The sequence below is a fragment of the Phlebotomus papatasi genome, chromosome 2 (genome assembly GCF_024763615.1).
Source record: "Phlebotomus papatasi isolate M1 chromosome 2, Ppap_2.1, whole genome shotgun sequence".
In the NCBI taxonomy this organism is placed as follows: Eukaryota; Metazoa; Arthropoda; class Insecta; order Diptera; family Psychodidae; genus Phlebotomus; species Phlebotomus papatasi.
In genome coordinates this window covers 72,093,728-72,226,762 of record NC_077223.1, presented here as the reverse complement: position 1 = coordinate 72,226,762, position 133,035 = coordinate 72,093,728, and the positions used below count along the sequence as shown (strand labels likewise).

The 133,035-nt window shown below is 36.6% G+C and overlaps 7 protein-coding genes across 7 annotated transcripts; 4 read left to right on the top strand and 3 right to left on the bottom strand.

The window, feature by feature from the left end:
* Positions 1-50,290: 50,290 nt before the first annotated feature.
* On the bottom strand, positions 50,291-50,987 carry LOC129804289 (transcription initiation factor TFIID subunit 10-like). The gene is made up of 3 exons (XM_055851444.1): positions 50,771-50,987; positions 50,641-50,705; positions 50,291-50,572 (listed from the first exon to the last, which is right to left on the bottom strand). Exons 1-3 carry the CDS (start codon positions 50,891-50,893, stop codon positions 50,347-50,349), a joined length of 414 nt encoding a protein of 137 aa, XP_055707419.1. The 5' UTR covers positions 50,894-50,987; the 3' UTR covers positions 50,291-50,346.
* Positions 50,988-56,712: 5,725 nt separating this feature from the next.
* LOC129804287 (RNA-binding protein 39) lies at positions 56,713-72,667 on the bottom strand. Its single transcript, XM_055851442.1, has 6 exons — positions 72,551-72,667; positions 72,392-72,456; positions 66,034-66,101; positions 61,509-61,817; positions 61,169-61,445; positions 56,713-58,077 (listed from the first exon to the last, which is right to left on the bottom strand). The coding sequence occupies exons 2-6, from the start codon at positions 72,446-72,448 to the stop codon at positions 57,178-57,180; spliced, it is 1,611 nt and encodes a 536-aa protein (XP_055707417.1). The 5' UTR covers positions 72,449-72,456; positions 72,551-72,667; the 3' UTR covers positions 56,713-57,177.
* A 44-nt stretch (positions 72,668-72,711) lies between these two features.
* On the top strand, positions 72,712-76,622 carry LOC129804288 (L-2-hydroxyglutarate dehydrogenase, mitochondrial). The gene is made up of 2 exons (XM_055851443.1): positions 72,712-72,889; positions 75,161-76,622. The coding sequence occupies exons 1-2, from the start codon at positions 72,819-72,821 to the stop codon at positions 76,395-76,397; spliced, it is 1,308 nt and encodes a 435-aa protein (XP_055707418.1). The 5' UTR covers positions 72,712-72,818; the 3' UTR covers positions 76,398-76,622.
* Positions 76,623-78,468: 1,846 nt separating this feature from the next.
* LOC129804286 (transmembrane protein 242) lies at positions 78,469-79,227 on the top strand. The gene is made up of 3 exons (XM_055851440.1): positions 78,469-78,635; positions 78,689-78,927; positions 79,009-79,227. Exons 1-3 carry the CDS (start codon positions 78,575-78,577, stop codon positions 79,138-79,140), a joined length of 432 nt encoding a protein of 143 aa, XP_055707415.1. The 5' UTR covers positions 78,469-78,574; the 3' UTR covers positions 79,141-79,227.
* Positions 79,153-90,958, bottom strand: LOC129804285 (inhibitor of nuclear factor kappa-B kinase subunit beta). The gene is made up of 4 exons (XM_055851439.1): positions 90,651-90,958; positions 88,791-90,489; positions 79,365-79,892; positions 79,153-79,300 (listed from the first exon to the last, which is right to left on the bottom strand). The coding sequence occupies exons 1-4, from the start codon at positions 90,781-90,783 to the stop codon at positions 79,237-79,239; spliced, it is 2,424 nt and encodes an 807-aa protein (XP_055707414.1). The 5' UTR covers positions 90,784-90,958; the 3' UTR covers positions 79,153-79,236.
* A 3,446-nt stretch (positions 90,959-94,404) lies between these two features.
* Positions 94,405-108,016, top strand: LOC129804284 (uncharacterized). The gene is made up of 4 exons (XM_055851438.1): positions 94,405-94,615; positions 95,097-95,260; positions 100,864-102,099; positions 105,132-108,016. The coding sequence occupies exons 1-4, from the start codon at positions 94,552-94,554 to the stop codon at positions 107,901-107,903; spliced, it is 4,236 nt and encodes a 1,411-aa protein (XP_055707413.1). The 5' UTR covers positions 94,405-94,551; the 3' UTR covers positions 107,904-108,016.
* A 3,074-nt stretch (positions 108,017-111,090) lies between these two features.
* LOC129804282 (proteasome subunit alpha type-5) lies at positions 111,091-112,215 on the top strand. Its single transcript, XM_055851437.1, has 3 exons — positions 111,091-111,192; positions 111,371-111,916; positions 111,975-112,215. Exons 2-3 carry the CDS (start codon positions 111,371-111,373, stop codon positions 112,155-112,157), a joined length of 729 nt encoding a protein of 242 aa, XP_055707412.1. The 5' UTR covers positions 111,091-111,192; the 3' UTR covers positions 112,158-112,215.
* The last annotated feature ends 20,820 nt before the right edge of the window (positions 112,216-133,035 follow it).

Below are 133,035 nucleotides of genomic sequence, written 5' to 3'. Positions count from 1 at the left end.
AAGAAATCTTACAATTATTTTTTTAATTTTGAAAACTATGAACTTGCAATACAACATATTCTTATATTTTTAAGGTTACATTAAGCAAATCTAAACTATTCACTTGCTAAAATAATAACCTCTACTCTGCACATTGTAAGAAATCTATCACAATATGTACGAGTCAGAATAAGAAAAGGCCCTATAGGCTAAAATAAAAGTATGTAAAAGTTAGTAGTAACATATTGTTGGATATATTCATAAAAAAATAATAGAGCTTATTGCTCAATTAAAGTATCTAATTCTCTTACTTACTTTAAAAGATTTAAATGAAACTTTTAATTCGGTTGGGCTTATCTTGAAATATTTTAAATGTGTACACGATTCTAATATCAAAAATACCTAAAAACATTCCACTTTATTTAAAGTTTTTTAGCAGAAATAAGTTATTTTCGTTTCCTTTAATAATGATTTAAGGTTTTCTTTGCAAATTAAACCTCTGTGACATCAGAAAATTTAATATGAGGTTGGATTATTTGAATTCCTAAGTTTGACAAAAAAAATTCAATTCTTTCATAATCACAGAATCTCTATTTTCCGAAATTCTCCTCAATCTTTAATGTTATTACAAAATCTTTTTAAGTTTTCAACCAATTAGGCAAAATGCGTCCAATTATTAAGAAATTTGCAATGTTTCTCCTTTTCAAAATTTAACAAATGCTTCAAATTAAAAATTACTTATAAAAAATATAAAATTTTACCACACAGAAAATATGAGAATTTATTTAATTGGCAAAAATAGAACAAGTTTCTTTATGTGGGAAATGGCTTCTGAAATCTTAAGAATCCAAATTAAATAGAATTAATTATAAAATACACATGTTCTAAAAATATTCTTCTTTGGATTATTTCACTGCAAAAGTTACTCTTCGGGATAAAATAAAATAAATGTAACCATATAAACAACTAAACGGGTGATCAAACATTTTCTAAATATTTTAACATAATAATATAATGTTCTAAATATAATAAACAAGGTGCATAACCTCGGAATTTAATTTATTTACATTTTAATTGAAATTTATCCTGGGTTACTAGAACTAATCATTATTTTAAAGGTTTTATTGTAAAATCAAAACGTTCTCATTAAGATTTAGACAAATCAAAATGTAGGCTTCGAAAATTTTCCAAAGTTTTTTCTGCTAAATGTTTTGTCAGTTTCCCAATTTTTGTCATGCCATGGTCATTCATACAATCATTCAGAAAGAGTTTAATTAGTTGCTTAATTTTCCAGTCCAAGATTACTTTCGTAACGATTACCTTTTCATTGCACATCTTTTATAATAGTGAATTTTGATAATTCCGGTTAATTTAAAAATTATATCACCCTTCTTTAAAAAAGACATTTCGTTTAAACACAACCAACGGATTTTCATCTATAAATACGGATATACTTCTGTGTCGAAAAGAATCTCTGAAATAAAATTGACCCTACAAATTACCACGTCTTTAAGCCAAATTTTCTTATGAAACATAAATAAGATCTCAAGTTACGTAGGAGCTCCTATTCCAAAGATAGCCTCTGTAATTAATGCAAGTTGGATGAAATTGTGTCTGGTGCGTCTCTCGAGGTGGCTTTGAGAGAGTTTGGGGATTCTCTGGGCATCAGAGGCTGGTGATTCCCGATGGGAGATCGCAATGGATTGATGCTATCGCAATGGATAATTTATTGGGAATCGATAGAATGTGGACACGAGGGACTCCATAGCGTGATTGGAAATGATGGTGAACGGTGGACTTGGGAGTTCCAATCCCGTGGTCCTGTCAATGACATCGCATTCCCTGGCACAGACTCCTTGCAGTGCCCGCGTCTTCATATGGCCCAAAACCTTTAGACCAAGAGTGGATCACGATGCGACGTAGGGAAATATTTAAGCGCCATCCCACCGAAAACTATGGTCAATAAATCGATCACGTCAATGATTTATGAGTTGAGAGTGAAAGAGTCGAGGGGAAATATTAATTTGAGGTGTTCTGTGAAAAATGAGCCAGATCTCGAATCCATCGGCGATTCCAGAAAACTCAGATTGCTGCCCATCGATAAGCACAAGCCACAAACATCATGTCTTGCTCAGTGATCTATTAATATTTCTGTTCCATCGTGTCATCCACACTGTTTTACTCTTGTCTTTTGGCCTCTCTAGTCTGCCCAGGTCGCCCAAGTTGATCAAAACGACTCATCCGAAAAATAGAAAAGAACATAAGATACAAATTTATAAAACAATTAAAATATTTTAGCCAAAAGGGATTGTTTGATATTATAATTTCAACCATAATATCAATCTTAACCTTCAGTTTAGGCATTTTTTAAAATCAGTTATCACTTTGGGGATTGTAGAGGTAATCACTATGTATAGAGCTGAAAGCCGAAGTTAGAAAACATCATTGTAAGTAATCTTATAATGGTTTAATGAAATATCTAATGACGATAAAAAAATAATTTTAAAAAGAGTTTCTATAGGGGAAAGCACGCTACCTTCGGACTCGGACAACTCAAGGTTCGGACAACTTATGTTTTTCTATGTTCCTTATGGATTTCACCAGCTCTTTTCTAGAAATTTGAGACATTGAACTAGCTTTAAACATGATTAATATAATGGGCTAAATTCATAACACATTAAAAAAGTGAATTATTTTAAGCTTTAGTCGTCCGAAAGTAACGCGCTTTCCTCTAAGGCCCCTAAGGCATTTTGATCAGTAAATTGAACGATATTTCCATTGATTTCTTTAAATAGAATAAATATTAACCCAACGTTGTATTGGAAAAGACATTTAATTTTCTTAAGCTCTGAACAGGCACATTTAAGGTCTCGGAGGCCCAGTAAGATCTGCTTTTATTAAAAAAAAATAAATAAAAGACTTTCGGTCCGTTGCGTTGAAGTATAACAGGATTCTCTACGACGTTTCGAGAATGAATGTCCTCTTTATCAGGTATCGAATGTGATAGAGAAAATCACGTACAGTACAGACAAGAATTATTCCACTGCACTTGGACTTAGATCACAACTTCTGCTGTAATGTTCATCATTCGGCTGATAAAGAGGACACTCATCCTGGAAGTGTCATAGAGAATAAGATTGTTTAAATCAAAAGAAGTTCAGTCTTTCTGCGTTCATTTCCTACTTCAAAAAAATTGTTCTACGTCTACCCGTAGTCATTACTCAATGGACTTTTAATTCTTTCACGTAAATCAAGATTACAATCATTCTGAATTCAAAAATGAAGACATCGAATCTACCAAAATACTTGAAAACTTGATATCTTTCACAGACACTAACACATTAAGTTTAAAGATTTTAAAAAGCTAAGTTTTTTTTTAATTTTTCTAAGGACGTATTGGAAGTGCTTAGATTTACGTTTCAAATTATTTAAAAGGTTTATTTCGAAATTGTCTATTCGTGAAAAGAGATCTTTCATTACTATTAATATTGTTTATTTAATTCCATTAATTTATATTTCCAAGCACCATTTTATTTTAATTTTTTATTAATTGCTTTTTAGGACTAATTAATAACTGGAAACTACTAAAACAAAGTCCTAAATTAAGTATTCAAATTTAAAAATAGCATGTATGTATTGTTTTAAAACGGAAATTAACCAAAATAAATAAGACTTTTAACATCTCTCAAGAACTGCAAATTTCTGAGTGAAATCTATTATAGGTCCTTAAAAGCCCTTATTGTCCTTTTGCGTTAAACTTTTTTATCGTCTTTTCAAAGCTTCAAGAAATAGTACATTTAGATTTGGAAAAACAAAACGGAATAGACAAAATTATCGAATGAGCTGACATAGAATTTAAATTACAGATGTTCTATGGCAATGTGTTTCCGTATTTGATAAGTGAAATATAAAAATATAAATTTACTTATAATAATACATTTTAATTTCAATAAATCTTATAAATTAAACAAATATAGAAAGCAGTTCATCCTTTTAAAATCCAACAAACATAAATATCATATATAGGGGGTCCGTGGTGCAATTGGTAAGAGCGTTCGGCTTTTGGGCGGTGTGACCCCCGGCTCGACTGTCACAGTTGTGAGTTCGAGTCTCGCCCGGTGCAAATGATTGAAGCGTCTGAATGGACATTTTTCACGAAACATTGTAAACTGAATAATAAACTTGTAAACTGAACAATGTACAAAATGGTAATAAAAGCCCGGTACATCGAAATAAATAAAATAATAATAAATATTATATAATTTTTTTAAAAAACAGCCTTTCATTTTCAAACCACCACCAACATATCTAACACAGGTCACAGAGCAAAAGGAGCAAAAGAACAAAACTGAAAAAATGAAATGATACACGACATGATCAATAGTCTCCCGAAATTTTTCCTCTATTTGCTCTTCGGCAGAGAATCTATGGAGCATATCAGGAGTGTTCCAGTGAATGAAATGTTTGAGATATTGCGAGCAAAATTGCTCAAGTACCTGGAAAGTTTATTAATCACTGTGCAATTTGTGACATTTGGGATCTGTCTGTGTCCAGATTCGCTGAAGTTTTTTTTTTTCATCTGTTCGTGCCAACGATGGGTGGGAAAAAAATTCCAGTAGAAATTTCAAAAATATTTTCGTAATTAAACACGAGTTTTTAGCATATTTCGGCGGATTTTATGTGCGCGCCCGCAGCCATCAGCATTGTAACGACATTGTCGTCTATGAAGTCAATTAGCAACATTCATTTACGCATTTTTTACGCCGCATTTTCACAATAAAATTTTGGTGAAAATTTTTACAATTGTAGAATTTAATTTATTTTAATATATTTTCGGTTACACCAAATTACCCATCAACCTGTTTATATGCCATAGAAGAAATTCCCACAAGATCATTTTTCTCCATCTGGTTCGGACTTGAAAATTGAAATGAATCACTGAAAAAAATGATGAATGGACATTTCCCGCCCTTTTTTCGCTCTCCAAAACATGAACAAAAACTAACGCCCTGCAGACAATTTCGTCTCATATTTTTTCACCCCAATAATTGCCAACAAAAACGGCAGACACTTTTTTTTCATTCAACCACCACAACACTCTACAGATAATAAAATAACACTTCAAATGGTTAGGACTATAAATCAATTTTGCTGCAGGAACTTTTGCTGCAGCGTCGTATGGAATTTTCTGTCGCGAATTTGCACATGCAAAATGCACTTGAGCGGAAATTTCAGGACGATGGTGGCACTTTTTCTGTACCTTCCGGCGAAGAAAATCGCACAATGCAATCGATTTTCTGCAGAAATTCCTCAAAATCTTGATATTAAATTTCTTTCACCTTGTATAGTCAATTGATCAAAAGCATAAGAAAAATTATGACACTTTCTACTTTCTTTGTTATAGTCTTGTTTAAATTGGGTGTAAAAGAAAATAAAGGTTGTAAAAGCAAACTGTAAGTTCAACGTACTATTTTATATTTACAAGTGGAAGAAATGTAAAATTTTAGTATAATTCAGATAAATATTTTCTTACAAAATTTCTTTTTTTTTAATACATTTTCAAACATTTCAAATTAATGGACAATAATATCATGTATAAAAGCACATTTCTGCCAATTGCCTCTAACATAAAAGAAGATAAGATATCCCTTCCTTAAATATGATGTATGTATCAAAAACTAGTGATAAGCCTATATCAGCTTATGTTAAGCAGTTGGGAGATGCTATTCAGTAATCTTGAGTCAAATTCATGAAATCAATTTCGTATTTTTAATCCAAAATATCAAGGATTCGGTTGGACTGACAGAAAAGTGGTACAGTAGAGTCTCTCAAATCTGAATCTCTCAAATTCGAACGCCGGCCGTTTGGATTCAAAATGTCAATTGTGAGGTTATGTTAGAAAGTTCGTATTCTTGGTGAATGAAAATCATATTTATGTGCTTCTTCCTAAATGTTTACATACATTATGGTCGTGTATAATGCAAAGGAAGTATGTTACCACTAAGACTTGCGAGAAAGTACGGGAATTTGATTCAAAGTACAATTTAATCTCACACAAATTTCGTTAGTTTTGAAAAAATCGTTCGAGTTTGAGAGGTGAGAAATGTCAAAAATACCCCCCGAGCGTACGAATTTAGGAGACTCTACTGTATATTGGTGAAATGTAAACCAGAATGTCCTCTATAATTTTGCCAAAGAATTTGATCTTATCGATTACTCAGAAGCCAAAATAATCGAGATTGTTTGTTTTTGGACTCGATTTTTCGACCGGAGTACCCCAAGTGTTGATCGAGGGTGGTCTATGCTGCTATTCAGTTCGAATCGTCATTGTCACCACGAATTTTTCTAGAGTTAATGAGGTTCAAATTGAAAAAGGAACTGACAGTCCTAAGAAAAATTATTTAAAAAAAATAAGAAACACTTTGTTGTATTAAATAAAATTCTTAATACCATTACGTTATGTGTTAAATATAATATTTTGCTAAAAGTAAAATAAATTTTAAAAATTCTTCGGCGAAAGATGAGGTTAGAATACTTTTAATGGCCAGAGACACCTATTTTTTTTACTTTAAAGACACTTAAATGGAATCCAATTAAATTCACAGGGCATAGGGCTTAAATTCCCATTTTTGAGCTAGGGAAAAAATTATATCTAGAAATATCTTTGCTAGAAGGCTTATAGTTCTTCTATGGAATGCTATTCACGCCATTCATTACGTGGAGTGGATTGCGCAGAACTAAAAAACTGTATATTTTCTTTGGAATCGGGAATCTTTGTTTTTACCATTTTGTTCTTTACACTTTTGTTTTTCCCAGTTTGTCTTTGGAATCTTTGTCTTCGGTAATTTTTGTTTTTTGGAAACTTTGTCTTTGGAAATCTTGTTTTCATACATTTTGTACAAGTATTGGAAATTTTGTCTGTCATACAGAAAATTTCCCTTTGCCCCAAAGGACGAAAACAAAAACTTCCCGAAACACAGAAAATTTCCCTTTGACCCAAAGGACGAAAACAAAGACTTCCCAAAACACAGAAAATTTCCCTTTGCGCCAAATGACGAAACTCAAAAACTTCCTAAAAGAGAATTTCCCTTTTCCCCAAAGGATGAACCTAAAAACTTCCCAAAACACAGAAAATTTCCCTTTGCTCCAAAGGACGAAAACAAAAACTTCCCAAAACACAGAAAATTTCCTTTGCCCTAAAGAACGACACTTAAAACTTCCCAAAACACAGAAAATTTCCCTTTGCGCCAAATGACGAAAGTCAAAAACTTCCTAAAAGAGAATTTCCCTTTTCCCCAAAGGATGAACCTAAAAACTTCCCAAAACACAGAAAATTTTCCTTTACTCCAAAGGACGAAAACAAAAACTTCCCAAAACACAGAAAATTTCCTTTGCCCTTAAGAACGACACTTAAAACTTTCCAAAACACAGAAAATTTCCCTTTGCGCCAAATGACGAAAGTCAAAAACTTCCTAAAAGAGAATTTCCCTTTACCCCAAAGGATGAACCTAAAAACTTTCCATAACACAGAAAATTTCCTTTGCCCTAAAGAACGAAACTTAAAACTTCACAAAACACTGTTGTAATTTCATTATTTAGCAAAATATACTTGTTTAAAATATATGAAAAACAAGATTTCCAAAGACAAAGTTTCTAAAAAAACAAAAATTACTGAAGACGAAGATTCCAAAGACAAACTGGAAAAAACAAAAGTGTAAAAAACAAAATAGGAAAAACAAAGATTCCGCAAACCATATCCTTTATGTCTTAAAAAACAATTTAATTCGAGTCTTTAATTTAATCATATAAAGGTACAACATTTTAAACTATATTTTCTGAAATTATCATTTTAAAATCTTAAAAATTGAGCTATCGGGACGGTCCCGACGGCACCTTGGAGACGGTTTTGAAAAGAACATAGTTTTTTTGAAAATTATTCTTCGCTTTAAATTAATATTTTTTTGCAAATTGTGCCCTATTAGTCTAATTACTTCTACATACTATAAGCATATTTTTGTCAAAAATTGTCCTTTTAAAAAAAAATTACGTTTCTAGAATGATAAGAGGAAATTATTTTTTAAAAAAGTATTTTTTTCAATAATTTCTCCAAGTGTGTAGAGTGTAGACGTCTTATAGCAAATATTTAAACAATTAGTAAAATATAACGAACAGACTTCAAAATTCATTTCATTTCATTGTCGATATATGCTTCAGTTATATCTTATGTAGGGTAAGATTGGGTAATTTGGAATCATGTCCAATTTGAGACTGTGAGATTTCTAACAATTCTAGATGGCAAAAGGAAAAACAAAGAAGAAGTACTATCGAATGTAAAATTTTGTTCTTCTTCGTAGTTTTCTTTTTCTTTTCAACCATCTGAAATAGTAAGAAAATTCCAATTCTAAAATTCCAAAATAGACATGATTCCAAATTATCCCATCTTACCCTATTTAGATCTTGTTCCACGTCGCTAAAGTTTTGTTGTTTTAACAATTCATCAAAAATAAATCTGTTTTGTAAAATAAATCCTATGTTAGTTTCCACTATTTAAAAACGATTAGGGGGAAGTGGGACACCTTTGAAAGTGGGGTACCTTTGAAATTGGCATTTTTCACTTATTTTTAAATAAAATTGAGTCTTATCGTGATATAATTTAGTTGCATAAACAGATTGAGAAGAAAAATTATATCACGATAAGACTTAACTATATTTAAAAATAGGTGAGAAATCCCAATTTCAAAGGTGCCCAACTTTCAAAGGTACCCCACTTCCCCCTAGTGAGAAAATGACCAAAAGTGGACAATGAATGATTTTAAATGTGAAAAGGATGCTGCAAGGGTTTAAATATTTCGCATTTTTTGCCCTAGTTTTGTCTACAATGGGATTCAATGAGATCAATCAGAAGACTAAAGAGTGTCAGTGAGTTATGTCGGTGAGCAGCCCGGGAGAGTGCATACAACATGGACTTCCTCCTACCTGCATATAGGCATCATTACATGAGTGGAGAAATCCATTAAGCAGCGGGCAGTCTGTGCTGAGTAAGCGCTATCAATCTTCAGATGTGTCACCACCTGTTTCCCATGAAGTCCCCATATCGACCCCCTTGGCATGCCCAGGGAGGTTGTCCGGGTGTGTGGGAATTGAAGGGAGAAGAAATCGAAAATCGAAGCTCAATATTTTGGGTATGCCTAATCTCTTACTTGTATCTTGTGGGATTTTCTTAATTATCGCCCAAAGAGAAAAATCTCACAAAAGTCTTTTGGAGTGTTTGGAAGAGGTCCACTAAATAAATTTGTTGGTGTCTCTTGTCTCATACGGTGGAATTGAATAAAAATGTGGTGAATTAATAAAACCACACTCACCATAAATTCCTCGGAGTCCCATTAGCTGATGAATTATGGCGCGAGGTGCTCTCCTCAATAAATTTGTTCACGGCGCCTCCCAGAGATTTTCCCCAAACATTTGGAAAAGTCGCACCCAAGGGCAGGGATTTTTGCAGAAATAGATTTCTAATGTCTGAAAAAAAAATGTTCGCGATGAAAAGTGAGTAATTTGATGCGGTGAATCGCAATTCTTGGCGCGACAGCGTCAAAACCGCAAGCAGGAAGATAAACTCCGGAAATTGGCACACATTTCAGTGTTGTCAAATTCCTTAAATTCAAACATGAAATTCCAGAGATTCGTTGTCATGAAATTTATGACTCGAAGCGGCCTTCTTTCTCGATATTGGGATTCAAAGTAGCAGTCAAAATGCGCCAGAGAAACGCGAAGAATTGCATGCGATGTGCAATTCAGGAGATACATCAATATTGATCCCCTTTTCGACACCAAAATGCTTTTTTTGTAACATGCAGAAAAGGAAATCCGGCAGTTTTGAGTTACAAAAGTAAATGTATTAGGACTAGGTCCTTTTAAAATCATGTAGCACTATTCTTAATGTAAAGTTAAGTACATATTTTTTAATTTTTTTAGCTATGTACTGATGGCTAAATCACCGAGAATTACCGTTGAATAAAAATCAAAAATAATATTCGAAAGTCAGGTTATTTTCCTTTTTCCAATATTTGTATGAAAATTTTACTAGTTTTAAAGGCTTAAACTAAGTAAGTACTGATCAAATTTAAGTCAATTCTGACTAAACTCATTTTTTACTGCTTATTTGTAGAGTGACCCTATGCAGTAGCTTTGAGTTTGTACGGTTTATGCGACAGATAGGGTAAGGGCTCATAATTTGGTCCTATTATTATTATTATCCTATATTTTTATAATTATCCTATTATTAGCATCGATGTTTCAAGTTTGAAGTGCGATATTTTCAATACTAATTGACTTTTTTTGTTACTCTCTTTTCAGAAGAGTTTTTTAGAAACATGGCAAAGGGTTTATTGTCTTTGTTTTTACTAAAATTAGTCTTAATACGTTTAAAAATGAATTGATATGTAGAGATGAATTTGACTCGAATTTTGGACAACTTGGTTATTAATTTGGACAACTTGGCTGTAAATTTGGACAGCTAATCCGCCTAAACAGGATGCCCATTGTTCTTCATTTCATGAACAAATCTTACCAAGTCATCTTCCTGTTCATGTAAGGGAAAGGTAGAATGTTACAAGAAGCCCGGAAACTTTCCATATCATTCATTAAAGTGAGTTGACTTCGGTACTCCAAGTACGTGCGGTTTCGCTCATTCCCTGACCTTTCCGGGAGCCTTTCAAGGCATTTCTCGCTACATCTCTTTCATAGAAATGATGCTCCTTTGTTTCTCCAGACATTTGTCCAACCTAGTCATTACAAAGGCTAAAACTTCACGAAATTTCCAGAGAAAAACACCTGTCCAAAATAAGGCTTATCACCTCACTGGTGAATGTCTTAAAAAATTTCCCATTTTTCACACGAAAAATCTAATTCACAAGGCAAATCTCACTTCAGGTCAAATCAACAAGTCACTATAAATGTGAATCAACACAATATTCAATGAATATTCAATAATATCACTCAAAAAAAGCGAAGAAACATTGTTAGTCCTTCATCACAGCTAAATAAGACTGAAGTAAACACGAAGTTCTGTCATATTTCTCGTAAGCAATTGCTCACACTGAATTTTTAACAAAGCAATTTCAACTCAAATCATATTCAAAATTTAACGTATTTAGTGTTAAAATCTTCCAAAAAGAACAAATATTTAGATGGAATTCATTATTCATCAAATATTGCAATAAAAATCCATTATTTCAATCAATTTATTTTTAGTGTCCAATTTTATCCTCAAAGTGTTCAAAATAAGAAACTGGTCAAAATTATGAGGTTTTCCCCTATGCCTCGTTTATCCTATCTTATCCCCTATTTTCGATAGAGTGAGCCAAATTCATAGAAAACCTTCCTTTCATGAGAAGAAGGAACCTTTCTGATTATTGATCATCTGAAATGATAATAGCAAAAGAAGAAGGCAAATTTCTCATGTTTTGGTGCTTTCCGCACGATTCGAAGAATAGAAGAATGCCCAAAACTGAGATGGAAAGATTAAATGATAAAAAAAAGATAGGCTTCAGTGACATTTGAATGCTAATAGCGTGACTTATAAATTGATTTTTAATCAAATTAGTGTGTCATAAATTCAATATCAACTAAATAAAATATCGAGAGTTAATGAACGTGGTGCTCGACAGAGAATTATAAGCTATTCTATGCAAAATATTATTGAAATAAAATAAATTCATAGTCTCACCTTTTCTGAAAGATATTTTTTAAAAACAACTGAAAAAAATTATAGCGATCGAAACAATTTTAGTAGAATGAAGATAATTAGACACTATCGCAGAAAGTTCTTTGAATGCAAAAAGTTCGACCTTTCAGGGTGTCTTCAGCATGGGAAGAAATTCAACCCTGAAAGCTCATGCTGAGTCGATTTGAAAATAGCCAGAGCACTGAATTCTTTGGCAAGACACCTCCTGATAGCGCACGCTGTTAATCAATGCCCGGAGACGACATTTGCGCAATCTATTTCTGAAATCTATGTCGCGTCTCAATTCACGATCGATTGCTCAATGTCTGTTGCGAACGTCAAAGAAGTTCCTCCGTGGTGTGCAAATTGTATTAGTGCACAATTGGAATAGAACAGCAATTCAGAATGACTTAAATTATTTGCCCTTTCAAATATTTGCACTAAAATACATAGCGAGTATTCCAGTTATTTTTTAACATGGGACTAATAACGTCACGTATCCCAAAAATATGCTAAACAGTATCAAATTTCAAATTGTATTATACATTTTCTGCATTCTTCTTAATGGCTTTATTATTGATTACTGGTAAATTAAGAACAGAACCATAAAGGCGTCTGCACATTCTGAGAGCAGTTTTCGTCAAAAATTGCTTTTGTTTTTGAAGGAAATTGTTTGCACAGAGGTGTAAACGTCAAAATTATGTCAAAAATAAAAGTTTTGACGAAAATGTTTTAAAATGTTCGAAAATTAGATAAAAACAGGTTGCTGTCTTGGGTAAAATATAAAGAATATCTGTTCCCTTTGTTAAAGAAAAACTAGTAAGGGGAAATGGGGCATCTTTGAAAGTGGGGTACCTTTGAAATTGGGATTTTTCACCTATTTTTAAATAAAATTGAGCCTTATCGTGATATAATTTAGCTGCACAAACTGATTGATAAACTAAACTACATTATGATATGGCTCAGTTCCACTTAAAAATAGGAGAAAAATCCCAATTTAAAAGCTGCCCCACTTTCAAAGGTGCCCCACTTCCCCCTATCCCAAAATGCTAGGAAGTTATAATTGGATGGTGTCTTGGATAAACTAACAAACAAGGTGCTCAAAAATTCCATAAAGAAAATAACTGAAAAAAATCACTTGTGGTTAAGGTGGAGCACTTACAGCGCTATACAGTGCTTTAATATTAAGAAAAAGGATTAATGCCTCAGAAAAACTTGAAATGTTTGTACTCGAATAATGTTATCGAAAAGTTTTGAGCATCTGATGAAAAAGACTATCAAGCATTCATTTCCTCAGGTTTCTCATGTTTTTCTCAGGTTTCCTAGATTTCTCAGATTGAGTGAGTTACCCCTTCTTCGTCAAAATAGATTAGCTACGACGGATGATTGCAGACCTAGACAATCTACTGTAGTGCGACAATATGGGTTAGTGTCTGGGCTAGAGTATCCTTCCTAAGTATAGCTTTTTATTCATTTTTAAAAATTTTACATAAAACCCAAAAAAAGATCATGAAATGTAATCAACCATGTGCACCGAGAAAAATTTGGATGGTATTTTCTACAAATCGTGTCTTTAAATTCTACTGCCTCAAAAGATAGTAGAAAATACCATCCTCCATAGATACTTTCCTTTAGAATCTACCATCTTGACATTTTAAAATTTACTATCCTATGGATAGTAAATTCTAACAGCCGGATGGTAAAATTTACTATCCTCCTTTAGATTTTACATTGACCTCTCTTAGATTCTAATATCCGCGAAGTAAATTTTACTGGCCGCATATTTGATGTTAAAATTTAACTGGAAGACAGTAAATTTTAACGGAGGATAGTAATTTGGATTGAAATTACTATCCAAGCCAATAAAATTTGCCATCCTGCTGTTAGAATGTCATTTTGGAATATCGTGGGTGCTGATGCAACGGTTCCCGATATGCTTTGAATACATTATAGGAGTTCGTGGCGCAGCTGGAAGATGCTGGACTGTCATCACAAAGGTCGCGTGTTCAAATCTCGGCTGAGTCGTCAATGTTGGAAAAAGATTTTCACGCATCAAAATGGCTTAAAATACAGAGAATGTCATCCAGGAAGGGCCCCAAGCCCTCAAACAATGGCCAAAAATCAATGAAAATAAGGAAAAATAAATTTTTCCGACATTTTTCATTCTAATATCCGGCTAGTAAAATTTACTATCCTGCCAGTAAAATTTACCATCCGGATAGTAAAATCTAATATCCGGGGATATTAGAATTTACCATCCGGCTATTAGAATTTACTATCCATGCAATAGATTCTACAATTTTTGACAGTCCAATTTAATATCGCGTTTGCTGGGTGACTTTTTTACTATCCGGCCATTAGAATTTTGTATGGAGGATGGTAAATTTTACCATCCACATTTTTCTCGGTGTGGCTAATCTATAAGTTTATCTTGCAATATGCCGCCGTGAGAGAGATCGCGGAAAAATGTTGGGCGAGAAAACGTGGCACTATGCAGAGTATTTGGCCGTTGCAAGAAATGGGGTCCGGTGTTGGGAGAAATTATTGGCGCGAAAAGAAAAAGAGTCTATTGATGAGTATTTAGGAGAGTGCAATGCTTGCAATTTTGATTGGTGCACTTTGGCGACACATTGTGCACATTTTGCTCATAGAGAGCTGCATTCGCGGTGCAATTGAGCTGTCAGACCATCGAGGAAGACTTCCAGGAAAAGCGCTGGCGCACGCGTAACGGTTGCCGTCGGTGGCTCGTAAATTCTTCCATTGGTCGGGGACATATCATAAATTGCGGGGTCATCAGATGTCCATCTCACTGTCAGTTGACATTCGATTAAATATTCATCAAGTCCGCCAATTTGCTGCTGCACTTTTATACATTTCGCGCCCTTTGTGAGCCAAGCACGAGGCACATGTGGTTAGTTCTAGACCCATCCATGCGGGGATCTCTCAGGCGAGATCCTCTTGAGACAGGGATCCCATAGCATACGCGAGGAATCGGCGTGGGGGGAAGAAATTAATTCTTCTGTCCGCGAAAAGAGAGGAAATGAATTAATTCAGAAGACACTGTGAAACACAATAAAATTCTTCCCCAATTGAATCCCCCTGGCACCACACTTCCCCAATCCTTAGCACTTTCACCACAAGACATAGTGCCATGTTTACATTGGAAGAGAGAAATTTCAACTAATTTTAAAATTGGACAAAACCTCATGAAGATACATTTTTAGTCACAATATTTCTTGGGCCGTCTTAATGTGTGCACCACTGGGAAAATTTACACGATCCCAAACATAATAAACAGCCACAAGAAACAATTTGGAAAACCGAAATATCTCCATTGAGTATAGAAGAAGAATTGTGAGCACCAAGAACACAGATGTCTCAATATACAGGACAGATAGTTCACAATGATCTAGGTTTTCAATGAAATAGTACTAAACAGATTACTAGAATAGTCCTAACACAACTAAATTCAATAAATCTAAAAAAAAATTTAAAAAATCGGTAAAAAGCTAATGAGCTGTTAAAAATTAAAATGGATCAGTAGTTGGTTATTAATTAGTAATAACCGAAATTTTCACAGAAAGGGTCTAATTATTTCAAATACTGGACACGGTTGCTAAAGAAAAAAGAAACGAACTTTTTTGTGGCACTTGTTTTACTAATTAAAACCGTAACATAGTTCATTACATTAAAATTAGGTTACAGAAACGGAATAGCTAGGTTAAAAAATAGGTTTCAAAATCCCCAATAAAAAAAATCATGATTTAAATATAAAATGATTGTTAATTTTAAAAAATTCATGAACCGATTGCATTCGAATTTAAAATTTAAGTAAAAATCTCAAGGGGAGATCGAGGCAGAATTAGTCAGTGTTAAAAAAAACACTGGAGTGCTATAATTTTCCTTAGAAAGAACATTAAGCAAACTAGACAACATATTACTGTTTATTCAGAGTAATTAATTACCCTACTACTCATTGAAATATTTTATTTATCAATGTGATTAAAACAAGTTTTTCACAAATTATAGGTAAAGAAAAAAATCATTTGCTGGATAATTCTGTCCTGGACTTCCCTACGGAGCATTTTAAGTGATAAATATTTAAATTTTTAAAACATTTTTCTTACTAAAATAACTTTTCGGACGAAAAAATTATTTTAAGTAATTCGAAATGGCCGGTAAAATATTCTAATTTGACCAGTAAAATATTCGTTTTTAGCCAGTTGATTAAAAATTGCTTTTAAACTTATCTTAAATTGCTTTTAAACCCATATGAGACAACAGGATGGTTTATATTGACCTCTTTTTGCTATTGAAAAATATTTCATTATTGTTAGAGGGAAGTGGGGCACCTTTAAAATCGGGCTTATTAGGTGGGATTCTTAACAATCTCACCTACTATAATTCCTACCAAAATTTCATGTCGTCCGATCGAGCTCAAACTTGGCCAAAATCTGTTTTATCACTTCCTGATCACCAATATATTGGTTGGCTAAGTTACGTGTCCGTCCGTTTTTATATCCCAAGCGGCATTTATCGCTATAAATGAGTAGAGATGTCTGATATCTGTTCGAAAATAATGGCGAAGATTTTACAAATTTCTTCTATATAACCGCATAAAAGAGGTCCATATTCGGGTGAATGGGGTATTTTTACATACGAAATATAACAATTTTTCATATTTGACGTAAGCACGTCATCTTGTACGGTAAAATGTATCGATTATGACTAAATAAAATATAATCACTATACAATATCAATTTTATAACTACTGATCGCAGAATTGTCATTTCTTTTGCATTTTAATTTAAAACTTGCTCAAATATTTTCCTTAAATGAATAATTATTTATCCCTAACGATTCAGTCAGATATTCTGTGCCTCGTGTACTTTTATCGCGTATGAAACTTTAATGCAATGACTGTTTTCCGTTGGAGGATACAATATTAGTGAATAGTATTTAATTCTCGACCTGAAATTCTCAAGGTAAAGCTGGGAAATTAAAGAAAATAAAATTGAATAAGTTTATTGTCCTTTCCATCATATCATTGAAAAACTTAAGGATATCAGATTTTTACTGCTTGTATTGGTGGAATAGATCATTTTAAGCACCATTCTGGACAAATATCGAGGTTCATCAATGTTTTGTGCATAATTTTATATTAAATTGGGTTTAGCGCCACCAATTTTCTGTAATTTTCCACGCCATAATCTTCTTTTTGTTCTGATAAAATAAAATTAAGATGCTATAACCTGAATAAATAAAAAATATAGAAGAAAACACATCTTGACATATTTTTGTGATTATATTTACATTATGTCAAACATTATATTCACATTACAGATTCCTTATAACAATAATGTTACTGCACAGTAAACACTTCAATTTTATGCTTTTTAAAAAATTTTCTGCACTGTTTCTGCAATTTAGTTTCACGTTAGAAGATCAGGAAGCTGTCCTAATGTTTACAATTTGGCTACACTGCAATTAAAAAAGAAAATGTTAACTCTCACGAACCAAGTATTAATTCATAATTTTTCCATCAATTACACTCACTTTTTCAAATTTGATCCCTTTTTTCTATGTGCTCGACTCCAATGAAAACGTTGGTGCACTTCAAGGCTTTAATTTATGTTTAACATCACCTTTTTCACAAATTTTCATTGGAATATGAATCTCTGCTTAGTAAACAAAGAGGAATTTGACAATCTGGTAGCGCCAAACAAAAAGAACACAAGTTGTATATAACTTGTCTCTTTTACGGAACAAATGTAACTATAAAATATCAAAACGTGATGTTCATACAGTTTCACGACATTATGTCAACATAACAGCAAGAATGTGTAAGATAAATATATTTTCGATGTTTTTGGCACAGATTAATATATTTTCACTCAAAAACAGATTATATTATAACTTGTTCATGGATCCAAAAACATTTAGTCACAATTTTAAGGGAAAATACCAATATATTAACCGAAATTTATCAAATAAAATGTATTATTCATATTAATAGAAAATAACTGATATTTTCTATACAATTTTTAGATAAGTTATTTTTCTGGTATGTAACTCATATAATTTTCAATCAATATACTTCCATCATGTTCATACAATATATTTTTTAGAAATATCTCGATTACATTGAAAATACGTCGGTTACATTTGAGACATACATTATTTGGATATCAAATGCCGCTAGGGATGGAACTAAGCCTTATCATGATGTAATTTAACTTGGAAATTTGGTTTTTGTAAAGGTAAATTATATCAATGCAACATTGCAAGGTCCAGTTCCTTTTAAAAATAGTAAAACTCTATTTTAAAGGTTCCCCTTAAAGGTGTCCCACTCTTAAGCGCTGAAATTTACAAGATTGATCTTTTTTAAATACATAAATTTATAATATTTTCACTGACTAAATTTAATTTCTGATAATTGAATTGTTGTAGTGAACTTTGAAACTGATACCCAAACATCTATAAGCAGGAGCCAAAAAAAATCATCAGTTGAATTTAAAAAAATCTGTCCTGTATTTTAACTGAGTGAGAAGTTCAGTCACTCTACGTGAGTCAGAATTGAAGACAATTTTCTTGCTGTTTTTTCAACGTGATTTTCCCAGAGATTGCCCAAAGTGGCATTTTTGGGTGAAAAGGTCGAGAACAGCTGCGTGAGAGCGTGGAAATTCCCCGAAATCCCACTCATAACTCCTCCAAAACAAATCCATCCCGCAGCTACTATTTATTGGTAATTTGTCTGAGTGTCAGAGGCAGAAGCAAAAGTGGCGGGATGACTCGATGACTCTGTCACAGAAGAGGTGTTAAGGTGTAATTGGAGACACATTGTGGAGGGATTAGAAAAACATGAGCTGTGCAAGATCAATGGGTTAGGGCGGGTTAACGCCAGTCTTTGAGGATCCATTAAAATCCATTCTGAGGTGTTCCCAAGATGCATTAAGAGAAATTTATGGTACTTTAACGATTTTCGAGGTTGCATTTTCGTGGGACTGTTTTGGGGGTGCTTTCACTGTAATTCTGTGGTATTTGTGTGTTGCACTTTTTGGGACGATGATAGTGGAGAAAGCCATCCCCATATGTGGGAGAGAGTCTACAACTCCTTAAGCATTCCTTGGGCAAATCGTGAAAACATTTCTTTGAGATTTTCTCTAAGAAATGCATCGTAAAGATTTCCCCAAAATGAGCTCATAAAATTTCACTGAAGAAAAGACATTGAAGGGAAAAAGACGGGAGGGTTGAAGCCCAAATGAGAGATCACAATAAATCAGTGCATTGCCGGATTTTACATGAATGTGCTGCAGGAACTCATTATAAATTTCTGCTCAACATTCCACGAATGATTCCACAATTCCACCCATAAATCCTCTAGTGCAATATAATGTGCTCTTCTTTCGTCCCTCAAGCCGCCAAAGGCTCATTGGGTGCCACTCTTGTGATTGGAAAACCTAGGGCAATGGATAGAGAGAAAAATTCAAAGTGAAAGGCTTTATCAAATCTTACCAATTGACTCTATGTAGATTAGTTGGATGCAATTCAAACTAAGAAAATTCAACATTAGTAAAATGGCACAACAATGACCAATTTATCGTGAACTGCAATTAAAATTTGAGTGCGGAATTGAAATAATCTAAAAGCTATTTAATCATGATTGTAGAATGTCTATAAATATGGTAATATTCTATGCGAAAGAAGTCTCTATACCGGAGTGCTGTTTCTCGATAAATAATACGAATAGATAATCAGTTAATTAAGCTGGATTTTCATTATTATTAAAGCGATTCACTTTCCATTCAAGATCTTTACACACTCTGCAACAAACTCAAAGAGTATAGTAGCCGCTATTTACTTGAATCCTTGTTTCTCCCAATCATTTCTATCTATTGAAAAGGTCTTAGAATCCCTGACCAAGTTTGAATGAAATCTGATGAACTGATAATATAATTCTTTTTTTTTCAAAATGCAATTGTATTACTTATAATCATGTGAATATCTTGAGGGGATTTATGAATCCTTTTAAATTTATTGTACGCCACAGAGCAGTAAAAAACTTAAAATTGAAAAAATGGCAGAAAGCTCGATTAAATTTGATCTATAAAAAAGACTAATTCAAAAATCTAACTAATCTAAAGACTAATCTGAAAAAGACTAATTTAGACAAATAATGCGAAAATTTTACTTTCATACGGAATTTAAGACTAAAGGTCTAGCCCGTCAAGCCCAATTAACAAATATCTTGAAAACCTAAATAAATATTCAATTTTAGAGTTTTTTCAAAATTTAGCCCTAATACCCATTCCTAAGTCAAATTATTCCCCAAAATCTTCTCTGAGAAGAACTTATAGAACTTAAGCCACATTGCTAAACCTTAGGTCAGAAGTTCGTATTAAATTATGGTCGAATGAACACCTCTGCGACAGAGAACCTCTATTGACACTTTTGTCAAAATGTTGAAATTTATGTAATGTATATCTAATAAAATGTAATTAATATGGCGTTTTTTAATTAACCTACGATTTTCGATAAGGATAAGTGTTCAAATTTCGTATTCCAAATGGCATAGAGTAGGGTGGCAATATGTCCTGACACGAGTTCTTAAAGTGCCAATAGATGTTCCTTTCACCCTAGCATCAATTCAATTGAAGTCAAATTTCTATATCCATATCTGCCAATCGACGTCACTACCGATATCAACGGAAAAAACTGAAGAAAACTCCTAAATCACTGACCATATAAATCACTTACAATAATCATATACAGTTCGTATTGAGTTTTTACATTTGAATCATTAAAGCATTTTTAATTAAAATCGCTTCAAAATGAGTCTAAAAGTTTTTAATTTTTAGCTTTTTCTTTAATAAAAAAAAAGAAATGAAATATATATATGTTATATAAAAGCTATTTTATAAACCTTACTAGCGTATAGACAACTGTTTTGTAAAAAACATTACAGTAGGGGAGACTGGGGCAAAAAGTCACAAAACGGATATTTTATTTTTTTACAAGCTACCCGAGCACCTGCAAAATTTATAATTAGCACAGTTTTATAGGAAATTTACCGCTCTACAACTCTGTGAAAGTCATTTTCTTCTATTTTGTATGGAAATATATTTATCGAGCCGTTTTTTTAAAAGGTAATTTTGTGATCATTCTCAAAATTGCTGGGGCAAATAGTATCAGGCATAAGATACTGTCACATTTTAATTCCCTTTATTACGGGATCCGTAAATTTTGAGAAAATTTATTCTTCTACACCTTTGTAAAACAGCATTTTCTCTATCTGAGCGAAAAAAGCGCATTTTAAGCTATTTTACAAAAAACACACAAAAGACTGCAAATCGTTTGACCAATGCAAACAACAAGCGGCGACACATAGCATTAACGTTTCTTTTCACCGTAGAACATCAGAAATTGTTTCGATTTTTGTTACTTTTTGCTCCATAGCTTTTGTTACTTTTTACCCCAAGTGGTCGCTTTTAATAAAAGGATTTCTGTAGAAAAGAATCTTTGTAAAATTCTAAAATAGATAGCGGATTCGTATTCAAAGAATATCCATATAATTTGGGAGATATTCACCAGTGCATCAAATTTAATATAAGTAGCTAATAATTGATATCTTCTACTTGGAAGATATTTCAAAAATAGAGCTAAAAATTTCGATATTTTTTATCTTCTAAATTCTTTGTTCAAATTCTAACAAACTTACGTTTATCTTGGAAGATAATGAATTTTAAAATTTTCGATTTGTGACTTTTTGCCCCAGTCTCCCCTATGTTTTGATAAATTTGGGAGGCTCAAATTAACTAATTAAAAGAAATGTAGAAGAATTTCTAAATACAAAATTATTTGTACACACTCTATCTCGCTTCAATAGGGGAAACTGGGGTACCACCAAACACTTTTGAAAGATGCGATTTTGACTGAATTTCCCAAGAAAACTGTGAATTTTAGAAAAATGTTGCTTACCCCATGTTATAGTCTTAGGTATAGGCTACATATTAATGTATATAAGGATTATGTGAAGCACTTCAATTATCCGTAAAAAGGAAAATTGTATCATCATGCATTTTTCGCTTTTTTCCAACCACCCGGGGTACCACCAAACTCTTTCTGGGGCACCAAAAAACACCTGTTTTTCTCACCCATTGAAGTTATTTTGGGCATTCACAACAACTCTTAATTATAAAGAAGGTATTGAAAATTTAAAAAATTCTCAAAAAAGCACTGCGAAATTTAGAATGAGTGACCAAAATAGCAAAAAACTAAAGCACTGCACACCGCACATATTTTTCAATGGATTTTTCATCATTTTGACAACATTCGACTTCTGACTGGAAAGCAGCGCCACTTAAATCGTGGCAAACATTTTACCTAAAGTTCAAATTTTGCGCGCTCTTCTGATTATTTATAATAAAATCGAGAAATCATTCGTCAATTCTTGATTAAAATCATTTAAGAATCATTAAGAATCATTTAATGCAAAATTGGGTTCTTAAAACTATATTTCTCCTGAGTCTTGAATGAAAATCCCATGAATGGATATAAATTTCTGAAATCGAACAAAGAGGGAGATGAAAAGTAGGAAAGATAAGAGGAAAAATTTTGCCATTCAAGCTACGCTCGCGACATCTGCAATTGTGAGAAATTTGCCTGTTTGTTGGTGCCCCAAACTCTGTTTTGTGATGGATTTTATATTCTTTTACAAAAATGTGAACATTAATTTCTTTAGTAGATACATAAATATTATCCCAAAACATGTAGGAAAGTACTGGTGTAGTGAAATTTGATGTAACTTATTTCAGTTTTATTTTCCAGGTAGATATATAAATGACTAAAATTATCAAAATCTCACAATTTTGCGAAAAAAGATTCTTATTTCTAAACTACATGAATTATGTGGATCATTCTTTCTCTGGACAAGCATCCCTATAGTATCTATGATTTCATGTAAGTCTCATTCTCTGAAATCTTATACCTATTTAAAAAATCGCAGTGTTTGGTGGTACCCCTGTTTGGTGATGCCCCAGTTTCCCCTATGTTTTTTAAACATGAAAATGTATTTAGGGCAGAATCACATTGACAGTAAAATGCTCTCCGTAACCTCACCGTATTTCGTTAATTTACGCATTTTCATTGCAATTCCTACGTAAATTATCGATTACCGTATTACCTTATCTCATAATCGGTGGCACTAGGTGAAAATAATATAAGAAAATTGAAGAAATAATACGAAAATTCGATAAACGGTGAGCAAAAAAAACTGTAAGAGAATTAATCGTACAGTTTTTTTTTGCTCACCGTTTATCACATTTTAATTTTATTTCTTCAATTTTCTTATATTATTTTCACCTAGTGTCACCGAGTATGAGATAAGGTAATACGGTAATCGATAATTTACGTAGGAATTGCTATGAAAATGTGTAAATTAACAAAATACGGTGAGAATTTAACTGTCAATGTGATTCTGTCCTTACACTCTTTTTATCAAAGTTGTTTAAAAAGCATGTAAGAGGCATTTTCTGAAATATCAAGGTATATTTTTGTGCCATTATGATAACCTTTCTCAAAATGGGAAAATTAAATTATAGAAAGTACTATTTAACTTTTTTTGATGGCCTTTACTTATAATTGTGGGAAATTTATTTCAAAACTATTTCAAAAAACTTCATTTTGAAATCGGTTTCATGATTTCCTGACGTTTATCAGAAATGTCCAAAAATTTCTTTGTGTTAAATAGTCAAACTTGACAGTAGGGGGAAGTGGGGCACCTTTAAAAGTGGGGCACTTTTGAAATTGGAATTTTTCTCCTATGTTTAAATGGAACTAAGCCATATCATAATGTAATTTAGCTTCTTAATTTGCTTAATCAACTAAAGTATATCACGATAAGGCTCAATTTTATTTAAAAGTAGGTGAAAAATCCTAATTTCAAAGGTGCCCCACTTCCCCTTATACATATTTACCCGAATTAATAAAAAATACCGGTTACCCAATAACCCTTAAAAGAGCTAAAATAACCTTAACTCAATATCCTTTTTTAAGCAATTGATTGGTTCCCAAGTATAGAATATTAAACAAAAACTCTTGTCACACAAATGTCCAAAAAACACTGATCTCAGAAGATGTTGATCAAGTTTTAAGAAACTGCACAAGGAACAGATAAATTCCATCTTTGATCCCCAAAGCCGACCAATTGAGTCAATCAATAAAATATCGCCAACACCGAGATTGAACCTTTGAGATGAGGATTACAATGGGGCCACAGGTTTAGACCTCAGAAGGGAGAAGGTGAAGGACGCGAATGATGCGGTGGCGGAGCGATTTTCTGGGTTATAAGGAAGATTATGGAATGCCAGCAATTCGCGATTGGTTTCCCACGTTTTTGAGCCATCTTTTTTCTGCCTTTTTGCTCCCTCTGAGCGGACAATCTCAGCTGAAACAGAACCACAGAAGCCGCCCATTTGGTGTCCCGTGAGAAAGCAGAGCCCCATCAGACACACAATTGAGTCTGAATTTGCAGGATTCCCTTCTTGTTAACTTCTTTTTTGGACCTTGATCCTCCTCAATATCTAGTAAGCATTATCTCTTGCTGGAAAAAATTATTCTTTCTGTATTGATGAGAGCTTATCAGTTTTCTCAGCTGCGCGATTGAAATATATTAACACGAAGAGAAAACCAATAAATGTTAAAAAAAAAAATACGTTTTATATCAATTTTAGCAATTTACTGGACAATCCCTCTTTTTAAGAACACTTTTATGTCTTGTTGGACAGAGTCATTTAGTGTGTAATACGTCACCATAAAAATTCTTACCATTGCAATGGGGCTAAAAAACAATACAATGAGATTGTTAATTGAAAGAGCTACTGGTAGTTGTCTAAAATGCTCAAGATAGCCCCCTCAAGAATGATGAGCCCTCAGACTTACGCTGACTATTGCCATGTACGTACAAAAATGTTTATATTTGGTTATGCGATTTACATGAATTCCTCAGAAGTACGCGTTTAGTCAGAAGGACGTGGAATAAGGAGAAGAAGTTGAGTCGTTTCGCGTTGCAATTGCAAAATGCGAGTGGATGAATAAGAAACAGAGACGCAAAGAAGAGAACACCAACTCACCTGTTCTCGCATTCAGATAATCTTCCAATAAATATGGATTTATTCGCGGGGATCAACACAGAAGCGTCTCGAGAATAAAGTGTCTTGGGGAATTCCGGGGGGAAATGAATAACATTCAAATGGATGTCAACGAGCTTGGGAAGAGAGTGGTCGTGAGTGATATGTGAGAAATTTATATTTTCGCACATTCCACGTGGTGTGGACGATGACTAAAAAATCTGCTGAGTACAAAGTCTTGATAAAGCCTGATGTAGATGCGAAAAGCATGATTCTTATCAAAGTTGTCCTGAAAAGGAAGTTCTAGACAGAAATTCATAAGAGAATCATTGTTGACTGAAGAAATTGACCACTGCTAAGTCTAAAATATAATAAAGTGTCTTGGATAGTGCAGGAATGGTGTGTTGTAGAAGCTAAATGTTATCGTCTATGATCGATTTTCACGATGCCTAACGAGCCTGATAATAGTCATTGATAGTTTTTTTTTAATTAACACATTATGTACTGTAAATACATATATTACAAGCTAAACAAATTCAACATATAAGTTCGAAATAACTCAAAAATTACGTTTTACCAAAAACAGGAACTTGCAAAAAATAATTTTTCTGTTTTTTATTTTAACCAAAACTCTTTTTAATAGATATTTTATTCACTTCAACTTTAGGTAGCAAATCCTCAAAAAAAAAAGTGAATTTAGGAGTATTATGATATAGGATCGAAGAAACACCTATTGACACTTTAAGAGTTTGTATCATGACCTATTGACACTTTTTCCGTACCATTTGGGACATGAAAAGTATTCCCTGCCGAACAGGTGTTCCTTCAACCCTAGTTTTTTTGCTGATTGTCGAAATTTCATGGTTTTTAAGCAAGGCATTCATAAGGGAATTTACCAAATTTCAACCAGCTTGTAATTTCGGCCACTTCTTTTGTTCATCAAATTTCCATGAATTTTAGTTTTTTTCATGCTTTATAGAGATTATATAATGCAAAAAACAAAAAAATGTCGCTTTGACAAACGAGATGTTGTGAAAAAGACATTATAAGAATCCCAGAAAGCCAAGGAACAATGAGAATCAATGTGATCGAAATACTACCCAAACCTAAGTTTATACTTTTATTCATTTTAAAATGTATTAAGAATGATTTAAGAGAAAATGAAGACGATAAACTATCTACAAGCTTACAAATAACACTCCCTAGAAAGAAGTAACATCATTATCATTATGAGATTTGCAGAAATAAATAACAAAAAAATTAATTTGTATTAAAAATATTATAATTTCAAACTTAAGGCTTATCATCCATATCATCTCGTTCGTAGATGTCACATTTTTTTGTTTCTTTTTGCATTGCACAACTTCTAAGGAATGAAAAAGAAACAAAATATTTATTGAGTTATGAGAAACAAATAAAGTGGCCGAAGTTTCCAGCTGGCCGAAATTTGGTACAATTCCCCAGATTGTTTTTTAGAGTACTGCTTGATATCAATATTCCAATTTAGTGCACCTAGCATTACATATTATTGACTGCAAAATTTACTGGTTCAAATGATTCATTTTTGACTTAACCTTAAAGATTTTATATATCATGATTTTGTTATGTCTTCGAGATCAAAATAGTAATTATTTAATCAATTTATTCAATTCTGAGGAGCCAGTCTAAAAATTTCAAATGTGATGTACTCTTCAATAACTCTTCAATAACTAAAATACTGATGATCATTATGCAAAAGAGGCCCCCTTTATGGCAATTTTTTGAATGTAAAATACTGATGATCTACACAGAAAAAAATATTTTGTAAAAATGTTCGTAAATGTTTGTGAATTCCTATGGGGTAGTTACGAAATGCTCGTGAATCGTATAACCCACAAACATGTTCGTAAAAGTTTGTACTTTTTTCATAAATATTGTTCGTAACATGATCATTTGACGAGCATTTTTTGTACTTTTACAAACATTTGTTCGTAAATGTTCGTAAACACACAATAAATGTTCGTAAAATTTTGTCATTTGTTCGTAAATATTTGTTTTCCTGTCGAACATTTTAATAATATAATAAAACATTTTTTGTGTGTTTACGAACATTTACGAACAAATGTTTGTAAAAGTACAAAAAATGTTCGTCAAATGATCATGTTACGAACAATATTTGTGAAAAAAGTAGAAACTTTTACGAACATGTTTGTGGGTTATCCGATTCACGAGCATTTAGTAACTCCCCCATAGGAATTCACAAACATTTACGAACATTTTACAAAATATTTTTTTCTGTGTAGTATAATTTATTATTCTACTGCTAAAATATAGTCAAATTTCCACAGGATGTTTCTAATACTTTTCTTTTGAGGGAATTATTACTTCTTACTTTCTAACAATTTTCTCTAATGTAACGAATGTCGCCTCCATTACATTCCAATTCTCAATTACATTAGCTGTGGTTTCTAACATAAAGCTACCCATATGATAAAATTTTAGATGCGCAAAAAATTCTTGGATTTCATTGAATTTATCGCACACAGTCAATAAATTCAGTTCAATGTGAAACATTTACCAGTGTGTACGATTAGAAATGGAAATTAGAGAGGAGTTTTCTCAACATGAACCAGTTCACCGAAGATTCTCTTAATTCACTACTTTACATGATGGACTTCTAATTGCCACCCAAGTTGTCTCACCGAACAAAATACCTGCACTGATACTCCCGAATCTCTCTCTCGCTTCATCTTTGACGATGGGAATGGCGGGAAAAAGCAAAAGAAGTCAATAGTCGGTGAGCAATTAAGATAAGGAAAACGACATCTTATGAAATTCCTCGATCTCTCACAAATTTTGACTCCTGCTTCCGACTTTGGAAGAGCAGGTGAAAATGTTCAAGACAAAGAGGCGCGTCTGGGGACAATAAAATGCCCCCACAGACAGATCAATGAAATTTTGTGGAAATCAACACCCAAGATATATCAATTGAAAGTCACACGGAATTCCAATCAGAAAGTCCTCCCGCTCAAAAATAACCCAGAAAAAATCTTGAAGCACCTCAACACGCCAAAAGCTCACATGACAGATTTATATGACACCTGAAAATGTGATGAAATCGCAAGTTTTTTCTCGGTCATTAAAAATACAAAAAAAAAACAACCATTAGATTTGCAAGTGAAATAATTAGTGAATTTTTACAAGATACAAATTGGGTGAGAATGTTCAACAAAAATGTGTATAAATTATCATCATTTTGCTGCTACAGTTTTCTGGTATTTATTTGTGTGAATTTTCAAGGCGTTTTGCAAAAGAAATTAGATTTGTTGGAGCTGAAAGATTATCTTGGGATAATGACAAATTTATTTGCCATATATTTATTTTTTTATGAGCCTTTGCTAGAGAGAAGGCTGAATGTAATAACGAATTTATAAAAAAAATGCCTTAATACAATATGTTTTATATTAAACTGATTTCAAATTGAAATTAATTTCAAAATAAAATTTCATTGAAGTTTAATGTAACGTTATTGCACTTATAGTTTAGTTTAATATAATTCTTTTGAAGATTTTCAGAAATGAATCGAAACTGAATTTTTGATAAGTAGGGGAACTGGGGCACCACCAAACTCGGGGTAGCACCAAACATTACGATTTTTTAATCATTTAAGTCCAGAGGATAGGACTTATAGAAATTTGTAGGCATTATAGGGATGCATGTCCACTGAAGAAATGGTCGAGATAGTCCAAGTAGTTTAGAAATAAAAATTAGTGTTTGATTTGGTGCTACCCCGTGTTTGGTGGTGCCTCAGTTTCCCCTATACTATAGCTACGCTTCCACATGCAATTTTCGTATATAACTTCGATAAAATATTCAATATATATATACGAAGATTTTACAATGAATGATAAATAAATTAAATATCCCTTATTATAATAAATCAATGTCGATAAAATAAAAAAAAACAATTTTTAATTTTTTTGTTATAATTATAAATATACGACATTTCACAAAAAAAAATATTTTGTAAAAATATTCTTAAATGTTCGTGAATTCCTATGGGGGAGTAACGAAATGCTCGTGAATCGTACAACCCACACACAAGTTCGCAAAAGTTTGTACTATTTTCACAAACATTTTTCGTAACATGATCATTTGACGAGCATTTTTTGTGCTTTTACAAACATTTGTTCGTAAATGTTCGTAAAATGTTCGACAGGAAAACAAACATTTACAAACAAATAACAAAATTTTACGAACATTTCTTGTGTGTTTACAAACATTTCCGAATAAATGTTTGTAAAAATACAAAAAATGCTTGTCAAAATGTTACGAACAATGTTTGTGAAAAAAGTAGAAACTTTTACGAACATGTTTGTGGGTTACACGATTCACGAGCATTTCGTAACTCCCCAATAGGAATTCACAAACATTTACGAACATTTTTACAAATTTTTTTTTCTGTGTTAGTACATGGACTTGAAAAACATTAAAAACAAATTTAAAAAAATTCAACAATTGCTGATCTGAGAATTATCTAGAAGATTATCTCACAAGTGATAAGATTTTAAGTACTAAATGATGCATTAAATTTCGTACAAAAATTGATCTTTGTTTTTTTCTCTTTAGAAATTCAAATAAACCAAGATAGAATAAAATACCCTTATTTTGTAGGCGCCATCGTGGTCAGAAAAATGCCATATGAACTTCTTAATTTCTTTTGGGGTAGAAAAAATTCTAAGATTAATTTGTTCTAGTGACTTGAAGTTGCTATTAATTACCATATTCCTCACTCCTTTCTCCATATCGAAAATTATATTTAATACCATCCCCCTTTTCGTGGCGTGGCTTGAACACTAATTAGCCAAGAAGTGAGTATATTTATAGACTATTTTCTCTTTCTGGCCACTGAAGAATGGCTCTGGAATTTTGTGCTTCTGGGCAGAAAATTGAGGGATAATTTATATTTTTTCCCGATGGATTTAACAAAATGTGGAGATGTGGAGAAGGGCACAGAAACTAAAGCACAAGGGCTCTAAGAAATAGGCAATGGTTGGGAGTTTTCACCTGTGATTCTCATACAAAAGGGCCTATAGTATGAGTAAATTTATTCATGAATTCAACGCGATAATAAACCTTAATTGGATCAAAAGGTTCCACCGAGGTGAAGAAGTTGGTAAATATTACCTTTGACGATGAGGGAGAAAAAGGGTTGCTCCCGAAATGGCTTACAATGGGAGGAAACACGCCATCGAATGGACACTAATTACCCGTCACTGAGCCGCCTCCGAAGGTGGCTCCCAAAATTTACCAACTAATTAGTCCACGAAAGGTTTCCTCTCTTTGGCTTCAGCCCAAATTGCTATATAAATCATGCTTATAGGGAACAGTCGGCCATCACAACAGACTTTTCTCAAGAGATAAGAATGGCACGCGTTTCCGTGCATATGGCTATTGCTCTGGAATCTTGTTAGAAATTCTCCGCGGATCGAGCAAAATTCTCAAACGGTCTGATCTCTAGGTTGACACTATTTGGACAAATATTTATATTGATGTTTAGTTAGCATCAAAGAATTCTTATACCAAAATTCACCAATTTGTAACTACATGGAATTCCTAATCTGATTAAAATTAAATCAACGTATATATATTTTAGTATACTCATATGAAGTATATTCTGTGTAATAACTCAAAATTTTATTGTTTTATTGCACGAACTTAGTTTTGGCAGTATTCGAGAGAAGCACGGAATTTTGGAGAATGGTCCGGAAGACTAATAAAGAGGGAGAAAATAATTTTAATAAATACCTACATATCATTGAAAAGATCATAACTGTATAATCAATTTAACACGAAACTCCTCCATACCCTATATTAGGTTTAGAGATATCTATTGAATGCAAGGGGCGAATAAGAAAAAATAATGAGTAGTCCGTGAGTGGCAGATTGGCAAATCGGCGCTGATCAATCTTTCTGATCTATGCTGATCGGCACCCAAAGTGACGCGTTTGTTTACCCATAAAGTAATTTTAATGAATTGAAATAATATTATATATTTATTAGAAAAGGGTGTGACCTTATGGTCAGTGAAAATTAATTCTGGTCAGTATTTTTCATTTAAAACTTTAAATACTTTAAACTTTAAACTTTTAAGAATATAAAAAGTTTCTCACTTCTCTAACAATCAGCTCAATTGGTTAATTGTTCAAATTAGACCAAATTTTTGCTACGATTTCGCATTATCAATACAAATTGATTTAAACCAATTCATAGATCATCACAAAAAAAAATTCCCAGAATTATTAGCTTCAATACCAGTTCAAAAATACTTCATTCTTATGTGAGATTTCCATACCTTACTAACAAATCCAAACTAGCCCTAATTAATTTAAAAATATGGTCTTTAGATTCTTATTATTAACTCTTAATTTTTAAAAAGATTATTAGAAATACAAGATTTTCTATTTTTATTTTAAGTTTTTAAGTAATTTATTAGATGAAAGGTCACGATAAGCGTGAAATCCCTCTACTGTGGCTTACCCGAAAGCTTAGGGCCCAAATAGACTCAGGCTGATCCTGCAGAATATTAGGTGAGATTCTTAACAATCTCACCTACTATAATCCTAACAAAATTTCATGTCCTCCGATCACGCTCAAACTTGGCCAAAATGTGTTTCGCCACTTCCTGATCACGAATATATGGGGGGCTAAGTTACGTTCCCGGCCGGCCGGCCGGCCGTCCGGCCGCTCTTTGGAGCTTAATAGCTCCTAAACTAAAAAAGATATCGACTTGCGGTTTTCGGCAAAGGTTAAATATCGCATGAAAATTGCAACTTGGTGCATAGACCCCCCACCCCCCACCCCTCCTTCCGCCATTTTGAAGACCCCCCTTTTTTTGTTTTCTCAATAGCTCTGCCCCTATGGCATTCAGCGGGCTCAAATTTTAGTATGTTATAGCTGGGCCTTAGAGCTTTCCATCAATACCAAACTTAAGGTCCCCCGACCCTCCTGACCCGAGCTATAAGGGTCCAAAAAAAATTCTTAAAATGGCCATAACTCCGGTTCTAATTGTCAGAATTTAAAAAATGAGGGCTTTTTGGAAAGCTCTCGTGAAATGCCACTTCCCCTTCTAACATCGCAAGTTCATAAAACCACCGCTAGGGGCGCTATTATTAAAAAGAAAATTTTTAAATCTTAAAAGTTAAATAACTCAAAAATTCCTTATGCAATCGGGCTGAAATTTTAGTATGTTGTAGCCGTTGATTATACCTATCAAACAAAAAAAAACCTTAAGTCGATCCATAACCCCTGACCCGAGCTATAAGGGGTCAAAGTTCGAACATTGACCGGCCTCTATCTCCGGTTCTAATTAACATATCGACCTAAATTTTACCTTTTTGGTTTCGTCTCGATGAGCACTTTCAGATGGAAGTTCAAAAAGTCACCACAGGTGGCGCTGTGATAGCGTCAAAATTCATCGAAATTCAAAGTCACTTTTCTCAAAAACGGCATTGTGCAAGTTAATGAAATTTTAGTATGTTGTAGTCCAGTCTAGGACGTTTCCAAAATGGTGCGTATGCGCGCTGTGGTTTCAATAGAACCGGAGATATGAGGGGTCAAAGTTCACAAAATTCAAAAAATCATATCTCCGGTTTTATTTGACCGATTTTGATGAATGAGGGCTCAAACGAAAGATCTCACCAAATGCTACAACTTTCTAGAACATTTGAACTTTGTAGGACCAACACCAGGGGCGCCACAGTCGAAAAACCAATTTCAATATCACATAACCTCAATTATCTCGACTGTCGCTGAACCGATTTTGATGATTACTTCGACATAATTGTAGAGCACATTTGTCTCTACATTTCGTCCATACATCATTTCCCACTCAGACTACGCTATCACTTCGATTTTGCCGTTTAAGTGTGAAAAAATTGATTTTTCCCATAATAACGCTTTGAAATCACTCAGATGCCAATTTGACTGCCTCTACTCCACAAAGACACTTAAAATATGGTTTTAAATGGAAAGTCCCACAAAATACAACAATTCCTTGATATAGTTGAAGTTCAACAAATGACTACTTGGGGAACTCTGGATGAAAAAACGAGTTAAGAAACAAAAAACCTCGATTATCTTGGCTTCTGAGTAATCGATGAGATCATGTTCTATGGGAAAATTATAAAGAACATTCTGGTCTACATTTCACCCATATATCACTTTTCTATCAGTTCATCCAAATCCTTGATATTTTGGTTTAAATACAAAATTTGTATAATTTCACGAATTTGATTCAAGATAACTGAATGGCGTCTCCCAACTTCAGCTCTAAATCGAATTTGCATGCACTCCGAGTTAGCTCACGTTAAGAATCTCACCTACATAAGCCGGTTAGGATTATCTGTCCCTTTAGCTTGTAAAATTTGGCAGTAAAGAATTAAGTAAAGAAAATGTATGCAAAAGACCTCTAATCAATTATCCTCGGCCCTCAATGTATGGCAATTTGAAATAAATCTTTCCTGTCAAATTTTACAAGCTAAATAATATTCTTCAGGATCAGCCTGAGTCTATCTGGGCTCTTACACCATATTGGTATGTCACTCACGAGCATAACGAGTACCCTGAGGCGAGATACTCGCTCATTGCTCTGCCACGAGCATGATGAGAGCCAAAGCAATGCAGTGGTGTGATATCTGAGGAAGGGTCGTCCGTCAGGTGTTCGTGAATTTAAACCTCGATCACTTTGATTTTGGTGAAACAATTAGGTGTGATTCTTACATGATCACACCTATTTAATTTGTTTAAGAAAAAATGATACCTAGCTATTTATTAATTTGTTAGATACGTCAGAGAATCTGTAAGGGTAGAGGCCCTCAAATCAATCGCGTTGACTTGAACCTTGGCCGCCAGAGGTTTCTCCAGAACCCTCAGCGTTTCTCCTAAAAATCTATTCTCTACAACGATCCAAACTGTCAATACTAATCCTCTTAACGATACCCCTCCCAGATAAGGACCCAAATAGACTTAGGCTGATCCTCGAGAATATTTAGCCTGTTAAATTTGGCAGTGAAGATTTATTGAAACTGTTGTGTACTGAGGGTTTGGGATAGTCCTCTGCATAAATTTCCTTTACCTAAATATTCTCGAGGAACAGAGGAAAACAGTGGATCAGCCTGTGCTAATTTGGGCCCTAACCCTCAGGCTAACACAAGGAATGCTTTTAGGAGAAATCAGCACTGCTCCGAGAAACATCCATAAATGATAAGGGAAGAGCACGAGCGATCGGCAGTTTTCCTCGGATCGTCAGGTTAATACCGCATTATTGCTCCAAACCAAATAAATTTTTAAAAATTATTAGCTGCTTTTTCGCGTTTAACTCTCACAAGAATGCACTGCATTAGCTCAGATTTGATTTATAAAACCAATTTTCTGTGAGACACCAGATTAAATTCGTAACGATCCGAGGTACATAGTGCAAGTTTGCAATTACACATATTTTTTATTAATTTATTGTAAAAATTAAAAATTGAAATGCGCAAATATAGTTAAAGGGATCACTAATATACCAATTAGCATACATAAAAATACCAAATAATATTTTGAGGATTGTATTTTCAACTAAATATGGAGCATATCTCTTAACATTCCGATCCGGGGTACTCTTCCCTTACTTAGACTTTAATTTTGAAATTCTTGCTGGTAGTTCTTATCCTTCTTTTTGTGGAAAAAAATATCTCATTCTTATCCTAAATATTGGACGAAATAAATTACGGGTATTTTACAGATTCATTGCCGAATAAAACCGATACAGCCGTGTGGAAAATTTCAAAACCTTTCCATAAAATCCAAATTTGACTAAATCGGTTGAAAAATAGGCCTTCCAGACTGATTTAACTTTAATTTCGAAAACTCGAATTCCGACTTATCCAGGTACGTATGGACAAAATATTCTTCTGAGCTACACCTAAAACATATTTGAAAACAAAAAACAATCATTGGAGCCGTTTTCGAAATAAGCCAAAATGTCATGATATTGTTAGAGGAAAATTCCAGTATGATAATTCTTGTAAGTCTCATAATCCTTGTTAATATGTACATATCTAATATTGCAATAATCGTTTAATCCTTGTGACTTTCATAATTAAGGTTCTAGTCCAATCTAAGACCATCTAAGGCTTTTGAAATTTCACATATTAATAAAAAGAAATAAAATTCAGGTTATTTTGTATAACTTAGCACACGAACTACATATTCAGCTCTTTTCTTGAAATTAAAAGATCCCAAACATTAATTCATATCTTTTTTCTATATCATCTAGAATCAAGATCGTGACCAAAGTATTAAAACCACTCCCATTTACAATAAAGACTCCATAAATACGACAAATACAGAGCACCCATTAACCCTTTCCCTCTAACTCTCTCAAGTGAGCGTCTAATTAAATGTGCGCGCCCAGAACTCCATTTTCCACCAACTTTTCTTGATTAATTTATTAAAGAAGTTCCTTCGGGTCGACAGTGAATTTATATTCTCCCATATTAAACACACCTCTCGCACTTTAGCCTAAGCAAAATATACTCAATGGAAATTTACAAAGTTTCTCTTTAGCATAGAAAGTTTTATCATGGAGAACTCTTTGGTGCAAAATAATCCAAAAGCATCCCCCATATGGCTTTTAAAAGTTTTTCCTCTCGGAAAATTATGTATGTTTTTGAATGTGAAATTATGGGGCACAAAAGTTCCCATGAAACATAATAAATTTCTACACATACACCCCATCAAAATGAGAAAATTCACATGCAAGACCAGCGTCACGGAGATAAATCATCCTTCATGTCCTCATATTGTGCTCCTCGAGTGCTCATACTCTCAATCTGCCTCGATAATCTTTTTAATAAAAGCAAAATTAGTTTCCACTACCCGTGAAGTGAGGGATGAATTTCGAAGGGGTGGCCCTGACTCTACCGAGGACGACAGCGACAAATGGGGTTGGACGACTCTTGCAATGATGCCACTTCCTCGTCATCAAACCCTCGTCCCCTTTTTGTGCTTTATGCTATGAAAACAGTCACTCCCTGAGGTATCGCATGAACAGTTTTGAGAGATCGTTTTTGTATTAATGCAAAACACTAAGCTATGGTACACGAACTTATCATAGTACAATTTCAAGATGACGATCTGATTTTTTTTTTAATTAAATATATGGTAAGTGTACCAAATTCCGGCCAGCTTGCAATTTCGGCCACCTTTTTTGTTCCTCGAATTTCCATGAATTTTTAGTTTTTACATACTCTAGAGATTATACAATGCAAAAGAATAGCAAAAAATGCAGCTTCGACAAACAAGATGACGTGAAAAAGGCATTGGAAGAATTCCTGAAGAGCAAGGAACTATCAGAATGAAGGTAGCCGAAATAGGGCACCCAAGCTGTGTCTACATTTTTGTTCATTTTAAAATATATTAAGAATGATTTTAGAGTAAATAAAGACGATAAACTGTCTACAAGGTTCTAAGCAACACTCCTTAAGTAGAAGGAATAAAAAAAAATCAATTTCTATTAAAGATATTACATTTCAAACTTGAGACTGGCGCTTGCATGCAACTATGCCGAAATTTGGCACACTTACCCTAACAAAATTTGATTTAAATTCTATTTCAAAGATTGCCTTTTCCATGGTTCACGTTCCCATTAGGCCATCGCCGTCTTAGCATTACTTTTAACCCTTTTAACGCTTTTAACCTTATGGTTTCTTTAGGCGGAATGTTTAACAAAAGATTTTACCAATGAAAAAAATAAACTCAAGAAAAAAAATAGGCGCATGGTCTATTTCTATTATGATAGAAAACTTACACAGTAAAATAAATCATCATAACATAGAAACCTAAAAAAGAATAAAAATATAAGAGTTAAATCTAGTTTTTTTTATCTAATCTATAGTTTTTTAATTATAATTCCCAAAATTAAATTTTCAAAAATCTAAAAACCATATAATTTTGAGCATATGGATTATTTTGATAGTATTTCTTTTGTTGAGATCCAAATTGATTTTTATTTCAATTACTTGATTAATTTACTTACGATCTTAACTTGAAATGAGTTAAATTAAAATTAAAATTCTAAATTCTGGCAAGAAGTTAGAGAATTTTCCCCTCAGTCGAGGTTCTACTGTATTCGAATCCAATATCTTCATATACAATTCATTGATGTCCCTGAGACCATCATATGAGAGTTTTATTTGAATTTTATTGGACTCAGAGACCATTCTGTCGGGTTGGAGGACAAAAAAGAGCGACAAGGGGTGGCTTTTATTGCTGTCTCATAAGAGAACATTTTGCTCTCCAATAAGTCATGAATAAATTTCCTCGTCTCAGTGGCGACAAAAAGGCCATCTTGGTGCGAAAAGGAAGCTCATCCCCATCCTCAAAAGGACATATTGTGCTTAGCCCCAGAATGATTGTGCTCTCAATGGATATTTCAGGCCTAGCGCATCCATGCAAAAGCACAAAAAAAACGATTGGCCCACTGATGGGTTCCCTGGACAGGAGGAATTTTTCATTTTCCCCTGCACCATGCGGAATAATTAATCCCTTTGACCTCGTTCGGCTTTATACCATCCCCCCAGCACGTGTTCCGAAATGCAAGGCAATAAAAATCAAATAAAAATGATTTGTCTGCAAATTTAACACTCAATAACGGTCAATATTGGGCTGAAAAGCCGAGAAGTAGAGGGATGACAAAACGATTACACGCATCCCAGAGGGGGTGCACCAGATCATCATTACACCCTCTTCAAACTTAGCACACTCCAGTGACTAAACAGAGTTTATGAGATATCCCTAGATTGCAGATTATTTAAGGAAATTAATTTTATAAGCGGCGTTCCATTTTTAGTTCAATCTTGTCCAAGTCAGTTTACTAAATAAGTTTATCTTAGGCGCTTTAACTTTGAAAAAAAAACACCAAAGATCACGAATTATTGCTAAACCTTCCTGCGTATTATTGCTACTTCTACTAGGAATTCTTGAAACAAATAATTTCAGATATTTTATTAATTTAATCTTCTATTGAATTTTAAATTTAAATTTTAAATTATTTAATGAATACTAGTATGAATTACAAGTACAAAATACAGTAGAGTCTCTTAAATCTGAATCTCTCAAATTCGAACGACGTTAGAATTCAAAATGTTAATTGTGGGGTTATGTTAAAAAATTCATATTCTGGACTGGATGAATGAAAATCATATTTATGTGCTTCTTCTTGAATGTTTACATACATTTTGATCGTATAAAATGAAAAGGAAGTATGTTACCACTTAAGACTCGTGAGAAAGTACGGGCATTTGATTCAAAGTACAATTTAATCTGACATAACTTTCGTTAGTTTTGAAAAAATCGTTCGAATTTGGAAAGTGTGAGAAATGTCAAAAATACCCCCCGAGCGTTCGAATTTAGAAGACTCTACTGTATATACTTACATAAATCACTATTCGCTCATTTAGAGTTACAAGGGCGTACGTCGATAAGAAAATTTACGAAATAATCTTTCCATTTATTATTATTCTAAATAAATTTGCTTGCATTTTTTTTATAAAAATTGTTACTTGCATATTGGATTTGTAATCATCACTAAGAGGCTTTTTGACATATACAACTCGAGAAGAAAATACTATTTTGTTCCAGAAAAGGTTTGTCATCAACGCTAAGAAGGCGGTAGCCGCAGAATCAGTGATCTTGCACAATCCTATATACTGATGCTCTTAATTTATTGATTTGATTATTTTAGCTGATCTTAACGACTTAATGTTTGAGAATCGATAATTAAATTGACTGCCAGCGCCACTCGCGGGAGAAAACAGTGTCCTCTAGCGTAGAAGAGGAAATAGCCAATTACCACTATTGTTAAATCTTTATAAAGGCATTTGCTTTTATTTCTTACTAAAATCAAGTCATTCTGCTCCTTTGAGATGGAAACATTACAGTAAAGGCGTCTACGCATTGAGAGCAATTTTCAAATTGCATTTTTGACAGAATTCTGACGTTTCCTCCTACAGCACTGCAGGAAATTTCCTTCAAAAAAGTAATTTTAGATGAAAATTGTTCCTAAATGCTCCTAACTTATTACATAAAATAAGAAGAAAAACAGTTTTTTTTAGATTTTTATAAAATAATTTAAAAACAATGAAGCCGTGTAGAAAATTTCCTCCGCCTATCTTTTTGTGTAAAAACTGCAAAAAATATCAAATGACAATATTCTTACTCAAATTTAAAAAGATTTTTTCAAGCTTTTTAAATTGAGTTTTCTCATTAACATTATGTAAAAGTAAAATCTACTACACAGAAGGGAATATTTCGTAAACTTGTTCGTAAATATTTGTAAATTTCTATTGAAGATTTACAAAATGCTCGTAAATTGTGTAACCCGCTAAAATAATCGTAAAAGTTTGTATTTTTTCACAAACATTGTTGGTAACTTGATCACTTGACGGGCATTTTTTGTTCTTTCACAATTGTTCCTAAATATTCGTAAACGCAAAAACATCATCTTAAAAAATTGTCATTTATTTGTAAAGTTTTGCCAGACAAACAAAAATGTACGAATAAATGTTCGCAAAAGAACAGAAAATGCTCGTCAAGTGATCATTTTATAAACATTGTTTATGAAAAAGGTATAAAATTTTACTAACATTTTAAAGACTTAAAGAATTTATAGGCATTTCGTAAGTCCCCAGTAGGAATTCACAAACATTTACGAACAACTTTACGAACTATTTTCTTCTGTGTGGAATCAATAAAATGCAATTTCGTGAGAACTATCTGGATATACGCCACTGTAATGCTATATGAGCGAAATATTCCATATTTTTGAATTTTTTCTTACGATAATTGCTGGGTCACTAAAAAAAATTATTGGTTAATTTTAAATTACGATTATGACTGTGACATTACACATAAAAGGCATATAATATTATTCAAAATCTAGATATGTATAATCTAAAAATTAGGCAATATTATTTAGAAATTTTTGAATTATATAGAATAATATTATTAATTTTATTTTAATTATTTAATCTTTATGTTTTTCGAATATTTAAATGCAAATTTTACCTAAAATTTGCCGAATACAACTCTTCAATTCACAATTTATCCTGATTTTTTTTAAACATAGATAATTTTATAAATAGTTATTCACTTTATTTTCTAGAATAATAAATTATTTATTTAAATATCAATGGCACTTTAAAGAGAATTAAACTTTCCCCTAAATCTAAAAATCTATATATTTGCTCAACTCTGTGAGGGATGAATTGAGCGCCGAATGATGCGGCATCTCCTCTGAAAGACATCTCTTGAGGGTGAAACACGCACCTGTTTTATTAAAAACGCAAATACACAGAGGGGGTGGCGGAAAACAAATGATTAACGCACTTTCCACCCTCTCCACATTCCCATCCTAACTAATATGTTTTGAATAAATTCATGATCTATTGAAGCTTCAATGGGCCAAGAGGACTTTTCATTAAATCCACCCCTCACCCTCCTCTGCTGACGCATTAATTCCCAAATTATTGCCTTCAATTGGCACTGGGGTCAGAGGCGAACTCTTCACTATCTTTTCCTATTGACGATTTTTCATTGTGTTTTCCTGCTTCTGTGCATGAAATTGAATTTTGATAAAAAAAAATCCTTTTCAATATGATGAGAGAACAAAGGCATCGTAAAATCACGTTTCAGATACCCATTTTCCTGCCTGTTCATAGAGAATGTCTCCAATTTTGGCATTGAGCCACCCACATGCCACAGCAATGAGAAATTTCCCAAGGAAGAAATGCAATTAACGCAATACACAATACGTAATTAATAATCGTGCGATTGTGATACAATATTTGATGTTACGAATGACAGGAATTCCCGGTGGAATGTTTATTAATTTGCGAAAGGCGCCCATTTATTGCATCCTCCCAAGCCAAGAGAAATGTATCCCACATTTGAGGTGATGAGTCTTATTATCTTCTTTTGCTATATTTCTTCTCTTATGGTAAGGCTAATATTGGATACAGCCTTCATAGACTATCTTTCTTTGTTTCACTCATTTTAAGATCATTTTTTTCGCAAACGGAATTTACGAGTCATAAGAATGCAAATAAAAGTTTTAGTCGTAGGTACTTAAAAATTTATATTCTATACACTGAAAAAAAGGGGTGCGATTAATTTTTTTTTTCTCACAACTTTAACACTTTTTAGGTGTAAAAATATATCAACATTTTTTAATGTCAATTTTACACCTTTTTAAAGGTAAAATTAACATGAAAAAGGTTAACTTTAACTCCTAATACACCTAAAAAGGGTAATATTTACACCGATTTTGGATCAATACTGCAGGGTAATATAAACATTTCCGGAATGTTATTTTAGCATTTTCGGATTTCTCTCAGTGTAGATGTAGATACGTATAATTTTTAAAGTTGAAGTTTTAATTCAGTGTGCAAACTGGGATAGATCTTTATAATTTTGAAAGGAGCGAATTTGACTAGATTTTACAAGAACTTGATTTTAAGAAAATATTACATAGCTCATTATTTTACCTTTAAGTATAGGCTATAAATTGGGCACTCAGTGGGTCAAGTAGTAGAGCACTAGCTCTATGATGTAAATGTCCCGGGTTCGAATCCCCCGGGTTCGAAGTCACCAGAAATTTTCTGGCGTTAAAGGTATTCGAATTGCAACCAGTGAGCTTCACTGCACTTGATTCCACGGGGCATGGGACTGACGACAACCCCATCCCTGTATAAGAATAAATTATAATGGATATCCCGAACTCCCCTTGTTAGATAACAAAGATAATTCTACACACAGAAAAATGAAAAATTCTTAAACAGAAACACCCAAGAATTTAATTTCAAATCCCATCAAATGAATGCCAATGCCCTAATTCTAAATCCTTTGATCATTTAGTTTTAGTTGCAAATCTGCAGACATTTTTCATTTTCCAGCTAATGCTGAACTTAAGTTCCCGATCTCTTAATTTGAAAGAGCTAGGGATTCTAGCTCATTTCTTTCGCTCAGAGCTTCTAAATTTAAACGCCTCGGGGATTCACGTCCAATTTAAGTTCCCAGGATCTTATATATTCTTAAATTTAGAGTCAAAATTTTTCTCTGTGTGTGTAGATGTATAGACATAAACTTTCTGTGAAAGATCTGCATAACTTTCTTCACTTTTTAAAGTAATTTTAAGTTTTTTTTTCACTGTGTAACAAAAATAACCCCAGACTCAGAATATTTGACAAGAATGATAAAATTTGTTAGAGGGGTAAGGGGCTACCTGAATCAAAAAGACTTAAAATACTCCCTCCGTTCCGAAATAAGTCGTACGTTTGGGAAAAATTCTTGTTCCGAAATAAGTCATACGTTTGGGAAAAATTGGGATTAAGGGAAAGTTTGTTGATAAATGTTTTGTGTATCAACAATTATCTCTTGTAAAGAACTATTGTTAATGTTCAGCACTAAAATTGGGGTACAGTCTTCATGGTATGTTGAGGAACGAATGTCTTAAAAATGTCTTATTTTTGGCGTTTTATTTTCAATCTAAAATAGGTGCAGAATGGTAAGAGATACAGACTTGGTACCTTCGGGGGGGTCCCCCCATAAGTTGACCCTGGGACCATTAATATGTCCTTTATTTTGCCCCCACCCCTCCCCTTCTCCTCCAAAATCATGTTTTTTGGGATTGCTCGAAAACACGTCGTGCGATTTTTTTCTTCAATTCTGTATATGTTTTAGAGAAACATATAAATGACCCCAGGGTCAACTTATAGGGGATCCGCCGAAGGTCCCAAGTCCCTATCTCTAACTATTTAGCACCCAGATATTCGACAACATAAAAAAGGATGTGTTTTTTATTGCTCATTCTGCAAAATTTGAGCAATAAAAAATGTCATATCGGTAATAACTGTTGAGTTCTACTTGTACAGACTAAAAATTTAGAACAAATTCTAGTCTGTAATGTTAATCGCAGTCCAATTATTAGTAATTAACTATCTACCGGAGCTCTTTGAAAAAAACGCGAAAAATGAACAACTTCAACACATCGATTCCTCAACTTACCATCGTGATAGGATCCCCATATTATCCCTGAACATGGAGGATAGTTCATACACAAGATATTTGCAAATAACAAAAACATTCTCTGAAACCTTTTCTTAATCCCTAATTTTTCGCCAAACGTACGACTTATTTCGGAACGGAGGGAGCAGTATAATAAGTTTTCTTTCAACGTAATAGAAAAAGGGTGGCAAATGCATTCAAGGCTTTGCGAGCTACTCGAACTCCTGAGAATATTATATATATACTATATATATATATTCCTTATATTCCTTTTCGCAAATTTTTCTGGTAATATAAAATTAATTGTGGAATTAAATTTGTGTATAAATCACCACAAGACCATCTTGGTGTTGAATATTGTTCAAGAAGTGGGTTTCAAAAAATCATGAACACATTAATTGATTAAATATAGTGAAAATTAGGCCTTTGACCTTAAATAATTCAAGATGGCGATTTTTCAGGTGAAAGGTGTCTATAAGGACGAAATGTTCGGTTGAACTTCCTCCAAAACATATCCAAAAATGAGTATGAAAAGGAGGGGGAAAAATAAAGAGACTAGTTTCTAGATAATGTAATTTGAGGAGGGGTCATCAAAGACCGGAAGTTGATATATCTTACCGTTTGAATTTTATATGGACCAAAAGACTGAAAAACTTCGAAAAACAGTATTTTCAAAATAAATCTATTACCGTTACTTTTCCGATCCATCACCGATTACGACCCATGCAGTCGTGTTCAGAATTAAAAGATCTATCAAAAAAGTCCAAATTTATCTAAATTCATTAAAAATTAGCCCCTCCAAGATGGTTGACCTTTGACCTTGAATAATTCAAGATGGTGATTTTTCCGGTGATATGTGTCTAAGGACGAAATATTCAGTTGGACTACCTCCAAAACATATCCAAAAATGAACGAAATCGTCAGGGCCAATTTTGAGCAAACTAAAAAAAATGTTTTTGGAGGAAATGGAAGGGGGGATGATTCGGATAAGTTGGTTCGCTAGAGCATGTTGACTTGTGGGGGGTCACCAAAGACCGGAAGCCGATATCTCTTATCGTTTGGTAAGTGATAAACCCAGATAAGCTTATGGTAGCTGAGATTCGTTACAGATGACCTCGAAATGTGTGCAACTCGGAGTGCTTGCAACTCGGAATGTGTGAAAATTCGATTATGAGTTGAATTTTGGGAGTAAAGAATCGCGTCGAGTAAACTGTTCTCGGCGGTCGAAATGGATAAAATTGGCTCGACGCGATTCTTTACCCCCAAAATTCAACTAATAATCGAGATTACCCAAGCGGACATTTCGTCTTTAGACAAAAATACCGTTTAATCATTCCTAATGATGGTTTTACAAGGTCAAAGATTAAAAAGACACTAGAGAGCGCATTTATCAAGCGAATGGGGTCATGTTTGGGCTAATTGGAAAGATCTTGGAATTTCCGACAAAATTGAATCGTTTCCAATCGATTTTGAATCGGTAATGAACCGGTTCATAACCGATAAATAATTTTTATACGAAATTCAAATAAATTACTCCTGAGGTGTATTTTGGGAAATATTTTGAGTGATTTATAAGTCGGTTCTAATTGGTTGTGAACCTGTAATGAACCGGTTATTTACCGATAAGTAATTTTTGTTCGAATATAATTTTTATTATACTCTTCAAATTATTTTGTGGAATTTATTGAGTGATTTATGAATCGATTCAAATCGGTTGCGTACCGGTAAACGGTAAATGATGTGAAAGTATGCTTTTGAGGTATAGCATCTAAGTTACGAGTTCGAGCATTTCGCAAAGCCTGGGACGCTTTGCCAATCCTTTTTTTCTTAAATTTTTGAGCGTGAAAATTCAAAGTTATTTAAAGTTACAGTCCGTTCGCTGTGCAAAAAAGAAAGAAAATTAGCTCCTCACCAAATTCAAAACTGATGCATAAGAAAGTAGAGAAATTAGTGACAAAAATCCTAAAGAAAAGACCAACCAAGAACCACTGAGGAAGACACGATAAGTGTCGAAAGCTCTGGTGAAATTGTGTGTTTGATTCATAGGATTTGATCAACAAATTCCGACGCTCACAGGAAGGACAGATTGTCCTAAACAAAACCTAGCTTAGAATATCCAAAGGGTTGCGAATAAAAATATAAATTTAACTTTAGTATAATTTATTCCAAATAGAATTTAGATGAAATTTTGTAGAATCTTCCGAAAACAAACGGATTGTGAATATTTCCTGCAGTTCTCTGTATCTTTTAATCAAGAATCACTTACTTCCGGGAGCGGCTTCTCCTCCTTCTGGATGATCGTCTTGTAGACATTCGAGATTTAGAGCGCTTCCTGGAGGCCCTTCTTTTCCTTCTTGGTGCATGTGATGGGGCAGCAGACGCATCTACTCCATCTACTGCCATTTCTTGAGTTTTCTCAATTTCACTCTTATTATCCATTTCTGTTCTTTTATCTACGATTTCTGGAGTTTTCTCAATTTCATTCTTATTATCCATTTCTATTCTTTTATTTCCATTTTCTTGAGTTTTCTCGATTTCCCTCTTATTATCCATTTCTGTTCTCTTATCTACAATTTCTGGATTTTTTTCAATTTCACTCTTATTATCCATTTCTGTTCTTTATTTCCAGGAGATGAAAAAATGCGTCCTTTTCGAACAAGTTTTACTTGAAAAATGTTTTTTTGTTCAGTAGATTGCTGATATTTCTCGTAATTTTTTAAATTGCATGTTACCTGAGATTTCTAGCAACAAAATTAGAATGGGGTTGATCGGGTTGATGGGATAAAAATGCGAAACTATTTTTGAAATTTACTGAGAAAATTACTTTAGAAAAATACTTTTTATCCTCTTGAATAGTGCATTTTAATTATACAATTTTATAGGGATCGTAGAATACTAAAATTGTAGAATTTTACATTTTTATTGTATAATTGTTTAACGAGAAAAACGGAATTAAAATAAATTTCAGCCTTTTGAACGTAGAAAAATTACATTAAATTTAATTTACATTAAACAAACTATAACAATCACAATTAAATAGGTGTGATTATGAAATAAGTACACCTAAATGAATCGAACTAAAATGAATTTCCATATGAAAAAGTGAAACAGAGTAAAAGATATCAAGTGATTTGTTAAACTATAAAAAATAAATACAGTGGGACCTCGATAGAGTCAACCCCCGATAGAGGCAATCTCCAATAGAGTCAACAGCTATTTTTTTTTGCTCTACGGACACCGATAGAGTCAAATTGGATCCAAATTGAGTCCGATAGAGTCAACTTTTCCTTTATTATTGAACTAATAATATTATATGATTTTATTAATGATTTGTTCGAAAGTAAAATTAGTGTTTTGGTGTATCAATGTAACGTTTTTAATAAAAGAAAAACATTTATGTAAGTACATGATAATATTATGATAAAATTCGTATATTAACCATGAAATAAGTTTTCAACAAAATATTTTTCTTTTCGTGATTTTAAGCGTTTTGACCGATTGAGGGTTTTCTCTATTGTTTTAAGATTTTTTTTATTAAACCCATGATCGTAATATAAGGAAATTTGTAATGTAAGGAAAAACGTACAGAATGCTATATTTTTTGAGTACAACATCCTGAAGAAACTTTTTTTTAATTTATTCAAATTTTTTAAATAACTTATTTGTTTATAAAAAAAAAATGTACATGATAAACGATCATAAAAATTACCCTTCTAAAGAAAACGTGTAAATTAATTTTAAGTTACATTTTTAATTTAAAAAAATTTGGATTAAAAACAAAATAATCGACAGAAAATTAAAATTGGTCGCCAAAAAACGGTTAAAACGTCCTTTTTTGTAAATTTTATATAAAAGTATGCTGAATGATTAAAGATTTTGACTTTGAGACTTCGGACGACCTGGAAGATTATTAATACGACCCTGATTTCCACCCTATCTTTCCCCATAATCTTCCGAAAAACTACTATGACGTGATTTCCTGTAATCAAAAAAACGATCTTAGAGATGAAGGGGAGGGTAGGGAGGAAATGACTGTCATATTAATAACCTGAGATTGACTTATTAGGGGGTCATCTAAAAACTTCAAGACCATATATCTAACCATTTAGCACCCATATTATAGATATGAAGAAAATGAGAAAAATTGGTTTTATTGCTCTTTTTGTGAAGGTTAGAACTATGACATAATGAAAAGAACTTTCAATTTCTTCAGTTTAACTCTATCCGGACCACAACATATTCAGCGAACGAATTTCAGTAAAACCGTAAAACTCACTTTATTGTAAGTCTTAGTGGTCAAATATGATACTTTTGTAGAGAAAGAATTTTCTCCGCCTCTGGGAAATTGGAAAACTCTTGGGTACTCTCGTCCCCAAAAGAACGCAAAGGATACAAACTTCAATTTTCCAGAAGTCAACAATATCGATTTTGTGAATTATTTTTTGCATGTCAAAGGACTCCTTTACTATGTTGATCACTAAAACGAGAAGAATTATTAACCAGGATCTTCTGGGATATCCAGGAAATGCTCAAGAGGCACCAAATTCCTGCCAGCCAACAGATTCCTTAAAATATTTCACACAATAACACATTAAAACACATTTCTCTCAACATGATGTTATTGTAGATACATTAAGCCTTTTCAAAAGCCGAAAAGACACTTCATGGACAATCAGAATTCACCTAGGATGATTAACTAACGGATGGAGCATTTTAATTCACAAATGGTATATTTTTCTTAAGTTCTTTATATTTTTTAAACTTTAGATCCCACAAAAATAAATAAAACATGAAATGGTAGCCACATATACAGAAAATATATTTTTACTACATTTAAAATTTTACTGATGTTACAGATAGAAAATTTGTTAGAAAAATTCAAAAATTTGCGAATTTTACGTCTTTTTCATGAAGGTTTTAGGGGTTTTAGGCACTATTATCCTCGTGCAATCATTATAAATTTTGTGCTAATAACATAACATTAGAACTCTTTCATTTGGTAAACGTTTTAAAATGATTGCATTTTGTTTTATACTAAAACTAAAAAATCACTTAAGAAAAAATATAGGGTAAGTGTGCTAAATTTCGGCATAGTTGCATGCAAGCGCCAAAGTCTCAAGTTTGAAATATAAAAATATTTAATTGAAATTGATTTTTTTCATTCCTTCTACTTAAGGTGTGTTGCTTAGAACCTTGTAGACAGTTTATCGTCTTTAATTACTCTAAAATCATTCTTAAAACATTTTAAAATGAATAAAAATGTAGACATAGCTTTGGTGCCCTATTTCGGCCACCTTCATTCTCCTAGTTCCTTGCCCTTCGGGAATTTTTCAAATGTCTATTTCACGTCATCTCGTTTGTCGAAGCTACATTTTTTGTTATTCTTTAGCATTGTATAATCTCTGGAGTATGTAAAAACTAAAAATTCATGAAAATTCGAAGAACAAAAAAGGTGGCCGGAATTGCAAGCTGGCCGAAATTTGGCACACTTACCCTACCACATTTTTGTACGGAAAATGTATGAGAATCCTCTGCCCTGGAATTCACCAAAATCAGGAAGAATAGGAAAAACTTCCCAGAAAGCAATTTCCCTCGCTGCCAAATGTCAAAATTATCGGCCATATTGACAAAAATTTCGCTCCCGCTTGGAATTTTGTTACAAAAGTTGGTGTCAAAAAGCAAATGGCGGAAATTGGCGGGATAACCTTACATTTGACCTCTAGACTTTTGGGGACGAGAGTACCCATAAAGTTTGAACAAGTTTTTTGAAAATTCAAGAAAAAATTGTTATTCGAATTTATGCAATCTGTAATTGTTAGTTATCATACTTATTGGCCCCAAGAGGTTTTCCTTATTCTGGTCTAAAAATATTAAAAAAAAAAAGTCACAATATCTCCAAAGAAGCAGAAAATCGAAAATTTACGATTTTTGACCAAAAATATCTCAGCTCAGGAGTTATTTGGGATCCTGCAAAAAATATCCTAGATTTGGACATCCTTATAGTTTGTAATCGTCCACAAGAACAGGAATTTTATCGATTCTAAATAGTCTACAAAAATTTTCTTTCCCATGGGTACCCAGAGTCCCAAAGAAGACGAAAGAGTTAAAGGAAATTCTAGTTAATAATGTTATTTGCATCAGAATTTTCAATAATTTACCGGAGATCTTCTTATGATACCATTTCCTTAATCTTAACATCGCACCATGGATGGACCTGACTATTACCACATGTTTTAATTATTTACTAATAATAAAAAAATTCCATAAAATAATTTCTTAATCTCCAACTTTTACCCATACATATGACTTTTTTGGGCCAAAGAGTGTAGAATTTATTGGTTAATTAAATGATCTCGAACAAACATAAAATAATACACCTTTCTATCAACATTTTACATTTTAATTAATTTTTTTCGGACTCCAATAGAGTCAACAGGCCTGGAAATAATTAGTTGACTCTATCGAGGTCCCACTGTATATCGCTCCTTGGAAATTACAAGGGTCAACTCACTTTTTTGCGATTTTGAGATTCTAATGCACTTAGAAAGACAATTTAATAAATTTTCAGATGATATAAGTCATTAAATTTCGTTATTAGAAAAGTTTTTCAAAATTTTAATCTTTTTACTTTTTAATTACTTGCATAATTTTGTTTGAAGTAAAGGGGCACAAAATATATTCATCGTTCAATTTTTTGTGAAACAGGGGACTAACTCAAGCAAGTTGATCCCTTGTCATTCTAATTTCAGCAAAATTTGCACATAATTTATAACGACAAGGAGCTAACTCATTAAAAAGCCTATTTTGAAAGGTAAAAATACAAAAGTTTCCATGTTTACATTAGTGCTCATACAAATAGAAAAGAAATAAATTTTTTTTGTTCAGTCATTTAATTGAGATACTTATTTACACAAAGTTGAATCTTTCATGTTGTCTCCTGAAAAATGCCCGAAAATTAGTTGGCCCCTTGTAATTTCTAAGGAGCGATATAAAACTGTGATGATTGAATTTGTCATCAATTTTTGAAAGCTCATTCCATACATAAATTTCACTTCTTCATATTTATTTTAAATTAAAAATAAAATTTTCTTTTTATTTCTCTAATTAATTTAATATTCAGACGCACACAAAAAATATCATTTATCAAAGGATTTAATATCGTTGAAATTGAAATTAAGGACATAAAATTGGCTCAACAGTGTCATCTATTGCCAAACATTTGCATCATTCCTAGACTTAAACCACTAAACCCTTTAACGTGATAGAATTCATAGTTTATAAAACCTTTTAAATGTTTATTTCTAGAATATTTCTCCACCATTTCTGATAGAAATATTTATTCACATAATAATAATCCTAAAAATCAAAAAATAACTATGACTTGCAAACCTTTATTCAGAACATATGAAGAAAATTATATAATTCAAAGGATTACACAAAATAATGCGCCTTCCGGACAGTAATTCCGTAATCATTGAGAGCAGGAGCCAAATCTTCCGTTGTCAGATTGTATTTGCGATCTTTGGAGCCTTTTTGGTTCTTGGAGGATGCGTGACTCCCACTCGAAGTGTTACTTGATCGAGTTTTGCAGTGCTGCAGAGCATCATTGGCAACATCAGCAATAAACTTCTGCACAGCAATAGATATCAGACGAATGCTGAAAATAGAAAAAGCATATTCCCGTCAGAAGCCTGAAACCTTGCAAAATGTCGAAAATATACTTACATCCTCGGATCGGATGTATCAAAACCCGAAGAATTGAGATAGTAAGAGGTCACAGCATCGGGAATCTAAGAAAAATTCAAATAATTTAACAAATTGAAAGGCAAAACTTATGGGAAAAGCGTGAACTCACCGTAGGAGTGTAATCTTCCAATTGCACAAGGAAATCACTTAAAACCTGCCCAGATCGCTCTTCATTGGCAACTGCTGTATTGCGAACACCACCTCTGTGGATCCCAAAATTATCCCCAATCATTTTCTTAGTGAATTTTTCTAGATTTTTGATCAGAAAACAGCCAAAGTGCGAAGTAAACAAAAACAATTTGTCATCTGAAGTGGAGAAATGAAACTCGTCTAAAAATGGCGTCATGTTCGAAAACATTTATATGGCTCAAATTTTTTTCTCATTCAAATGCAACTTGAAAAAAATTGTAGAATAAAATTTTTAATTATTTTTACTCTTAAAAAAAAGTAATTACGATTCTACACTTAAAAGAAAAGTGAATCTTACTTACCTAGGTCACATTCATCTTATTGAAAAATTGTAACAGACATTTTCTTTTGTAAATTGTATTTCTTTTGTTGTAAAATAATATCGAATTTTCCGATAATTCTTAAATATCTAGGAACCTAGGGAGTTCTGTTTTCAAAGAGATTCTCAGGACCGAGAAAAAGCTCGCGAATTGAGTCCAGTAAGACAGAAAAATTACATTCCCACAAGAGAGGTCTTTGGAATACACTGAGTCCCGGCATTAAGTCCTTCGGGATTATGCACCTGATGGAATTATACACATACAATTCGTCAGTTAAATCAGCATTTGTCGTAACTTCCTTTTGATAACTTTTCAGGAGACGAAATTTTCAGTTCAATATTATTTTCCTTAAAAATGAGCCCCGAATGCGATACTTTTGAGTCAAAATAATAAAAGTGGCACTAACAAACTGTAAGTTAACTTGAGAAAATCTTTATAAAATGTTTTAAAAGCTGCAATATTGAGAAATATGTTAGAAGAAACACAATAATATTTTATCGTAACTTCCATCGTTTATAAAGCCGTAACTTCCAATGTATGGAGATTTTGGAAGTTACGACAATTTTCTAAAATGCATTATATCAATTTGAATTATTCTAGTGATAATAAGCGCCTTTATTTGACTAAATTAGTCAATAATACTGTTATCCCTGTCCCTAAAAGGTTTTATTTCATAAGTTTTATTGAATAAATTTTGTGCTTCCCGTCGCTTGTTTTGTTTTGAATAAATGACAGATAGGTAGGGATTTTTTCTCACTTTTTTCTCGCAAATATTGAATTAAAATGATTTCATATTACACTATTCGCACTGTCTTTCGATATTTGGGAGAGTTTATAAATGTTTTATTGAGAAATATTGCAATTTTGCTGCAAATTACAAGCCACGCAAGTGAGCAAAAGAAGTTACGGCAAATGCTGATTATTGAAAATTCTGTATGGAAATTTATCGTAACTTCTCCAAAAATGGAAGTTACGACAAATTTTGATAATTTTTTCTTAATTAAGGGCACTTACGATAATTTTTGTTTAAAATAATTTTTATTGGGCTTATGAAAGTTTCTTTTTCAAAATTGCGTTTAATAAACAAAATTACGCTGATTCCAAATATGTATACAGTAGAGTCTCGCTATAGTCCATATTTGGTTTCAAATTTGACACTTGGGTCGCACTAGTCCATGTAATTTTTTAAAATTATCAACGATTTTTAGTATTGAAATTGCTCGACGGCTTCCACTTTCTTTGCGATTGTGGTACTTGTCCTTGCTCTCTTCATTGTGGATCACAATTATCACAACTACTTAATAAAATTTGCCAAAAATATTAAAATAATTATGCATGTCGCATACTAAAAAACATAACCTAACTTAAAATCAGTATTTTGAAATCAACGGTCGATAAATTGTGGACTATAGAGCGATGGCCTATAGCGAGACTCTACTCTCTACTGTATATCTAAAAATCGTAAAAATGAAGTTACGATAAATGCTGATTTAACTGACGAATTATGCAAGTTTGCCTACTATTGGGGGTAAATTTGTGAAATCATTTTTGAAATACGCCTGAATGTATACTATATTGCGACGCGGGAAATTTGAAATCATTTTCTAACTTTTTCAGAATAAGACTTTAATTTCTTTTATCAAGATAATTTTTTTTAAATATTCTAAGCATTTATTGAAAAACTGGTCGAAAAGTACACTGTTTGTTAATGCATTTCTATTAAACAATTGAATCTTTTTGTTTGAACTACTTTTACTCCGCGTGAAATTCGTCTACGGACGATTTATTCAAAAGAAAGCCCCTGCGGTTATGCAATTTTTCTCGATGCATAATGCCATTTCGCGGTCCTGAAAATGTCCATAATCCCGGGATTGAGTGTAGTTACGGAAACGCCATAATGTATGCAAAAAGTGTCGGCGCCAATTTTTTAGCATATTTTCAGCGCTAATGGTTCATAAGAAATGTATTTCAAATTCACCGTGTGAAAAAATGCATACATTTTGGGGTATTTCAAAAATTACTTTTATAAATGAGCTCCCAATTAGGCAATTTATATCAAATTCTTTCAGTCCGATTTCTCTCAAGCCGGAACTCCCTGTATTCATTTGCTAAATAAATTTTGTTTTTCGTCTTCTAAATTTATTTTTATTGAGATTTTTATTTAGTTTTACCCTGTACAGAGTAAAATATGACATGCTAGCGAGAATAATTTTTCCAATTTAGAATAAAGAAGAATCACTCATTTAACAGACTTCAAGTCATTTAAAAAATATTAAATTTAATGAATTTAATTCATGAATCGCTTGAATATGAAATAATTTAATTCAAACAATTTTATAAAAAGGAACAATTTAAAAAACAAATAAAAAGCAAACTTTGAATGAATAGTCTTGTGAATACCACCCTTTTCTGTTTTCTCAATGGCTCCGCCCCTATGGCATCGATCGGCCTCAAATTTTGGTATGTCATAGCTGGGCCTTAGCCCTTTAAGGACGATTGGTTCACCGGTGGCGGTGACCCAAAAATGAAACTTTTCCTACGGCCTACTAAAGTTGTATTTTGCTCTAAAAAGTTAGAAAAAAAAAATGATTTTTTCTGATCCTCAATTTTTGACCTTCTCGTCCTTAAAAATCTCACCTACATAAGCCGGTTAGGATTATCTGTCCCTTTTTCTCTAGTCAGTGTAATAATATACACAGATGATACTAAAATATCGTTAGTATGCAAGAATATCTGCTGTTAGAAATTCAAAATATAAAAAAAAATATTAAAAGAAAATAACATGTAAAAATAAATATGTTGACAATTTTTAAGTTTTTTAATTAGATTTTTCATAATGTTGAATAAATTACTGATTCCTAAGTATGAGAAGTGCATGAAGTGCAAGAAGTGCTGGAAGTATTGCAGCATTTTCGAGAGTCTTCCGAAATGCTGAAAGTGTAAAGGGCTCCTTCATACTACGTCAGTTAAATCAGCATTTGTCGTAACTTCATTTTTGCGATTTTGAGATATATACATATTTAGAATCGGCGTAATTTTGTTTATTAAACTCACTTGAGAAAAAGAAACATTTATAGGTCCATTAAAAATTATTTTAAACAAAAATTATCGTAAGTGCCCTTAGTTAATAAAAATTTATCAGAATTTGTCGTAACTTCCATTTTTGGGGAAGTTACGACAAATTTTCATACAAAATTTGCTCTAATCAGCATTTGCCGTAACTTTTTTAGCTCGCTTGCGTGGCTTGTAATTTGCAGCAAAAATTTAATATTACTCATTAAAACGTTCACAAACTTTTCCATATATCCAAGGACAGTGCGAATAATGCAACATTAAATCATTTTAATTCGATATTTGTGAGAAAAAAGTGAGGAAAAATCCATGCCCATCTGTCATTATTTCAAAACAAAACAAGCAATGTGGCGCACAAAATTTATTAAATAAAATTTATCAAATAAAACTTTTAGTGACAAGGACCACCGTTTAATAGACTAATTTAGTGAAATAAAGGCACTCATTATCACTAGAGTAATTAAAATTGATATAATGTGTTTTTGAAAATTGTCGTAACTTCCAAGATCTCCATACATTAGAAGTTACGGCTTTATAAACGATGCAAGTTACGATAAAATATTACTGTGTTTCTTCTAACATATAGGGTAAGGGCTCATAATTTTGGACAGTCTGCTTATAAGCATCGATGTTCCAAGTTTGAAGGGCGATATTTTCAATACTAATTGACTTTTTTTGTTACTCTCTTTTCAGAAGGGTTGTTTAGAAACTTGTCAGCTATTTATCATCTCATTTTTACTAAAATTAGTTTTAATACGTTTAAAAATGAATTGAGATGTAGAGGTGAATTTGGCTCTTATTTTGGACAACTTGTTTATTAATTTGGCCAATTGGCTGTAAATTTGGACAGATAATCCGCCTCAACAGGATGCCCATTGTTCTTCATTTGATGAACCAATCTTACCAAGTCCTCTTCTTGTTCATGTAAGGGAAACGTAGTATGTCACAAGAAGCCCGGAAACTTTCCATATCACTCATTAAAGTGAGTTGACTTCGGTACTCCAAATACGTGCGGATTTGCTCATTCCCTGGCCTTTCCGGGAGCCTTTCAAGGCATTTATCGCTACATCTCTTTCGTAGAGATAATGCTCCTTTGTTTCCCCAGGCATTTGTCCAACCTAGTCATCACAAAAGCTAAAATTTCACGAAATTTCGTGAGAAAAACACCTGTCCAAAATAAGGAGTATCACCTCACTGGTGAATCTCTTAGAAAATTTCCCATTTTCCACACGAAAAATCTAATTCACAAGGCAAATTTCACTTCAGGTCAAATCAACAAGTCACTGTAAATGTGAATCAACACAATATTCAATGAATATTCAATAATATCACTCAAGAAAAGCGAGGAAACATTCTTAGTACTTCACCACAGCTAAATAAGACATAAGTAAACACGAAGTTCTGTCATATTTCTCGTAAGAAATTGCTCACACTGAATTTTCAACAAAGCAATTTCAACTCAAATCATATTCAAAATTTAATTTATTTAGTGTCAAAATCTTCCAAAAAGAACAAATATTTAGATAGAATTCATTATTCATCAAATATTTTAATAAAAATCCATAATTTTAATCAATTTATTTTTAGTGTCCAATGTTATCCTCAGTGTCCAAAATAAGAAACTGAACAAAATTATGAGCCTTTCCCCTATCTCAATATCTCAGCTTTTAAATCATTTTATAAAGATTTTTTCAAGTTAACTTACAGTTTATTAGTGCCACTTTTATTATTTTGACTCAAAAGTATCGCATTCGCGGCTCATTTTTAAGAAAAATAATGCTGAACTGAAAATTTCGTCCCCTTAAAAATTTGTCAAAAGGAAGTTCCGACAAATGCTGATTTAACTGACGACTAATTATGGAAGTGTCTGGAAGTGGTGTACACATTTTCATCCTAATATCTCCCCCTTTCCAGAATGCTTTGTGAATGTATAAAAATAAAAAAAATCACAAAAATAAAAGGTACGATACTTGTTTACATACACGACGACGACGATAATGCCCAGCGCACAATAATATTTATTTTGTAAACATGTTTTTGACATTTCAATGAGAATGAGTGAGATCTAGATCTAGTTATCTCGCTCACACTTATAGAAAATTTTAAAAACATGTTTACAAACAAAAATGATTGTGCGTTGGGCATAATGACCAGCGCACAATAACTTTTGTTTGTAAACATGTTTTCAAAATTTTCCATGAGTATGAGCGAGATGAGTATCTAGATCTCACTCACTCTCATTGAAATATCAAAAACATGTTTACTAAACAAAAGTTATTGTGCGTTGGACATAATGTACATGAAATTAATATTTCAAATTTTGGTCCTAAAAAAACACTGCAAGTCTTTCAAAAACCCCTTGAGCATCTTGCAAAGGTTACTCTTCGTTCAGAATGAATCTAAAAAAAACGTCACTGTCGGAATTCTGTCTATTCCCTCGAGTAGCTCCCGGACGCTATTGAAAGACAAATTTCTCCATATTTTCTCATAATTTTATTGATACCCCTACAATTCTATATGCTACACAAGAAAATAATGATAATTCCTTTTGAGTGCACTCACATAAACAGCATCTACCTCTCTCTTTCGGACAACTCAAAAAAAAATCATTATCATACTTTTATTTGTGAAATTTCTAAAACTTTTATAAAAAGTCATACAGAAGTTCTCTCTTATTTTTTTTTTGTTAATTCTCTCTCAATTGCGCAATATTTCACTTGTTTGAAGAAAAAAAACTATTTGCAATTTTTGTTCAGTGGAATTTTTTTGCATTAGAAAAAATCATCAACAGAAAATTTTTACTTGGACAATTTCCATCACAACGAAGTTTTTTTTATTGTGAATTGATTCTTTTGTTTTTGGGTAAGTTTTGTTTTTTTCTTAAATTACCTGGTGATTTTCTTTTTTTTTTTTGGGCAGAAAATAAAGGGTAAGCCTAACCCTTTCTCGATGGCATCAGAAGATTTGCTGCTGTAACTGAGTCCGGAAAGAGTGTATGATAATTGAGAAGTGGAACGTAGGCAGCTGTTATGGCTCGTCCGGCAAACCATCGTCCATGGAGTGAATTGACCGCCAAGACGGCCGTCGCAATGCTCGGACACTTTACATAAACATTCCCCTGCGGCGACAATTTATCCACAAACACATGATAACATCCCCCGTGCTTATTTGCCTCCTCAATCACATCATCCTGAATCTCTTGTGCCCATGCCGGATTCGATTCACTGGTCGGATCGAACATATTGCTCAGCATAAAGCACTGCGTAGCAATTGGCGGAGCTGCTGATGTCGGCTGTGTCGGTGGCTGTTGAGGTGCTGTGGCCAGAAGAGCATTTGCCGCTGCCTGTGGCACTGCCAATCCTGCTCCTTCGGCCAACTTAAACATCAACTGCAACCGCCCCGTTGCCCCCAAATCAATCCCACTCCTGTCCATCTCATCTGTATCCAGGGATGTATTGGTATTCATATCCAGGCGCTCTGTGACATTGCCCACCTTCATCGGTCTCCCCGCCAATTCAAAACCATTCAACTGCTCAAGTGCCTTCTTAGCATCTTCGGCATTGTGGAAGGTTATAAAGCCATAACCCTTTGACCTTCCCGTCTCATTGTCCATTATCAACTGGATGGAGTCTATTTTGCCGAAAGGCTCAAAAATACCACGCAACATATCTTCGGTTATGTTGAAATGCAACGAGCCAACATAGAGACGCATCGGACCCGAAGGATTCTTCGGCAGAATCGCAGGAACAGTATTTGCCAGGCGATTTTTCTCAGCCTGCGTATGTTGCACACTTATAGGAATACCCAGAAGTTTCTGTCCTGAAAGTCCCAAAGCCTGAAAACAAAATTATTTATTAAGAAATTTCAAAACCAGGAAACCAATTTGTTATAGGGTAAATGTCCTAATTCAAAACCATATCCAGACGCTTTAACTTTGACAGAAGATTCAACGCATTAAGTTCATATTTTTTCTGAAGAGAATTACATAAATTTGCTCCTTGACTCATCTAGAATGTTACTGTTTAGTGAAAATTCTTTAGATGTAATTTGAAAACTTCTTAAATACAAGAAAAATACGCGAGCGTAAAATGCTTCTATTGGAAACAAATTAATCCAAATGGAGACAAGGGAAAGTTTCTAATTGGAGACAAACAGTGTAAGTGACACCACGACGAAAGGCTTCCAAAACCTTGTTAAGTTGGTCTTGAGTGCAGGATTTGTTTTTATTCTTGGTCTTTTCTCCTTTCCCATTTAAAACAATAAGAAAATTTCTCCAAAAAAATCATATTTGCGGGGTTTCCTATTGAATCATTTGCAAATAAAGTAAGAGAAGTATATATCGACCATGCACCTTGTATCGGCCAGCTTGCACAAGACATCGACCACCAAGATAAAATGAATATTTAAAAATTACTAACTAGGTTTTAACAATTAGGGGAAAGGCTCATAATTTTGTCCAGTTTCTTATTTTGGTCACTTTGAGGATAAAATTGGACACTAAAAATAAATTGATTAAAATGATGGATTTTTATTCCAATATTTGATGAATAATGAATTCTATTTAAATATTTGTTCTTTTTGGAAGATTTTGACACTAAATACGTTAAATTTTGAATATGATTTGAGTTGAAATTGCTTTGTTGAAAACTCAGTGTGAGCAATTGCTTACGAGAAATATGACAGAACTTCGTGGCTTACTTCAGTCTTATTTAGTTTTGGTCAAGTACTAACAAAGTTTGTTCGCTGTTTTTGAGTGATATTATTGAATATTCATTGAATATTGTGTTGATTCACGTTACTGATGATTTGTACATTTGACCTGAAGTGAGATTTGCCTTGTGAATTATATTTTTCGTGTGAAAAATGGGAAATTTTTTAAGACATTCACCAGTGAGGTGATAATCCTTATTTTGGACAGGTGTTTTTCTCACGAAATTTCGTGAAGTTTTAACTTTGGTGATGACTATGTTGGACAAATGCCTGGAGAAACAAAGAGGACTTGGTAAGATTGGTTCATGAAATGAAGAACAATGGGCATCCTGTTGAGGCGGATTAGCTGTCCAAATATACAGCCAAGTTGTCCAAATTAATAACCAAGTTGTCCAAAATAAGAGACAAATTCACCTCTACATATCAATTCATTTTTAAACGTATTAAAAATAATTTTAATATAAACAAAGACAATAAACCCTTGCCAAGTTTCTAAACAACCCTTCCGAAAAGAGAGTAACAAAAAAATCAATTACTATTGAAAATATCGCACTTCAAACTTGGAACATCGATCCCTATAAGCAGACAGCAGACTGTCCAAAATTATGAGCCTTTACCCTATCTAATGTAAAATATATTGCGTTTGTTCATATGTAATTTTCTGAATTAAGTTTTTCGTCGAATTTTTAAGAAAATATAATTATTCATCTAATTTATTGGGTCACTGTATCGGAGTGTTAATAAAAAATCAGCCATTTCTCAAATTCTTTTGATTTTATACTAGAATTTCAGTGACACAAAATAAGGAATTATACCTTATTTAAATGATTTATGAAATAGAACACATTTTAATTATCTCTCTACGCATAATTAGCATTAATTTGTTAATTGAGAAGAAGTACGTTTTGTTCCAAGTACAGATCTGATCGACCATTTCTCATCGCACTTCGATGTAATTTTCGCGAGCGGTAGAAGTTATGTCGGTTATGTTTTCGTTGTGAAAAAAAATTTCCCCAGTGAGAATTTTGCATTTTATCAATGTTAAACATCTTGAAGGATGTCTTAGAAACTGCAATATCAGAGGAAGGATTGAAAAATGTGCTGGATGCCATAACGGCACGAGAATCTTCTTTAAGACGACTGCACAGCTAGAGCTTTTCTTTTAAGCAAATTATTGAGCGTTTTTCTTAACTGGCCGATACTTACTTCCCTGACCTTACTTCAGAAAAACCCTTTTTGTTCACGGAATAGGTAATTATTTCATTTGAAAACTTCACGTACCGTTAACAATAAAGATTTGCACTTAATTTAACTAAAATTAGCCAGAAATATAACATAAATGTTAAACAAAACGAATAAACAAAAGTCACTTTATTATGTTTTTCATTGGAAAACATGGTCGATCGATGAAAAATTCGAAGGTGAAAAAGTACACTTTTAATTTTTCTGAGAAATTAACAAATAAAAATTTGTGAATATGAATGGATTTTCGCTTTATTTGGAGCAAAATTAACTAAATAATGAAACTGTGGTATAAAAAATATATAAATATAATAATTTAGTAGTGTATTTATCATGAAAACAATGACGTTTCCATTTGGAGTAGCGAAAAATTTCCATTTGGAGCAGGTTTTGAATTAGCTTAATTTACCCTAATTATATATTTAGTAAACAAAAATTATAACAGAAAAAAGTCATTCCTTTCCAATGCGACTCTACACTGAGAAAAAAGAGGGTGCGATTAACTTTTTTTTCCTCATAACTTTAACACTTTTTAGGTGTAAAAATTTATCAATATTTTTTAATGTTAATTTTACACCTTTTAAGGGTAAAATTAACATGAAAAAGAGTAACTTTAACCCCTAATACACCTAAAAAGCATATTATTTACACCGATTTAGGATCAATACTTCAGGGTAAAATAAATATTTCTGGAATGTTATTTTAACTTTTTCGAATTTCTCTCAGTGTAGTATTAATCGTTAAAAACAAAATGATCGGTACTTTCTTACAATTAATGTTAACTTGTACGGTGAAAAAAGTAATTCCTTTGAAAAAATTCCAAAAGATAAATTTAATGTTTTTTCGCCAAAATTTCTTTAGCATACCTTTTCCCCCAAATTAAAACAATTAAACAAATATTTTAATTTGGTCTACAAATATGCAAAGTGAAAAAAAAAATAAAAAATAAATAAATAAATAAATTGCTTACTCACCAGTGGAACAGATTCTGGATCTCTAAATTCGATGTAGGCGATCCCCTTGAATCGTTTTGTTTTGTTGCAGGTGATCAGACGCACATCTCGCACTTTTCCGACACTCGAGAAGAACTCCTCCAGGTCCCTGGCACGAATTCGTTGTGACAGCTGCATGCAGAAAACGGTCCTGGCATCGCGCTCTTCAGGGCTCAGATCTTCAGGCGGTGAATGATGCCCCAAGCCATTTGGTGGTGTCCTTCCTCGTCGAAAGTGCCTAGGAGATGGTGATCTTCGTCTGAAAGTTGAAAAAGAAACAGCTATAGCAGTGGAAAAATATTTTGGTTTTTGTTTGGCTTACCTTCTGATCGGTGATCGGCTGCGACGCCTATCTCTAGATCGAGTACGGCGTCTCTCACGCGAACGACTGCGCTTTTTGCCTTTAGAACGCGAACGACGACGCTCACGTGATCGACTCCGGCGACGACGTTCAATCCGTTCAATTCGATCTCTCGATCTACTCCTGCGTTTCTCCTTTTCCCTCTCTTTCTCCTTCTCCTTCGACCGACTCCTGCGACGCTTCTCGCGCGAACGATTCCTCTCCCGGGATTTCCTACGCGACCTATCCTTTTCCACACCGTGCTCTCCTGCTCCAGCCCTCGAATGGCTCCTGGAAAATTGTTTAAAATAATTCTATTAAGATTAAAGGATTCTAACATTTAAAAAATGAATTAATCTTGAATGGATCGACTATAAAGGGAATTTTCTTTCTTTAGGTAGGAGCTTGAAGGGAAAGGTGCTATCAATAAAATTATTTAGAAACTCTTACATCAATCGAAAGAAAATGTTTATTTTCTTTTAGATGCTTCACAAATTGTCTTAATATAAAAAAAAATAAAAATGAATTAAAATAAATGAAAAGATTTATTTTCCAAATCAAAATTTAAACTTTTGCTTAAATTGGGGGAGTCCCTTTTACTAAAATACATTTTTTATTGAGCCTTCAATTCTGAAATAAATCTTAACGCCTCTGGCACACCTGGCATGAGGAAAACTTCATAAGACCAAAAATCCTTTTCTTTTATTATCTACCGTTTTTCGAACAGAAAAAACAAAAAATTTCTTTAAAAAAACTTCAATTTAAATCCAATATTTTGAATTTGAGCTTCTTAAAAAAATCATTAAAATCCTTTAGACTTAAAATATTATTTAGAAACTTTTTTTTTAAATACTGCACTTTGATCCACTTCGATACCGATTTTGACAATAATTGTGGATCTGAGTTGCTTTTCTCTGTGGAAATTGCGTTTAACTCTTTCCGGACCGCAGCATATGCTGCAAGCCAATTTCACAATTTTTTAATCAAAAATATCTAAGCTCAGGAATTAATTGAGGTCTTACAAAAATTATCTTACATTTGGACATCATTATAGTTTGTAATAATCCACAAGAATAGGATTTTTATCAGTTCTGAATAATTAAAAAACATTATTTTTCACAGAACATTCATAGGGGAGGGTGGGGCAGTTTAACGACGGGGCAGTTTCAATTTTTGCATATTCTTCTTATCCTTTTGAAAGGAATGGGATAAAACCTTTATGTTATTGAAGAGAGAACTGAGACCCATGTTCATAAAAATAATTAATTTCGTGACGCTTCTCGTTTGAATTCTCTAATTGATTTTGTAAAACTGCATGAAAATGAAACTTTTTGTAATGTTTTAATTTCAACAATTTCTGAACTATTGCACTTATCTATAGAAGTAACGTAATTGTATTAAATTACCAGGGGTTTTATGATTATTATAAGGCATTTAGAGTTGAATTAATTTTAAGACGGTTCTGACAATTTTGAATTAAGTTCCGAAAGTGCGTGAGGGGCAGTTTCATACAAGCACACGGAGAAGTTTTCAGTGTTTATCAATTTACTTTTTTAATCAAAATCAACTTAAAATGATCATTGAAAACGTTTTGTAGCTGTAATTGTCCATAAAATTCGAAATTATGGGAAGTAGTATTTCCTAAAAGTTAAAAAAAAATCTTTCAGTGTTTTTTAAGTGGTTAAAAATGATAAATTTAATTGTTATAATATTTTTTCAGGATGTTTTCAGCAAGATATTGTAATTTTTTTTTTAGTATTATAAAAATTCAAGACTTTAAAATTCTATTGTAAAACTGTTATACTAAGAAGGACATGTTCTAAGGCAATATAATGATCCAACAATGTACAAAATTAGATTAGCACTACAAAAGAAATTTCTTTCGCATAAAAATTTAAAAAAATGCTCAATTAATGAGAAATAGGCTTGGAAATCTTCGGTGATATTTTATTTTCTTTGTGTGCCCAATTAGTGTTCAAATTCTGTTATAAAGTTCTTTTTCGATTATATTTTTATGTTTTAGAATCTTAGAAGACTTCAAAATAGTAATTTTAATCAATTCTGATATCGCAAGTTTCCTATACACACGTTTAATCTTTCTCAAAAATAGCCTCATATTTATCTTGAAATTGCCCCGCAATGGGGGACTTTCACACATTCTGCCTTTCAAGTGAAATAAATTTCTCCACAATACACTAATGAAATTAAAGGATTATTGTTAGTATTTTTATTAACCATAAACCCAACTGTAATTCACAGAATATACAAAGTTTTACTTCTGTTTATCATCTTTTTGCAAAATGGTCCCAAAATTCATCTTGCAATTTAGGGGTGAAACTGCCCCACTCTCCCCTATGCTGCTTTGGGTACTCAGAGTCCCAAAAGAGACGTAAGAGTTAAAAAGACACTAGTGTGCATTTATCAAGCAAATGGGGTCATGTTTGGGGTCGTTGGAAAGGTCTTGGAATTTCCTATAAAACTGAACCGGTTCCAATCGGTTTTGAATCGGTAATGAACCGGTTCATAACGATAAAAAAAATTATCTGAAAATCAATCTTATTACTTTTAAAACTAGTTTGGGGGATCTTTTGAGAGATTTTTGAATCGGTTCAATCGGTTGAGAACTGGTGAACGATAAATGATGCGAAAGTACTTTTGCGGTATAGCATCCAAGCCACGAGTTCGAGCATTTCACAAAGCCTGGGACGCTTTGTCACCCCTTTTTCTTTTAATTTTCTGTTTAATTTGTACTTTTTGAACTTGATTAGCTTAGACGGCTTATACAACCTGAGAAAGAGCATTTTCACCGTTTGGCTCTGGAGGTTGGCCACCAACGCTAAGACGGCGGTGGACACTGTTTCTTCAATTGCTTGAATATTTTCTGTGCTTTCAAGGGATTTAATCTCAATAGCACGCATTGTCATTGTAAACAAAAATAAAATAAAAAATAGAATTAAAAAAAGCATTAGCAGTCAGAGCAGTAAAAAGGACATTTTCTTGGATGAAAATGCCCTTCGCTACATTATTATAATTCTTATAATTATTTTTTTTTTATTGTTTTTAATTTATTGGATATCACAATACTCCCTAGCCGTCCCGCTTTATGTCCTTGTCTATATCACTCTTTGACATTCAAAATTGGATTGAGCCAAATTGAATTTGGTGTGATGCTTAAACAAAGACGAAGAGTGAGAAGAAATGAGATAGAAATGTGCATTGCGTTTGAGAAATAAAGGAATGCGAATTTTGGTTTCATGAAATTTTCTGATTTAAAAGATGTTTCGGAGCCAACAATAGTTCAAATCAATTTAAAATTAAGAATTCCTAATTTTAATATATAAAGTTTCACCACGGTTTTAAAGAAAAAAAAACACAATAAACTTTTCACTGAAAAGTTAGGGCAGAATCAATTTGACAGTAAAATGTTCACTGTATTTCATTAATTTACGCATTTTCATTGCAATTCTTATGCAAATTCTCGATTACCGTATTACCTTATCTCATACTCGGTGGCACTAGGTGAAAATAATATAAGAAAATTGAAGAAATGAAACGAAAATGCGATAAATGGTGAGCAAAAACAACTACGATTAATTTCTCTTAGTTTTTTGCTCATCGTTTTTCGAATTTTCGTTTTATTTCTTCAATTTTCTTATATTATTTTCACCTAGTACCACCGAGTATGAGATAAGGTACACTAGATCCCGGCATTATGCACATTTTCGGGACCGAAAAAAACGCGCGAAATGGCATTATGCATCGAGAAAATTTGCATACCTACAGGGGCTTTCTTTTGAATAAATTGACCGTTGAACGAATTTCGCGCAGAGTAAAAGTCGGTAAAAGTAGTTCAAACAAAAAGATTCAAATGTTTCAACTAATTCAACAATATAAATGCATTAACAAACAGTACATGGCCAGAGTTCTTCAATAAATGGTTAGAATAATAAAAAAAACCTTAAAAAAAAAAGAAATTAAAATTTTGTTCTGAAAAAGTAGCAAAATGTTTTCAAATTTCCCGCGTCGCACCATAGTATGCATTCAGGCGTATTTCAAAAATGATTTCATAAATTGACTCCCGATGGTAGGCAAATTTGCATAATTGTGTGTGCATAATTCCGTCAGGTGCATAATCCCGAAGGACTTAATGCCGGGACTGAGTGTAATACGGTAATCGAGAATTTGCGTAAGAATGCAATGAAAATGCGTAAATTAACGAAATACAGTGAGGCTACTGCGAGTATCAGGTGAGATTTTTAACAATCTCACCTACTATTTTATTGTCAATGTGATTCTGCCCTTAATGCCAAACTTTTCAAAATTGTAATTAGTTTGTCTTTAGAACCAGATTCACTATTTAAAAGAAAAGTCATATCAATTGTTTAATTTTTAAATGAAGGCACAAAAGTTTAATTTCAATCTGGAAAGACTCCCTGTTTCAGAATTGAGTAACGGGTCAATAAATAAAACTATTACTAAATATTAATTAATAAAAAAATATTCTTACCTTCCCCGCTTATTCTCCTTGTCCTTTCCATTCTGTACTCTACTTGGCGATGAAAAATTCACGTCATCCTATTTTACACAATGAGTCATTTCATTATTTTTTTTTCGAACCGATTTTGTGTTGGGTTTGATTTTGTTTTTTTTTCATTTTTTTTTTTTTAGAGACAGACAGAGAGAGACATTTTGGATGTAGAGCATTTTGAGGTTTACACACAGCCAGCAACGTCGTGTCAGAGTCGAGATTTTTCGCGCCAAATCACAACACAGCATGAATAAAATAAAAAATTTTGCAAATTAATAATTATTCTCTTTAGTTATTTTTTGTTTGTTTTAGTTACTATAAATGTAAGAATGCGATAGAAAATATAGTGATAAAAGAAAATCATTTATCAATATTTAAAAAAAAAATAACCTAAAACTATTAATTGGGATTACTGTAATAAAAAAAGAACACTTTACCATAACCACTTTTTTTCTAAATGGTTAAACAACTTGTTTTTGCACTCAGAAATACATTATGTCGTCTAGAAATGGTTTGTTTGTAAATTCTGAAAAAAGCATTTAGTTTTTTATATATTCTTCACTTTCTAAATACTTTTTTTAAATTGACCTGAAACGGGAAGACATAAGATTTTGGCAAAGTAAAAAATAAAACATATTTTTGGTTTTTTTTTCTTCGAAAATTCGACATTCTTTTTTTCTGTAAATTAAATCATTATGTCTCTTCTTCATTTCATGTCTGGCTTTACAATCCGGCTCATAAATGTCAATTGATGGGAAAGTTTCAACCTCAATTTTGAGAAATGTTTTTTGGATTCTTTTTTTCTTAAATGTTTCATTCTGGGATTTACCAAACTTACCAGATCACAATCCAGCCAAATTAGAAGGACCTCTTTTGTTCATTCAACGTACATTGAGAATTATGTGAGTTTTTTAATGGAACTTCTGCAAAAGATACACCCGTAAGAAAGTTTACCAGAAAAAATCATGATTTGTCTAATATTGATTTTAAAGATTAATAAAAACAAAAAAATAAAAAAATAAAAATTATGTCAAGATATGCGTGGAATTAAAATCTTTAATCTAAATTAATATATCTATTAATTCTTTTGAGGATTATGATACAAAAAAAATATGTTAGCTTTTCTTTATTTTGAAATGAAGAAAGAAAAAAATAATTTACTTTTTTCTCAATCATGTTTCCTTCTGGTGTATCTCCGGCAATTTTATCATATCCGTGTCTCATCTACAAAAAGAGGTTATGTAAGAAAAAATATTTTTGTTCGCATTTTTTTTCATTCATTTGTTCTCGCTTTAACCCGTGATGAGGATGACTCTTTTGCTGATCCTTTTCAACACATCTCACACCCCTGACCAACTCATCAACACCAAATAGTCACAAGATAGTAAGTTTGTGTGGGCATCTTGAACCGCGTCAACATGTTGTGGGAAGCCCTGGGCAAATATGGATATTTAAGTCAACGATTTTCCTTCTTATGCAAATGCATTATTAACATCATTCTTTTTTTTTATTTCTCTATTAGGAAAGTTCTAGAATCTTGTATTATTGCATTGAAACATAATGCAATATGTTTTATTTGACAGTTTCTTTTGTCACCTCAAACACCAAAAATAGCGATTTATCTGCCATCGAGGATAATCCAGAAGAATCAGTAGAGGGAAGTGGGGCACCTTTGAAATTGAGATTTAGCTGCACGAGAAGATTGAGAAGGTAAATTACATTATGATATGGCTCAGTTCCATTTAAACATAGGAGAAAAATCCCAATTTCTAAGGTGCCCCACTTCGCCCTAATTTGGATTGATTCTAATATAAAAAGGATGTTTCTAAATTCAAAAGAATTTTTAAAATAAGTTGTAAGACCAAAGCTATTGTAATTTAAGTTCGGGGTACTAAAACATTTCAAACAATTTATCAAAAAAAATCGTCAGAAAAACTCATGATTTGATATTATTTTTTTAAATTGATCCTGAAGTCTTGGAATTAGGATAAATATTTTTTTTAATTCAGTATTTCATAATAAAACTTTGAAAAGTAATATAATTTTCGAAAAACATTCCATGTAAGAAATGTTATTTTTCTTACATTTTTAGTATTTGGCTAAAGGTTTCTTACCTTTGGCACATTTTATTAAAAAAAAAAATAATAATATTTAAATTCTTTAATTTCGCAATTATCAGTAGAGAAAGTCTTGGAAGCTTCAGACGACATTAGTGTCGCATTATTCGATTTTATCCTTTTGCCATTATAACCACCATAACGTTTAAACTCGTTAATTCCTAGATTTTTTCCACGATTGCTTTAAGTAGTCACTTGGATAATCCTCTGACCAGGGCAGAGCATTCTCATACATTTTTGTATATACGTACAAAAATGTGGTATATTTTTTCTTAAGTGGTTTTTAGTTTTGGTATAAAACCAAATGCAATCATTTTAAAACTTTTACAAAATGAAAGAGTATCTAATGTTATGTTATTAGCATAAAATTTATAATGATTGCATGATGATAATACTTCCTAAAACCTTTATGAAAAATACGTAAAATTCGCATTTTTTTGATTTTTTCTGAAAAATTTTCTATCTGTAACACCAGTAAAATTTTAAATTCAATAAAAATATGTTCTCTGTATATGTGGCTACCATTTCGTGTTATATTTATTTTTGTGGGATCTAAAGATTAAAAATTATAAAGAATTTAAGAAAAATATACCATTGGTGAATTAAAATGCTCCATCCGTTAGTTATCATCCTAGCCTCTGACCTTCTCTAACTAAGGCAGCATTAAACGCCTCAAACTTGTAATTTACTGTTTGCAAAATCTTAATCCTTCATGATCGAATGAATAATAAATAATACATTTGATGTTTCAAAATTTATTAAAGTCTTGTGTTTTTAAAAACCTTAAGAATTTGTAACAAAAATGATTCTGTCGAAAAGATGACTTCGCACTTTCGCGATTTGAGTGGCATATTGGGCATTTTATGATTACTTTATTACAGAATTTTGTGTACTTTCAGAATCCGGTTTTATTTTTATTTCAAAAAGGCTGTATTGAAGATTTTCTATAATTTTATATATTTCACATTTTTGTTGTAAAACCGACTTTTTATAAATTGCCTTATAAAGATTAGGAAAAAAGTGCCTTTTTGCAAGTATATTCTCTACACATTACTCAGATAATGATAATAAGATAATATTTACGACACACAAAAATTAATTTCTTCTTTTTTTAAAGGTTCTTGCGTTAATCTGTGCTATTTTTCGCATTTGTGAAAGATCTGAATTAAATCCCAGAAAATTTAAGTAGCATTTTTTAAAGAATAAGAGTAGCGTCTGCGCTAAAAGAATTAGCTCTGCTCAAAATATTCAAGTTTCTTTCTCAAAATCCTAAATCATTATTAAGTATGTTTTTTTATAAAGTTGTATAAAATACAATTATTTACCTTTTTGTTACACGAAAACAACATCAAGGCTCTATCAAAGATATCTATCGGGCACTCGGAAACAAAATGTCACCCGAATTAGGGTAAATGTCCTAATTCAAAACCATATCCAGACGCTTTAACTTTGACAGAAGATTCAACGCATTAAGTTCATATTTTTTCTGAAGAGAATTACATAAATTTGCTCCTTGACTCTTCTAGAATGTTACTGTTTAGTGAAAATTCTTTAGATATAATTTGAAAACTTCTTAAATACAAAAAAAATATGCGAGTGTAAAATGCTTCTATTGGAAGCAAATTAATCTAAATGGAGACAAGGGAAAGCTTCTAATTGGAGACAAACAGTGTGAAACCGCGACGAAAGGCTTCCAAAACCTTATTGAGTTGCTCCTGAATGCAGAATTTATTTTTATTCTTGGTCTTTTCTCCTCTCCCATCTAAAACAATAAGAAAATCTCTCCAAAAAAATCATATTTCCGGGGTTTCCTATTGAAGCATTTGCAGACACTTCAGAAAACCCCTTTTTGTTCACGAAATAGGTAATTATTTCATTTGAAAACTTCACGAATCTTTAACAATAAAGATTAGCACTTAATTTAACTAAAATTAGCCAGAAATATGACATAAATGTTAAAAAAAAAACGAATAAACAACAGTCACCTCATTGTGTTTTTCATTGGAAAACATGGTCGATCGATGAAAAATTCGATGGTACACTTTTAATTTTTCTGAGAAATTAACAAATAAAAATTTGTGAATATGAATGGATTTTCGCTTTATTTAGAGCAAAATTAACTAAATAATGAAACTGAGGTATAGAAAATATATAAATATAATAATTTAGTATTGTATTTATCATGAAAACGGTGACGTTTCCATTTAAAATAGAGAAAAATTTCCATTTTAAGCAGGTTTTGAATTAGCTTAATTTACCCTAGAGAGAAATTCAGGAGTGCGACTGATCGACATTTGAACTTCGTAGGAACATCACTAGAGACAACGCCACAGTAAAAATACCGATTTTCATAACACATAACTTCAATTATCTCGAGACGTGCTTAACCAATCTTTATGATTACTTGGGCATAATTGTAGAGGACATTTATATCTATAGTTCGTACAATCATAATTTTTTTTTTGTTTAGACGACGCTAGCTGTGCGATTTTGTCGTTTTGATGTGAAAAAATGATTTTCCCATGATAATTCTTTGAAACTACTCAGATGTCAATTTGACTGCTTCTACTCGGCCAAGACACTTAAAATATGGTTTTAAATGGAAAATCTAACAAAAAATACAACAATTCTTTGATATAGTTGAAGTTTATCAAATGAACACTTGGAGCGTCCCTCAACTTCAGCTCTAAATCGAATTTGCATGCATTCCGGGTTAGCTCACGTTAAGAATCTCACCTACAAAAGGTTGATCTAAGTTTATCACTAGCTTTCAATTTTCCTCTTATTTATCAAAGGAAAAATTTCATTCTAAAATGCGAGTGTTTTCGATTAATAAAACAGAATTTTTGAATTGAGAACTAAAAGAAAAAAAAATAAAATATTCCAGTATTAATATATGGAAAACTTTAATTTAAGGTTTAGGCCCAAAGGGCCCAAATGTGTCACTCAAATCACGGAAGTGCAACTCTAAAATAAAACTGACTTTCACTTTCCTAGCGTCAAGATTTTTTCTTATTGAAAGCACTTAAAAATTGTAGTAGTATAGGTAAATTAGCAAAAAAAAACGTATTAAGGATAAGTTTTTGACTTATAAATTTCTTAAACGTGCCATAAAATCTCCCCTATGAAAAGGATTGAAAAATGAAAGGTGTAAATGAGAATTAGAAACAGTGTCATTAAAATTAATGCAGCTAATCCTTCAGAAGTTCACAGGTAGCTGAAAAATCAATAAAAACCTTGTTCCTACCCAAGCACTTTTTAATTACGCATCTAAGGTCTTCATTTTAGTTCTTGGCACTGTAATTACCGATGACTTGCTAATAATGGGCCTTTATAAGATAATAAAATATTGGTTTTTCTTCATGAGTAATTCGTTATTGATTTTTTATTCAAACCCCTAACGTCCTAACTTTCTATTTCTGTGTTTGTTCGATTATTTCAAATAAAAATACACATTCCGAGAAATACTGATTTTATGGAGCTATATAATTATTAAATCATGAGTTTTTGATAACTCCTCCTCTAAACGTTTCAATTCGCAATATATTTAGCAATTTTGTGAAACAATACAACTTGTTATATCAATAGTTTCTTGGAAATTATTCGCTAATTGGGTGTTTGGGGCTACAAAGCGATTTTGAGTATCATTGTCAGGACACAAGGAATCAGAATCGCTCTTCGGGAAGCTATTTTCTTTGTCCTGAAGAGCCATTCCAATTACTTTTGAGTTTTTTTTCTGGATAAACTCAAAATTATATCTTTTACACTAAAGATTCTTTTGACTTTCCTTAACAAACATATTTCTCTTGATTATTGTTTTACTTCTTGTGAACGAGTATATTCAATTTCTTTAAGTAAGTTAAGTACCTCAAGGTTGACCATTCGATGAATGAGAGACAATCAGTAGCTGGGTAATCAACATTTTTGTCTATAAATGTAGAGAACGAGGATATTTGAGTGCAAATTTCATTATAATCATGTAAACATAAAAACTATTTTTTTTCATAGAAATTGTTTTTTTTAGTTAAAGAAATTATAAATATCAAATTATAACTATTTTAGCTAAAAGCTTATCTAACTAGAGATTTAAACACTGAGGAAGTGTGAATCTACGGTACTTTCTTGCTGTGTTTTTCCAATGTAACACAGAGGATGAACTCCGTAAAAATCACACTGAAATCAGCATTTTTTCATTGCTTTGAAGGAAAAGGGGTACTCACGTCTTTTCGATATGGAGCTTCCAACATGGCTTCGACCAAGTCCAAATCTTCGGCCATCTTGAGACCTGCAATTTTTTCCACTCAATTATCCACTTGTACTTCACGTTTTCCAACTATTTTTCTATCGCAAAAGTTGCTCTGTGCAGTGATCTACACTACCTGACTGTTTTTACAATGTTCTGTATAGTTTAACAACCAGAAAACTTGTGTTTTATCCTCCTTCACGCGCCAGACACTTCTTCCAGCAGAATGCGACAAAAAAACTATGACGTCTACCCCGTCTACTGCGTTCGAAAACATGGCGTCGACTTTTTCGAACATTTTCGAAATGTCACTTCGACGTTTTTTAGACGAAATTTTTATTTACGATCTGTCGAGTATTTTTATTCTGCATTTTTGTGATTTTTTTAGAAAATAAAGTGATGAAATGAGTTTGTTGCGAAGCAGACATTATCAGGAAATTCTCAGACGACTCTATCATGGGCAGACATGCGTAGAGTAAGTAATATTTGATGAAAAATCACTGATGTAGATATGAAAGGTCATACCGAATACACTGTTAAAAATCATCTGTTAAATTTTTTACAAAGAAAATTAATCATATTTATTTATTTATTTTTTTATTTATTATTTAAGTGTTATTTGTAAATTCAAATTAAGTTGTAAGGGGGATGTGGAGCACATTGGATTGGGGTATCTTTGAAATATGGTTTTTATCTTATATTTTTAAGTAACGCGCCTAGTGATGTGTAAGGTCCTAATCCATATCTATTATTTATTTATTTATTTTTACCTGATGATAGGATTTTTTTTATTGATTGATGATTTGGTATTTTTGAATACATAGGTGAATGTATTTCGGATCTCAGAACATTTGATTTTGGTCAAAATAGGCCTGAAGGCCTAAGACCTTGGTAAGAGGGGTAGGTAAGGGGGGAAACAAAAAAATCTTATATTTTTAAACGGAATTGCATTTTCCCATGATATTTTTACTCAATAAATAAGAAGCTAAATTATATTATGATAGGCCTTATTTACTTTCAAAAAAAAATTAATTTGAATTGAGTAGGGGGGTGGGGCTTTTTTCGCATATTTCTAAAGGAAGCTGGGCTTTACTGTAATTTAATTTAGATCCAGAATGGTCCACTGAAAGACCCACGTGCAACGTCCCTCTAGTAATCTCATTCAATCCTGGCGACTCTTCATCAGCCCGCTCCAAAAACATAGCATAGGTCGCTGTCGAAAAATCCGTTCTATCGGAACTATCAGAAGCTCCTTGCAAGTTTTCGTAACAATCTTGCTTTTACGGGGATTCTATCAATCACCTGAAAGTACCGGGCATACCATGCATTTATCCCGCTTGGAGGTCAACATAAGAATTGAGATGAAGAGTCTATGTGTCGCATCACCCCTCATCCACCCCCCCCCCCGCAGAATTGACTTGTCTATCTAAATTACATTACGTTAAATTCCAGTAACCTGTAGAAATATGCGAAAAATCTTATATCAATGTAGTCCTATAGCTCAAAGTAGCTCTACCTCCCCCTACTTTTGAAATTGATCGTTTTTCTTCTATTTAAAGTAATTGAGGCTTATCATAATGTAATTTAGTTTCGCAATTATCGACCTTATTATAGCATGATAAATTTCAATTCCATTTAAAAATATGATGTGAGAAAGTCCTGTTTTAAAGGTGCCTCTTTTCCCCCTATTAAAAAAATAAATGTAAGTAAAGTTTATTCAGTTTGGAAGCATTGAAAGAATCGCGCTCGTATTACCTTTAAGAAAAAGTCTAGCGCAAAAGGAAATTGGATTAAAAAGTAAAACTTTCTGTACAACAAGCGTAATGGGAAAGCTGATTTAACTTATCCCTAGGGATCAAGAATTCTTTAATCCTGGTAGTAAGTTCCAATAAAATGAAGAGATAAGAGGTCTCCAGATTAGAGGTTTAGCCAGTTCCCTAAGGTCTCAAAATCTTAGTAGGGGAAAGTACCCATGCTTGATACCATTGGAAGCTTCGCAATGACAACATTTTTCCTATGTTTCTCAATAAACGTGACTCCGCAATATATTTTAAAAACTGGCCACTTTCACATAGTTTTTAAAATTGTGTTGCGATTAGTCACATATATAATGTGAAACATGGAAAATTTAGTCATTACGAAGCTTCCAATGGTATCAAGCATGGGCACTTTCCCCTAATTAATTTAATTGATTTTTCAGAATCTAATAGATCACATGCCATTAGTGATGTAATCCTAAGTCAAAATTTACCTAAAAATCTTGACTGATAAAAAACTATATAAGTTAAGCCATATGGCTAAGACTTAAGTCTGAAGTCCGATCTTCATGAAATGAAGTTCATGATCTCCCTGAAATGATCAGCTGGAAAACGATTGATCCGACTCTCAACAGAAGAATCATAGGCTGCACAGTATTTAATAAATGCTATTGTTGAATGCGTTGAAATTTTATTTCATGCAGTAAAAGATGGCACTTAAGCTAGACGAAAATAACCGATTCAATTCAATGTTTTTATTAAAAAATTTTGAATAAATTTTTGATATTGCTGCCTAGAGCTGGAAGTCATTCTACTTTCTCTCCAGTCCATTCCAAACTACATATTTGATTATAGATCCTAGAATAAGTGGAAATAATTTGCCAGAACTCGTTCTTTCAGATCTTCGTGAAAGAGTTCATATATTATGCAATTATCCCCATATGTATAAGTCTCTAGTTCTAGTTTGAAGTCTGCTTTACCATTTGCAGAAAATACGATTTATTAGTGATTGGAGGAGGAATTGTTGGAGCTGCATCAGCTCGAGAAATCCTCCAACGACATCCAAATTTGAAAGTGGCGCTTGCTGAGAAAGAGAATGCATTTGCACAACATCAGAGTGGTCACAACAGTGGAGTCATTCACGCTGGAATCTACTACAAACCTGGAACACTAAAGGCAAAACTCTGTGTTGAAGGATTAAAAATGTCATACAATTACTTTGATCAACGAGGAATACCATACAAGAAGTGTGGAAAATTGATAGTGGCCACAGATGAAAGTCAATTGAAAAGTTTAAATGATTTGTATGATAGAGGAATTGCAAACGGAGTACCTGATCTCCAAATGGTGGAGAGAGATAAAATTCAAGAGATTGAACCATACTGCCAAGGTGTTAAAGCACTCTGGTCTCCACATACAGGAATTGTAGACTGGCAATATGTTACTGAATGCTATGTACAGGATTTCATTAATTTTGGTGGAACGACCTTCACGAATTTCAATGTGGTGAAGATTGAGGAGTCACCAGACAACTCAGAATATCCCATCAGTGTTTACAGCAGATCTATGAAAAGGATTCTTACAAAATACGTCCTTACTTGTGGAGGTCTGCATTCAGATAAACTGGCGGAAATGACTGGTGGTTCAAAGTCTCCAAGAATTGTTCCATTTCGCGGAGAATATCTGCTGCTCTGTCCAGAAAAGCGTTACATGGTTCGAGGTAACATCTATCCAGTCCCAGATCCTCGTCTTCCCTTTTTAGGAGTACACTTCACTCCTCGAATGGATGGAAGTGTGTGGCTAGGTCCCAACGCAGTTTTGGCATTTAAACGCGAAGGCTATACATGGGGTGATATAAATCTTTTGGACCTCTTTGATGCACTGCTTTATCCTGGATTCCGGAAGCTTGCTTTGAAGTACATGGGTAGTGGAATTCAAGAGATGATGCGCTCAGCATTTATTGTTAAACAAGTGCGGGAGCTGCAGAAATTTATCCCTGATATCACGGAATTTGATGTAGAACGAGGCCCAGCAGGTGTTAGAGCGCAAGCGCTAGACACTGATGGGAATCTAGTAGATGATTTTGTATTTGATCGTGGGAGTGGAAAAAATGCCATCTCACAGAGAGTTTTACATTGCCGAAATGCCCCATCGCCTGGTGCCACCAGTTCATTGGCCATTGGAAAGGTCATTGCTGAGAAACTCAGGAAGGAATTCAATTTTTAGCAAGTATTTAAATAATGGAAAATTTATAAAAAGTTGATTTGAAAATGTAATTTGTTATACGTTATCATTGATATACGATTTATAAATTTATTAAATTTTTTTTTATGTTATTACAAATAAAAACATTAAAAAAACATGACTGTTGTTTTATCTATTTTTTAAAATTTTATACTTATTGTTTATTTGTATAAAGTCATGTTAAATAATAAAAGGCGAAAACTCTTATATTTTGTGTCTTCTATTTTTATTTACAAATACGAGTTATTAATAAAGAAGGGGTGGCAAAGCGTCCCAGGCTTTGCGAAATGTTAGAACTCGTGACTTAGATGCTACACTCAAAAGTATCAAAAGTATGGTTTCGGAGGAGTGGGGGAGAATGAGGGGCATGTTAACGATCCTTGGGTCGACTTATGGGGGTCCCCGAAGGTCCCAAGTTGCTATCTCTTACCGTTTGGCCTCTAGAGAGCTGGCGACAGCCGGACGGACAGATGGACAAACATCGTGACGACATTTCTCAAAAATCGTCTGAAACATGAAGATTTGTTGACAAAAGTGGTCGCCGGGAGATGGAAGGTGGAAATTTTGCGGGTGAAAAAATCGAGGGATTATACTGCTCTCTCCATGGAGTTCGAGCAGTAATATTAGGTGAGATTCTTAACACTTAAAAACCCGAGCCAAAAAATCACGTAAAATGCCAGCGCTGATCAACAAAAAAGCATTTTTTTCAATACTTTTTCGTTCCGTACGAATTCTACAGCAGTTCTAGGACTCATAAATTAATTTGCCATTAAATATTTTCTCATTTTCTTGTCATTTTTATATAAATTTTCTGAAAATTGACAAAAAATGCCAAGGTGAATTTTTACTGATTTTTGTAGCAAAAAAGTCAATTTCTATTGCTTTTCCTTTTACCTAGCACTTTGACAAGGATTTCAGGACTCATATCAATATATTTTTCTATAAGATTTTCAAATTCTATATATAGTTTGCGCTTTTTTTTAAGAGAGAAATTCCAATATGAATTCGAAAAAGAAAAACAAGGCATAAATTGAATTTTCACCTTATTTTTTTACAGTACCACTTTACAACAATTCTAGGTCTTATATTACTTAATTTTTAATAATTAATTTAACATTTCCGAGTAATTTTTATGATTTTTTCGAATCGTGCCAAAAACTCAAAAAATGTTAAATTTTTTTAGGTTATGTAGTTATACATATTCAAATGTCCATTTCGGATGCCAACTCCATATAAAAAAAGGTGTCATTTTACGCCCGTTTTTTAGTTTTTCTCCTATTTTTTTTTTAAATAATAGAAAAGTTATTAACTATTTTTTCCACTAAACGAAAGCTAATTCAATTCTCTACACATTCGTGTTATCACTTTAGCATAATATTGAATAGAATTCCTAATGTGAAGCTCTAAACTTAAAATTGGAGTAAAATGCCACTTTGGGTTTTAAACTTTAAAGTGTTAATAAGGTTAATAATCTTACCAACTATTTAATTTCTTTTTACAATTGAAACAATTTCCAAGTTAGGGGGTCCGTGGTGCAATTGGTAAGAGCGTTCGTCTCTGGGCGGTGTAACCTCCGGCTCGACTGTCACAGTTGTGAGTTCGAGTCCCGCCCGGTGCAAATGATTGAAGCGTCGTCTGAATGAACATTATTCACGAAACATTGTAATCTGAATAATAAACTTGTAAACTGAACAATGTACAAAATGGCAATAAAAGCCCGATGACATCGAAATAAATAAAATAATAATAAAAAAAATTCCAAGTTCAGACAAATAGGAAATTTCTACTAAAAAAATTAAAATGGCAAAAAATGTACATAAAACAATCAATAAAAAAAATAAAACTATTTTTTATTAAATTGTATTTCAAAAATTTAATGCAGATTTGTAATCCATAGAAAAGGAATTCTTAATTTCAAAAGATTATTGCTAAGTAGCCTTAATGATTTTTTCAATTATTTTTTTTTTATGTTTGTACGAGCGCTGTGTAAATTTACAAAAATTGCAATTTGAGATTTGAGTAAACAAAATACGTTATTACGAATTCAAATTTTTCGAAGTTTACATAACCTCACATTCTTGGTGAAAGTGTGTCAAGTTTTTTGTGTAAACATTGGCGTGAAAAATGAAAATTTCCGGCTAAAAATACTCCCAGGAATCATGACAGACACAGCCGAGGTGACAACGGAGGGGAGCAATGACCGATCATTCAAAATAAAAGGTACGACTGAGTGTTATCTTGCGCTATCAGTGCCAAAGAGTATCTTATTGCAGCTGGTGTGTTTCTTACAACGGTGGCGGGTGTCTCAGTTCTTGCCGGATTCAGTCGGACAATAATGACTGCCAAGAGGAAAGATCCAGCTGTCTTTGAGACAGCTAAAGCGGGTAATGTTGCCCTGTTGGAGGGTGGAAGCAAGCTAGCATTCCGAGCTCTGGGCTGGGGTACTCTGTACTCAGTTGTGGGTGTTGGAGCCTTCTGCTACGGCTGCTGGAAACTATCCGGAGCATCAAATGTAGGTTACAAAGTGCATGGAATATTCCTCTTGCAGTTTTAGTCTAAAAATAGCTCTCTCTCTTTGTTGTCTCTCACACAGATGGATGAATTCAAAATGAAAGTCAAAGGGACTTTCCCGCAAGTGCCAAGAAATGATCCACCAAAGAGCCGAACGGACTTTGACGGCCTCACCGATCTCCTCAAATACCTATCGACGTGGGGTAGGGAGTGAAAAATCAAATGATTCGGTATCATCATCCAATTATTATTAGGTACTTAGATTAATAGACAATTTGCAATAAAAATAGACACAATCTCAGGGTAGCAATTATTTGGCGTCTGTTGCATCAGTTAGAAGGTCTCCCAAGCCATCTTTCAGAAGATGATCCAATCTGCAAGAAAGTAATCCATCTCTTTGAAAAAAAAATCCAATACACTTTCCCTCTAAAAACTTACGCAGAAATCAGTGATTGATTGTCTTCCAAAAGAGTTTTTGTATCCGGATTCTCGCCGAAGCACAAATGCGAAGATGAAATGCTTCCCAGGGAATCAACAATAGAATCCCCCATTTTTGCCTCAGTAGTAGATCCTCCACTTGATCCCTTACCCTCGCCACTTTCCACTTTAAGACTCTGCAGCATGCTCTCCAAATCAGGAATATTGTCACTTATTCTGCGATTCTCCGCATTCCCAAACAAATTCCAGATGTTCTCCTGATGATCAAAGTTCATCTTCACCACGTCCCGCTGGTAGATGGAAGCTTGAGAAGCTGCCTTGTCCACAGCTTTTTGGATCTCTTCCATTTCCAGCTGAATTCCCAGCACAAACTCCTGGTACTTGCTAAAGTCCCGATTGCGCAGAATATTATCACGATCCTTGAGACACTTGTAAACAATCCTGAGCATATCCTTGTGAGACTCCTCAGTGATCCTCTTCTCGATGATATCATAGCGAATTTTGTCGTAATATTTGTCCAACATACTCCTAGAAATCCAAGACATTATTTTTTTTTAATCTTTTTTAATCTATTTTATTTTTTTTTATTTTTTTAATCTTTTTTATTTTTTAATCTAGAGTTGAAGGTCTATAGAAAATTATAGATTAAAGATAAGATTAATTTTAAGAAAACACAATTTTCACAAGATATTTCCTTTTTAGGGTAAATGTCCTAATTCAAAATCATTTCCAGACGCTTTAACTTTGACAGACGATTCAACACATTAAATTCATAATTTTTCTGAAGAGAATTACATAAACTTGCTCCTGGACTCTTCTAAAATGCTACTGTTTAGTAAAAATTCTTTAGATATAATTTGAAAACTTCTTAAATACAAGAAAAATACGCGAGAGTAAAATGCTTCTATTGGAAACAAATTAATCCAAATGGAGACAAGGGAAAGTTTCTAATTGGAGACAAACAGTGTAAGTGAAACCGCGACGAAAGGCTTCCAAAACCTTTTTGAGTTGCTCTTGGGTGCAGGATTTGTTCTTATTCCTGATCTTTTCTCCTTTCCCATCTACAGTAGAGTCTCTTAAATTCGAACGCTCGGGGGGTATTTTTGACATTCGAACGATTTTTTCAAAACTAACGAAATTTATGTGAGATTAAATTCTACTTTGAAACAAATTCCCGTACTTTCTCACAAATCTTAAGGGATAACATACTTCTTTTTCATTTTATACGGTCATAATGTCTGTAAACATTCAGGAAGAAGCACATAAATATGATTTTCATTCATCCAGAATACGAATTTTTTAAAATAACCCCACAATTGACATTTTGTATTCTAACGTCGTTCGAATTTAAGAGATTCAGATTTGAGAGACTCTACTGTAAAACAATTAGAAAATCTCTCCAAAAAATCATATTTCCGGGGTTTTCTATTGAAGCATTTGCAGACACTTCATAAAACTCCTTTTTGTTCACGAAATAGGTAATTATTTCATTTGAAAACTTCACGTACCGTTAACAATAAAAATTAGCACTTAATTTGTCTAAAATTATCCAGAAATGTAGGATTGACCGTGGGATGGAGCCACTGTCGAGAAAAGCTCCAGCTCCACCATTTTGAATTATGTAATCAGTCTAACTCTGAGTTCCGTTGAGCTCCCATTATATAATTATTCTTGAAATAAATTTTGTTCATTAATTAAACTTCAAGGCTGCTTATTACACCTCAAACCTTATAAAAATTTCCTTTATGGTGTCAGAGGGTGGGATTTGGGTGAAATAAGCATCTGCGAAAAGTTATTAGTGAGAAAAATGAACAATTCTGAAGTGAGTGACCACGAAGACGACACAGTGGTTTTGAGTGGACTGGGAGATGCGACGAATAAAGCGCAGATGACGATGGAAGAGCGCTTTACCTTAGAGGGGCTCAGATACGAGGCTGAGCAGCGAGGATTGAGCACTAAGGGCACGAAGAAAGACCTTGTAGCCAGAATCCTGCTGCACGACGAAATGGCGGCGGAAAGCAAAATGGCAGACGGCCAAGAAGCGGCGGCGGCGACAAGCAAAATGGCAGACGGCCAAGAGGCTTCAACCGCGGCTAAGATGTCGCCAAAGAAGACGAAGAGCTCCCCGGACGTGAGCTCTACCGATGATGATGATGCTGATGATGGGTGGAGCGGACGTAGCTCTCCCCAAAATCGACGAAAGTCAACCCCACAGATGCGTAGAGGACATCGCAGAATGCCATTCAATGAGTTGGAATCTGGCATACTGAGGTTTACTGGCAGTGATGGCGAGGATGTCTCGCAATGGATGCAAGAATTCGAAGTGCTGGTAGACAGTGATGGTTTGGATGATCTGGAGAAATTCCTCTTCCTCAAGAGATGCCTTGGAGGGTTGGCAAAAGATTATATTGACGGACAATCGGGCATAACCTCTTTCCGGACGTTGAAGAAAATACTTGTCAAGAAGTATTCGAAGAAAGCGAGTGTCTCTGTAGTTCTGCGCGAATTGCAGGCCCGGAAGAGAAAGCCTGAGGAATCGATGATCAAATTTCAGTATGAAATGATGAAAATTGCGAGGAAGTGTAAACACACACTTGACGAAGATGAAATTTGCGAGATGATAGTGGAAAATTTGGGCGTAAGTGAGGTTATGAAAGAATCTCTTTACGGTGCCCAGACCCTTGACCAACTGGAAGACAAATTGACTCGCCTAGAGAGAAGATTGGAGCGCAAGAAGATGGTAGAGAAGCCCGAGAGTGACAATAAGAAGAAATCGGATAAGATGCGAGATCCGAAGGTGAAAATTTGTTACAATTGTGGCGAGGATACTCATCTTTCCTCGGCGTGTCCATCCAAAGAGAAAGGCAGGAAATGTTTTGATTGTGAGCAGTTCGGTCACGTGAGGGGTGAATGTCCACAAAAAGGAGCCAAATCCAAGAAGAAATCCAAGAGCAATGCAGTGGCTCAAGTGAATGTTGTGAGTGTAGTAGAGCCTCCACCAAATTTGCTCCAAATCATGGTTGGTGAGAAGTCAATTGTTGCTTTGATTGACACTGGAAGTGATCTGTGTTTGATGAAAAAATCGTTGGCTGAGAGCATTCCTGCGGAAATACTGCCCTCAGAGAAGAGATACAGAGGAATTGATACAGTAAGGACTGTGCTTGGAGAATTGTCTGTGGAAATTCGAATTCAGGGTCGAGAATTTTGTGCTCTTTTCCACGTTGTGTCTGATGATGTCCTGACCAAGACTCCCGTGTTAATTGGGATGAACTTTTTGACGACTGTCAATTATGCCATAACCCCTAATGGGATCACGATTGAACCCCAGAAGTGTGAAGTAGAGACACAGACTGAAGAGGATGCGAATTGGATTCTCCAAATTGATGAAATTACCAGTCAAACTGTGGATGTTCCTTCTGCCTACAAAAATGAAGTGATTGATCTTATTGATGCATACAAACCAGCTGAGATTCCAGAGACGGATAATGTGATGAAGATCCAACTATCAGATGATGTGCCCGTGTTCAGGAGGCCAAGACGTCTAGCCCCGCTAGAGAAACGTGTTGTTGATGACCAGATTGAGAAGTGGCTTCAGGAAGGTGTCATTCGACCATCAAAAAGTGCTTATGCAAGTCCAGTGGTAGTGGTGAAAAAGAAAACTGGTGAATACCGAGTGTGTATTGACTATCGCGAAGTGAATAAAAAAGTACAAAGAGATCGATATCCGATGCCATTTATTCAAGATTTCCTGGACGATCTTTCTGGTGCGCGAGTGTATACAACTCTGGACCTCAGAAATTCTTATTTCCATGTCCGGATTGACGAAAGTGCAAAGCCAATTACAGCATTTGTGACGTACAATGGACAGTTTGAATTTAATAGAGCTCCATTTGGCTTGTGCTTGAGCGGTAGTGCATTTTGTCGTTTTATCAACACGGCATTGGACGAGCTGATTCGTAAAAAAGTTGTTTTTGTGTTTGTGGACGATTTGATTATACCGTCCAAAGATGAACAGGAGGGTATCGAGAGATTGAAAATGATTTTAGAAGTTGCCGAAAGAAATGGGTTTGAGTTCAGATGGGACAAATGCAGCTTTCTGCAGAGAGAAGTCGAGTATCTTGGATATCTCATCAGTGGTGGGAATGTGCAGCCATCACGAAGCAAGGTGGATAAACTTTTGAGATTCCCACAGCCGAAGACGACTGAAGAGCTGCAACGATTTTACGGATTGGCGAGTTATTTCCGTAAATTCGTCCCGGACTTTGCTGAAATTTCCCGCCCATTGAGTCTGATGTTAAAAAAGGGAAGTACTGTTTGTTTTGATGAAGTGGCAGTTAGTGCATTTAATCGTATTAAAGCTGCACTATCTTCCTCTCCAGTGTTGAAGCTGTATAACCCTGATGACGAGACTGAAGTGCATACGGACGCCAGCAAGACAGCCATAGCAGCAGTGTTGATGCAGAAAAACCCAGAAGACCAGAAGATGCATCCCTGCTACTATTATAGTCGCGTGACGACCGCAGCCGAGAAGAATTACACATCATTTGAGCTTGAGTGTCTGGCTGTTGTCACTGCTGTTGAAGAATTTCGTGTCTACCTGTTAGGCATTGAGTTCAAGATTGTCACCGATTGTAACGCATTGAAGTTGGCTCTAAACAAGACGGAAATGAGTTCAAGGGTTGCCAGATGGGCTGTCAAATTGGCAGAATTCAGCTATAAAATCGAACATCGAACAGCAGAAAGAATGAGACATGTCGACGCTCTTTCTCGAGTCATGAAGGTGGACGCTGTTGTTAGTTCCAAGATTAAAGCTGCTCAGATGGAAGACGAGAATATTCAGAAGTTGAAGAAAGCCGTTGAGAATCGTGAAAATCAAGATTACGTCGTATCTGACAATGTGCTGTTCAAGGTGGATGGCAACGAGAAGAAATTGGTTATTCCAAACAGCATGGAAGGTTCACTGATCCGAAAGATGCACGAGAGAGGACATTTTGGAGTCAAAAAAGTTATGGAGCTGTTGAAACCGGATTGTTATATCCCATCAATGGAGGAGAAGATTCGTCTGTGCATTTCCAATTGTGTTCCGTGCATCGTGGCTGAAAAGAAACGAGGAAAGCAAGAAGGAAAACTGCAACCGTTAGAAAAAGGAGATGTTCCACTCGACACGATTCACATGGATCATTTGGGACCTCTTCCTTCAACCAGATGGCAGTATAATTACGTGTTGACGATGATAGATGCATTCACCAAATTCGTTTGGATATTTGCTGTAAAGTCAACCACAAGTGAGGAGACGTTGAAAAAATTGGAAAGTGTGACAGCAATGTTTGGGAATCCTAGAAGGATCATTACTGATCGAGGGACTGCTTTCACGGCACAGAAGTTCGAGAAGCATTGCGAGGAGAATAAAATCGAGCTTCACCACATTGCAACAGGTGTTCCAAGAGGAAACGGCCAAGTTGAACGCATCCATCGAGTCATCATTCCGATGATTACAAAGCTTGCAATAGAGAAACCGGAGGAGTGGTACAAGCACGTACCAAGAGTGCAAAAACATCTGAATCAGACGTATCACAGAAGTATTGATTGTTCCCCGTTCGAGTTGATGATCGGCGTGAAGATGAGAGATCCGGCTGATATTCATCTCACGAGTATCTTGGAAGAAGAATTTCGAATTGAATTTGTTGAGTCACGAGATGAGATGAGGAGGCACGCCAAACAGCAGATTTTGAAGGTGCAAGCCGAAAACAAACGTACCTACGACAAAAGACGGAAACCTCCAAGGAAGTATCACGTTGGTGACCTTGTGGCCATTGAGAAGACACAGTTTGGGACTGGTCAAAAAGTTAAACCAAAATTCTTGGGTCCATATGAAGTATCAGAAGAATTGAATTGGGACCGTTACAAGGTGAAGAAGTTGAGCAAGGATGATGAAGGGCCGAATGTTACAACTACGGTTGTGGATCTGATGAAGCCATGGGAAGAGATTTGCGACACAGCAAGCTGTGCCGGTCAAGGAAAGGCCGTGTAGGATTGACCGTGGGATGGAGCCACTGTCGAGAAAAGCTCCAGCTCCACCATTTTGAATTATGTAATCAGTCTAACTCTGAGTTCCGTTGAGCTCCCATTATATAATTATTCTTGAAATAAATTTTGTTCATTAATTAAACTTCAAGGCTGCTTATTACACCTCAAACCTTATAAAAATTTCCTTTAGAAATATGACATAAATGTTAAACAAAACGAATAAACAACAGTCACTTTATTATGTTTTTCATTGGAAAACATGGTCGATCTATGAAAAATTCAATGGTGAAAAGGACTCATAGGGTAGATGCTGGTAATACCAAAACGCTCCTAATATCGATCAAGCGATGCTTATAATATCGACTTCTCTTCCAATTGATGAATAAAAAAATAATTTTTCTACATTAACTTTAATTACAGTAGACTCTCGCTTATCTGTGGACTCTTTTTCCGGGTGACATAAAAAAATCTGTGAGGCAGTTGAATTTTCAAAATTTTGATGACACATTGAGCCCATTTTGGGTTTTTTTTTTGTTAAGCAAATGTGCTCTATCTACTGTAATTCTTACTCACTGTAACTTTTTTGGACAGTACGCATATTTAGAGAGACTGTCGGATTCAGTCAGGTCAGGATTCACTCCATAAATTTTCAAAGTAAACAAAAAAAAATCGTTGGATTTCAAACAATTTAATGGGTATCACTCTCAAAATCCGTATGACATTTTGGTCCCGCTCTCACGGATAAGCGAGAGTCTACTGTATTATACGATTGTTTGACTATTTTATGTTTCACGATGTCAAATTAAAAAAAATCACAATTTTTCTTGTAATATTGCACAAGAAAAGTGATTTTTAAAAATGTGTGCACAAAATTACAATAGTAGCCATTCCAAAAAGTTCACTTTGCTGTCATTTGTCCTAAAGCAGCGAAAGTAAAACATACATGTAAGCTATATAGTGATTTGTAAGACTCCGTGTAAGCCTTAGTTTTCAACGAAATGTAAGCCATACGAAAGCTTTACAAGTGTATTGCTTTCAAAATGACTAACATGTATGGTATATGAAAGCGTACATTATCATGTAAAGAATAAGTCACAGTGTAAGGCTTTCTTTCAATGAACATGTAAATAATACAAAGGCTTTACCATGTATTGCTTTTGTAATATTAACATGTAAGGTATATGAAAGGGTACACCATCATGTAAGGCTTAAGTAAAGTAAGGTGGAAAGCTTTCTTACTTAAACTATCCTAAAGCATTACCAAGTTTTGCTTTCATAAAATTTAGAAATAAGGTATATCGAAGTTTATACTGTCATGTAAGGTATAAGTACAGCAGGGTGTAAGTCTTTTCCTTGTTCGACAATAAATCATTATGCAAGTTTTACTATATATTGTTTGCAAAATAATCAACATGTAAATTTTATGAAGGATACATTATCATGTGAGACATAAGTATGCCTTACGAATGGCTTACTAGAAATTTTCACTTTAAGAATATAATTCATGCGAGCTACACCGAAGTCCTGCTATAAAGATTCAGTTGCATTATTTTATTTCTATTCATCAATGGGGTTTACAGTAGACTCTCGCAAATTCGGCTCTTTTAAGATCGGGCTACTTTTTAATTCGGGCAGCGGTCACATTTGAAAAAAAGTTTGTTGTAATTTTTCAAGCTTGATTATGATTATCAAATGAATCAAATATGCTCAAATTTGGCATGGTTTGTCTTAGTTTTGATGTGATTTTGCCTTATTAAGGGATTTTCATGCAATTTACGTTATATATGAGTGTGTAAACTCAATATCTATATTCACATGAATAAAAAATCGTTGCATTTCAAAAACTTTGTCGCCCGAATTTCTTTCTAATTCGTCTGATATTTCGGTCCCATAAGCCCGAATTTGAGAGAGTCTACTGTATTTTAACTAAAACCTACTTTTAAGATGAATGATTATAAATATGATTTTTATGATCATATTCTAGAGTGACTTTTCTAATGAGAGTCACTTCAAGTTTTGATACGAATGCTTTTCATGAAAAGCGTTCGTCGGTCTTACATTTAAGGCTTACTTAGGTAACAAAAAAGTAGTTTTACAATGTTAAACGTAAGGCTTACCTAGAACATTTTTTGCCTTCTGGGATGCTGTACATGAACGCATTTCTTATGGTTTACACATATTTATTACTATAGTTTTACAGAATTTGCTTACAAATGCTTTACATGTGTATTTATGCAAGGCATCCTTAAAAGTCATAAAAATGCATCAATAGCTTTCCTATGCCTTACAAGTAATGCTTACGTAGGTGACAAAAGTGTGGTTATACCGTGTTAAACCTCCATAAGCGATAGTGATTAGTAAGGCTTACATGCACTAACATGTAAAGCTTATGTAAGGCATCTTTTCGCTGCTGGGAAGCAAATACAGTTAAACTTGAAAAATGTCAACAAACTTTTTTCAAATTTAACTGCTGCCTGAATTAAAAAGTAGCCCGATCTTGTAAGAGCCGAATTAGCGAGAGTCTACTGTAACGGAAAAATTGCAATTTCAAAATGAGTGGCAAAAAGTGGGGCACTGGCGGGAAGTGGTGATTCCACCCTGGTCGATTTTTTTCGTGAGTCTGTCACTGGTGACCAACTCACCAAAATTAGAGATAATTTACCCCCAGGACAATTGATATTCGAATTTCTGTCGGGAATGGATTTTTAGTTACTTTAGTCTTTCAATTACTTTGAAAAAATCGCCCGACAGAGATGGGAATACATTTTGTTGTTCTTTTCAATATTCGCAAAAATTCATGCAAAAATTTTACTCAAAATGACGGACGGAAAATTCTACATCCCGTCGAATTTGTTAAAATTGGCTTTCATCCTCTTTTCTGATTTGAATTCTGGTTGCCAATGTGTTTTCTTGGATAGTTACTCTATCTAAATCAATAGAGTTTGTAATGAATTAATGAACAGAATTTAAATTCAGTGACCGTTAAGACGCGTGTTTGACGGCGGATCACCGCGCCCACATAATGAATAAAATTTTTTTCTTTTCAAAAAAATCATCTATTAATCTGTAGGAAACTAATCCCAAAGTATGAATATTCGATCTCAAGTATTTCTGATACATTGACTGAATGGGTTAAAAAAAAATGTGCAAAAGAAAACTAAAATCAAACTTACGAGGAGCTAACCTTAAAATTTAAAAAATTTAAAAAATAGTCTGAAAAAAACAAAATTATTTTATTTCTTCAGCATCAACTAGAAAATAATTGAAATGACTAGGCGACTAGGCTTATCGGCTGAAAAGTTGATAAGATTAAATAAAACCCTTATGCAATTTTTATCTCTAATCTATAAAATTATCATTTCTGTACGTGCAAGAGATTGCAAAAAAAATATCACTTACGCATTGAAAATGTCTTCGGTTCCTTCGAAGATTTTATTCTTTACCGCTTCCCTACTCCTCTTGAGCACGGAATCGTACCTGATCCAGATTTTCCGTGCAGCTTCAATCAGTTTATTGGCATTCCCGAGCATCCTGTCATAGGACTCTTGCCAGGAAATGAAAGAAGCACTCAACACTGAAATCATTTCTCTCTCCAGCAATTTTTCTTTTGTGTGACTGAGAGAGTTCTCGTGCATCTTGAGGAGTCCTTTGAGTTCGAAAGCACCCTCGATCATCTGACTGAGATTGGGCTTGAACTTGGTGATCTGGTCATTGAGCCAGAGAGCAAAGTTATAGATTCCGTTGATGGTTGTGCTGTAGAGGAGTTGTTCATTCCTCACGAAGTAATAAGAATTGCTGGCAAAGCGCTTAAGAACTTGGACCTTCAGCTTGGTTTTGGGCATTTCAAAGACCCCAATGAAGGAGTCTGGAATCTTGGGCTTGACATCGCTATCCAGGATACTGCCCTTCTTCATCACAAAGAGCATTGGGTCCTTGTAGTCCTCCTTGATGAAAAGTTGGGTTAGTTTTGTGTCCTCCTGAATATTCTGGAGACTCTGACTGATCGGAAGGATAAAATCGAGGCTTTCCGGAAGGATTTTCGTGCTGTTAGAAACCCAAAGTCGCAAATCTGCCACAGTGTTCTGGGAATTGATCTCATAGCTTAGGAATTCGTACGTGAAGAGTGAGAAGACGGTTAGAATCTTCTTCTCCAGGATGTCATCGAGCATCGTAAATATCTTCAGGACCTGTACTGGGCCAGGTTTCACTTCAACCAGGGATTCTTCGTCGACTTCCACAGGAAGATTTTCTGCAAATTTAACTGATTTCCCTTTCTGCGATTTCTCACTCTCGTTCCCTGAAGCTTCGGGAATCTCAAAAACAAAACCTCTCTGCTTGGGATTCCATTCCAGAGCCAGCCGGAGCCACTGTTCGAGGTTTTTCTTGAAGCACGAGCTCACTTGATTTTCCGGAAAGATTTCTGACCGATAGGTGACATTTCCCTCCTGATCCTCGACAATACAGAGATGTTCTGATCGCTTCTGCTTCACTCTCAGCATCCACTGAGCCATTGAGGCATTTGGTAAGAAGGGACGACATCCGCAGACAATCTCAAAGGCAATCAATCCCATGGACCAGTAATCCACCGTGCAACTGTATTTATCGCTGTGCAGCAACTCTGGCGCCAGATATTCCATAGTCCCCACGAGACTGGCCTGAAGGCTTTGTCTGTCCAACATCTTGGCATATCCAAGGTCCGTCAACTTGTAAATAATCTTGTTGTTCTCCCTCTTGAGGACAATATTCTCAGGCTTTATGTCCCTGTGTGTTATCTTCTGATCATGCAGATACGATATTGCTTTTCTCAGTGCAGCCAGAATCTCCCGCACTTCACCCTCCGGTAACCCACTACAGTTAATTTTCCTGGTCAAAACTCGCCTAAGATCCCCCTCCTCACAGTACTCCATCACCAGTACCGGCAATTTTGAAGGATTATTCTTAAGAAGTCCCTCCTGAAACTCCTGCGACACCGCTATCGTCTTCACAATATTATCACACTTGATGCTAGTGGTCATCAGTTTCACCTCATACTCCCATCGGTCCTTCTGGCGCTCCGAAATGGAGTCATTTGTGGTCAGGAGGCTGCATTTCTTGACAGCTAACGAGGAAGTTTAAAAATAGATCATTGCCGCATCATCGATCATTACACCCAACACCCACAGCTAGTTTTAATAATTTTCCACTTCTCAGATTGATAACCGAGTGGATGAATCAATATTTTGCTAGAAAAAAAGGAACAATTTCTGATAAGAATCTTACCGACTGCTTCTTTGGTCTTTTTGTTGCGCCATAGAGTCACAAATCCGAATCCTCCACTGCCCAATTTTGTCTCACACACCCAATCCCCAATGAAGGGTGGTTCCTCGGTTAAAGGAAGAAAGTTCTGAGGCATCTTTCAAGTGGAATTTAACTAAAAAGACAAGTTTTCAGGAAGATTTCTTGATTCACACAAAAGGAATTTTTTCACAAAATCAAAACACTGGAAAACCCAACAAAAAGTGAATCGCACGGAGAGGAATAATATTGGACATTTCCGTGGATTTTTTATAATCTTCCCTGGAAGCACTAAAAATCTACACTGAGGAAAAAACGGGGGTGTGCGGTGATTAACTTTTTTTTCTCAATACAGTAGACTCTTCGATATCCAGCACTTCGATATCCGGGTGACAGCTGCCAAACACTGGCGGTTGATATATTCAAAATTATTTTCACTAAACATGAAGTTTGTCCAGAGTGAATTAAAGTATTATTAACATTGTATCGAAGTTTTTAATACATAATTGTGATAAAAAATGAAACATAAGCACACCATGAAGAAAATTCTCTTTTTCTTTGTCAGACAGAAAATAAATTGACACTGCACAAAATAGAAAAACCGTTGATCATTCAAAAAACCTAAATGTCATTTTGTCCCCCAGTCAGCCGGATATCGAAGAGTCTACTGTACTTTTTCTGTGTCGATCAGTCGAATGGTGAACTTTAAAGTGCAATCTGTGATCCAAGTCCAAAAAAGTGTAACCATTTCCCGCCTGTACGTGATTTTCCCAACAAAATTCGATACCTGATGAAGAGGACATTCATCCTCGAAACGTCGTAAAGAATAAAATTGCTTAAGTCAAGAAAGGTCTAGTGTTTCCGTCAATTCTTGCTACACCCCATCGGACCGAAATTCTTCACACTTTTCTCAATACTTTAACACTTTTTAGGTGTAAAAATATCGTCTCCTCAAAATGAAACTGTCCTAAGTGCATATTAATTTGTATCAGCATTTATTGCTAATGACGCATGTAGAAGTAAATTTGAATTCACCTAATCCACCTCAATAGGATGCCTATTGTTCTCCATTTCAAGAACCTCTTACCAAATCCTCTTCCTATTTTATGTAAGGGAAATGTCAGAAGAAGTCCGGAAACTTTGTAGAGCATTATTTAAAGTGAGTTGATTTCGATACTCCAAGTTAGCGCGGATTCGCACATTCCATGGCCTCTCCGGGAGCCTTTTAAAGCTTTTCTCGCTACATCTCGTTCGTAGAGATAATGCTGCTTTGTTTCTCCAGACATTTATATAACCTAGTCATAGTCATCATAAAAAATAAAACTTCACGAAATTTCGAAAAGAAACACCTGTCCAAAATAAGAAGTATCATCTTACTGATGAATTTCTGAGAAATTGCCCATTTTTCACACGAAAAACGCAATGCACGAGGTAAATCTTCAGGTCAAATGAACGAATCACCATTAACGTGAGTCAACACAATATATTCAATGAATAATATCACTAAAAACACGTGTCAAAATTGTTAGTACTTTACCAGCACCACAGCTAATAAAACTGAAGTAAAACGAAGTTCTATCATATTTCTCGTAAGTAATTGCTCGCGCATAGTAAGTTTCAACTGTTTCAACAAAGCCGTTTTAACTCAAATCACATTCAAAATTTAACGAATATGTAGTGTTAAAATCTTCCAAAAAGAACAAATACTTAGATAGAATGCATTATTTATTAAATATTGGAATTATTATTATTATTATTATTATTTATCGTGTCGGAATACTTGTTACAATGTAATCATGTTATATTGCTGTTGTTGTATCCCGTGTTGGAAGAATCCGCCAAGTCCATGTGTAGACCGCCCAGGAGCGCCTTCCCCGTGATGTGGAAGCTTCTTCCATGCTCCCAGAGTTTTTTGGGCAGAAGCGGTACATTTTTATTACGTTATATCACAGTGAAAATGTCTTTTTCTTAACATTCAGATCTTTGCACCGGGCGGGACTCGAACTCACAACTGTGAGAGTCGAGCCAGAGATCTCATCCGCCCAAGAACCAACGGTCTTGCCTATTGCGCCACAGAGACCCCCAATATTGGAATAAAAATCCATAATTTTAATCAATTTATTTTTAATGTCCAATTTTACCCTCAAAGTGTTCGAATTTGGAAACTTTCCGTAATTATGAGCTCTTACCCTCCTAAATGTATGGGATTTTTTCTAGGCAGTAAATGTGAAATGCGTAACTTTATGAACAGTTCGTTGGCGCTAAAAATAGCTCGGGAAATTGGCACCAACAATTTTGTGCATATTTTACGGCTGTAAAGTTTGACAATATTCTTGATATGCGACTCCAGTGCCATTGACCAACTCATTGCTAATTAGACATATTATATTCGGGAACAATTGGGGGATCGAGGTAAATGCACGAGAGTGCACACTGATCATTTGCCAGGGAATAAGTTACAGCGTTTCCGTAATGCCCTCCTAGACACACTTACGACTAAAGTACAGAGACGGCCAAGCTCGTTCATAGTCAAGCCAGTTCCTGACACACTAAAAACGAGGCTTAATATTTACTGGCACTCACAAAACACAACTTTCGTGGGTTTTTATTTTTATGCAGATATTTCCACTGAAATACACTAATACTAATACTACTTTGTAAATGAAACTACTTGTAAATTTACTTCACAATTCACGTGTAACAACAAGAATTTGTCACTAATATCACCTAAACTGGCTAAGTCGCGATATAGCCATTAACTCACAAATAATTGTAACTGATAATAATTATTACGCGTTAACCGAGATATGAATTTACAAATAGTTTCATTTTAAATAAAGTAATAAGAATAAATTTAAAATCCCACAAAAGCTATGTTTTTTGGACACCAGTGAATGCTAAGCCTCGTTTGTAGTGTGTCAGGAACTGACTTAGCTATGAACGAGCTTAGTCGTCTCAGGACTTTAGTCGTAAGTCTGTCTAGGGGGTCTAGGGCATAACAAATTCAAAAGAAGCCTTCTGAAAGTATGGAAAATTTCTGTATTCATATAGTCATTTCGCGCGCTTTCTGTAACTCGGATAGCCACGAATTGAATTTTTCACAGACAATTGGTTTTAATTGAATGTGAATTAATGCAGTGGATATTTTCTAAGAGGTGTATGGTTATATTTATAGGTGACGAATAATTTTTAAAAATTCATTGTATTTTAGTGCAACACTATGAGGGATGGAGAGATAATCGATAATCATCATGGTCCGAAGAACACTGCTGATCGGCCCTTTCTTATATGAAAATTGTGAATTTAATATTTTATGAAAAAAAGGATTTATTTCGCAATTTATCCAATTTATTTATTTCTTCGTTTAGGTGGAATAAAGCTAATCCTGACGACGTTCTATAAAGTGCTTTTAACCTGATAAGTGAGTTTGCGCCAAAAATGTCCTATGGAATTCCACCGAATTCCACTGAAAATTCTATCCATAATTTTTTATGTGTACTCTTCGTCCCTCTGATGGTGGAACACAGAACTGTGAATTGGCGCCTTTTAAAATATTTCTTCTAGGAAACTTAGAATTTTTAATGTTTTTCAATTTATTCTTGCAGAACTTAGAACACCTAAAACAATACAGGAAAAACTATTTTGTTTTCCACTTGAGAAATGTGCGACCGTAATCGTGTTGTGCAAAATTTTGAATTGCAACGGATAAATATTTGATGACAGCTGCAGCGCCACCGGCCACAATTTGAAACAGTCAGAGTTTGCGTTTTTCTTCTTCGCGAGTCCTCATCAGTATCACAGTATCATTTTCTCCGTGAAATTGTTGTTAAAATAATGTGAAATAAAGTGTTTTCTGGTGCTCAATAGTTAATACTCAAGCGGGAGAATGACACTGTGGCGAATAAATGTGGCTGAGTGGTCATCTGACCAAGTTGTAGACTGGCTAAAAGGTGAGTGACTTCTCTTTCCTGAAATTTCACAACAATTCGCAAAAAAATCCCTTTTCGGGCTTCCCGGAGACAAATCCTGTTCCGGGAAGGCTTGAATGAGCACTAGAAGATGTCGAGGACACGATGTGACCTTTTATTTTTGCGTGACCCAAATTTTCACCTACATCCTTGACACATTTTCCCGTGTCACAATCGTGACGTGTTTCGTGCTCCAGGAAGTGGGGGAAATCCTTGAAAATTCACTTCATTCATCCCAATTTCCACCCCCACATTTCATTCTCCCAAATCCACCCTCCTCTGCATTTGCGAGGCCAACAAACTCAGTTGAGTAATTGCGGGCAAAGTGGCAGGAAATGCTGTAGTTTTTTTGCACACAAAAAAGTCGTCTTGAGATGTGTGATAAGCCCTGATAAGCTTAAAATAGCTTGGGATTGTTCTTTGGATTCTGTGTAAGCTGCAGTCTTTCCTCAATCTCCTGCAGGTTTGGACAATTCCATGTACCATTATGTGAATTCGTTCACAAACAACGAAGTTGGTGGCCAGGAGCTCCTCAGCATCCGACCCTACATTCTGGAACAACTGGGCATGTATTCAATCAGCCATCAGGAAATTGTCCTAGAAGCTGTGAAACTCCTGAGGAATTTCGTAAGTGACACATTTAGTGAATATTTGGTTACCTGAAAGATGACTCACACTCTGAGCATCTTTCGGGACTCCTTTTATCTTCCCAAGAAGTTGAGAGAATGTCGTTGAATTTTGCTGATAAAATTTGTCCCAGAGAGTGCATTTACAACATTTACAAGATAGTGACGCAAGAAGTAAACTCTGTGGGAGTCTGTGAGAGACTTTTCTGGCACAGACTTGTTCCTCCCAACACTTTTAGGCCAAAGACAAACTATTAGGGTGTCATTTGATAAATTGCCAAGAAAATTAAAGAAATGATTTCATTATTCTGGAAATTATTCCAATTTGTCTTTATTGGGATTTGCCGGATTTCCCAAATTTATTAGCCAATGATTTTTAAATTATTTTTCTTTAAATGATTTAAAAATGTAATCGCATTGGGTTGACTGATCATTTAAGTACCAGCATGGCAATTTCAATTTTTTTTCTTTTCAAGATTAATAAAAGGAAAATTTCTAATAAATTTATAATTAATTGTGAAGACCAATTTGTTGAAATTACTTAAAAATAGGAATATATTTTGTACTCCAGAATATCTCTTAAGAATGGAATAAAATTCATAATCATTAAAAAAAAACCCTTTAAACAAAATTTCCTTATTCACTTGTAAAAATATCTTGTTTTGAAGACTTTAGGGTAAAATGACGTAATTTGGGACATTTGAGACTTTCCTACTGTTTCAGATGATCAAAGAGAAAACAAAGACCACGAAATAGAAGAAAAATACGATTAAGAAGAACAGAAACACCTTTCCTTCCTTTTGAATCTCCAAGACGCCCAAGACAGTGAGAAAATCTTAAATGTCCCAAATTGTAAATGGTTCCACAAATTTACCTAATTTTACCCTAAATATCAATTTTTAGTCCGCAAAGCATAAAATCTTTACACACTATCATGAGAATCATGGGAAAATAGGGAAAGAATCTAGGACAAATTATGCAAAACTGAAAATTTCAAAATTTTCCGTCTTTCAAGATAAAAAAGACTTCAAATTTTCACCCTAGATAGGGGGAAGTGGGGCACCTTTGAATTAGAGCAGCTTTAAAATAGATTTTTTTTTCTCCCATTTATAAATGAAACTGGACTTTTCCATGATATAATTTTGCCAAAGAAACTAATTGCGAAGCTAAATTACATCATGATGAGGCTCAATGGCATTTAAAAATAGAAGAAAAAAGCCCAATTTCAAAGCTGTCTCAATTTAAAGGTGCCCCATTTTTTTCCCCGCAAAGAGTGTAAAAAGAAAAAAATATTGAAATTATAAATAGGGTAGACTGGGGCAAAAAGTCACAAAACGGATATTTTATTTTTTTACAAGCTACTCGAGCGCTTCAAAAATTTCTAATTAGCGCAGTTTTATAGGAAATTTACCGCTCTACAACTCTGTGAAGATCATTTTCTTCTATTTTGTGAGGAAATATATTTATCGAACTGTTTTTTAAAAGGTAATTTTGTGATCATTCTCAAAAATGCTGAGGCAACTTTGTGAAAGTAATATTCCTCTATTTTGTGAGGAAATACGTTTATCGAACCGATTTCTAAAAGGTAATTTTGTGACTATTCTCAAAAATGCTGGGGCAAATAGTACCAGACATTGGGTATTATAATATTTTGATTCGCTTCATTACGGGCTTCCGTAAATTTTAAAAATACGTAAAATAAGTCCTTTTCATAGAAAATGTATTCATCTAGGGTGGAATCTACACTTATGGATGTTATATACACTTATGGAAAACGCAAAAATCGTAAGTTATTACACTAAACAGATTTCGAAAAATCAAAAAAAATGTTATACAACATAAACTAAGAATTTTATAAATTTTCGAAACCTGTTTTACGTAAAAACTTAAGATTTTTTCACGCTGTCCAAAAGTGTATAGCATCCATAAGTGTAGACTCCACCCTACACCTTTGTAAAACACCGTTTTCTCTGCGAGGAAAGTGAGAAAACGAGAAAAGCGCTTTTCAAGCTATTTTTGAAAAAATCACACAAACGACTGCAAATCGTTTGACCAATGCAAACAACAAGCGGCGAGACATGATAATGACGTTTCTTTTCGCCGTGAGACATCAGAAATTGCTTCGCATTTTTGTTACTTTTTGCTCTATACCTTTTGTTACTTTTTACCCCAGATTCTTCTGTTTTGTTCAGCATACTCGTCTTTATGACAGAATTTCTTATGAAGGGAGTGCAAGCTTTACTTGGAAGTCACACTCTGCAAAGACAACAAATGCTTTCTGCTAATATTAACTTTCCACTGATCTCTGAAGATCTCTCATTCTGTAGAATTAAACATTAGGAAAAACCTAAACTTAAGCTTTCATTGTAATTTATAGATCTCAAAGAAGTACTACTCACCAGTAAATGATTCTTAAACATTTTCTTTTGGTCATCGTTTCCTCAGAATGAACTTTTTCACTAAATATTTCCCACTTTTCTACTGTTTTTCCTTTCCGCTTTCTGCTTTCCAAAGAGAAAAATTAGCGCGAAAACTAAATGACACTCATAGCTAGCATGGTAGTCTCGTTCAAATAAACTCACCACATAGACCTTAATCTTGCATACCAAAATCTTATAATTCAAAATTTGACATCTTATAAGATACGAAAATAAAGTTGCATCGCTCTGTAAATTAGCGTTATATACACAGCCACTTTTTTGGCGCGAACCACTGGCTCTTACAATTATTTTAGAAATATGAGAAAAAATCGTATAACAATGAAGCCTCACAGCTCAATGTAGCCCCACCTCCCCTATGGCCATTTGAAAATTAAATTTTTGACCTCTAATATCTAATAACTTGGGTTAGTAGGTTAGGAGACGCTTAATTTTTTTTTAAATCGAATGCACTTAGGCCCAGCTGTAACATATTATAATTTGAGATCGATCTATGCCATAGGGGTTGAGTTTATTGAGAAAACAATATTTTGATGTTATTCCAAATGGTGGAAAGGGGGTGGAGTGATGTCGTCCACCCGATATTACGTGAGATTCTTAAAAATTTCGCCTACTATAATCTTAATAAAATCTCATGTCCTCCGATCGGTCCCAAACTTTGCCAGAATGTGTTTGGCCACTTCCTGATCACAAATATATGGATGGCTAAAAACCGTTCCCGTCCGTCCGTTTAACCTTTGCTGATTTCTCTTTCCGTTTTCTCGACAGAAGGGTTCACTGAGAAAAAAAGAGGGTGCGATTAACATTTTTTCCACATAACTTTAACACTTTTCAGGTGTAAAAATATATAAACACTTTTTAATGTTAATTTTACACATTTTAGGGATAAAATTAACATGAAAAAGGGTTAATTTAACCCCTACTACACCTAGAAAGGGTAATATTTACACCTATTTCGAATCAATAATGCAGGGTAAAATAAAAATTTCCGGAATGTTATTTCAACTTTTTCGGATTTCTCTCAGTGTTTGTACTACGGGTAGAGATGCTAAAATTTCAGAAATTTCACAGCAGTCGCCATTAACTTTAGGCGGAAATTCATGAAATTTCTTAAAATTTACCAACTCTAACTACCCGGCAGGAACAAAATCGGAGTTATAACATATTTCCATGATACTAGTCTGACAAAAATCTGAGTCCGATTTGTATTATATTTTTCATTTAAAAATACAGTAGACTCTCACTCAATCGGCTCTTTCTCAATCGGGCGTCAAATTTTGTTGACAGTTTTCACGCTTAATTATGAAGCTAATTCACTCAAATTCGCTGTAGTTCTTCCTATTTTATCGTGATTCTTTATAATTGAGCACTTTTTGTGGAATTTACAAAGGCTTTGACGCTAAATTCTATCGCTAAACCGGATGACATTTTGCCCCATATTGCCGATTGAGAGAGAGTCTACTGTATATGATATTCGTACTCTGTAATTGTCCGAGATATGTTCCACTCATTCTACAGTGTCTCTGATATGTTCCACTGCCACAATTACATCGAAAATAAATGTGCAATTTTTTTACTATTTTGCAAATATTTATACGAAAAGATGCATAAAAGTAGCCAATGAAGCTTAAGAATTACGTTTCCTGTAAGAAAATGGCCTTATCAGATGATAAAATTAATAATTGTGATTCACACGTACACGGCAGTCACACCAATACTAATGCTGGCAAAAAGTCTCTTCCACTAGTAAAACGACACAGTCTTTTATATGGAGGGTAGGCCTACAATCGGCCTACTATCCCGACTATAGTAGGCCTACTCTACCTATTAGTATATAATATTTATCTAATATTGTATAACATTTGTTCCGGCCGGGTACGGGCACGAAACTCGTTTTTCAGCGGGTATTATATTCGTGATCTATGAGAGTCAAAACGTGGAAATCCAAAATTTGGGCCTGATCCCCTATCTGACGATGTCTCATTTTACCTCGGATCACAGAAGCTGAGATTGGGAGATAGTAAAGAATCTCACTCAGCAAATTTTCTTTTTAAAATATGTCGTTTGGGTAACTTGCCTGAATGCATGTTTCTTCTTTTCGAGGTAGAGGAAAAAAATGATTTTTGATAAAAATTTTAGGGCACTAATTTTCCTATTTCATTTCGACATTCTTAAAATAATGAAACTGTTGATAAATATCTATATTGGTTACAGGAAGTTAAGCTACCGTTTAAAGTTTTCAGAATCGACTGCCGATAGTGTCGAAAATAAGTTATCATGTCACCCCAGATTTTTTTTTTTTAAATTTAAATAGCATTTTTTTAAAAACAAGACAGACTTGGAATCGGAAATTCCTGAAAATAAGCTGAAACGTTTTTCATTCTACGAATGGAACAGTAAAAATTTTAGAATCAAATTTAGATAATGATGGGTGGGACAGTACAGGAAGCTGAAATTTATTTTTAAGACCCATAAAAAAACATAAAAATATGGTATACCTGGTAAACATACGGATAATGCAAGCTTCGGACAAGACATTTTTTTTGTTATATTTCATAATGTATCAGACAATCAGACCCATGGTAATGTATACGTTTTATTATCTAGTCCTATATGTATGCCTCATATTTTTTGTAAAGAACCATGGCTAAAATTCTATAATAAGAAAATTAATTGAAAAGATTGAAATAACTCGTCCGAAAGTATCACACTTCCTCAATGCAGGGTCATCAGCCTTTGTTAGGAATTAACAGAATCCTTTTTAGGAAATTACTGAATATACTCCCTATATAGTTAACACTTAGTATGTTCACTTAATAGAAGCAGATTGTAGAGAACATAAAAATAATTATGATTGAAAGTAGGATAAAAGCGAAGTGTAAAATAGCGACTAAGGGTTTTACGTACACTTTAGTTTAAGTTTAATTTTATTCAATACATTTAAAATTATCAAACTGATTGAATATACAGAGAAATGTGTTTTTTTAAGAACGACTTATTGATACAGTAAATTTAATAAAGCTTGAATCTATCAAGCGAAAAACCTACTTAATTAAATAACTGTTTAAAAAAAAAACTAATAACACCTCTAATGATGCCTGAAAGTGTTAAATGAAGAGTGAAGAAAAAGTCACATTTTTTAGATGTGAATTTCTCTTTTTTACAGCATTACAATTTAGACAAAGAAAATCTTCAGTATTTGGCACTCCAAGTGGCTTCTCAAGCGTGGAGTCTTCATAAGCAATTGACTTATTGCAAAGACAAGAATGTCATTGAGACAAATATTCTCAAAGAAGTCACAAATACTGTAGCTACAATAAAGCCCCTGATTGGGTGGCTAGATAGGGCTCCATTTAAGGGGCAACGTCAATTCAATGAGATTCGAACACAAATGCTTCGTTTGGGCCTTGAGATGGCCACAAGTGCTCATCGGGATAGATTTGCCGATGAGCCGGTCAATCAGATTCAGACCAATGCTGAGAAATTGGCCAAATTGGCAGATTATATCATTCAGGATATTTCTGATCCCATGCTCCTTCAGCCAGCGAGTTTGTTGCTCGTGACGCTGAAGAAGAAGGAATCAGAGATGGGATTCAATCTAATGCCTGATGTTCATGGTGCTCACAAGATAACGGACATTCGATACAATTCTCCAGCTCATTTGTCGGGGAAAATTGAGGAGGGAGATGAAATTGTTCAGATAAACTATCAAACAGTTGTAGGATGGCAGCATAAGAAAGTTCTGCTGCAACTTCATGAATCCAAGCCAGATGTTCTGTTGACACTCAAGAAGCGTCCTAAACATATGAAGATCTACGGACAGATCTATATGAAGCCCTATCGCTTGCCGAGCAAGAAACGTGCCATGCACTACAGATGGGGCGAAACTCTGCCAAGCCCAAGGGCTGAACTCTTCTCCATCAACGATCTTCCTTTGCCACTTTCCCGCCCAATTGAGAAGCATGCCAGTGATTCGGATTCCGATAGCAATGGCAGTGATATTTTAACTCCAACTGAACCCAAGGCTCCAAATGCTGATCTTCCGCTGTTCCTGCAGAAGCCACGGCCAGTGCTGCAGAGGAGGAATACAATTTGTGGTGATCAGACTTCCAGCTTCAAAAATCTGGGAAATGTGGTGTTCTGGCAGGAACGTAAAGATAAATCTGTGTCTTTTGGCCATGGATTGGAAATCACCCCACGGCCAAATACCTTCATGGCTCTCAAGGGATCGCTCCCGGAGATCATGTCAGAGAAATGTGGAGATGACCGGGTTGACCTGGATAGGAAGGAGAGTGAGAAGCAAGGGGACACGGAGAAGGATGAGGATGGCGCTAGACGAAGTGGAGTGAGCAAAGTTGTACGATTCGATGCTGATCTTCAAGAGTTTGACTCTGAAAACAATGTGAGTAGAAATTGAATTTCTTGCATTTAACTCTTTCCGGAACGCAGCATATGCTGCAAGACAAATTCGCCATTTTTTAATCAAAAATATCTAAGCTCAGGAATTAATTGAGGTCCTACAAAAAAATATCTTACATTTGGACATACTTATAGTTTGTAATCATCCACAAGAATCGGATTTTTATCAGTTCTGAATAATTGAAAAACATTGTTTTTCACTGAATATTCATATGCTGCTTTGGGTACTCAGAGTCCCAAAAGAGACAAAAGAGTTAAAAAAAAATCCCAGCTATTGCAATCGACTGAAATATCTACATTATAAAAATATATTTGAAAATTCGAAGAAGTGTATTAGCAAAACCATTGAATAATTAGGTTTTCCTAAAACATTGCTAGATCCTTCAATATGATTCTTAATTGTCAGTATTCATCAAGAATATAGAATCAGTCTTTACTAAAGCTTTAAAAAATATTTTTCAAGTTTATTAATCCAATTAAAAACTATATTACTGAAGTTTTTAAACCCAAGAGAAAATCCGCGAAATCAAACATTTACTTAGTCTTTTTTTCCAATTTTCCTTTTTAAATCTTTCTTGGATTTCTTTTATCAAGTAAAAATTACGAGCTACGCATCTCCCGAAAATTAGGCACTGCTGCAATGGGGGGTGCTCCAGTGGGATTGTTCATTATTCTGCCTTTTTGTAATTTTTTTTTGTTTTGAAAGTAAAAATACCGATTGAGTCGAAATTACGAATAGCTAAAATCTCGAAGGGCCAAAATTTCGAATGGACCAACGTCTCGGAAAGCCAAAATTCACAAAAACCAAAATCTTGAACTCCAAAATATCGAATGCAAGCTCGGGAAAAGGGCCAAAATCCTAATCGGAAAAGCCAAAATCCTGAACGCTAAAATCCAGAATGCAAAATCCTGAAATGTCCAAAATTCTGAAAGACATAATTCTGAAAGAGCCGGAATCCTGAAAAACAAAATCATGAGAAATAAAATCCTGAACGCCAAACTCCTAAAAGACAAAATCCCGAAATGCCACAATCCTAACGCCAAAAAACTGAAAGCCAAAATCTTGAAAATCCAATATCCTGAAAGCCAAAATCCTGAACACCAGAATCCCGAATGCAAAATCCTCCGAAATGTCCGAAAGTCTGGAAGACAAAATCCCGAAAGGGCCAAAATCCCGAAAGGGTCAACATCCTGAAAAACAAATCCTGAACGCCAAAACACTGAAAGACAAAATCCCGAATGCAAAATCCTCCGAAATGTCCGAAATGGCCAAAACTCTGAAAGACAAAATCCCGTAAGGGTCAAAATCCTGAAAAACAAATCCTGAAAATTAAAATCCTGAAAGCCAAAATCCTGAAAGACAAAATCCCGAAATGACATAATCCTAACGCCAAAAAACTGAAAGCCAAAATCTTGAAAATCCAATATCCTGAAAGCCAAAATCCTGAACACCAAAATCCCGAATGCAAAATCCTCCGAAATGTCCGAAATGGCCGAAAGTCTGAAAGACAAAATCCCGAAAGGGCCAAAATCCTGAGAAACAAAATCCCGAAATACCAAAAATACTGAACGCCAAAATCCTGAAAGACAAAATCCCGAAAAGCCACAATTCTTAACATCAAAATCCCGAATGCAAAATCCTGAAAGAGCCAAAAGTCTGAAAGATGAAATCCCGAAATGCCAAAATCCTAAACGCCAAAAGACTGAGAGTCAAACTCCTGAAAGCCAATATCTCGAAAAGTCGCAATCCTGAACACCAAAATCCCGAATGCAAAATCGCGAAAGGCTGGAAATCTAGAAAAGCTATTATCATGAACGCCGAAATCCCGAATGTAAAATCCTAGAAAGCCCAAATACCCAAAAGCTAAAATCATGAACGCCAAAATCCCGAATGCAAAATCCGGACAGGGCCAAAATCCTGAAAGAAAAAAATCCGGAAGGGCCAAAATCTCGAAAGACAAAATCTCGGAATTTTGTCTCTTCAGGATTTTGGCTTTTCGAGATTTTGGCGTTCAGGATATTGGCTTTCGGGATTTTGGTCTGCAACGTCCTTAAATAAATATGTATAAAGCTCTACAACAAAATTTATGAAGATTGACCGCTGCATTTTTCTCTAAAAAGAACAGCTCATTTTAAACATATTAATTCAGGTTCTCTCCTTATTTGATTGTAGACATTACTTTAACATTATTCCTGATTAGTTCTTAGGGTTGGAATATACTCAACCAAAGTAAACCTCTAATCGATGATCCTTAGGCATCCTAAGCCTCTAGTCTATGACGCAACAAACGGTAAAAGATATCGACTTGGGGTCTTCAGTAAGTTCCCATTAATCGGTCCTAGGGGGTGGCATTAGCTCTGAAGAATGCAACCAGTTTTAGTGTAATTTTTTTCCTGTTTTCGTTTACACATTTCATGAGATATCTTCAAAACTACGTTGGTTGCCAATTTGGGATTTTCGGTTCCCTCTTCGTTATTAAATTGGCTTTTATTTTGTATTAGTATTTTTTGCTAATTCATTCTACAATGACAGAAAACAGCTAATAAACTCAAAAGTTTTTTTTTTCGGCGCGCTAGTAACATAATGGGAAACATAGGAAATTTCATGCTCCTGATCGGTCCTATATCGTGATCTTTATTCAAAGTATTTATTAAACGCAGTTCTAATGATTTTTCTTGTTTTTCCCTAATGATTTTACACATCGCCGAGAGAAATCCGAAAAATTACCCTGCAGTATTGATCCGAAATCAGTGTAAATATTACGCTTTTTAGGTGTATTAGGGGTTAAAGTTACCCTTTTTCATGTCAATTTTACCCTTAAAAAGGTGTAAAATTAACATTAAAAAATGTTGATATATTTTTACACCTAAAACGTGTTAAAATTATGAGGAAAAAAAGTTAATCGTACCCTCTTTCTTTTTTCTCAGAAGATTATTGAGATGCCCTTAAGAATTTTTAATCGCGCCCTTTATTCTGGTAAATTTTTCCAATTTCTGTTGTAAATTTCATTCCAGTGCACTTTCAACGTGGACAACACTGTAATTGAGACTTTTGAACCAATTCCCTATGCCGATGAAGATGTCCTGACATCTCTCGATTGTGGGAATATTGAACAGAGTCACATGGCTACTAAAATGACTCCAGAAATGGGAGTTGTTCAGGCTATAAATACGGCCTTGATCAATAGCAGGGAGAGTCTGAGGAAGACCCTGGAGACACGAGCTTCCACGTCCACTTGTGAGTCCAGTGATGACGATGATGTTCCTCCGGCAATTGAGCCACGGAAGGAATTTCTCCAGACAACTCCTCCGGCTCCACCGCCGCGTCCCAAGAAGAATTTGGATCCATCGGGGGCGGCAGCGGCAGCGGGGGGTTTTATCAGGGCGGGGAATGGGTCAAAGGCAAGTGGAGTGGATGATGTGAAGACAAAAGTGGCTACTGTGGTTGATTTGAAGTCCAGGGAGGCGTGTCAGAGTGTTGCTGAGGTGGTAAATCAACATAGAGTTGTGATGCCTCAGCCGGCTCCTCCGCCAAAGCTGCCTACAATGAGGCATTTTCGGGAGGAGCCATTTGAGGCTCTGGAGTTATTTACGCCGCCCAAGACAAAGGGATTGACGCTGAAGAAGAAAAATTCGATTCTGGCCAAGAGAAGGAGGGTGACACTGAAGTGTTTGACGGTGAGTGATATACAGGGGCATCTGTACAGGAGGACAAAGGATAAGAGTGGAGCGGCTTACTGGGCTAAAGGGTATTTTGTTCTGGTGGATACGGCACTGTATGGATTTAGGACGAAGGATGCCGGGAAGGCTAATTGTTTGATCTTTCTGTCGGGCTTTACAGTGTCACTGGCCAATGAGGTTCACTCCAAGGCAAATGCCTTCAAAGTCTATCACACTTCCAAGACTTTCTATTTTGCCGCTGAGACACCCGAAGCGCTCAGTCAGTGGATGGAATTCATCCGGAATGCTGCCATGAAGGGAAATCCAGCCATTGGACTGAACACTGAGGTTGATCTCAAGGAGATCTTTACGGAAACGGACAGTTCTGACGATGATTCGGATTTGGTGACAAGGGGAGGTTTTGCATATGGGGGAAGTACGTCAAATGTCATGAGTTCGAGTTTGGGGAAGGGTGGGCAGGAGGAAGGGACCACGCCGGTGTCCACGAGTAAACAGGAAAAGTATCATTTGGGATTTGGATCACTGAAGAAATTTACCAAGTCAAATTTGCCATTTACAAAGAGTGGAGAAAAAAAGTCATCTCCGGACATTCCTACGCCAACGGCACAGTTCAGGAGTTACCGGAAGGTGGTGAATCAGGACGTGAAGCCAGTTGTGCAGATTCCGGCGGTTTGTGTCGAAGTTCAGCCAGTTTCAGCACCACAATCCAAGACATCTTCAGTTGTCCAGGCTGAGAAAGGCGTTTCTGGAGGACTCAGCCCAAATCCCGAGGAATCCGTCTCGGCACTGATGACCAAAAAGGCCAGGAGACCAGCACCGCTCAATTACATTCATGCCTCAAATCCCAATCTTGTGGATTTTGACTTTCACATGTCCAAGACAATTGACTTTGCCGTGCCCAAGATTAATAACACGTGGGATGGTCAGCACAGTCTCCAGGGCTTCATGACCCTCAAGGATTTGATGTTGCAGAAGCAGGCTGAGGATGCCAAGGAAGTGTACAACAATAGGGTGTTCCTGGGCATGGAGAAGAAGGAAGAACGGGGAGTGAGAAAGAAGATCCGGAAGAATAGTCGAGATGTGGACAATGCCACGGGAATGGGAAAGGTTCACAATGAAAATCCCAAAATTGACAAAATTCAGAGCCGGAGTTTACCCAAGACACCGGATTATGCTCAGAGTTTCAAGCCAGATGATGTGGATATAATAATGACGAGGAGCAAGGAAGGTTTAAAACTTCGAGATTTTGGGTATGAATTCATTTCGGGGGATGATCCACAAGATCCGGGAAAACAGAAGGCTGAAGCTGAGAAGACATGGCCAAAGAGGTCAGATAAAGTGAGTCCAACTGTCACGAGTTGGTCAAAGAAGAAGGGCAATTGGATAATTTCCAGTGAGAAAAAGGTGGATGAGGAGAAAAATACAAGATCCGGTGGGAGTTTTAAGAAATTCAAACCAGGAAAATTTGACAATATCCTCACGACAAGTGACAAAATGTTCTCCTTCAAGCATGCCGAAAAGGAGGCTCAGAAGATTCCGCTGAAACCCTTGGAAAAATATGCCGTTCTCAAACCTGTTTCTTCCTATTCCCCCGTCACGCTGCCACATGGCAAGAAAACCAATCTGCAAGTGTCAGGAATGACTTCAGCAGATTCCAAGAAGATGGGAATGCTGCGGAATGATCTGAAAGAGAATTTTAGTGGGGATTCAGGAAGGAAATCGAGTGTAGAACGAAGTGCTTCGTACTTTACCAAGTTGTCTTTCAGCAATACAAAAGGGGGAGCCAAAGAGAAGAAACTTCTGGGTTCTCCAAGGCTCCATAGAGCTCTGTTTGGTAGACAAAATTCCACAGATAGCAACAGTATCTTCGAAACAATCACCTTCCCGGCTACAACTTCTGGGAATTCTCCCGTTGAGCCTCCAGCTCTATTCCCACGGAATCCATCGACAACTTCCAGCAATCCGAGTGGTCAGCAGAGCAATGCTCAGTCTCCGGATTATCCCAATTTGGAGTATCCACCGGTGTTTGAGCCTGAGACTTATTCCCTCAGTGATCCCAGCACAAGTCTCACTCTGCTGCGCCGGAGGAACAATAAGAACAAGTGAAAAGGTGTGCTTCTATTGTGAATTTATTGGTGTCTTCTTGTAGCGATGCCTTCTGCATTTTAGTATTCTCAATCCGCAATAAAATGAGACTATTCCTCCTCAATTTGATGGAAGATCTGGTGTTTTTTCTGATTTTTTTTGATCCTAGGAATTTGGCAGAGGATCCAGTATATTACAACAGCATGAAGGGTTTCAGATGGTTCAGGTATAGCATAAGAATCTCAAATTTTAAAGTTGTAATTTAGACTTACAATACTTTTGTTTGGAGCCGACGATAATATTAGGTGAGATTCTTAATAATCTCACCTACTGTAATCCTAACAAAATTTCATGTCGTCTGATCGAGCTCAAACTTGGCCAAAATGTGTTTCAGCACTTCCTGATCACGAATATATGGGGGGCTAAGTTACGTTCCCGTCCGGCCGGCCGCTCTTTGGAGCTTAATAGCTCCTAAACTAAATGAGATATCGACTTGCGGCTTTCGGCAAAGGTTAGGAAAGACTGGGACAAAAAGTCACAAATCGAAAATTTTAAAATTCAATATCTTCCAAGATAAATAAGATAGCGGCTTAAAATTTTTTCCATAGATAGCCTCCATAGGTCTTCTTCAATGTCGTAAGTTTGTTAGAGTTTGAACAAGGAATTTAGAAAATAAAAAATATCGAAATTTTTAGCCCTATTTTTGAAATACAGTGTAGAGTGTAGACTCTCTCTCAATCGAGAATATGGGACAAAATGTCATCCGGTTTAGCGATAAAATTTAGCTTCAAAGAAGCCTTTGTAAATTCCACAAATTGCTCAATTATAAAGAATCGCGATAAAATAGGAAGAACTATAGCGAATTTGAGCGAATTAGCTTCATAAATAAATGTGAAAATTCTCAACAAAATTTGTCGCCCGAAAAACCCTTGAAAAAACCACAGTATCTGCATTTTTCACTTTTGCTAAAGTTATACACTATTAAGAACTTATAATCCTGTGTTCGATAAATTCATGTCGTACGGCTCAGAATGCATAATGCAATAAGATAAAACGTTAATTGATAGCCTAGATTTCTATTTCACAAACGTCTCTAAAATATCTGGAAAATCAAATTTAACGAAGATAAATTTAATTCAATAGTAGATGAAAATATAGCGGTACCATAGGGCTTTCGATCAATACCAAACTTAAGGTCCTCTGATCCCCTGACCCGAGCTATAAGAGCCCAAAAAAAATTCTTAAAATGGCTATAACTCCTGTTCTAATTGTCATAATTTAAAAAGTGAGGGCGTTTTGGAAAGCTCTCGTGAAATGCCACTTCCTCTTCTAACATTGCAAGTTCATAAAACTACCGGTAGTGGCGCTATTATTAAAAAAAACTTTCAATTTTCTAAGTTAAATAACTCAAAAATTCCTTTATGCATCGGGCTGAAATTTTAGTATGTTGTAGCCGCAGATTATACCTATCAAACAAAAAAATACTTAAGTCGATCGATAACCTCTGACCCGAGCTACAAGGGGTCAAAGTTCGAATATTAACATTTTGACCTAAATTTTGGGTTTTTGGTTTCGTCTCGATGAGCACTTTCAAATGGAAGTTCAAAAAGTCACCACAGGTGGCGCTGCGATAGCGTCAAAATTCATAAAAATTCAAACTCATTTTTCTCAAAAAATGCCACTGTGCAAGTTAATCAAATTTTAGAGTGTTGTAGTCTAGGCTATGAAGTTTCCAAAAAGTTGCGTAGGTTCGCTGTGGTTATAATAGAACCGGACATATGAGAGGTCAAAGTTCATGAAATCCAAAAAATTATATATCCGATTTTGTTTGACCGATTTTGATGAGTGAGGGCTCAAACGAAAGATTTCACAAAATGCTATGTACAACTTTCTAGAACATTTGAACTTTGTGGGGTCAACACTAGGGGTGCCACAGTCGAAAAACTAATTCCAATATCACATAACCTCAATGATCTTGACTGTCGCTGAACCGATTTTGATGATTACTTCTACATAATTGTAGAGGACATTTGTGTCTACATTTCGTCCATACATCATTTTTCGATCAGATTATGCCATAAGGTAAAGTACCCTTACTCGACCGGGTTCCTCTATTCGACCGGTGGGTCAATTTTTGAATATTTGATGGTGAATTTCATCAATTTCTATGAATTTGTCACTGATTCGTATTATTTAAAGAATAATTGACCTATTAATGTTAGATCATACACAAAATATTATAGCGAATATAATTAAATTGAATAAATAAATCTACCGGTCGAATAGAGGAAGCGGTCGAATAAAGGGTACTTTACCTTATGTCCGATTTTGTTTTTTAAGTGTGAAAAAATTGACTTTTTTCCATAATAACACTTTGAATTTGAAACCACTCAGATGCCAATTTGACTGCTTATACTCGACCAAGACAATTAATTTAGGGTTTTTAAATGAAAAGTCTCACAAAATACTACAATTCTTTCATATACTTGAAATTCATCAAATGAACACTTTTGGGGCGATCTGGTCGAAAAAACCAGTTCAGAAACAAACAACGTCGATTATCTCGGCTTCTGAGTAATCGATGAGATCAAGTTCTATGGCAAAATTATAGAGAACATTCTGGTCTACATTTCACCCATATAGGGGAAAGCACGCTACCTTCGGACGATTTAAGATTCGCACAAATCACTTTTTTCAATCCAAATTCATTGATATTTTGGTTTAAAAATACCAAAAATACAGTGCCCGCTTTGTAATCCGGATGATTGAGTGACAATATGGCAAATGGTCCGCTTCGTAATCCGAATGGATTTTTTGAATTTGTTCAACGTCTCGAAAATATAATAGAAGATTTTTTGTAAAATTAGTAATGAAAGTTTTAAAGAAGATTAAAAAGACATAAAATTAGTGAATTCTATTCTATTATATTTCATTTATTAAACAAAAACTTCACAAAAAATTCATTTTCATTATGCAAACATAACTCAAAATTATTTTATATGTAACCGTCGAGAACTCATCCGGTTTAGAGAGCAGGCACTGTACAAAATTAGTATAATTTCACGAATTTGATTCAAGTCTGATTCAAGAATTTGCATGCATTCCCAGTTAGCTCACATTAAGAATCTCACCTACATAAGCCGGTTAGGATTATCTGTCCCTAACATTTCTTTTCCTTTAACGGTAATTTTTTCAAATTTTAGTTCATGCATGATCCCGGTAGAGGCGTTAGTTCCCAAAATATTTTGAACTGTCATCGTGTGCGTTGTGTGCCTGTTTTGCAAATAGTCCATTTTTCTCATAAACCAAGGTAAATATATAAAATTTCTTGCTAAAATAGAATAGTAGAAGGATTAGTGAATTATTTTTAGTTGAATGTTTGTGAAAATTTGGCGTATATCTTGAGAAAAAGTGATTGTGCAGTGTCATCAGAACATAACCTCACAAAACACAAGTGATTGAAGGGAATCCGGGCTGTTTTTCCACAGATGTTCCTCACCAGGTCAGAATACGACAGAGGAGTCAATACATTCTCCCCCGAGGGACGTCTCTATCAGGTAGAGTATGCCATTGAGGCAATTAAACTCGGCTCAACGGCCATTGGGATCTGCACGAAGGAGGGTGTTGTTATTGCTGTTGAGAAAAGAATCACGTCACCCTTGATGGAGCCTACGGCTGTGGAGAAGATCGTCGAGGTGGACAAACACGTTGGCTGTGCGACATCGGGGCTCATGGCGGATTCCCGGACACTGCTGGACAGGGCAAGGGTTGAGTGTCAGAATCACTGGTTCGTGTACAATGAACGAATGCCGGTGGAGTCCTGTGTACAGGCAGTGTCCAATCTGGCCATTCAATTTGGAGACAGTGATGCTGGTGGTTTAGCTATGAGTCGCCCCTTTGGGGTTGCTCTCTTATTTGCCGGAATTGAGAATGGAGAGCCTCAATTGTGGCACATGGATCCATCCGGAACGTACATCCAGTTCGATGCGAAAGCTATAGGATCAGGAAGTGAAGGGGCTCAACAAAATCTTGAGGTAAGTCATCGGTTTCTTGATTTCTAAGAAAGATTCTAATGGGGAACTCTGAATTTAGAGCAACTACACTCCTCTGATGTCTCTAAATGAGGCTGTAAATCTGGCCCTGATCACCCTCAAGCAAGTCATGGAGGAGAAATTAAACTCTACAAATGTCGAAGTGATGACCATCACTCCTAAGGATCTCTTCCAGATGTGCAAGAAGGAGACCGTCGAGGCAGCCATCGAGAGCATCAAATAAAAAACCCAGCTTGTATCTTTTTTTTTCATTTAATAAATCACAAGAAAATAAAAAAAAATGGTTCTGAGTGAGATAACTTGACTACTTGACTGTGTCTTCCGATTGATTTTCCCAGGCTAAACTGAACAATACTTCATTCCCAGAGTTGCAAACCAGTTGGGCATCAATCCTCTCTAGTGAGTGAACTCTTCAGCGATACTTTCGCTCACGTGTGTTTTTCTGGTTTTGTAAATGCAAATTTCCTCTCTGTAGACTAGGTGTATTATTGCCGTTTTTCTCTGCAGCACATAATATTGTCCGAATATTCCACATAATTCGATTTCAGCTCGTTTTTCTTTTTAGCAAATTTCTCAATATTAATTATGATTGATGCCATAACGCTTTTTTCTTCGTTTTTTTTTCTTATTGGGCTACAACAAAACACAATTTGGAGCACAAAACGTGTGCCAAGAAAAAAGATTATGGTGTTATGAAACAACAGGAAGATCTTTCTCACAGCTCAATTTCCGAATTGAAAAACACATGAACTTACTATCAAAGAAATTACTACATTGCAGGTGTGAGTAAAAAGTGGTAAATATAGTGGCAATTGCTTTACAGCATCAAGGGGCATGAAGCTGATTTTGGAATGAACTAATGCGGTGGGGGCTGAAGGCAGTGTAGATGGACCATATGATATTCAGAGAAACAGTGAATAGGATTAGCAATCAGATCAGATGAATTTAAAGCGCTTCTTGGTCCATGAAATCAGAAATCAATGTACAGTACCGTTCAAAACATTAAATACACCCTTCGTAAGTATATATATATAAATATATTCTCTGTACATGTACCTACCATTTCGTGTTATATTTATTTTTGTGGGATCTAAGACTTAAAAATTATAAAGAATTTAAGAAAAATGTACCATTTCTGAATTAAAATGCTCCATCCGGTAGTTAATCATCCTAGAATTTTGTCCATTTCTTATTTTTGAACTATAAAATTTCGTAAATTCAGATTTTCGTCTATCTGATAGAGTATGTCTTCACGGATAATTTCACCGGAAAATTTTTGGAAAATTTTCAAAATTGAACCGTTGAGAAATGGTATGATCCTCGGTATGATCACACCTTAATTTTTTCCGTTTCACGTTTTTTTTTCTAGCAGCTTCTTCCTAAATCTATAAAACTAGTATTTTCTTTTAGGATATGAATATGGTTCGTGCTTAACAGAAGGATTTTTTTTAAAGTTTTTTTTTCGAACTTTGGCATAATTTTTTTCAAAAAAGTGATAATTTTCAGCCACTTTTTATTACAGTAGACAGTAGACTCTCTCTCAATTGGGCATTTGGGGCGAAATGTCATCCGGTTTATCGATAGATTTGGGCATCAAAACCTTTGTAAATTCCACAAAAAGCGCTCAATTATAAAGAATCACGATGAAATAGGAAGAACTACAGCGAATTTGAGCAAATTAGCTTCATAATTAAACGTGAAAATTGTCAACAAAATTTTTCGCCCGATTGAGAAAGAGCCGATTGAGCGAGAGTCTACTGTAACATGCTTTATACTATATAATCCGTCAAAACCAAAATTTCTAAAAACACTCGTTAAGCATGAGGCAACTATATCTAGAAAAAGTGTTCAAAGTCTTAGGAAGATCGGTTCAGGCGTTTTCGAAATATCTTGAAAACCCATTTTGAAAATGGTGTTTTGAGAAAAACGCGTTTTAAGTTTTACAACAACCCCTGCCGCCCGCCGTGGAAGGGTTGGCAACCCCTGCCGCCCGCCGTGGAAGGGTTGGCAACCCCTGCCGCCCGCCGTGGAAGGGTCGGAAACCCCTGCCGCCCGCCGTGGAAGGGTTGGCAACCCCTGCCGCCCGCCGTGAAAGGGTTGACAACCCCTGCCGCCCGCCGTGGAAGGGTTGGAAACCCCTGCCGCCCGCCGTGAATGGGTTGACAACCCCTGCCGCCCGCCGTGAAAGGGTTGGCAACCCCTGCCGCCCGCCGTGGAAGGGTTGGCAACCCCTGCCGCCCGCCGTGGAAGGGTCGACAACCCCTGCCGCCCGCCGTGAATGGGTTGGCAACCCCTGCCGCCCGCCGTGGAAGGGTTGGAAACCCCTGCCGCCCGCCGTGAATGGGTTGACAACCCCTGCCACCCGCCGTGAAAGGGTTGGCAACCCCTGCCGCCCGCCGTGGAAGGGTTGGCAACCCCTGCCGCCCGCCGTGAATGGGTTGACAACCCCTGCCGCCCGCCGTGAAAGGGTTGGCAACCCCTGCCGCCCGCCGTGGAAGGGTTGGAAACCCCTGCCGCCCGCCGTGAATGGGTTGACAACCCCTGCCGCCCGCCGTGAAAGGGTTGGCAACCCCTGCCGCCCGCCGTGGAAGGGTTGGAAACCCCTGCCGCCCGCCGTGAATGGGTTGGCAACCCCTGCCGCCCGCCGTGGAAGGGTCGACAACCCCTGCCGCCCGCCGTGAATGGGTTGGCAACCCCTGCCGCCCGCCGTGGAAGGGTTGGAAACCCCTGCCGCCCGCCGTGAATGGGTTGACAACCCCTGCCGCCCGCCGTGAAAGGGTTGGCAACCCCTGCCGCCCGCCGTGAAAGGGTTGACAACCCCTGCCGCCCGCCGTGGAAGGGTTGGAAACCCCTGCCGCCCGCCGTGAATGGGTTGACAACCCCTGCCGCCCGCCGTGAAAGGGTTGGCAACCCCTGCCGCCCGCCGTGGAAGGGTTGGCAACCCCTGCCGCCCGCCGTGGAAGGGTCGACAACCCCTGCCGCCCGCCGTGAATGGGTTGGCAACCCCTGCCGCCCGCCGTGGAAGGGTTGGAAACCCCTGCCGCCCGCCGTGAATGGGTTGACAACCCCTGCCGCCCGCCGTGAAAGGGTTGGCAACCCCTGCCGCCCGCCGTGGAAGGGTTGGCAACCCCTGCCGCCCGCCGTGAATGGGTTGACAACCCCTGCCGCCCGCCGTGAAAGGGTTGGCAACCCCTGCCGCCCGCCGTGGAAGGGTTGGAAACCCCTGCCGCCCGCCGTGAATGGGTTGACAACCCCTGCCGCCCGCCGTGAAAGGGTTGGCAACCCCTGCCGCCCGCCGTGGAAGGGTTGGAAACCCCTGCCGCCCGCCGTGGAAGGGTTGGAAACCCCTGCCGCCCGCCGTGAATGGGTTGACAACCCCTGCCGCCCGCCGTGAAAGGGTTGGCAACCCCTGCCGCCCGCCGTGGAAGGGTTGGCAACCCCTGCCGCCCGCCGTGGAAGGGTCGACAACCCCTGCCGCCCGCCGTGAATGGGTTGGCAACCCCTGCCGCCCGCCGTGGAAGGGTTGGAAACCCCTGCCGCCCGCCGTGAATGGGTTGACAACCCCTGCCGCCCGCCGTGAAAGGGTTGACAACCCCTGCCGCCCGCCGTGGAAGGGTTGGAAACCCCTGCCGCCCGCCGTGAATGGGTTGACAACCCCTGCCGCCCGCCGTGAAAGGGTTGGCAACCCCTGCCGCCCGCCGTGGAAGGGTTGGCAACCCCTGCCGCCCGCCGTGGAAGGGTCGACAACCCCTGCCGCCCGCCGTGAATGGGTTGGCAACCCCTGCCGCCCGCCGTGGAAGGGTTGGAAACCCCTGCCGCCCGCCGTGAATGGGTTGACAACCCCTGCCGCCCGCCGTGAAAGGGTTGGCAACCCCTGCCGCCCGCCGTGGAAGGGTTGGCAACCCCTGCCGCCCGCCGTGGAAGGGTCGACAACCCCTGCCGCCCGCCGTGGAAGGGTCGACAACCCCTGCCGCCCGCCGTGGAAGGGTTGGCAACCCCTGCCGCCCGCCGTGGAAGGGTTGGCAACCCCTGCCGCCCGCCGTGGAAGGGTTGGAAACCCCTGCCGCCCGCCGTGGAAGGGTTGGCAACCCCTGCCGCCCGCCGTGAAATGGTTGACAACCCCTGCCGCCCGCCGTGAAAGGGTTGACAACCCCTGCCGCCCGCCGTGAATGGGTTGACAACCCCTGCCGCCCGCCGTGAATGGGTTGCAAACCCCTGCCGCCCGCCGTGAAAGGGTTGTCAACCCCTGCCGCCCGCCGTGAATGGGTGGGCAACCCCTGCCGCCCGTCGTGAATGGGTTGGCAACCCCTGCCGCCCGCCGTGAATGGGTTGACAACCTCTGCCGCCCGCCGTGAATGGGTTGGTAACCCCTGCCGCCCGCCGTGGAAGGGTTGGAAACCCCTGCCGCCCGCCGTGAATGGGTTGACAACCCCTGCCGCCCGCCGTGAAAGGGTTGGCAACCCCTGCCGCCCGCCGTGGAAGGGTTGGCAACCCCTGCCGCCCGCCGTGGAAGGGTTGGAAACCCCTGCCGCCCGCCGTGAATGGGTTGACAACCCCTGCCGCCCGCCGTGAAAGGGTTGGCAACCCCTGCCGCCCGCCGTGGAAGGGTTGGAAACCCCTGCCGCCCGCCGTGAATGGGTTGACAACCCCTGCCGCCCGCCGTGAAAGGGTTGGCAACCCCTGCCGCCCGCCGTGGAAGGGTTGGCAACCCCTGCCGCCCGCCGTGGAAGGGTTGGCAACCCCTGCCGCCCGCCGTGAATGGGTTGGCAACCCCTGCCGCCCGCCGTGGAAGGGTTGGCAACCCCTGCCGCCCGCCGTGGAAAGGTTAGAAGCCCCTGCCGCCCGCCGTGAATGGGTTGGCAACCCCTGCCGTCTGCCGTGGAAGAGTTGACAACCCCTGCCGCCCGCCGTGGAAGGGTTGGCAACCCCTGCCGCCCGCCGTGGAAGGGTTGGCAACCCCTGCCGCCCGCCGTGGAAGGGTCGACAACCCCTGCCGCCCGCCGTGAATGGGTTGGCAACCCCTGCCGCCCGCCGTGAAAGGGTTGACAACCCCTGCCGCCCGCCGTGAAAGGGTTGCAAACCCCTGCCGCCCGCCGTGGAAGGGTTGGCAACCCCTGCCGCCCGCCGTGGAAGGGTCGACAACCCCTGCCGCCCGCCGTGGAAGGGTCGACAACCCCTGCCGCCCGCCGTGAATGGGTTGACAACCCCTGCCGCCCGCCGTGAAAGGTTTGACAACCCCTGCCGCCCGCCGTTAAAGGGCTGCAAACCCCTGCCGCCCGCCGTGGAAGGGTTGCCAACCCCTGCCGCCCGCCGTGGAAGGGTTGGCAACCCCTGCCGCCCGCCGTGAATGGGTTGACAACCCCTGCCGCCCGCCGTGAATGGGTTGGCAACCCCTGCCGCCCGCCGTGAATGGGTTGACAACCCCTGCCGCCCGCCGTGAATGGGTTGGCAACCCCTGCCGCCCGCCGTGAATGTGTTGGCAACCCCTGCCGCCCGCCGTGAAAGGGTTGACAACCCCTGCCGCCCGCCGTGGAAGGTTTGGCAACCCCTGCCGCCCGCCGTGGAAGGGTTGGCAGCCCCTGCCGCCCGCCGTGAAAGGGTTGCAAACCCCTGCCGCCCGCCGTGAAAGGGTTGGAAACCCCTGCCGCCCGCCGTGAAAGGGTTGGCAACCCCTGCCGCCCGCCGTGGAAGGGTTGGCAACCCCTGCCGCCCGCCGTGGAAGGGTTGGCAACCTCTGCCGCCCGCCGTGGAAGGGTTGCCAACCTCTGCCGCCCGCCGTGGAAGGGTTGGCAACCCCTGCCGCCCGCCGTGGAAAGGTTAGAAGCCCCTGCCGCCCGCCGTGAATGGGTTGGCAACCCCTGCCGTCTGCCGTGGAAGAGTTGACAACCCCTGCCGCCCGCCGTGGAAGGGTTGGCAACCCCTGCCGCCCGCCGTGGAAGGGTTGGCAACCCCTGCCGCCCGCCGTGGAAGGGTCGACAACCCCTGCCGCCCGCCGTGAATGGGTTGGCAACCCCTGCCGCCCGCCGTGAAAGGGTTGACAACCCCTGCCGCCCGCCGTGAAAGGGTTGCAAACCCCTGCCGCCCGCCGTGGAAGGGTTGGCAACCCCTGCCGCCCGCCGTGGAAGGGTCGACAACCCCTGCCGCCCGCCGTGGAAGGGTCGACAACCCCTGCCGCCCGCCGTGAATGGGTTGACAACCCCTGCCGCCCGCCGTGAAAGGTTTGACAACCCCTGCCGCCCGCCGTTAAAGGGCTGCAAACCCCTGCCGCCCGCCGTGGAAGGGTTGCCAACCCCTGCCGCCCGCCGTGGAAGGGTTGGCAACCCCTGCAGCCCGCCGTGAAAGGGTTGCAGACCCCTGCCGCCCGCCGTGAATGGGTTGACAACCCCTGCCGCCCGCCGTGAAAGGGTTGACAACCCCTGCCGCCCGCCGTGGAAGGGTTGGCAACCCCTGCCGCCCGCCGTGGAAGGGTTGGCAACCCCTGCCGCCCGCCGTGAATGGGTTGACAACCCCTGCCGCCCGCCGTGAATGGGTTGGCAACCCCTGCCGCCCGCCGTGAATGTGTTGGCAACCCCTGCCGCCCGCCGTGAAAGGGTTGACAACCCCTGCCGCCCGCCGTGAAAGGGTTGACAACCCCTGCCGCCCGCCGTGGAAGGTTTGGCAACCCCTGCCGCCCGCCGTGGAAGGGTTGGCAGCCCCTGCCGCCCGCCGTGAAAGGGTTGCAAACCCCTGCCGCCCGCCGTGAAAGGGTTGACAACCCCTGCCGCCCGCCGTGGAAGGTTTGGCAACCCCTGCCGCCCGCCGTGGAAGGGTTGGCAGCCCCTGCCGCCCGCCGTGAAAGGGTTGCAAACCCCTGCCGCCCGCCGTGAAAGGGTTGCAAACCCCTGCCGCCCGCCGTGGAAGGGTTGACAACCCCTGCCGCCCGCCGTGAAAGAGTTGACAAACCCTGCCGCCCGCCGCGAAAGGGTTGCCAACCCCTGCCGCCCACCGTGGAAGGGTTGGCAACCCCTGCCGCCCGCCGTGAATGTGTTGACAACCCCTGCCGCCCGCCGTGAATGGGTTGACAAGCCCTGCCGCCCGCCGTGAAAGGGTTGCAAACCCCTGCCGCCCGCCGTGAAAGGGTTGGCAACCCCTGCCGCCCGCCGTGGAAGGGTTGGAAACCTCTGCCGCCCGCCGTGAATGGGTTGGCAACCCCTGCCGCCCGCCGTGAATGGGTTGACAACTCCTGCCGCCCGCCGTGAATGGGTTGGCAACCCCTGCCGCCCGCCGTGGAAGAGTTGCCAACCCCTGCCGCCCGCAGTGGAAGGGTTGGCAACCCCTGCCGCTCGCCGTGAATGGGTTGACAACCCCTGCCGCCCGCCGTGAATGGGTTGACAATCCCTACCGCCCGCCGTGAAAGGGTTGCAAACCCCTGCCGCCCGCCGTGAAAGGGTTGGCAACCCCTGCCGCCCGCCGTGGAAGGGTTCGAAACCCCTGCCGCCCGCCGCGAATGGGTTGGCAACCCCTGCCGCCCGCCGTGAATGGGTTGGCAACCCCTGCCGCCCGCCGTGAAAGGGTTGACAACCCCTGCCGCCCGCCGTGGAAGGGTTGGCAACCCCTGCCGCCCGCCGTGGAAGGGTTGGCAACCCCTGCCGCCCGCCGTGAATGGGTTGGCAACCCCTGCCGCCCGCCGTGGAAGGGTTGGCAACCCCTGCCGCCCGCCGTGGAAAGGTTAGAAGCCCCTGCCGCCCGCCGTGAATGGGTTGGCAACCCCTGCCGTCTGCCGTGGAAGAGTTGACAACCCCTGCCGCCCGCCGTGGAAGGGTTGGCAACCCCTGCCGCCCGCCGTGGAAGGGTTGGCAACCCCTGCCGCCCGCCGTGGAAGGGTCGACAACCCCTGCCGCCCGCCGTGAATGGGTTGGCAACCCCTGCCGCCCGCCGTGAAAGGGTTGACAACCCCTGCCGCCCGCCGTGAAAGGGTTGCAAACCCCTGCCGCCCGCCGTGGAAGGGTTGGCAACCCCTGCCGCCCGCCGTGGAAGGGTCGACAACCCCTGCCGCCCGCCGTGGAAGGGTCGACAACCCCTGCCGCCCGCCGTGAATGGGTTGACAACCCCTGCCGCCCGCCGTGAAAGGTTTGACAACCCCTGCCGCCCGCCGTTAAAGGGCTGCAAACCCCTGCCGCCCGCCGTGGAAGGGTTGCCAACCCCTGCCGCCCGCCGTGGAAGGGTTGGCAACCCCTGCCGCCCGCCGTGAATGGGTTGACAACCCCTGCCGCCCGCCGTGAATGGGTTGGCAACCCCTGCCGCCCGCCGTGAATGGGTTGACAACCCCTGCCGCCCGCCGTGAATGGGTTGGCAACCCCTGCCGCCCGCCGTGAATGTGTTGGCAACCCCTGCCGCCCGCCGTGAAAGGGTTGACAACCCCTGCCGCCCGCCGTGGAAGGTTTGGCAACCCCTGCCGCCCGCCGTGGAAGGGTTGGCAGCCCCTGCCGCCCGCCGTGAAAGGGTTGCAAACCCCTGCCGCCCGCCGTGAAAGGGTTGGAAACCCCTGCCGCCCGCCGTGAAAGGGTTGGCAACCCCTGCCGCCCGCCGTGGAAGGGTTGGCAACCCCTGCCGCCCGCCGTGGAAGGGTTGGCAACCTCTGCCGCCCGCCGTGGAAGGGTTGCCAACCTCTGCCGCCCGCCGTGGAAGGGTTGGCAACCCCTGCCGCCCGCCGTGGAAAGGTTAGAAGCCCCTGCCGCCCGCCGTGAATGGGTTGGCAACCCCTGCCGTCTGCCGTGGAAGAGTTGACAACCCCTGCCGCCCGCCGTGGAAGGGTTGGCAACCCCTGCCGCCCGCCGTGGAAGGGTTGGCAACCCCTGCCGCCCGCCGTGGAAGGGTCGACAACCCCTGCCGCCCGCCGTGAATGGGTTGGCAACCCCTGCCGCCCGCCGTGAAAGGGTTGACAACCCCTGCCGCCCGCCGTGAAAGGGTTGCAAACCCCTGCCGCCCGCCGTGGAAGGGTTGGCAACCCCTGCCGCCCGCCGTGGAAGGGTCGACAACCCCTGCCGCCCGCCGTGGAAGGGTCGACAACCCCTGCCGCCCGCCGTGAATGGGTTGACAACCCCTGCCGCCCGCCGTGAAAGGTTTGACAACCCCTGCCGCCCGCCGTTAAAGGGCTGCAAACCCCTGCCGCCCGCCGTGGAAGGGTTGCCAACCCCTGCCGCCCGCCGTGGAAGGGTTGGCAACCCCTGCAGCCCGCCGTGAAAGGGTTGCAGACCCCTGCCGCCCGCCGTGAATGGGTTGACAACCCCTGCCGCCCGCCGTGAAAGGGTTGACAACCCCTGCCGCCCGCCGTGGAAGGGTTGGCAACCCCTGCCGCCCGCCGTGGAAGGGTTGGCAACCCCTGCCGCCCGCCGTGAATGGGTTGACAACCCCTGCCGCCCGCCGTGAATGGGTTGGCAACCCCTGCCGCCCGCCGTGAATGTGTTGGCAACCCCTGCCGCCCGCCGTGAAAGGGTTGACAACCCCTGCCGCCCGCCGTGAAAGGGTTGACAACCCCTGCCGCCCGCCGTGGAAGGTTTGGCAACCCCTGCCGCCCGCCGTGGAAGGGTTGGCAGCCCCTGCCGCCCGCCGTGAAAGGGTTGCAAACCCCTGCCGCCCGCCGTGAAAGGGTTGACAACCCCTGCCGCCCGCCGTGGAAGGTTTGGCAACCCCTGCCGCCCGCCGTGGAAGGGTTGGCAGCCCCTGCCGCCCGCCGTGAAAGGGTTGCAAACCCCTGCCGCCCGCCGTGAAAGGGTTGCAAACCCCTGCCGCCCGCCGTGGAAGGGTTGACAACCCCTGCCGCCCGCCGTGAAAGAGTTGACAAACCCTGCCGCCCGCCGCGAAAGGGTTGCCAACCCCTGCCGCCCACCGTGGAAGGGTTGGCAACCCCTGCCGCCCGCCGTGAATGTGTTGACAACCCCTGCCGCCCGCCGTGAATGGGTTGACAAGCCCTGCCGCCCGCCGTGAAAGGGTTGCAAACCCCTGCCGCCCGCCGTGAAAGGGTTGGCAACCCCTGCCGCCCGCCGTGGAAGGGTTGGAAACCTCTGCCGCCCGCCGTGAATGGGTTGGCAACCCCTGCCGCCCGCCGTGAATGGGTTGACAACTCCTGCCGCCCGCCGTGAATGGGTTGGCAACCCCTGCCGCCCGCCGTGGAAGAGTTGCCAACCCCTGCCGCCCGCAGTGGAAGGGTTGGCAACCCCTGCCGCTCGCCGTGAATGGGTTGACAACCCCTGCCGCCCGCCGTGAATGGGTTGACAATCCCTACCGCCCGCCGTGAAAGGGTTGCAAACCCCTGCCGCCCGCCGTGAAAGGGTTGGCAACCCCTGCCGCCCGCCGTGGAAGGGTTCGAAACCCCTGCCGCCCGCCGCGAATGGGTTGGCAACCCCTGCCGCCCGCCGTGAATGGGTTGGCAACCCCTGCCGCCCGCCGTGAAAGGGTTGACAACCCCTGCCGCCCGCCGTGGAAGGGTTGGCAACCCCTGCCGCCCGCCGTGGAAGGGTTGGCAACCCCTGCCGCCCGCCGTGAATGGGTTGACAACCCCTGCCGCCCGGCGTGAATGGGTTGCAAACCCCTGCCGCCCGCCGTGGAAGGGTTGGAAACCCCTGCCGCCCGCCGTGATGGGTTGACAAGCCCTGCCGCCCGCCGTGAAAGGGTTGCAAACCCCTGCCGCCCGCCGTGGAAGGGTTGGCAACCCCTGCCGCCCGCCGTGGAAGGGTTGGCAACCCCTGCCGCCCGCCGTGAATGGGTTGACAACCCCTGCCGCCCGCCGTGAATGGGTTGGCAACCCCTGCCGCCCGCCGTGAAAGGGTTGGAAACCCCTGCCGCCCGCCGTGAATGGGTTGGCAATCCATTCACGATGATCTTTTGGTGCTTTACTGGTTTATGAGAGATCAAATTGATTCATAAATCACATAAGCATTTTAAAATCAAAAATCAACAATTGGTAAAAAAATAATCATTTCAAATGTTCTGGCATTTAGTTACAAGTATACGGATATACAAGAAATGTATATACCAGAAAGATAAGTGATTCTCAGATATTTAACCTATTCATTACCGATTTAAACACCCTTCAATAAAATCCAAATTTAAGCAAATCAGTTGAAAAATAGGCCCTCTAAAAAAGTAAATAGTTTTTCCTTCAAAAATTCAAGTAGATTTTTTTAGGTCATAATATGTTTGGACGAAATGTTCGCCTGGATCACCTCCAAAACATATCCAAAAATTAAAGAAATTCGATGTTATCGAAGAACGGAAGTTGATATCTTTTCCGTTTAAGCTCTAGGACGGTGACAAGTTGGAAAAAGATCAATTATATTACCGCTCTTTCTTTGAGTTCGAGCAGTAAAATGACAGAGGATTATTCAATATGAGCTAGTCCCTTGTTTCACAAAAATACCTAAATTAAATCCATTTCGTGCCCCTTTAGTTAAAATCACTAAGAAAGTGAGCAAAAACTGGTAATATTAAAAAAAAAATCTGAACAAAGCATTTTAGTGACTATCTGAAAATGTATTAAATTTTCTTTCCATGTGCATTAAAATGTGCAAAATTACAAAAAGTTAAGTTCGCCCCATGTTCATTGAAAGAAGAAATTGAATCTGAAGGAAAAACATGAAATTTTGTTGATTACAGTAGGGGAAGGTACTCTTCCTTATAACGTTCATGCTTTCGAATAATGTGAATTTTCTTTTATTTTTCGTAAGAGATTTAAAAATTTCTATTAAATATTAACTAGCTTATTATCAATTTATTGATAATTATGTGTAAGTCTCTTAAGAAAAATAAGATAAATTCATATTATTCGAAGGCATGAACGTTCGAAGGGAGAGTACTTTCCCCTGCCTAGGGATTTGATTGTCATTACAACTAAACCCTTAAAGATAAACAAAAAAAATTAACTGAATTGCCTAATTTGTATGAAGCATATTAAAAACATGAAGAAAAAAAATTGGTAATAATTTATTCTTAATTTTATTTCATATAGCTAATGGCTAAATAAAATTATCAAAAAATAAAATACCACTCAAGTATAATATTCACTTTATCGATTGTATTTTTTATTCATTTATAAAATATTATACAAGAATACATATTTATGTAACGATTGTTACAAACATTGAGATTCGATTGTACAAAAAAGCGTGTAATTGGATTTTTGATGAGATCTTTACATTGCACAATTCTTCGCAATTTCCAAAAATAAATCAAAATATTTTAATATATATAGGTCATGACTAAAATTATAGTAATTAATCAACAATCGTTATGAAAAATCTAAAGTATTTTTTTTAATTTTTATAACTAACTTTGTAATTAGTTTCTCAGGTCATTTAAGGGGGCAATAAATTAAAAATAAAGCGAAATACTTGACTAGTATATTTTTTGAAGCTCAAAATTAGTATCTTCGTGCTTATTTCATTTTATTGCTTTTTTTTTTAAGAGAAAAAGTAATAACCATATAAAAAAGCAAGTTATGTGATTTTTCAAAGGTGTTTAAGATTCTTTTAATGTGAAAAATATTGATTGATTTTTTTGCAAAATCTTTACTATTGCATTCAGTTTTTAACCTGTTTAAGAAAGTGTTACAAGAGTTATGAGCTTAATTTTTTCCCCAATGCATCCAAATTAGCATAAATTGACTAATATGGATAATAACATAATTATCTAATCTTAATTCTAAGCCGAAATATTTATATCAAATCTTACTGGATAATATTTGTTATGAAAAAAATTCGCAACGACCTAAATAAATGATTATTTGCATAATTGACTTGTGCTAAAGTTGTTGACCCCTTGACTTTGACTGAAGCACATAAATTAACATAAATGCAAAGTGAAATGAACAACCTGTTGTTGCTTCAAAATCTAATGCGCCTCCGTTAGACTCTCAGACCGAATGAACGGACTGAATTGGAGTAAGATTGTTCGTATTTGGAAGATCAATTGCATAATATCTCATTTTACTCTCATGTCCTGTTCGAGAGGCTTAAAAAAAAAGATGAAACCATGTGCGTGTTCGAATGGTACTTTCGGTGTTTTAGCAGTGATTTATTTTAAGAGAAAAATGTGAATTAATTCAATTGTGTCTATTCACTAGACTTGTTTTGGTGGTTAACATCTTCTTATTCGACTGTAACGCAAAATTTCAAGGTTCGTCCCATCTTTTGGGTTGTTTGTGATTTATTTGTGTAGTTCTTAGAGAAAATGTGACGATTCACCTGTTTGCAGACACGCAAAAGGTCACAATTTACCTGTCGATCTGTTGATGTCTTTATCATTTCTCGTTGTTTTCACCTCTGCAGAACTTGCTCAACATCTTTGGACTCGGGTTATGCCTTTCCTTTTGTACTAACTTTTAATTTATGATCGACACGCCAATAAATTAACCTCATAATGCAATTTTACTACTATTAAAATACCGAACGTCTATATTTTTTCTCAAAGCTACTTTTAAGGTCCAAAGACGTTGTACAGTTTTATGAGTTTCACTTTCATCTTTTGTGTCCTCTTGACAAAACCATAAGTGTTTCTGGGGATTCCTTCTAAGGTTTGTATTTTTTTCATATATAGGTCTTGGCGCCAGGAACAAGAATAATGGTGTTATTGTCAGTTATATTGAAAAGAACATGCTCATCAGAGTTAGAAAAAAATGAATGAATTAATTAAAAATAAGTTGGGAAATATTTAGTCAAACTTCTTAAAACAATGTTTTATTTATAGCAAAATCTGTTTTTAAAAAGCAAAAAATGATATCGTCGGTTGGATCAACAACTGTATTATCTGCATTTTCTTTGTATTTGTTGCAAACGACTATGCATAGAGTTAAAAAAAATTAAATCAGTAAATAATATTATGAATAATAATGAAGAGATTTCTTAACATTATTTAATATTAGTTAGGGGAGGATGGCTCAGTTAACCCTTTAAGGACGATTGGAACACCGGTGTCCCATAAAGAAAATAATTTTTCCTGACTACTTAAAGTTATTTTTTTCTTATGTCTGTACATAATTGAAAAGTAGAAGGTTGAAGGAATCTAGAACATTTTTTGCAAGTCTGTAGCTATTTGCTATATATTAAATTTTTAAGCTCAAAAATGGTGAATTTTTAAATTCTCAAGTTCATAATTGATTTTATTTATTTTTTATACTTCCAGTTTTTTTAAGCGAATTCCCTTTGGCAATAAAAACTACAATACTCATAACTCATACGTAATATTTTTCATTAAAGCGAAAATATTATTCATTGGTATTGTCAGAAAAATTACTTAAATTTTTGGGCTATTTTTGTCCCTATCGTTCATAGAGGCACAAAATACACCGAACCAGACTCTGTTGAACTTTCCAAGGTTAGATGTAAGACTTATCATTGATTATGTTTCCCAATTTAATTTTTGTTGTCTATTTTCAGTCCGTAAAAAGTGTCTCGTCGTTAAAGGGTTAAGGTATTAAAATATCGAATGTGATGTTGATGAATATTATTTTTAACCCGATAAAAACTAGTTAAAATTTAAATAAAGTTCATTTTCATTTGACAAATTAGTTTAAAAAAAACCTTCAGTTTCTTTAAATTACCTTGCCCTTCTCTATACCATTTTCAATTTCTTTTAATTCTTCATACTCCTGTCTCTTGTATCAAAATTGTTTTCATTCGTAAATAGTAAATGATCCCAAGAGGAAGTTGAAGTATAACTTTTTGCAATTATTTTCATTTAATTGTATCTAATAAAATAAAAATTGAGTGCGCATTGCATGGAACTTTATGCAAATCACACCTAAAGCAGTTGAATGAACAATATAGAGTAGTAGCACCACTTACTACCAGTGTGCTTCTTTAATTAAATCAGGAAGCATTTGGAGAGGAATCGTAAGGACCAAGAACAGCAAAGTCTGTCTGATTCTTGCGGAGGCACGACTACACTGTTCGACCAGTTATTACATGACCAGAGGTTTTTTGGCCCTCAATTGGAAATACACTTCAACAAATTGATCTTTTCCATCAAAATGACTGTATCCTGGAGAATTAAATATAAGATAGGGGAGACCGGGGTAGAATTAGCCACATATAGTATTAGATAGTGGTATCTTAATTTACCTTCAAAGGAATAGTGAGGAAACCACTATTTATATTTATTCTAAATCAGAGCCCGGCGCGAGACGCCTTTCGGCGGCGGCGGCTAAATTTCGTTTTCCAGTCAGCGGCGGCTGGCGCGCCGGCGCGCCAGCCACAGCTCTTGGCGGCGGCGGCGCCAAGCGCGCCGGTTGTTTTTTCTTCGAATTCCGTGCAGAAATTTAAACAAAATCTGTTGTCCTCAAATATTCCGTATTTTTCTCAAGAAATATAGTTCGTGAAAGCTCTGTAAATTATCGCTTTGGGTTTTTTTTAATTGTTTGACAATTATTTGACAAAATAAATAATTCTATGAGCTGAAGTGAAACCTATACGTAGTTTCAGAAAAATAACAATACTAACCGTCTTGGAATTCGTCCAGTTATTCATTTTACCGATCGAACTCCACAGACAGAGCGTGACGCTTTGATACTTCTTTTATAATAATTAAGGGATTGTATGGGTCAGAATGGCAAAAACAACATATTCTTATTACTTTTTTTATTTCAAAAGTATAATTTTTTTTTGAAAGTATGAATTAAACTCTTAAGCCTCTTAAGCATATAAAAATACAACTGTTGTACTATATCCCATGAAATTTTCTTTTAAAAATTTTAAAGATTTAGCGGTTCGGAGTTGGGACCTTGTTTTTGGAGACCCTTTTGAAAAAAGATCCTTTCGGAGGACAAAATTACCGTGACAAAGAAAGTAATCGGACCATTGGAAGAAATTTCTTTATGAAACTTTGCATATTACCTAATTTTGGCAAATACGATAGTGCAATTTATTGCAATTTATATTTATTTATATAAGAAAGCGTGAAATTTATTTTGTAACCCGTTAGAGGGTGACCTAAAAAACATGTTTTTTAGGGATATCTCGAAAACAACTCTTACGATTGTTGTCATTGTCAGATACGTTTTTTTTTTAAATGTTTTTCATTAAATTTATGAAATTTTCATGAAATTTATTAAATTTTCGTGAAAAATATAAAAATTTACTATATATATTAAATTGAATGCTAATGACTGTTGTTGATATATATTTTTCAAAATGCATTGCAAAGATTATGTTTTGTAAATAAAATGAAATTGCACTTTTTAAGTGAACGACTATAATTATTACGATAATAACATTTATTTTCAATTCTATTCCAAACCGTATAAATTATGTATGGAGTACGATATAATATGCATAAAAAAAATTTCACTTTTTAGAAGGTCCGTTGCTATTTTTAGTTGTGAAATTTATCTATTTTTAAGGTTTTATCTCTATTTGTTAAATAAAATTGTGCTGAAAGCACGCACAGGTCAAGCATAAAACGGGCAAGATTGTGTTGAGAATATGCTTACTCAAGCATGAGCGGGCAGATACTCCGCGTAAAAACACGCACAGCTTAAGCACAAAACGGATAATATTGCGCTTAAAATCACGCATAGTTTAAGCATAAAACGTTTATTATTCCGCTTAAAAACACAAACAGCCTAAGTACAAAACGGGTGATATTCCGCTTAAAAACACACACACCTCAAGTACAAAACGATTGGATATTCCGCTTGACAACACGCACATCTTGAGCATAAAACGTTTGATATTCTGCTTAAAAGCAAGCACTGCTCAATCATAAAACGGATAAAAATTCGCTTAAAATCACGCACAGCTCAATCGTAAAACGGATAAACATTGCTAAAAATTACGCAAATCTCAGTTGTAACACAGATAAAAATTCGCTTAAAATCACGCACAACTCACTAACGAACGGTTAAGATTACGCTTAAAACCGTTCCATAATTGAACTGTGCGTGATTTTAAGCGCATTCTTAATCGTTTTTCGATTCAGCTGTGCGTGATTTTAAGCGCACTCTTAACCGATTTACGATTGAGCTGTGCGTGATTTTAAGCACATTCTTAACAGTTTTACAATTCAGCTGTGCGTGATTTGAAGCGCACTCTTAACCGATTTACGATTGAGCTGTGCGTGATTTTAAGCACATTCTTAACCGTTTTACGATTCAGCTGTGCGTGATTTGAAGCGCACTCTTAACCGATTTACGATTGAGCTGTGCGTGATTTTAAGCACATTCTTAACCGTTTTACGATTCAGCTGTGCGTGATTTGAAGCGCACTCTTAACCGATTTACGATTGAGCTGTGCGTGATTTTAAGCGAATTTTGATTTTGACTTGTTGCTCGCGACATTTTTCGCTTTCAAGTGCAAAAAAGATTGTTTTAAAGTAATCTAACGGTAGTAAGAATCTTATTACCTGAAAGATATGTTTTTCTAGTTTGTATATTTTAATTTATAAGTGTGAAAAAACTGGAAGTAAGAGTTTTAGAAGAAAAAAAGGAAGACCGCCTGGGGGCGGTCTTATCGGTTCAAGGGTAAAATTTTCAAAAATTACCGATTTTTTTTCATTGTTTTGCTTGTTCTAATAAAATATATTATTATTTTGCAATATATTATTCATGGAAAACAATTTAGATTACACGATGTCTGTCCAGAATGAGTAAAATGGTCGATTTCTGCGAATTAAGTGAAATTGATAAAGAAGCAGACTTCAACAGTGATGATTAATTCCCTAACTCGTCCTTTAATGCCCCAAATCATGAAATAAAACCAGAAGATGAGCAATGTATTTCAAAGAATCTTCAAATTATAAAAGAAGGTGACGCTTTCATACTTGGCCTGCGACCTATTAGTTTAGAATCAGTCGCATTGAAACACCTTGAGCTTCATTAACGTCTAATTATAAAAATTATAAACGTATTTTTCCTAAAAATTATCATTTTTTAGATAATCATAGAACATTCATCCATAAAAAACGTTTAAAATTCATTTGTTTTATTATTTGTTCACTATTTTTCAATAAAAAAATATTTCAGTCATTTTGTGCCTTAAACCGATATGACCGCCTGGAGGCGGTCTTTACTTTTTCTCACCTGGCGCCCAAAAGGAAAGAGATAATGAAGGATGGATGGTTTTTTTGAGTTCAGTGGACCATTAATTACCCTAGACAAAATTATTTAACTATTTTTTTTGGATATTAAAGAAAACACTGTTAGAGAGTTAACCGATTTACGATTGAGCTGTGCGTGATTTTAAGAGCATTCTTAATCGTTTTATGAAAGAAGTGTACATGATTTTAAGCGCATTCCTAACCATTTTATGATCGTGTTGTGCGTGTTTTAAACACGATTTTGGACAGCGTTTTATGCTTGCGCTGTGCGTATTTTGGAAACGATTCTATAGGTATGTTTTTTTTGTTATCGCTGTGCGTATTTTACACACAATTTTAGAGAGCGCTTAGAAAATAAAGAATACTCCCTCCGTTCCGAAATAAGTCGTACGTTTGAGAAAAATTTTTGTTCCGAAATAAGTCATACGTTTGGGAAAAATTGGGATTAAGGGAAAGTTTGTTGGTAAATGTTTTGAGTATGAACAATTATCTCTTGTAAAGAACTATTGTTAATGTTCAGTACTAAAATTGAGGTCCAGTTTTGATGGTATGTTGAGGAACGAATGTCTTAAAAATGTCTTTTTTTGGCGTTCTATTTTCAATCTAAAATAGGTGCAGAAAGGTGAGAGATACAGACTTGGGACCTTCGGGGGACCCCCATAAGTTGACTCTGGGACCATATGTCCTTTATTTTGCCCCCACCCCTCCCCTTCCACACCAAAATCATATTTTTTGGGATTGCTCGAAAAACACGTCGTGTGATTTTTTTTCTTCAATTCTGGATATGTTTTAGAGAAACATATAAATGGTCCCAGGGTCAACTTATGGGGGTTCGCTAAAGGTCCCAAGTCCCTATCTCTCACCTTTTGACATCCAGATATTCAAACACATAAAAAAGGATGTTCTTTTTATTGCTCATTCTGCAAAATTTGAGCAATAAAAAATGTCATATCGGTAATAACTGTTGAGTTCTACTTGTGCATATTGAAAATTTAGAACAAATTCTAGCCTGTAATGTTAATCACAGTCCATTTTTTAGTAACTAACTATCTACCGGAGCTCTTTGAAAAAATCGCGAAAAACGGATAACTTCAACATAATGATTCCTCAACTTACCATCGTGGTAGGATCCCCATATTATCCCTGAACATGGAGGATAGTTCATTCATAAGATATTTATATAAATAACAAAAACAGTCTCTGAAACCATTCCTTAATCCCTAATTTTTCGCCAAACGTACGACTTATTTCGGAACGGAGAGAGTATAAAATTAAAAGAATTATTAAAAACAACTAAAAAAAAGCATCGTGAGAAATTTACGGAATAGAGTTAGTCTTTTAATGACAAAAAGAAATTGTGGAGCACAGGTTTCAAAAGAAAACGATTATGGAATTTGAGTAAATATGAAAACAGGGTCTAAAAAAACAGTGATAAGCCCAGATAAGCTTGTGGTAGCTAAGATTCTTTGCAGCTTACCTCGAAATGCTTGCAACTCGGAATGCGTGAAAATTCGATTGTGAATTGAATTTTGGAGGTAAAGAATCGCGTCGAGTAAACTGTTTTAAAACTGTTGTAAACTGTTGAGTAAACGCATTTCGAGGTCACCTGTAAAGAATCTCAGCTACCATAAGCTTATCTGGGCTTATCACTGGTCCTATCTTAAATAGTCCGAGTGGGAAAGACGAACAAAATAAAAAAAGTTCATTGAAATCGGTTAATAAACATTTTAAATAGAGTTCGGTCCATTTTGATTTTAGTAAGGGTCGGGGTACAGTGGGTTGGGGTAGAGACGGATGGGACCCATCCGTCCTTAGGACAGTTTCAAAGTTGTCCCAATTCAAAGTGCCCCACTTCCTATTTAACAATCGCAAAAATTTACATTTAAAAAAAGTTGTGTTGGAATGCAAAAAGTTTTTTTCGGCGCCTAACGGCGCCGCGCCAAAAGCTTTTCGGCGGCGCGCCTCAAAATTTCTCGGCGGCGGCGGCTAAAAAAAAAGCTGGGCGGCGCGCTAAAAACGGCTAAAAGTCGGCGCGCGCCGGGCTCTGTTCTAAATATATACTTCCCTTAGGGTGGAGTATCCACTTATCGCGACTTTAGGATAAATGTGAAATTAATTTAATTATAACTTTTGAACCCTTATTATAAGATAACTCAAATTTGACACCAAGGTCCTGAAATGTATTGGCTCCAGATTCGTCAAAAAAGTAGTACCCCAATATAACGTTGGACTACTTAAAAAAGTGTTTTTTTGTTAAAAATGCAAAAATAACCACTTCGTCGCCGCTTTTCACCACTTTTCGCCAGTTTTGTAACCACTTCTTGCTACCGTCTTGAAAACTTCCAAACTGGATAATTTTGGGCAATAGCATTTCTTTTTCACAATGACCACCATATTATTACTCACTTTAAATTACACTCAATCCCGGCATTATGCACATTTTCGGGACCGGAAAAAAGGCGCGAAATGGCTTTACGCATCAAGAAAGTTTGCATACCCGCAGGGGTTTTCTCTTGAGTAAATCTGCTGTAGAACGAATTTTGCGCGGAGTAAAACTAGTTCAAACAAAAAGATTCATCTGTTTAATAGACATGCATTAACAAATAGTACTTTTTGGCCAGACTTCTTCAATAAATGGTTAGAATATTTAAAAAATTTACCTTAATAAAAGAAATTAAAGTTTTATTCTGAAAAAGTAGCAACATGTTTTCAAATTTTGCGCATCGCAACATAGTATACATTCAGGCGTATTTCAAAAATGATTTCATAAATTGACTCCCAATGGTAAGGAAACTTGCATAATTGTATGTGCATAATTCCATCAGGTCCATAATCCCGAATGACTTAATGCCGGGACTGAGTGTAATTTTCTTTGCTTTTATACAGGAAGTCAAATTAATATACTGTTGCAGAAAGTAAACAAAGCAGATTTGACATTTGACAACTGTGAGAATCTGCAAATTGAAGTTAGCGTCGCCTATTGAAAAATAATGGCGACAGGTGGTAAAATCAATTCAAAACATTACCACTTTACG

Excerpts from the sequence above, each read along its gene's own strand:
- LOC129804289 (XM_055851444.1), bottom strand. The coding sequence starts at position 50,893 with ATGATTGGGGATAATTTTGGGATCCACAGAGGTGGTGTTCGCAATACA. Across the intron at positions 50,706-50,770 it reads TGGAAGATTACACTCCTACG|ATTCCCGATGCTGTGACCTC; the intron begins GTGAGTTCACGC and ends AATTTTTCTTAG. Across the intron at positions 50,573-50,640 it reads GATACATCCGATCCGAGGAT|CATTCGTCTGATATCTATTG; the intron begins GTAAGTATATTT and ends TTCTATTTTCAG.
- LOC129804287 (XM_055851442.1), bottom strand. The coding sequence starts at position 72,448 with ATGGCCGAAGATTTGGACTTGGTCGAAGCCATGTTGGAAGCTCCATAT. Across the intron at positions 66,102-72,391 it reads AAGCTCCATATCGAAAAGAC|GATGACGTGAATTTTTCATC; the intron begins GTGAGTACCCCT and ends TGTGTAAAATAG. Across the intron at positions 61,818-66,033 it reads AAGGAGAATAAGCGGGGAAG|GAGCCATTCGAGGGCTGGAG; the intron begins GTAAGAATATTT and ends ACAATTTTCCAG.
- LOC129804288 (XM_055851443.1), top strand. The coding sequence starts at position 72,819 with ATGAGTTTGTTGCGAAGCAGACATTATCAGGAAATTCTCAGACGACTC. Across the intron at positions 72,890-75,160 it reads CATGGGCAGACATGCGTAGA|AAAATACGATTTATTAGTGA; the intron begins GTAAGTAATATT and ends TACCATTTGCAG.
- LOC129804286 (XM_055851440.1), top strand. The coding sequence starts at position 78,575 with ATGACAGACACAGCCGAGGTGACAACGGAGGGGAGCAATGACCGATCA. Across the intron at positions 78,636-78,688 it reads CCGATCATTCAAAATAAAAG|CTGGTGTGTTTCTTACAACG; the intron begins GTACGACTGAGT and ends ATCTTATTGCAG. Across the intron at positions 78,928-79,008 it reads AACTATCCGGAGCATCAAAT|ATGGATGAATTCAAAATGAA; the intron begins GTAGGTTACAAA and ends TCTCTCACACAG.
- LOC129804285 (XM_055851439.1), bottom strand. The coding sequence starts at position 90,783 with ATGCCTCAGAACTTTCTTCCTTTAACCGAGGAACCACCCTTCATTGGG. Across the intron at positions 79,893-88,790 it reads ACCGAAGACATTTTCAATGC|GAGTATGTTGGACAAATATT; the intron begins GTAAGTGATATT and ends TTGGATTTCTAG. Across the intron at positions 79,301-79,364 it reads AATCAATCACTGATTTCTGC|ATTGGATCATCTTCTGAAAG; the intron begins GTAAGTTTTTAG and ends ACTTTCTTGCAG.
- LOC129804284 (XM_055851438.1), top strand. The coding sequence starts at position 94,552 with ATGACACTGTGGCGAATAAATGTGGCTGAGTGGTCATCTGACCAAGTT. Across the intron at positions 95,261-100,863 it reads TGAAACTCCTGAGGAATTTC|CATTACAATTTAGACAAAGA; the intron begins GTAAGTGACACA and ends TCTTTTTTACAG. Across the intron at positions 102,100-105,131 it reads AGTTTGACTCTGAAAACAAT|TGCACTTTCAACGTGGACAA; the intron begins GTGAGTAGAAAT and ends ATTTCATTCCAG.
- LOC129804282 (XM_055851437.1), top strand. The coding sequence starts at position 111,371 with ATGTTCCTCACCAGGTCAGAATACGACAGAGGAGTCAATACATTCTCC. Across the intron at positions 111,917-111,974 it reads GGGCTCAACAAAATCTTGAG|AGCAACTACACTCCTCTGAT; the intron begins GTAAGTCATCGG and ends CTCTGAATTTAG.